The 144,179-nt window shown below is 46.6% G+C and overlaps 6 protein-coding genes across 11 annotated transcripts; 2 read left to right on the plus strand and 4 right to left on the minus strand.

Annotated features, from left to right (window-relative positions):
- Positions 1-4,237: 4,237 nt before the first annotated feature.
- Positions 4,238-12,466, minus strand: wdr45b (WD repeat domain 45B). The gene is given in 10 exon segments (NM_001008183.1): positions 4,238-5,082; positions 5,503-5,624; positions 5,818-5,919; positions 6,169-6,254; positions 6,468-6,658; positions 6,896-6,990; positions 8,123-8,210; positions 8,671-8,772; positions 9,912-9,986; positions 12,304-12,466. Coding segments are annotated over 10 exon segments (1,035 nt in total). The 5' UTR covers positions 12,371-12,466; the 3' UTR covers positions 4,238-4,975.
- Positions 12,467-18,841: 6,375 nt separating this feature from the next.
- rab40b (RAB40B, member RAS oncogene family) lies at positions 18,842-52,318 on the minus strand. 2 transcript variants are annotated; one of them, XM_018090185.2, is made up of 7 exons: positions 52,151-52,318; positions 50,047-50,304; positions 26,299-26,359; positions 23,269-23,329; positions 21,978-22,055; positions 21,600-21,822; positions 18,842-20,021 (listed from the first exon to the last, which is right to left on the minus strand). In XM_018090185.2, the coding sequence occupies exons 2-7, from the start codon at positions 50,186-50,188 to the stop codon at positions 19,750-19,752; spliced, it is 837 nt and encodes a 278-aa protein (XP_017945674.1). In that variant the 5' UTR covers positions 50,189-50,304; positions 52,151-52,318; the 3' UTR covers positions 18,842-19,749.
- Positions 52,319-65,508: 13,190 nt separating this feature from the next.
- kcnk1 (potassium channel, two pore domain subfamily K, member 1) lies at positions 65,509-72,245 on the minus strand. Its single transcript, NM_001011490.1, is given in 3 exon segments — positions 65,509-66,049; positions 68,684-69,079; positions 71,623-72,245. Coding segments are annotated over 3 exon segments (993 nt in total). The 5' UTR covers positions 71,978-72,245; the 3' UTR covers positions 65,509-65,807.
- Positions 72,246-82,505: 10,260 nt separating this feature from the next.
- Positions 82,506-87,958, minus strand: LOC116407959 (extended synaptotagmin-1-like). Of its 3 annotated transcripts, none has more exons than XM_031894442.1 (18): positions 87,608-87,958; positions 87,250-87,294; positions 86,746-86,784; positions 86,502-86,546; positions 86,370-86,408; positions 86,086-86,211; positions 85,918-85,991; positions 85,658-85,820; positions 85,467-85,525; positions 85,215-85,338; positions 84,768-84,923; positions 84,578-84,660; positions 84,055-84,280; positions 83,873-83,968; positions 83,699-83,770; positions 83,448-83,534; positions 83,182-83,328; positions 82,506-83,069 (listed from the first exon to the last, which is right to left on the minus strand). In XM_031894442.1, exons 1-18 carry the CDS (start codon positions 87,923-87,925, stop codon positions 83,019-83,021), a joined length of 1,950 nt encoding a protein of 649 aa, XP_031750302.1. In that variant the 5' UTR covers positions 87,926-87,958; the 3' UTR covers positions 82,506-83,018. The 3 variants fall into 3 exon arrangements, with proteins under 3 accessions (XP_031750302.1, XP_031750299.1, XP_031750300.1); XM_031894440.1 differs by having other exon boundaries at positions 82,545-83,328; positions 84,055-84,144; positions 84,232-84,280; XM_031894439.1 differs by having other exon boundaries at positions 82,543-83,328.
- Positions 87,959-122,627: 34,669 nt separating this feature from the next.
- On the plus strand, positions 122,628-132,535 carry fn3krp (fructosamine 3 kinase related protein). Of its 3 annotated transcripts, none has more exons than NM_001078748.1 (6): positions 122,628-122,799; positions 126,733-126,884; positions 127,922-128,013; positions 128,238-128,320; positions 128,848-128,970; positions 131,178-132,527. In NM_001078748.1, exons 1-6 carry the CDS (start codon positions 122,659-122,661, stop codon positions 131,517-131,519), a joined length of 933 nt encoding a protein of 310 aa, NP_001072216.1. In that variant the 5' UTR covers positions 122,628-122,658; the 3' UTR covers positions 131,520-132,527. The 3 variants fall into 3 exon arrangements, with proteins under 3 accessions (NP_001072216.1, XP_017945206.2, XP_031750018.1); XM_018089717.2 differs by having other exon boundaries at positions 122,792-122,864; positions 131,178-132,535; XM_031894158.1 differs by lacking the exon at positions 122,628-122,799 and adding an exon at positions 125,246-125,649 and having other exon boundaries at positions 131,178-132,535.
- A 4,115-nt stretch (positions 132,536-136,650) lies between these two features.
- Positions 136,651-143,095, plus strand: fn3k (fructosamine 3 kinase). The gene is made up of 7 exons (NM_001015844.1): positions 136,651-136,703; positions 139,116-139,324; positions 141,289-141,440; positions 141,528-141,619; positions 141,694-141,761; positions 141,980-142,102; positions 142,619-143,095. The coding sequence occupies exons 1-7, from the start codon at positions 136,697-136,699 to the stop codon at positions 142,961-142,963; spliced, it is 996 nt and encodes a 331-aa protein (NP_001015844.1). The 5' UTR covers positions 136,651-136,696; the 3' UTR covers positions 142,964-143,095.
- The last annotated feature ends 1,084 nt before the right edge of the window (positions 143,096-144,179 follow it).

Raw genomic sequence — 144,179 nt, forward strand, 5'->3', positions numbered from 1 at the left:
ACGGGCCGATAAGCTGCCGAATCATTTAAAAGGGATGCTGCACCTTTAAGTTAACTTTTATTATGTTATAGATTCCTATTCCTAGCAACTTTGCAATTGGTTTTTATTTATTTTTTATTTTTTTTTATAGTTTTTGAATTTGCCACTTTCAAATGGGGGTCACTGACCCCGGCAGCCAAACCCTATTGCTCTGTGAGGCTCCAGTTTTATTGTTATTGTTACTTTGTATTCCTTATCTTTCTATTCAGCCCCTCTTCATATTCCCATCTCTTGTTTAAACCACTGCCTGGTTGCTAGGGTAAACAAGACCCTGCTTAAATACCAAATGGACAGCTGCTGAACAAAAAGCTAACCAACTAAAAAAACCATCAAAAATAATAAATGAAGACCAATTGCAAATTGTCTGAGTATCAACGTTTACATCATATTTAAAGTTAATTTACGGTGAACTACCCCTTTAAGTTGACTATACAATTAGAGATCTTTTCTCTTGAGGTGGGTGATATCAGATTGATCCAATAGAAAGGCTCGAGAGCCAAACCATTGAATCACATCAAGGGGATATTGAATTGGCGAGCCGATTCGCTCCTCACTGGGACGAGACATTTAAACCTGCCCCGTATATGGCCATGTTTAGCCGGCTATGGGGAATTTCAGGCATTAGAAGTCCCCTTCATTATAGCTACAGAGACCCAATGTTTCCCTGAAGCTCTTATTTGATTGGTTCTTTAATAATACAGCAGCCCTGCATTGCCTCGGCCAATGGTGCGCATCCCAGCTGTACCCGCTTGTTGGCACTGCTGCCCTGCCGGGGCAGTGAGGTGAGCGCACATTGTACCATGCACAACCGCACTCTTTTAAATGTCATGTTTTCTTATCATGTGTGTCATTTTCTAGAATTAAATGGAAGTAACATTCTAGAATTTCACGGGAAGGCATTTTATTTGATCTGAGTTCTCTGAGTTAGTGCAAAAGTTTGATGCGAGTCTTGACCCCCCCAACCCCCCCACTGGAAGGTTCTGCCTAGCGCTGCTTGTTGGTGGAGGATGCTGGGAGCTGTAGTTTAATGGTACATGAATGCAGGTGCGTATGTATAGCTATAGGCAGTTACCCATATTCCCCTGCATAAAGCCCCCTGATATAACCTATTTATCTGGGCCCATTGGCATTAAAGGGGTGATTTGCTATTACGTTTTAGTATGGTCAGTTCCAAGCAACGTTTTAATTGGTCTTCATTATTTATTTTATTTATAGTTTTTGAATTATTTGCTGTTTGAGGCTCCCAATTTTATTGTTATTGTTACTTTTTATTCAGCCACTTTCCTATTCATGTGTCAGTCTCTCATTCAAGCCACTGTCTGGTTGCTTAGGTCCAAGTTACCTTAGTAACCAGATAGCTGCTGAAACGCCAAACTTGAGAGCTCCTGAACTAAAAATGAAATAACTAAAAAAAAAAAACTACAAATGGGGGTCACTGACCCCGGCAGCCAAAACCTATTGCTCTGTGAGGCTCCAGTTTTATTGTTACTTTTTATAACTTTCTTTTTCTATTCAGCCCCTCTCCTATTCATATACCAGTCTCTCATCCAAACCACTCCCTGGTTACTAAGGTAACTTGGACCCTAGCAACCAAATAGTTGCTGAAACTCCCAACTAGAGAGCTCCTAAACTGAAACTAAAATAACTACAGATAATAAAAAATGAAGACCAACTGCAAACTGTCTCTGAATATTACTCTCTACATCATTCTAAAAGGTAACTCAGGTGAACAGCCCCTTTAAAGTGGTCATAAAACCTGCCAACTCGGCCCCTCCAGACTGACTTGGCCCCTTACTGACGCATATATGGGGGCCCTCCTGCTGGCCTGACTGATAGTAGAGCCCAGCACTGATGTGAGCCTCTCCCAATGGGGGACCCTGGGCTGCTCTCTTTCCCATGTTCAGATGGGCGGAGCTTGCTGCATACAGATAAGGGAATATAGGTAATGATATATCCATGTCCCTAAAGGGGGGAGTATATAAATGGGGATGCTGAAGGAATGGGGCACAATGATGGCACAGGGTTATTATGTAAGTACCTACCTGTGCCTCCCTTCTGTTAAATTAAATAATACCCCAATAACCCTCGAGTTTGCAGTGCAGGAGATGTGTAGCCCCCAGGCAGCCTATAATACAGGAGTATGCAGCCTGTAGCTGATAGGTGCAGAACCCTCACACAGCCCCTGCCCTGTTGCTGCCATATTGCTTCTCCCCCTATATGAAGGCACCCAGTAGCGCAGTACGGAATAATCCAACTTCAGCTGACAGACCCACCTGTTTGCGATGGGGGCGTATTTACGAATGTGTGTACATAAAAGGTTTGTTTATGTAGCTATATCGTGTGACTTTAAAGGGGTGGTGCACCTTTAAGTCAATAGGATTTCCTTTTCTTGGCAATTGGTCTTCATTATTTATTTTGTATAGTTTTTTTTTTATTTGCTTTTCTCTCTCACCTCTTTGCAGCTTTCAAATGGGGGTCACTGACCCCGGCAGCCAAACCCTATTGCTCTGTGAGGCTCCAGTTTTATTATTATTGGTACTTTATATTCCTTATCTTTTTATGCAGGCCCCTCCTCTATTTATATTCAGGTCACTTATTCAAACCTCTGCCTGGTTGCTAAAGTAAACACGACCCTGGCAACCAGACTGCTGCTAAAATTCCAAACTCGCTGAACAAAAAGTGAAAGAACTGTAACAACATAGAAAATAAAAAACTGAAACAGCGGGGCTCATTTGTCAACACTGGGCAAGTTTGCTCATGGGCAGTAACCAATAGCAACCAATCAGCGATTGGCTTTGTTTTCAGGTAGAACAAAGAATGCAACAGGTTGTAATAGGTTATTGCCCATGGGCAATGGCCCCCCCCCATCCATTCCAAAACGAGACTGGCTTGTCCATTTTGATGAACACCCAGTAGCAGTAGCAATGGGTTGGGGGGGGGATTTAGTAAGAGAACTGATGAGAGTAGATACATCTGCTATTTCTATTTAACATTAGTAAAGGAGAACTAAAGCTAAATAAATAACAAGCCTATGAAAGATCCAAGAGGGGGAGTTGCTGGGGGCAACTGGGACATTACTGTTATAGGGCTGCTACACCTCTGGGCTGGGACAGTAGGGTCATTATGTCAAATGTTAAAGCTTTAAAGGGGTTGGTTCACCTTTAAATTAGCTTTTAATATGCTTTAGAATGGCTACTACTAAAAATACATTTCAATTGGTCATTTTTTTTTCTGTATAGATTATGAATTATTTGCCACCTTATTATTATTAACATTTATTTATAAAGTGCCAACATATCCCGCAGCGCTGTACAATAAGTGGGTTTCATACATTGGGCATACAGAGTAACATATAAAGCAATCAGTAACCGATACAGGAGGGGAAGGGAGCCCTGCCCAAAAGAGCTTACACTCTACAAGGAGTAACATATAAAGCAATCAGTAACCGATACAGGAGGGGAAGGGAGCCCTGCCCAAAAGAGCTTACACTCTACAAGGAGTAACATATAAAGCAATCAGTAACCGATACAGGAGGGGAAGAGAGCCCTGCCCAAAAGAGCTTACACTCTACAAGGAGTAACATATAAAGCAATCAGTAACCGATACAGGAGGGGAAGGGAGTCCTGCCCAAAAGAGCTTACACTCTACAAGGAGTAACATATAAAGCAATCAGTAACCGATACAGGAGGGGAAGAGAGCCCTGCCCAAAAGAGCTTACACTCTACAAGGAGTAACATATAAAGCAATCAGTAACCGATACAGGAGGGGAAGGGAGCCCTGCCCAAAAGAGCTTACACTCTACCTTCTTATTCTTTCCAGCTTTCAAATGGGGGTCGCTGACCCCGGCAGCCAAAACCTATTGCTCTGTGAGGCTCCAGTTTTATTGTTACTTTTTATTAGTTATCTTTTTATTCAGGCCCCTCTTCTATTCATATACCAGTTTGTCATTCAAACCACTCCCTGGTTGCTAAGGTAACTGGGACCCACGCAACCTAAGAGCTGCTGATATTTCAATACTGGAGAGCTGCTGAACAAAGTGAAATCATCAACTACAATTAAAAAATGAAGACCAATTGCAAATTGTCTCAGAATATAACTGTACAGCAAACTTAAAGCTGAACGACCCCTTTAATTCCTTTATACTGACTGACATTGTAAGATAAAATTCCCCCGCCCCCTTAAGTAACCATGACACCTGTTTAAATTGGTCACATTTTATTAAAAAGCAGTAACATATCTTACAAACAAAGTGTTTCAACAAACGGAAGATTTATATGCAAAGCAACATGCAGTGATCTACGCGGAACCATGTCCAATCATTTCACTCCGCCGCATCCTATCCCTACTATCCAGCTCCTCCCATATTATTTCCCTTAGTCTGCAATGAGAGTGCATGGGTCACACAGATCAGCCGTTTAGTGGTTAATGTGCCAGGTTAGTGTCTTAGTTACTGAAAAAAATAATATTAATAATTCCTACAATTAATCTACATTTTCCAGGGGGGGGCGGCTCCTGTAAATACAATGCCATTGTACAGAGCAATAATGTGCACGATTATCCTTGTGCAGTTAGATTGTAACCCCCCGTGCCTATTGGCCATTGTCTGCGAGTCCATAAACACCTTCCAAATGTCAATTGTTTTAGCCAATCGGCTGCTTTGCTGGCTCCGTGGGTGAAGAAGTAATTATATATATAAATAATAGATTTTCTCTTCACGTCTGCAAGGCGACGAATCAGAAATGTTAAAAGCACGCGTGGGTTTTTAGAACAATGATTTCATTTTAATACTAAAATACCGTAACATAAAAAGCCTTGATGGAGGATCCACTCAGCAGTTCGACCAAGGTTATTGTACGCGCCAGGCTGTCTCTCTATAAGATTATTCTTCCAGCAGAAAAAAAATGGGGACTTTGGGATCGGTTTCCCCTTCGGGCGGTCAAAGTTTGTCGTCCGTCATTTCCAAAAACTGGGCGTAGACATCCCGCGTGCACTCGCCCTTCGGGTTGAACTGGAACTTGTAGTAACTGCCGTCTGCGCATATGGCTGCAGGGGGAGACAGAGAGCGGGTTATTGGCTTAGGGAATGAATATATACAGCTCTAGATCCCCTCCTATACACACCCAGGCTTTCAACCATACTGCCCAACTATCCGGGCACGTATAGGCCCTTCATGTGGTCTGGTCAGCCCAAGGGCCTGTATATGGCCACCATAACACCATAAGATGGAGTAGAAAAGTTAGCGGTTTTTGATCTACAGATCAGGAAATACTTTACCAAACAGACAACTTTCATTAAACTAAAACATCTAAATATTTATGAGAGTTACAAACTATTCCGATGGAGCGGAAACGTTCCCCTGAGTGATCCTGCCGAGCTGTCACAGAGTAAAAGCTTCGGCATTTGGGATCATCTTCCCGCCGTATCCCTGCCCTGCATATACACTCGATGGTCCGGAACCCTTACCTATCACCGAATTGGGCTCTGTTCCGAAGGCACAAACACAAGGGGACCCAGAGGGAACCTGAAATTTCGAAAAGCTCCACTTTGAACTGAAGTACTTGGGAAGGAAGCTGGCGGAGGCCAAACTGCAAGAGAAATGAGCGATTTGGGTTTATTCCACATTTAATATCTGGACTACAGGCAGCAACAGGAGTTAACCCTCAACTGCCCTGCCCACCTGGCGCCCCCTATCATCATGCATACAGGCACATATCTGTTAGCAAAAAATATCTACATAGCCGAAACTGTACCTGGGTCACAACCATTATTCCATCCTACCTCGACTGTTTGTTCCTCTTTGGATCTTCGGCTGCAAATATGTGGACGGTCCCGTGGTCGCTGGACACGCAGATCAGGGAGGCGTCTTCGTTGAAGTTAATACTGGAAAAGAGCGAAGGGTTATTTTATTTCCAGGTATTGTTAGAAATATGGAATTACCTTCTGCAGCGATGGCCCCGTTCAGACAACTTTCCAGGGCACAACTGCCGGGAATTTGGCAAAAGCAAAGGCAGACGGGAAACAAATCCACCGGTCCAAATTGCCTTTATACGTAGGCATACTGGCACCAATGTGGGAACTATACGCACGTGATACAGAGCTGAATGGAGCCCTGATTCCTTGTCAACTCACCAGTAAATATTGGCAGCTTGTGATCCTCTCCGCAGCTCCTGGATTAAATGTCCTGATGAAGTATCAAATATTCTTATGAGCGTCCCCTGGAAAGAGAAAAAGGTTTGCAGACTTTGAGTAGAGGCCGTTACTGTATGGTCTCTATGTTGTGGGGTTGGCCAAACCTCTGCAGGCCAATAAGGGCGGCACTTGGGAATAATCCTTGCATGTCCAACTTGAAGGGCATTTGTGATAGACTTCTATTTGGAGTAATGTTTTATGTCAGTGGTCAAAAACTGCAGCTAGGTATTAAACCTGACCTTCTCCGACGCTGTGGCGATTCTGGTCCCTTGTAAGTTGAGTGCGATGCAGCTTAGGATCCCCTCGTGAGCTGGTATATCTACAGGCGGCTTCTCTGTACTGGCAAGGTCAACAATCTGCACGTGCCCAGTGTGAGCCCCGGGAAACGCCAGCAGGGAATTATTGCTGTTTGGGCACAGGACGCAGAGGCCTAGAGGACGAGACCCAATTCCATCAACTCAGTAGTAAAATACTAAACTGTATATACACAAGTACCAGGGTAGTAGTTCCAGCCAATGAGATTCAAGCTAAATGTAAAACCTATTGCAGACAGGGGGATTGGACTGCAAAGTTGCCTTAGTAGAGAATAGCAGCCAAAATCCCTAGGCAAGCAGCCGGGCAGTCACGTCAAACGTGAACAAGTCTCAAAGTCGATCTCATCTCTCACCTTTAGGGTTGTAGCAGGTCTCAAAAACATGGAGCTGGTGGGGATTGTGTGTGAAGGTGAACACTTTAATCATGGAATCCAGCACTACCACGATCCTGAAACACACAGAAGCCCACCCAGTTACTACACACTTGTATATCATTGTCATTACAACAACAAAGAAGGTACTAAGTAGCAATAACCCTGGACTGAGCAGGGGCTAGTTGTAACATACACTGGGGTTGGCCAGACAGTAGGGGCCCAACTTTGTACAGGACATTCTGATTGGTTCTAATCTGATATCAACATCTATATGGCCATGCAGGCACTCAGGGAGCCATTTTGTTCATTGTCTGTTTCAATTGGATATAATGATGTCATTTTGTACCCACCAATAAGTACTTTATGGAGGGGTCTTATATTATATTGGAGATCCCTGAGTGCCTGCACGCCCCTATAGGTGCTGTCTTTGCAAATAGCAGATGGAGTGAGAATAATAAAAAAAAATCACAGCAGCAGTGAAATAAAATTATAAAGTGCACATTTTATTAGGACATTAATTTTATTAAGACATAAAGCTTTATAATTTTATTTCACTGCTGCTGTGATTTTTAGCTTTAAGCGCCCTGTGTTGGGGTCTAGGGCACCTAGGCCGCCACCTTGCCATGGCGAGTGACTTATTAACAGTCTTTATGTGCCCTTAATCTTTTGGCTTCAGTTATTCTATCAGTCAGGCCAGAGGGAAAATCTGTCTGGCAGAAAAGCACAGTGAGCTCAGGGGCTGCAGTCTGTGGGCAAAAGCTTAACTTGCACCAATATGGCCCAACTGACTGGTCTGGTAACATTGGTGCCTTAATGACTAGGTGGTGTCGGTGCTGTGAGCCCAATATGGCCCAACAACTGGGGGACTGACTGGTCTGGTAACATTGGTGCCTTAATGACTAGGTGGTGTCGGTGCTGTGAGCCCAATATGGCCCAACAACTGGGGGACTGACTGGTCTGGTAACCTTGGTGCCTTAATGACTATGTGGTGTCGGTGCTGTGACCCCAATATGGCCCAACAACTGGGGGACTGACTGGTCTGGTAACCTTGGTGCCTTAATGACTATGTGGCGTCGGTGCTGTGACCCCAATATGGCCCAACAACTGGGGGACTGACTGGTCTGGTAACCTTGGTGCCTTAATGACTATGTGGCGTCGGTGCTGGGACACGGAGCACAAGCCTGTAATAATGGAGGAGTCTGAGACCTGTCTCGGCGCAGCTTGACAGCCTTCACTTCTGTAGAAAACTCTATTTCGATGACTGTTTTCTTCTTTAGATCATCCCAAATCATCACTGGAAAACAAACCAAAGAGAAGTGAGAGAAACTTTATTCCTTTATTTCCATCAACAACAGCCAAGAGGCTACATAAGCCTGCTCCAAAGAGCTTACAGCCTCGGGGAAGGGCAGAAAGCACCCCGACATATCTGAATCCAAAAAAAATGGGAGCAGTCCCCCCGCACTCTCAGTCCCAGCAACTAATCAGTCTCCCCCACTCACCCAGTCCCAGCAACCAATCAGTCCCCCCACTCACCCAGTCCCAGCAACCAATCTGTCCCCCCACTCTCCCAGTCCCAGCAACCAATCAGTCCCCCCCTCTCCCAGTCCCAGCAACCAGTCTCCCGCTCTCCCAGTCCCAGCAACCAATCAGCCTCCCGCTCTCCCAGTCCCAGCAACCAATCAGTCTCTACAGGTTACTGGGCAGTTACAGGCTGCAAAATGGATTTATTTTTAATGAACCCAAACTCCCTTTACCTTTGTTGGGTGGGTACTTGGGCTTTTTCCCTCCTCCCACCAGTGCCAGGTAATTGCAGCGGAACAACATTTCCACATAGCCGACACCTCCTTCTAGGAACTCTGCATGGAATGAAGCACAAAGTACAGTCACATGAGAGAGCGTCTCCCACACATCTGCCCCTCGAGACCGTGCAGTCTCAGCGAGTGCCTGGCCTTACTGCCCGACTATACAGGTTTGTCTCACATCTTTCATATTTTCAAAAAATACTATTTGGTACCAGGCTCTTAAACACACACCGATATTATATATATTCTATTCTACAGTATAACAGCCAGAGATTGTGCATATGGGCCACTAAAGCCAATGCTTTGTAAAAGCTCCTATTTATACCAGGAAACTCCTAGATCCTCTGGGCTCAGTGCCCCCACATTAGAGACATCACTCAGTGCCCCCACATTAGAGACATCACTCAGTGCCCCCCACATCAGAGACCTCACTCAGTGCCCCCCACATCAGAGACATCACTTAGCGCCCCCCACATTAGAGACATCACTTAGCACCCCCCACATTACAGACACCACTTAGAGCCCCCCCACATTAGAGACATCACTTAGTGCCCCCGACATTAGAGACATCACTCAGTGCCCCCGACATTAGAGACATCACTCAGTGCCCCCCACATTAGAGACATCACTCAGTGCCCCCCACATTAGAGACATCACCCAGTGCCCCCCACATTAGAGACATCACCCAGCGCCCCCCACATTAGAGACATCACCCAGCGCCCCCCACATTAGAGACATCACTCAGCGCCCCCCACATTAGAGACATCACTTAGCGCTCCCCACATTAGAGACATCACTCAGCGCTCCCCACATTAGAGACATTACTCAGTGCCCCCCACATTAGAGACATTACTCAGTGCCCCCCACATTAGAGACATCACTCAGTGCCCCCCACATTAGAGACATCATTTAGCGCTCCCCACATCAGAGACATCACTCAGTGCCCCCCACATTAGAGACATTACTCCGTGCCCCCCACATCAGAGACATCACTCAGTGCCCCCCACATTAGAGACATTACTCCGTGCCCCCCACATTAGAGACATTACTCCATGCCCCCCACATCAGAGACATTACTCAGTGCCCCCCACATTAGAGACATCACTCAGTGCCCCCCACATTAGAGACATCACTCAGTGCCCAATCCCATATGACGGTTTATATGCCGTTAAACTCGCACCCAGTTTCCTTACCCTGCTTCTCTTTTTCTTTCAATGGATCTGTATTATACACCCGGAATCCATTCTCCATGCCGCAGGCAAAGCATCCTGGGGGGAGAATAAGGAGTTTATTTAGAGAGTATGAGACTGCTGCCCCACATCCCCGGCGGCGGGTTAGTCAGCTTCCTGTTGTGTTGCAGGCCAGACTGGGATGTCATGCAGCGGGGGGCCGGGAGAGATGAATCAGGGGTTAATCACTTTATTCAGGGTGGATTTGGTATATGTTGCAATTCCCCCCTAAAAGCACACACTCACCCCCTAACCCTGTAACTGCTCAGCTCATTCCTACTGTATCCCATCCTGGCAGAGCCTAAAGCTGCAGCCTAACTGGATCCAGCCAATCACAGAACCACAGTGCATTTCTGCCAGAGTCACATGATGGGCCTGGATATTTGTACAAGGGTGCTACTATACTGCCTTGCAAGCAGTGCCTGGGTAATTGCAGCTCAGCTAGAATATGAAGGTGCACAGCTGAACTAAAACTCCCAGCAGCCCCTGTTATACTGGAAGCTCAGGTTCCAAACCAGCCGGACAGGGTGTCTGGGGAATTTTCAGCTGCAGGCCGCACATCCCTGAATCCCAATAATACGTATCATGTGACATTATTAATGATCCACCCACACAGTCAATGACCTTTCTCTCCCCCACCCAATGGGATTACACCAACCCACCCAATCACCAGCAGCTCCTCTGAAGACATTTTGGAATGAACTCAATATATTCGCCCTGTAAGGAAATGCCAGCTAATACCCACGGCTGACACCATCATGGGGCTACGCAGGGCAGAGTTGGTAGATGGGAAGGACTGGGCAAGATGGAGACTGGCGATAGGAGGTGCAGGGAGTTGTAGGGCAACAACAACTCTATGATAGTATTAGGTTGGATAAATGGTTCCACTGGGGCAGGGGCTGATGGGAATGATGTATAATTTGGGCAAGGCCTATTGGTTTGAGTCAGTGTATCTATAAATATATAAACCAAAGATAATATTCTCCTTTTGTATTCTGTCCAACCCCGACAGCGACCTCTGAACTTCCAAAGTATAAACTGATGATGCCCAACCAGAAAGGGAACACCCTCCTTACAATCTTATTTACCACTAAAACCAGTCTACACCGAACCCCTCCTCGTATATATGTGTGTGTATATGTGTGTGTGTATATATATATGTGTGTGTATAGGTGTGTGTGTATAGGTGTGTGTGTATAGGTGTGTGTGTATAGGTGTGTGTGTATAGGTGTGTGTGTATAGGTGTGTGTGTATAGGTGTGTGTGTATAGGTGTGTGTGTATAGGTGTGTGTGTATAGGTGTGTGTGTATAGGTGTGTGTGTATAGGTGTGTGTGTATAGGTGTGTGTGTATAGGTGTGTGTGTATAGGTGTGTGTGTATAGGTGTGTGTGTATAGGTGTGTGTGTATATATGTGTGTATATATGTGTGTGTGTATGTATGTGTGTGTATGTGTGTGTGTATGTGTGTGTGTATGTGTGTGTATATATATATGTGTGCGTATATGTGTGCGTATATGTGTGCGTATATGTGTGCGTATATGTGTGCGTATATGTGTGCGTATATGTGTGCGTATATGTGTGCGTATATGTGTGCGTATATGTGTGCGTATATGTGTGCGTATATGTGTGCGTATATGTGTGCGTATATGTGTGCGTATATGTGTGTGTGTGTGTATATGTATATATATATATTACACATCAATGTATCGCTTTCATTCTAATACGCTGCTGTTCTGACTTGGGCCAGGCCCCCTCTGGCTGCCCTTTGGCTTTGGAGTGCAAGCTCTAGAGGGCAGGACTGTCGCTATCTCTATAGACTGTAAGCTCTTGGAATCAGAGTTACATATTTAGTTGACAGTTTAAAGCTGCAATAATGAAGGCGACACAGAGTGCAAGCTCTTGGATCCAGGTCCCCTCTGTTTGGATTGCTGATAAATACAAGCTGTGAATTCTCTAGAGTGCAAGCTCTTGGATCCAGGTCCCCTCTCTTTGGATCGCTGATAAATACAAGCTGTGAATTCTCTAGAGTGCAAGCTCTTGGATCCAGGGCTCTTGACCAATAGAGTGACTGTCAGCTCTTGAGTGACAGACTTACAGCCCTGATGCCTAAGCTCGGAGCCCCAGACAATGGAAATGCTAGTCCGGCCGGGGCAAAGCCTTTGTGGGACTATAACCCAGAGTCTCTGATTTCAATAACGGTTGAACTACATCTCCCAGCATCCCCCGGCGGCCCAGGCTGCTTCTCCGCTTACTATGGGTGCAAGCCAAGCTCCATGCATCGCTGCTGCCCCAGGCCTCTTCCCCACACGCCGCTAATTACCGCTAATTACCCCTCTCACGCCCCCTTGCCCCTTACCGTGGTCCTGGTTGAACCCGGCGTACAGCAGGCCGTTCCCATGGGGGTTTGAGGGAAGCAGGTTCATGGCTGCGGCCTCCCGGTACCGGGTTTTCCGCTGTCAGGGGCCCCCGCCGCCCCGTTACATCATCACCCGGTGCCCGTGACGCTCCCACAAACTCAGCTACAGCCACTTCCGGCTTCTCGGCTTCCGCAGGCCGCGCAGCTGAACACCGAGCGAATCCAACGCAGCGACGGGACAGAAACTCAGCTACAGACACTTCCGCAGGCCGCGCAGCTGAGCGCCGGGCGAATCGAACGCAGCGACGGGACAGGAACTCGGACTGCGCATGTGCGGGGGGTGATTGTGAGGAGAAAGCGGGGGAGGGAGGGTGCGGGAAACTATGAAGTAAAACTGACTGGCTTCGGCCCTAAAATACTTGTTATGGCCCCCAGTATGTGTTACTCATTGTCACTTGGTAATTGTGAGGAGAATTCCGGGCAGATAGTAGGTGAGTTACACAGTGAGTTACTAGAGGGCCACCAATTAGGGTTAAATGCTGCCAAAGCGGCCCAAACTGAAGCCCTGTGAGCCCCAGAGCCGCTGTGTGGGGTTGTACAGCTGGGTACTATGAGGCGGCCCTACGGCTTCCAGTAACAATCATCCGCTGGCATTGAGAGCTGAATTGTCAGATATTGAGGTAGAAACAATAGTATATTGGGCCCATATTCACTCCCACAGCCAGGGGGCAGTATATTGGGCCCATATTCACTCCCACAGCCAGGGGGCAGTATATCGGGCCCATATTCACTCCCACAGCCAGGGGGCAGTATATTGCGCCCATATTCACTCCCACAGCCAGGGGGCAGTATATTGGGCCCATATTCACTCCCACAGCCAGGGGGCAGTATATTGTGCCCATATTCACTCCCACAGCCAGGGGGCAGTATATTGTGCCCATATTCACTCCCACAGCCAGGGGGCAGTATATTGTGCCCATATTCACTCCCACAGCCAGGGGGCAGTATATTGTGCCCATATTCACTCCCACAGCCAGGGGGCAGTATATTTATTCCATATTCACTCCCACAGCCAGGGGGCAGTATATTGGGCCCATATTCACTCCCACAGCCAGGGGGCAGTATATTGTGCCCATATTCACTCCCACAGCCAGGGGGCAGTATATTGTGCCCATATTCACTCCCACAGCCAGGGGGCAGTATATTGTGCCCATATTCACTCCCACAGCCAGAGGGCAGTATATTGGGCCCATATTCACTCCCACAGCCAGGGGGCAGTATATTGTGCCCATATTCACTCCCACAGCCAGAGGGCAGTATATTGGGCCCATATTCACTCTCACAGCCAGGGGCAGTATTGGCCATTCACCCCAGCCAGAGGGCAGTATATTGGGCCCATATTCACTCCCACAGCCAGAGGGCAGTATATTGGGCCCATATTCACTCCCACAGCCAGGGGGCAGTATATTGGGCCCATATTCACTCCCACAGCCAGGGGGCAGTATATTGGGCCCATATTCACTCCCACAGCCAGGGGGCAGTATATTGGGCCCATATTCACTCCCACAGCCAGGGGGCAGTATATTGGGCCCATATTCACTCCCACAGCCAGGGGGCAGTATATTTGGCCCATATTCACTCCCACAGCCAGGGGGCAGTATATTGTGCCCATATTCACTCCCACAGCCAGGGGGCAGTATATTGTGCCCATATTCACTCCCACAGCCAGGGGGCAGTATATTGTGCCCATATTCACTCCCACAGCCAGGGGGCAGTATATTGGGCCCATATTCACTCCCACAGCCAGGGGGCAGTATATTGGGCCCATATTCACTCCCACAGCCAGGGGGCAGTATATTGGGCCATATTCACTCCCACAGCCAGGGGCAGTATATTGGGCCCATATTCACTCCCACAGCCAGGGGGCAGTATATTGGGCCCATATTCACTCCCACAGCCAGGGGGCAGTATATTGGGCCCATATTCACTCCCACAGCCAGGGGGCAGTATATTGGGCCCATATTCACTCCCACAGCCAGGGGGCAGTATATTGGGCCCATATTCACTCCCACAGCCAGGGGGCAGTATATTGGGCCCATATTCACTCCCACAGCCAGGGGGCAGTATATTTATTTCATATTCACTCCCACAGCCAGGGGGCAGTATATTGGGCCCATATTCACTCCCACAGCCAGGGGGCAGTATATTTATTCCATATTCACTCCCACAGCCAGGGGGCAGTATATTTATTCCATATTCACTCCCACAGCCAGGGGGCAGTATATTTATTCCATATTCACCCCCACAGATTTGCCGTGGGATTTGCCAAAAATTATGTTTTAAATAAAACAATTGTTTCCTCAGTCGGTGCCTAATGTACTAAGTCTGTTACAATTAGCTCAGTCAGTACATGGACTCATTAGTTCTGCACATGATTCTCCCATTAGGCCCCGAGCTGTGTATGTTCCGTGGAACCCGGGATAGAACCCTTTGTGTTCCAGTTCTACTGCACCCAGGTACGTCCTGCAGCCTCACTGTATTATCTCTCATATTCTGACCCAATACCTGTTTCAGCCCTGAACCCCTCTTTCCCATATACTTTTATTGTCTGGAACTATAGCGGGGTGACTGTTACCCCAATGTTTCTATATATCTGTAACCTTGTTATGGGCTAAGGGGGCTCAGCCTGAAGGCCAGTTAGGGGGGGATTTGGGGTGAGTGCTTATTTGTGCCCTGGGTACCCCTGGAACTATAGCAGGGTGACTGTTACCCCAATGTTTCTATATATCTGTAACCTTGTTATGGGCTAAGGGGGCCCAGCCTGAAGGCCAGTTAGGGGGGGATTTGGGGTGAGTGCTTATTTGTGCCCTGGGTACCCCTGGAACTATAGCGGGGTGACTGTTACCCCAATGTTTCTATATATCTGTAACCTTGTTATGGGCTAAGGGGGCCCAGCCTGAAGGCCAGTTAGGGGGGGATTTGGGGTGAGTGCTTATTTGTGCCCTGGGTACCCCTGGAACTATAGCAGGGTGACTGTTACCCCAATGTTTCTATATATCTGTAACCTTGTTATGGGCTAAGGGGGCCCAGCCTGAAGGCCAGTTAGGGGGGGATTTGGGGTGAGTGCTTATTTGTGCCCTGGGTACCCCTGGAACTATAGCGGGGTGACTGTTACCCCAATGTTTCTATATATCTGTAACCTTGTTATGGGCTAAGGGGGCTCAGCCTGAAGGCCAGTTAGGGGGGGATTTGGGGTGAGTGCTTATTTGTGCCCTGGGTACCCCTGGAACTATAGCAGGGTGACTGTTACCCCAATGTTTCTATATATCTGTAACCTTGTTATGGGCTAAGGGGGCCCAGCCTGAAGGCCAGTTAGGGGGGGATTTGGGGTGAGTGCTTATTTGTGCCCTGGGTACCCCTGGAACTATAGCGGGGTGACTGTTACCCCAATGTTTCTATATATCTGTAACCTTGTTATGGGCTAAGGGGGCCCAGCCTGAAGGCCAGTTAGGGGGGATTTGGGGTGAGTGCTTATCTGTGCCCTGGGTACCCCTGGAACTATAGCACATAGTGGGGCCACACATTCCTCCCTGAGATGGAAGGAACATTAGGTGGCTCGGGGGGCTTTATTCCTGACAGGACACAGTGCTGTGGGTGGAACAAAGCTTCCCTGCTAGCGTTTCCCGTACTCCCACTCACATTGTGCAGTGAGGGCTGGAGCCTATTGAGCCGAGTGCTGTTTCTATGGAAATCTCTAGGACTGGCACATTGTTCTGTGAGATCCGCAGAACATTCCTTTGTACTTGCCTGAATGTTCTTGCTTGGAGGGGGGGGGTACCTATAAGTCAGTATAAATCACTGCAGAGTTGTTAATATTGTGACTTTTTTTCCCTGCCAAGGTGGCACTCAGGTTCAGTGAGTTTTGAAGCACAGTGGCATTGGGCAAACAGGATCAGCTCTTACAGAGAATGACATTGGGATAGTAAATCAGACTATAAGGTACTGTGAGCTGCACAGATACACAATGAAAAACCTCTAAAAATAAAAAAAATGAAGACCAACTGCCAGACGGGTGTTAGCAGTGTTGCATTAGTGTTCCCTCTACATACCAATCCCCATAGAGCCCTTGCATACTGCCAGGTCCGTTCTCTTGAAGGGGTTGTTCACCTCTAAATAAACTTATAGTATGATGTAGACATTGATTTCCTGCAATTGGTCTTCATTTTTTATTTTTAGTGGTTTTACAGATATTTAGAGCTCTCAAGTTTGGTATTTCAGCGATGATCTGGTTACTAGGGTCATATTTACCTTAGCAACCAGTTAGTTGTTTGAACAAGAGACAGGAACATGAATAGAAGAGGGACCGAATCAGAAGATAAGGAATAAAAAGTAACAATAAAACTGGAGCCTCACAGAGCAATGGTTTTTTGGCTGCCGGGGTCAGTGACCCCCATTTGAAAACTAGAAAGAAGCAGAAAGAGGAAGGCAAATAATTTTTAAACTATAAATAATAAAGACCAATTGCAAAGTTGCTAGCAATAGGACATTCTATTACATACTAAAGGTGAACTACCCCTTTAATCTCAAACTAGTCCCCCCAGGGACTTCTGGGGTTCTACTTTTACAACAGCGAGTTGCCAAATGGCATAGATGTAAATAGGCTTATGGTGGATATAAGAAAGGACCTATGGAACCTTTTCCAGACCCACTAACACAGCGTTTTTCAACCGCTGTTCCACGGCACACTAGTGTGCCGCGAGATGTTGCCTGGTGTGCCGTAGGCAGGGCCGCAATTTTTACTTTCAAAGGGGGCCCGGCGATGCTACAGTTTTTCTTAGTAGCTCGGGCCCCCTTTAATAAAATCCGGGCCCTGTCATTGGTTGCGCCCCGTGTGTACGGGTGACGTCAGTATGCACGGGGCGCAACGTTATAAAAGGGCCTGTGTGCGGTCGCGTGTAGGCAGAAGTGCAGAGGCGGCGCGCCTGAGGGGAAGATGCTGCTGAAGCCGCCGAAGAGCAGAAGTAAAATGCTGCTGGGCACCAATGTATTAGGGGGGGCCACGGGGCACACTGACTTATGGGGGCACTGCTGCTGGGCACCAATGTACTAGGGGGGCTGGCTCTTGGCACCAATGTACTGGGGGGCACTGCTGCTGGGCACCAATGTACTAGGGGGGCACTGCTGCTGGGCACCAATGTACTAGGGGGGCACTGCTCTTGGCACCAATGTACTAGGGGGGCACTGCTGCTGGGCACCAATGTACTAGGGGGGCACTGCTCTTGGCACCAATGTACTAGGGGGGCACTGCTGCTGGGCACCAGTGTACCAGAGGGGCACTGCTCTTGGCACCAATGTACTAGGGGGGCACTGCTGCTGGGCACCAATGTACTAGGGGGCACTGCTCTTGGCACCAATGTACTAGGGGGGCACTGCTGCTGGGCACCAATGTACTAGGGGGGCACTGCTCTTGGCACCAATGTACTAGGGGGGCACTGCTGCTGGGCACCAATGTACTAGGGGGGCACTGCTCTTGGCACCAATGTACTAGGGGGGCACTGCTGCTGGGCACCAATGTACTAGGGGGGCACTGCTCTTGGCACCAATGTACTAGGGGGGCACTGCTGCTGGGCACAGAGTTAAATTTTTTAACATTTTCTAATGGTGGTGTGCCTCGTGATTTTTTTCATGAAACAAGTGTGCCTTTGCCCAAAAAAGGTTGAAAAACACTGCACTAACAGACCCCCTGGCAGGACATCCGACCCTCCGGTTATAGTGCCGGTTTTGCCCTGTGTTCAAGCAGGATACCAAGGGGGCGCTGTAGCTGTATTTGTCATCTTTGTGCAGCTGGGAAATAGGAGAAAAGGCCCAGGTTACATAGCAGATACCAGATAAGCTCTGTAGATTACAATGGTGTTATATCTGTTATTTGTTAAGTAACCTGGGCCTTTTCCCCGTGGTTACACAGCAGCTTTGTTTATGTAAATCTGGGGCAAACACACCAGTTGTACCAGTGCAGGGTACATTATATTGTAATTATTTGTATTCACTTTCATTTGTTGGTGTTACTGTTCCTTTCATTTTCCTTTAGAAGCTTGCTTCCTTTATAATCCTTGATTATAATCCTCATGGTGGTCTCTGCGGGGTCAGTACTTGGGGCTTCCATTCAGGAAGGGGTAGTAAGTTTTTAATCCCACCCAGGTCGCCCCAAAATATTTCCTTTAGTGATGCACTCAATCTAAGATTCAGCATTTCTCAGCAGGATTGGGATTCGGACAAATCCATAACATCATGTGACTTTTTGTGACACAAACACAGTCTTTAACCCTTGCTTTATCCCCCGCTTTGGTTCGGTATTCAGTCGATTCAGGGTTTGGCTGAATCCCGAAATAGTGGATTAAATTTCTTTATTAAATCACCTTTTTCATAACAAGCAGCTTATGGGTCGTGCTGCCGGATCCCTTTCCCGGTGTAGCGGTGATCCCTATGCCTAGAACAGGCGCAGTGGGCGGGGCCTCGGGCAAAGAAAGCGACAGAGAAGTCAAGATGTTGAAAGACATTTATTTATCTTAAATAATAGTGTTTCTCTCTTATAAAACAACTCTGCGCGTCACATTCTCTTGGCGGCTCTCCTGGAAAATATTCACATTTCGTAGCAATCTTTGGCATATATATATATAGATATATCTCCCTCTCACACACGGCAATTCTTAGAGCATCTGGTACAAAAAAACGGTCGCTTTTACAGAAATAGAAGCAAATATGTAGAATCACCGATTAAACCCCCCCCCCCCCCAAGAACCAGGTTATTAAATAACAATGCAAAAAAAACGACTTCTGTTTATATCAAAGAACCTGTTTCATCCACAAAACACACCAGTGCCTTCACTGTCCTATGTACAGCCCCGCAGCCCGGCGGGATTCTAAAGGGCAACTTATACCAAAGCAGTGCTACTAGCGGGTAATACCGTTACGGTGCAATTACTGTGCAATCTATACGTCACATTGTTTCCTCGGATCACTTCGCAAATCACCGCACTAAGAGACGACTCCGTACAATTCATCGAGCGAGTACAAGTCATTAAGTGGAATTAACGAGAATGGCAAATATTCCCTTTATTTCGTAAGCGCACAAACCTGAAACGAGACGCGAGTCACACCCACGCGCACAAAGGCCCATGCATTTTTATTTATAAACATTATTTTTTTGTTTTTTTTGCACGTTTATCCATTATTTTATATATATATATATCTTTTTTTTGTAGTGTCCGAAATTAGATTTCAAAGCAGCATTTAGCCTCCTGATCTCCGCGGGATTCGCCGCCGCTTGCGCCGTCGGCTTTCAGCCAACCCCAAACATGGAGCATTATTTCTTTACAAATCCTGAGGGCTCCAGGCGCCAGAAAGCAAGGGAACAAACGAGAACAACAAGTCTGACGGGGCCCAAGACTAGGAGATTTTGCAGCTGTTTCTGGTACAGTTTTTCGGGGGGCTCTGAGGGGGGCGGATGATCTTGGCTTTTTTGAGGCTGTTCCTCTTGTTCGCGTTGTTGGCGGTCAGAGAGTAGGAGCGGCCGTGCATCATTCTGGCGTTCAGACCGTTGGCCATGGAGAAAGATTTTAAATGGCTTCTTAAGGCAACGGGGAGAGGGAGCTTGTCCACGAGGTGCACTGGGGTGCAGGACACGATGGCTCGGCAGCACAGGTCTTGTAAACTCAGTACTGTCGGGGGGAAAAAGGGGCACAATTAGCAACAGAGTAAGTGTCACGCATACCTACAGCTCTCTGTGCCACCTGTCCTTCCAGTAACTGGCAGTTTCTGTTCATCTGAACAACAGGCAGCACAGAGGGGTATCGAGCGTTTTCCCATCGGAAATGTTTAAGTGAAAACAAAAAGAAGTCATTTAATCCGGTGATTCACAGCACAGAAATGTAGAGTTTGACAGATTACATCTGGCCAATCATGTCTTCCAGCTTGGTGCTCCACATGTTGTAACCGCAGGCTGAATCATGCCAACTTAGTTCTAGGCTGCGCTATTTAAGGTTAGCCACAGGGTGGCAGTGTTGCCAAAGTAACTTCCAACATGTATATACTGTATTTCTATACAATATTCAGAGAAGGAATGTTCTGGGCACACAATAAGCTGTACCCCCATACTGTACTGTCTAAGGGAAACACTATGACACCCCCTACCCATATGTATAAATACAAATATACAGAGAAGGAATGTTCTGGGCACACAATAAGCTGTACCCCCATACTGTACTCTCTAAGGCAGGGATCCCCAACTTTTTATACCAATGAGCCACATTCAAATGGAAAAAGTATTGGGGAGCAACACAAACATGGAAAAGGTTCCTGGTGGTGTCAATAAGAGCTTTAATTGACTATTTAATAGCCCCTATGGGGACTGGCAGCCTAAAGGCAGCTCTGTTTGACATTATACTGGGTTTTTATGCAACCAAAACTTGCCTCCATGCCAGGAATTCAAAAATGAGCACTTACTTTGAGGCCACTGGGAGCAACATCCAAGGGGTTGGAGAGCAACATGTTGCTCACGAGCCACTGGTTGGGGATCACTGCTCTAAGGGAAACACTATGGCACCTCCTACCCATATGTATAAATACAAATATACAGAGAAGGAATGTTCTGGGCACACAATAAGCTATACTCCCATACTGTACTGTCTAAGGGAAACACTATGGCACCCCTACCCATATGTATAAATACAAATATACAGAGAAGGAATGTTCTGGGCACACAATAAGCTGTACCCCCATACTGTACTGTCTAAGGGAAACACTATGGCACCCCCTACCCATATGTATAAATACAAATATACAGAGAAGGAATGTTCTGGGCACACAATAAGCTGTACCCCCATACTGTACTGTCTAAGGGAAACACTATGGCACCCCCTACCCATATGTATAAATACAAATATACAGAGAAGGAATGTTCTGGGCACACAATAAGCTGTACCCCCATACTGTACTGTCTAAGGGAAACACTATGGCACCCCCTACCCATATGTATAAATACAAATATACAGAGAAGGAATGTTCTGGGCACACAATAAGCTGTACCCCCATACTGTACTTGTCTAAGGGAAACACTATGGCACCCCCTACCCAAATGTATAAATACAAATATACAGAGAAGGAATGTTCTGGGCACACAATAAGCAGCTCATACCCATATGTATAAATACAAATATATTGCGCTCAGAGCTGTTCTGACAATGCCCTATCCTTCCTTGTAATGAATATTCTATTACAGTATAAAGTGGGCGACTTACCCTTGTTGGGCCTCCAGAGTCGGTCCATCCCATGCCTCATTAGAACTATCCGCGCCAGTTCAGTGAACGACTCTGTGATGTTGAAGTTACACAGGGGGCTGACCTCAAAGAACGTCATGCCGAGCCGCTCAGCGAAGTTCTGTGCTTGGTCTGTGGACACCTGCCGTTTAAAGGCCAAATGCAGGCGGTTGCCCACCAGGATTTTGGGCACCCCAGGAGCATGCTAGGGGAGAAGAGAAGGTCACGGTTAATGAGATCTCTACATCCGCACAGCTCTGAGTACAGCAGGTGGGGCAGCTAATTGGATGAACTTGCCCTTTATCACCTGAGAAAGTGGCCAAGTTCCATCAACAGTGGCCATGAAAAGCAGAGACTTACCTCATCTATCTCTTTAATCCAGCGATCTATGCCGTCAAACGACCAGCGGTTTGTGATGTCATACACCAAAATCACACCCTGTAAGCACAACATGGAAGCCTGTGTCACTATTCATCCCTGCCCCAGATCTACGGCCAAACTGCAACTCTCTGTTACACTCGTGCTCATTAGTATATAGGAAACAACCAGTGGTTATCTGGCCCTAACTGTGGCCCGAGATAAAGTGCCAGCTTTATCCACAAAAATAGAGGTGAGTCCAAGAGAGAGGGTGCATAATGATTGGCTGGCTGCAGGTTAAGTACAGCAACCAATCATACTATAATATGTGATTATATGGTGCAACACTAACCCCTTATAGTCAGGGATTCTGGGTAGTGTTGCACCATATAATCACACATTATAGTATGATTGGTTGCGGTCACTTAAACTGCAGCCAGCCAATCATTATCCTTGTGCTGTGCCAGTATAGGGTAACAATTAGGAATCGTGGGTAATATCTTGCTTTACCCCATATTTATACAGCACAATGCTTGCCTTATAGCCAGGGATTCTGGCTAGTGTTGTATCTTATTACCCACAATTCCTAATTAGAAGGGAAAGCAAATCAGTCATGGTTTGTTTTCCTATTACACCTGCTGACATAAGACTTTCAGTAGAAAAGAAAGACCTCTCTCTTCATGCTGCCAGTGTCTCTAGTTTACAGATTAGGAGAATATTTTACACGCAGCTGGGAGAGAGAATATGACTAAATATCTTCACCCCTCTTGCCCTGAAGAAGACAAGAGGCCCAAGGAGGCAGGAGTTATATAAAAAAGGTTAAAATGAAATAGATTAAATGAATGGTTTTTAATGGGGTTTCTAAATCACTCTCCTCTTGGCAAATGGTCAGACTGTGCAGTTCCCACCATGAACTATGGGGGGAGCAAATCTTCCCCTCTGGTGGCTTTATTTATTATACAGCAGTGTAGCGTGTGACGCAGAAATTCTCCCAGAGGACGCTGGGTATTGGAGTCCTACAGCCTGGCTGTATCAGATCAGGAGCACGCAATAATCCAGTGCAAAGCCAATTACCCCTCGCTGGCCCATTATCCCTACTAACAGAGGAACTGGGACACTGATCAGTTGCCGGGACCCATTTTGGAGAGCTCCAGAGGATTAGGACGTCATTGCCCTCTGTGGATACAAAGCAATCTCCTAATGGGATAATAGATACTGGCACAACCGTCGGCCTAATGCCGTCTGTCTAGGGCAGAGACGGGGCAGTTAGAGCTCCCACGAGCCTCACACTCACCTGAGCACCCCTCGAATAGGAGCGAAATATTGTGCAGAACCTTCCCTGCCCCGACGTGTCCCTAAAAAACAATAAGGGAAAAGGTGAGGCATACATCTACTGTACCTGCCAATACACTGAGTAGAAACTCGTTCAAATTAAAACTCTGATTTTTCGACTTTACGGGATCGAAGAATTCAAGTTTGAGACTATGGCTTGACTTTGCCTGTGGCAACTCCCATTGACTTCTATAGAAACTCACAAGCCTTTACATGGCAAATTTTTACATTCAAGTTTTCGGGGCTTTTTGCACTTCATAAAAACCATCCATTCGAGTTTCCAAACCACAGCTCGAATTTGAGTCTTTTAAGCACAAAAAAACTTGAATCAAGAATAAAGTCAAACTCGATTGTAGATAAATCACTCCCATCCTGTCAGTCAATAGAAATGTTTGCCCGCCCAAACAATATGCGCTACTTTATAGACAGCAATGCCATGTGTTACTCTACATGGACCAACACAGGCTGCTCATTGGCCGCTCATGAGATGAGTGAGTTGCTCATTGGCCAGTGTATAATGCCCCTGTCGCCCTATCTGATTAGGGCTCAGGCATGAATTGCATGTGGCCTTGAATGAGGTATGTTCCCTATGGGTCTGAATGCTGGTTTGGGGGCCAAATAATCCGACCAGTCCAATTGGCCCCACCACCTGGGTGGTCAGGTAGGACAAAGATTGCTTATTTGAGGGCATTTCTAGGACACTGTCAGAGCACTCCTACGCTTAATAGGGGGCATATGATTGTGAACTAACGGGGTCCCAAGGAGCAGCTTCTCTGCCACCCTGGTCTTCTAAAGGGCTAGTTCCAACAGCCCCTCATCTGGGCAGCTGCCATCTTTCCACAACTGGTCCTGCCCTAGTTGCATCACTATGCATTACTATCATTATGGCAGCTCTAGGAAAACCGTGTATTTGCTTTGCCATGTGTTCTTCATATCAGCAGGAATGGCTTTCCCTGATTTCCTCTTGGCGCAGTGCAACATTTGGCCTCTTGGCCACTGAGCTTGCAGGCAATTTGCCAGTAACGCAAGTCCCAAACTTCTCTGGCAGATGGGGGGAGAGATGTAGATCTTGTGATTTAATAAACATCCAGTCAGTCAGGGAAGGGAAACCTGTAGTCCTGTAACTGTCCTTAAACCACAACTCCCAGGGGTCCGTGCTAGCTGGACTACGGACTAAATGCCATACACGGGTAGATTTTAGCTGTCGATTCGGGTCCTTAGCCAGTTTAGGCAGCTAATCTGCGCATGTATGGGCACCACCGACGGCCTACCTGACCAAGATATGGCCTTAAATTGGACAGATCTCCATCGGGCTGGTTTGACTTTCCATCAGATCGGGGACCGTATTGGCTTGTTGATCCGACGGCGCCTATACCCGAGGTTTGTAATCCAGTTGTTTGGCCCTAGGGCAGATGATGGAATTGGCCTGATATCGCCCACCTTTAGCTTGGCATATTGGGAGAGGATCCGCTCGTTTGGCGACCTCATCAAATGAGCGAATCCTTCTGTGTATGGCCACCTTAAGAGTGCCTGATTGTGGGTGCTTGCTTTTATTCTGGGAGTTGCACAATTTCCTAAACTGCAGTGTTTTCCCTCTCAAGAAGACCCCACATTTGTCACAGGGCTTATTTGCTCTGGATGCTCTAGGGACACTATAGGGGTTATTTACTATGAACCTGGAAAGAAGTACAGGGGCACAAAGCACTCCCCTAAGTGCTCATTTAGAGAGATTGTTGTGAGCACAAAACTTTCCTATGTGTTCATATGTTTGGTCCAAGTTCTTGCTTGGCTCGTATATATTATATATATATATTGCACATAGAATATCTGTAGGGTTTCATGGCAGCAGCACACTTGGCAGGGCAGGGGGTGAGATCACGTGCAGCCTTATGCTCACCTACCCAGCCAGGCTTTGTGCGCGGAATAAGGAATATTCTGTTGGATTTGGCACGCCGCCGTGCCGGCAAGGGCTCTTACTAAATGTCTGCAATATGGAAATACTCGCCAATTTAACATGGAGATTATCTAGAGCTGTGACTTTTGGGTTGAGAAATAGGGATATTTACATGCCCCATTTGCCTGCCAATTTGCGCTTTCGTTTCGCCGCTGTGCCAAGGCTGAACTTACAGCAGCGCGGTCGCAATCCAAAGCCTCCAATCACATTCATCTTTTGGCTCCGAAAACTAAGGTCCGTGCACAAAGCACATTTCGCTGTAAAATACGGCAGCAGAAAGAATTAGCTCATTTGCCCCCGATGTGCAATTACAGCCCAGAGATCAGCAATGTACATTTCTGGGGCAAAAACTACAGGTCTGTTGCTATTGGCAACACTTCCGCAGCACCGTCTGGAGTCATTAAAGAAAAGATAGTATGTGTAAGTATGACAGTTCTGTGAGAGCCTGAGCACAGCAGTGCAGTAAAGCGATGCTCAGTAATTACATGCTTGCCTGGATAATTATAGGCAGCAAAGCACATTTTCCCATTACTCTCACTGGCTTTAAGTTCACAGCAGATTGAACTGACACACTACATTATAAACCAAAAGGCAGCATAGTTGTCCCTTTATCTCTTGTGACATCCCTGGCAAAAAGTCCCCTCCAGACAGCAGTGCTGTAAATGAGCCCTTCAGATAAAATGGAATTAGTCCTATTGCTTACCCTGCCTAAGGAAAAGGAACGTACAACCTAGGCGCTCCGTGCTTATTAAACACCAGTGAACGAGTTTGCAAATGTGTCCTGCAAGGTCTCCCTGCGGCTGAGCCAGATGGGCAAAGGGCACCTGAGATACTGGCTGGGCATCCCCGTGGGGAGCGGTTTCCTGAGCAACAGAGGAAGGAGAGCTGCCAATGTCATTCAGCAGTAAATACCCAGAGCCGGACATGCCAGAAGCCTGCTGCCCCACTTGGCAGAAGGAAGAAAAACACAGATATAAATACAAATACACATCTATATACATATACACATCTAAATACAAATACACATCTATATCTCACCAGAGCTGTAACTTTATCCGACGACCGTCCAGTAAGATCGTGGTTGTCTTGTAGTCGATCCCTGTAACAAAGACAGAAGTGATGTCACACTGTATTCCTCTGTTATTCCTGCAGTTGGTCACGAATAAAGGCACTGAGGATACAGAGGCCAGAGGGACAGTACTTGGCACTGAACATAGAGGCCATAGAGTTGGGCGCATAGGATACAGAGGCCAAAAAGTAACAGAACTGGGCAAACAATACAGAGGTCACATGGGTGCACAGGGTACAGAGGCCAAAGTGACAGGAATAAGCAAATATAAAGAGGCCACTGAAGCATTGGGTACAAGGAGACAAGAAGGATAGATAGGTTTGGGCACAGGATACAGAGGCCAGAGCAATGGGATTGGGAACAGGCTACAGAGGCCAGAGCATTGGGATTGGGCACAGGTACAGAGGCCAGAGCAATGGGATTTGGCACAGGATACAGAGGCCAGAGCAACAGGATTAGGCATGGGATACAGAGGCCAGAGCAATGGGATTGGGCACAGGCTACAGAGGCCAGAGCAATGGGATTGGGCACAGGATACAGAGGCCAGAGCAACGGGATTGGGCACAGGATACAGAGGCCAGAGCAACGGGATTGGGCACAGGCTACAGAGGCCAGAGCAATGGGATTGGGCACGGGATACAGAGGCCAGAGCAATGGGATTGGGCACAGGCTACAGAGGCCAGAGCAATGGGATTGGGCACAGGCTACAGAGGCCAGAGCAATGGGATTGGGCACAGGCTACAGAGGCCAGAGCAATGGCATTGGGCAAAGGCTACAGAGGCCAGAGCAATGGGATTGGGCACAGGCTACAGAGGCCAGAGCAATGGGATTGGGCACAGGATACAGAGGTCAGAGCAACGGATTGGGCACAGGATACAGAGGCCAGGAGAACATTTGGGGGCACATGATGAAGAGGTTTCATGGCCCTGAGTAAAAAATGAGGGTGTGGGACGTGTGCGCTACTTTGTTACCTGTCTCTGAGTAAATGACCCAGAAAGAGGACAAACCTACCCTCCAATCACAGTGCTCCAAGGTCAGCCCCCCCACCCCTAAATCAAATACTAAACCTACAGTACAGAGATTATTCCCCAATTACCTCTTCTGCCCATAACGTGTGCACACAGCAGCACATTTATCATTCCCCTGTTTTGATATAAACCTTCCGTCGGGTCGGGAGTCGTTTTTGTTGTTTTTATTTTTCCGTACGGGCGGTTTTCCCCCTGGGAATGTGAGTGCTGCTGTGTCAGTAAGGCAGTAAGGAGATTCTTTTGTAGCCAGAAACATGTTTTCAGCCGTGGCAGGGGCTTGTGGGAGGTGCGGAGGTGTGTGCCATCTCATTACTGCGAGGGAACATGCTGTACGCTCACCGCTTTCTACATTGCTGCTAAATTTAACCATTGCAGAAAAGGTACTGGAGCCGCTTCCGGACCCCCCCCCCCCCCATCCATTTGTGCTCTCCCTAATGGCAGGGATTGTGTTATTGTGGAGACTCAATGTGGCGCTCAGGCTGCCGGGGCGCAAAGTGCATCATTATGCTTGGCTAAGCTGCACTGCTAGAGGCTCTGTGGGAAATGCAGAAAGTAGCACAAACATTAAAAACATGGAAACGGACCTATTTTTGGCTTCTGTTTACCTCGAGGGGGACGGAAAAATGCAGATTGCCGTATTGCATCTGCTGTGTTGCACCTCGTCAGCTTTGGACTGATGTTACGAGGCTGTGGGTGGCTGTTCCATGTACAGACTACTCTTTGTTCACTTTTAGTATGATGTAAAGAGTATTTGCAATTGAAGACCAACTGAAAAGTTGCTTAGAATTGGCCATTCTATAACATACTGAACGTTAATTTGACACAAGTGCTTAGGGAGCATTACATTGGCACTGCCGGCGCCGTCTGACCCGATTATGTGAGCTTCACACGAGGCGAGGAGAGACGGATCCCTAATGGGGAATATGAAACACACAGACCTTTCCCATGACAAAACCTCCTTTGATAGCGGATATAAAAGGAGATTTCTTGTATGCAAACAAGGGATTATGTATATATATATCCTTCCAGAGATAGACGGATCCATTCCCTTCGGAGCACTGCCATGTAAACAGCATCCGGCAGAACCGTTTGAGGCTCTTTTCTTCCCATAATCTGACAAACCGAAAGCTTCAGAGCCAAGGGAAGCCCCGAGGGGCCCCGGAGATTTCTGCGGTTGTGTTCAAGCCATGACATTATGGATATGTACAGGAACGTACCCAAGGGTTTAGGGCTTAAAGGCGTGCAACTGATATGGGCCCCATGCATCGAGAAAGTACCAAAGCCAGAATTCTTAAAGGCAAACTAAACCCTAAAAGCAAATAGGGTCAAAATGCTATATTATATACACTGAACTTACTGCACCAGCCTAAATATTCAGAATCTCTAAATATATTGATGCAGGCCTTCAAATTGTCCCAGGAGCCCCCATATTGCATTTTGTTAGGGGTGTCAGTGGCACTGTACATGCTCAGTGGGTTCTGGGCAGCTGTTGAGCTTAGGGGCCGTTGCAAATGAAGCAGAAAAGCAGGTTTGCATGTTATATAAGCTGATGCTACAGGGCTGATTGTTACATACAGATGCAGACTGCACTGGCTTCTGAGCTGCCATGTAATGAGAATAAAAAACAAAACAAAAAACTACAAATCAGCTTTATACTGTGAATGTTGTATTATAGATACACTGTATATAGCGAGTGGGCCCCTGGGTCCCTGTGCTTGGAAAAGAAAATGGGGAGCTACAGATGGGGAGGCAATATTCAAATTCCCAGATCTTTGCTGCTAAGGGCTCTGGCACACGGGGAGATTAGTCGCCCGCGACAAATCTCCCGTGTCTCGGGCGACTAATCTCCCCGATGGCAGAACAGGGAGTTTTGTCACGGGCGACTAATCTCCCCATGTGCCAGAGCCCTAAAGGGCTGTGGTTACCTTGGGCTGATAACGAATCTCAAAAGATCGTGTTAGGCATTTTTAGTCTACTTCTTTGTTCGGCTTTAGTTCCCCTTTAACCAGCCAATATCAGCAGTGTTTAACACCTGTAGGCACAATAGCAAAGCATTCTTAAGGTGGCCAATAAAGGCGGCTAACTCAGCCCCTCCGGATTGAATTGGCGAATCATTGGCCTGTGTACGAAGGCCTCCCAGTGGTCTTCCCAACTGATATCGGACTTAAAATTGCCCAGATTTGAACCTCCCAACAACAGTCGATTTCAGGCCAGCAGCAAGATAGCAGAGCAAAATCACAACCTGAGCATTCTGCAAGAAACCGACCGAGTTCTATGTAGTAAAGTGACAAAAGCATGGAACCCAACCCCAGATTATACCTCTGGCTGCGCTAGCGCCTGTGGAAGCCCCTGATCTCTGAGCAGCGGAAGGTTCCTGCCGGCCAATAGAAAAGATGATGAATAAAGCAGCCAATGTTACAGTTAGGCAGAGGGATAATACAGAGAGGGGAGGCTGGCAGGTAACAAAGGCACCTTCATCCTGCTCGTCCGACTCTCTTTGATTGACCGATCCATCCAGTACCAGAAGCACCGTGCTGCCTGAGGGCTGGCAATCCTAACCGGCCTGTGATTATTCCGACACAGGGCTCTGATCCGCTTACTCCCTCCATACTGCCAGGGGCAAAGGAAAGTCTCAGAACCTCTCAAATATCACAATAACCTGCCCTACTGAGTACAAAGGCTCATTATGCCCGCAGGCCCAGTTTGGCCATACAAAACATATTACTATGCTGGCTGATTAAGGTTCTCCCGCAACTACTACCTACTACCTATTTCTTCTGTTAATATGGGCCAAATGATAAGGAGAGTAGGAATCACTAGTGGCTATCACAGTTTCGGGCATTACTGTGCAACTGTCTGGGAAAGTAAGAAGCAGGTAGAACGTTCCAAGCCCCTATATCAGAGATATAAAAGGCCCTCAGCTCCCACCTGATACCTGAATACTCATCTTTTTATCACCCCTTAGGGGCTACTACTATCTTGATGCTTTAGGCTCCCAGCATTTTAACCCCAGCAGGAGAACCATGGCGCTCAAAATGCCCTTCGTCAGAATGGGAAAGGTGGTGCCTACGGCAGATGAGGACAGTCGGAACGCCCCATCCCTGCTCCAGGCATTGGAATCAGTGGAGAGCTGCTCTCTGTCCCTCGGAGACTCCCCCCCCCAACCGAAGTGAAAGAACGGCTTGTGTTCCCTGTTTTTCCCTTCTGCGCTTTTAACCCCTAACCCCAAGCAATGATTTCATTCTCCGCATCCACCGGTGCTTGCCAAATAAATAAATCATCCCGAAACAGTCAAGAAAACAAAAGTCAAAACCATTCCCCCCCTACCCGGCCGCACATGTTACCGATATCTGTACAACCCAGTCCAGAAAAAGCTTGGTTTTAACTGGAAACGCAGAAAGTCCCAAACAAAAGGCGAGTGATCCAGTGAAGCCACGTAGCAGGGTTCCATACGCCATTAAACGTATGTGTGTGTGTCTCTATATACAAATACATTATACTCCTTATAACTAGTGTGCTACTTAGTAGTAGCTACATGTTATGGCTACTAAACGCCAGAAAATACCCTGCCATTTTCAATACTGAGAATTGCCTCTGCTAAAACACACGTAGACACAATTATCAGTAAATGATCAGTATTATCTATTTCTGTAGCCGAATAGCTGCTACTAGTAGCTTGGTGTGTCTTTACCCTTACTTTAAAGCTGGCCATACACGCACGATAATAGTTTTGTATGATATTCGGTGCGTGTATGGCAAGTCAGCGATCGGCCAGGTTAAAAGATTTTGATCGGGCGGCATAGAAGGCGCCTGAGCAAAATCTGCCTTCAGGGCTGAATCGGCAGAAGGAGGTAGAAATCCTATTGTTTGTACCTCCATATCTGCCATTTTAGCCCTGAACGTTAGTGGCGGATTGGAACAATCTTGGTCACACGAAAGATCGAAAATCGACACGTGTGTGGCCACCTTAAGACTCAAGCCTGACCCACCCACTACAAGGAGGTAGGGGATTACATTATTGGGGTGCAAGCTCTGGGCCACATTATCCCACCACCAATGTAGTTAGCCAGGGCCTATTTTTAATCCCAGTCTGGACCTGCCCATGCTGACCTGAACCCAACCCAACATGCCATAACCCTAATGGCTGCACAATAAGAATGTTCTGCTGTACCAGAGCAAACTAAACCAAGGTACTTTAAAATAAATACAGTGATCCCAAGGAACCGGAGAAATACAGAAATGCATTAAACCCGCAGCGGATCTGTTTTATGAATGTGTAACTACGGTACTGGTGGCGCTTACTCTAGCAGGGACCAAACGGGAGCAATCTTCTGAAGAATAATTATATCAAGTAAATGGAGAAATCTAATAATTAACGATGAAGTTAGAGAGTTCTCGATTCACTGCAAGGAGTGCGGCAGCCCACTGCTCTGATTGCTCCGTTCTCTCTCGGTAAAAGGTGAATAAAGGGCAACTCTACCTGATGCAGCAGCTTTATTAACAGATATTTCTGTGACTATATCCGTGGATTTGTGAATGTTCCTATGTGAGAATATTCTATATATCAGTAGGTTTGGACTTAGCTGTTGGGTTTCAGTTGGACGTGGCTCAGAGGACATGATACGGCTGAAACTGATGGACGTCTCTTTTTATTAGCATCAAGTAATGTGCGACGGGTCAGCTTTGCTTTAAGCCCCAGACGCGGGGGGGGGGGGGGGGGGAATACATGGCCCACTACCCTGTCCCAGGAGCAAGTCTGCTTCTCTAGGCCTGCGCCATTCAGCCACTTGTATTGGGTCAGACATGCCCAGAATAATTCAGCGCCCCAAGCTGGGAACACAAACGCCACTGTGTTGTCTCCACGACAAGGAGGCACAGTGTTGGGAGGCAGAGGTACAGACTGTGCCGAATATCCTGCCCCCCGTGCCTCTACCTGGGGCCCACAGATTCAGTATATATATCTGGGGTCCACACATTGTCAACATATATATCTGGGGCCCACAGATTGTCAGCATATATATATTTGGGGCCCACGGACTGTCCATATATACAGTATATATCTGGGGCCCACAGATTGTCAGCATATATATATTTGGGGCCCAAGGACTGTCCATATATACAGTATATATCTGGGGCCCACAGATTGTCAACATATATATATTTGGGGCCCAAGGACTGTCCATATATACAGTATACTGTATATCTGGGGCCCACAGATTGTCAACATATATATCTGGGGCCCACAGATTGTCAGCATATATATATTTGGGGCCCAAGGACTGTCCATATATACAGTATATATCTGGGGTCCACACATTGTCAACATATATATCTGGGGCCCACAGATTGTCAGCATATATATATTTGGGGCCCACGGACTGTCCATATATACAGTATATATCTGGGGCCCACAGATTGTCAGCATATATATATCTGAGGCCCATGGACTGTCCATATATACAGTATATATCTGGGGCCCACAGATTGTCAGCATATATATATCTGAGGCCCATGGACTGTCCATATATACAGTATATATCGGGGGCCCACAGATTCTCAATGTATATATTTGGGACCCACACATTGTCAGTATTTATCTGGGGCCCAGGGACTGTCCATATATACAGTATATATATCTGGGGCCCAGGGACTGTCCATATATACAGTATATATATCTGGGGCCCAGGGACTGTCTATATATACAGTATATATATCTGGGGCCCACGGACTGTCTATATATACAGTATATATATCTGGGGCCCACGGACTGTCCATATATACAGTATATATCTGGGGCCCACAGATTGTCAGCAAATATATATATATATCTGGGGCCCATAGATTGTCAGCTTATATATATATATATATAATCTCTGAGGCCCATAGATTGGCAGCATATATATATATATCTCTGGGGCCCATAGACTGTCAGCATATAATATCTGGGTCCACAGATTGTCATCTTAAATATATATCTGGGGCCCAAACAACCAACAAGCTGCCAGTTCAGAATCACATATATATATGTAGTTCAGAAGAAAAGAAGGGGATTTGTAGAAAAGCCAAGTGATAGGTGTAGTTGTACTACAACTCTCAGAATGCCATTGATAGTCACAGGCAAAGCTCTGGGAATAAAGGACCCCTGGCCCCAATCTGTCATATTCTTCCTGCCGGAGATTAAGCCCCTGACACATTTCTGCCCCCTTCGTGGCTTTTTAATTCATACTATTTCAGAGCTGACATCTCGCTGCATGGGGGCTGCGCAAGCAAATAATCGCACGTGTAGGAGGGCGCGTGTGACTTGCCAGTGTGGGGGCGGTGGGAAGTTAAATAACAGCAGTAAGAACTCGTGGTGGGGGGGCTTTATTTTAAGATTGCAAAAATCACAGGAACAAGGGGGATGTGATAAAAAACAGTGTACGGAAATAGGCACAAGTGCGGAGCGAGAGGAGGAAAATCCCAAGTCGGCTGCAGGGTTCCTGGGGTGTTTCATAATGAGCAGTGTGGGTTCTGGGGGGCAGGGATCAGTCACAGAATTGGATTTGCCCCACTGATGGTGTAGCTTGGGTTCCTTACTCTATATATTGGTATAAGGGTAGGAGCTGCCATGTTGTTTCCCCTTCGCCAGTACAGTATTAGGGGGATAAGCTAATGCTTTAACACAAATAAAATGTTATTTTAGGGAAACATCCCAGTGACCTCTTCCCAGAATTTAGGGGAAAAATAGAAAGAATGTACTGTCCCAAGTGGATTCCTCTGTGAGAGGAACGGAAGCGCCACGGCTCTCTAGGGACCCCCCGCATCCCCCCATTTATAAAATCGTACATTTCATCTGCTATGAATTATTTAGAAAATGGATCTGCCTTATAGTCTCTGTGGGCGCGGAATCTCGTTATGGGTTGGTACCTGCTGCCGCCAGTTCTCCTGGTACAGAAATGGGAGGTAGAACAACTGGATTCTGTGCAACCCGGACACATCAGGCCCCACATGATTGGGCTACAGAGCTATCCGCCCCACATGATTGGGCTACAGAGCTATCCGCCCCACATGATTGGGCTACAGAGCTATCCGCCCCACATGATTGGGCTACAGAGCTATCCGCCCCCACATGATTGGGAGCTATCCGCCCCACATGATTGGGCTACAGAGCTATCCGCCCCACATGATTGGGCTACAGAGCTATCCGCCCCACATGATTGGGCTACAGAGCTATCCGCCCCACATAAATTGGGCTACAGAGCTATCCGCTCCACATGATTGGGCTACAGAGCTATCCGCCCCACATGATTGGGCTACAGAGCTATCCGCCCCACATGATTGGGCTACAGAGCTATCCGCCCCACATGATTGGGCTACAGAGCTATCCGCTCCACATGATTGGGCTACAGAGCTATCCGCCCCACATGATTGGGCTACAGAGCTATCCGCTCCACATGATTGGGCTACAGAGCTATCCGCCCCCCATGATTGGGCTACAGAGCTATCCGCCCCCCATGATTGGGCTACAGAGCTATCTGCCCCACACACATGGATTAACCAAGGTTCTACTGAGGTGGGAGCAGATTTAGACCAAAGTGGCTAATTGTATGTGGCCAGCATTAGTCACAAGGCTTGTGCAGAGCCAATGGAACATGGCTAATTGGCCAAGTCTGTCCAGTAACGGGTGACTCTGTGCCACGCAGAGGCTCATTCCTGCGCCAACAATGGCAGCCAAGGTACTGTGAGTGTGAGAATCAAACCGATATTATTTCAGCCATAAACGCCGTGACCGCTGCACAGATGTCTGATTTGCTGCAACATCTGGGGAATGCCAGCTATTCCGGCTGTCGCACCCCAGGGGCCGCATTGACTCTTTTCTTGGAAACCCTCACAAAAATAAAGTCCAATATTTAATTTTATTCAATGCATAACGGCACCAGCGGGTCACAGCCTGTACTGAGCCAAACCGCTCAAGTGCCCCCCTGTGGCCCCTGCAGCCAAATCACTATTCAGTGAAAGAACCACTTCAGCGCCTTTGGGCCGAGCCCTGTTTATTATGTTTAGGAACCAATACGCTGTTCTGCATAATGAGCCCTGACAGTGGGGACGTTAAATACCCTCCTGCCATGAAGGGGCCACTGTTATTCCCCCCCGCCGAGGGAGCGCAGATAGAGCAGTCTTCTGCATCACACTAATCTGACACCCCCTGTCCCTTCTGTCTCATGTAATTATTATAAGCGCCCCAAACCCATCTGCTTAGAGACAGATTGGGCTCCCAGGCTGCGGGCTCGTCTGCATTCTAAATTAGCACTCTCTCTCTAATTAGCTCCGTGCATCTAAATGAGAGTGACCAACACTTTCCCTCTCTCTATTGGATTCTGAGACAGGTCCCTACGTGTTCTGGTTCGGCAAAAACCACCGACGGTTATGCCCTTTAGTGCGGCCATGTACACTGCTCATTGCTCAGTACCTACTTACCCCCATATATATAAAAAGGAACTAAGTTTGCCCAGGAGCATTAACCCATAGGAACCAAACTGAACAGAAAATTGTACCTGCTGATTGGTTGCTATGGGTAACTTTTTGTACAATTTCCGGGCTGAGAATTATCGTTGCGATATCCTTGCAATGGGAGTCACTTTTATACGATTGGTGCCGGCTTTATCCTACAGTTTCAGTGAATGTTAATTTAGTAAACGTACAATCGATACCCGGACGAAGACTAAATCTGAACGTGTATGGGCGCCATAATGCATGGAAGGGATTGCAGTAGGCGTGGCCAGGGGTGTAACTGGGTGTGGCCAAAGACCTCCTGAGGAAGCTGTCATCTTTGCTACAGAACTAAAGTATGTACATAAGCCACAGAGACCAACTGCAATTCATACTAAAAGTTACATTTAGGTGACCTACCCCTTTAATACATGACTTATTATAATACAGTATGACATTATATATATATATAGGTATATATATAAATATATATGCACATTTTTATTTGTTCCTGAACACTGTCGGCTCTGAGAGTAGCAGCCTTGGGGAATGCTTGTTGTTTCCTTGGATTTGGATTATGGAAAGGTTAAAGCCGGTATTTTTGCTGCACGGGGGGGTTGTTTCCTGTTACGCGCATGCCTATCTACTTCCTTCCTGTCGTAGATCTGAGAGCCAGAAAACTCCAGCAGTGTCAGTAATCCATCAGAAAGATAGGATTATTGTTGTACAGACGCTGGGTACCAGGCAGTGTTCATGTGAATGTTCCCCCTGGATGAGGCTGCCATGGCACTGACTTTTGGGGAGTTAAAGGAGAAGGAAAGGCATTTGGGCATTTTATTGCCAATAGATTTGCCACATTAGTACAAGATAGAACGCTTTATTCTGCAGAAAGCTTTACCTGCTTGAGTAACAGTCCTACAAATTCCCTCTGTTTGTTTAAGATAGCAGCTGCCATTTTAGCTTGGTCTCAGTAGCTTCCTGCTGCAGCTCTGGCTGCTGGTAGCTCAGATTACACAGCATAGTTGGGAGGGGGAGCGAATTCTCATGGGAGGGAGGAGCAAACTGAGCAGCCTCCGGCCCCAGGAATGAAGGATATTTCTGAGAGAGGGAGTCTGACACAGAAGAACATGTTTACAAAAAAGGAGACAAGAAATCCTGTGTTTCTTTTGATAGAGGACTCTCTGAGTGCTTATGGCTGTATTTACATAGACCTTTCTGATAAAGCTTACTGAGTTTTTACCTTTCCTTCTTTTTTAAACCCAAACCCACTCGGTGTGCTGCGGCCGTAAAGAAATCCCCCTCCAATACTTTTATTTCTAAATGTACATATTGGGGGCCACTTACGAGCTCAAGCGCATGAACATTTTCATACAAAAGGGGCTCATTGATATGAATGATGGTGGAACAGCTGGGTAAATAACTATGAGATACGCTGTGGGCATCGCTGGATCCATAAGCCAAACCTACAGGCGCCACTTATTATCATTATTATTATGATAGGAGGCAGAGGTGGGAGACACTCGGAGCCCCCCTAATAAGGTCTTTCTGTAGGTCTCACTATTGTGACAGGCAGAAGAGCACAAAGTGACAGCAGAGAGAGCTCATTTATATTGCTGAGCCCCTCTGCGCCTCAGGATGACAGGCAGCAGCTCCTACTCACACTAACAAGCTACTAACTGTCGGCCGACTGACATCTTTTATATATATATATATATATATATATATATATATATAAAGCCAATGTGATGCCTCCCGAGCTTGGGGTTCATTTTTTCCTGTATATGAGCCCCACAATCTGCATTTTTTTTCTATTTTTAGTGGTTTTACAATTATCTACAGTTTTGTTCTGCAGCTTTCAAGTTTGGTATTTCAGCAAGGATCTGGTTGCTAGGGTGCTATTTACCTTAGCAGCCAGGCAGTTGTTTGAATAACAGACAGGAATTTGATACCATAAAACTATGGCAGCATAGGGATTCCCCTGTACTAAGCACAATTCAGCAGGAACAGCCCCCTAAGTTTGCTCATAGCCTGTACAGAGAGATACCATAAAACTGTGGCACATAGGGATTCCCCTGTACTAAGCACAATTCAGCAGGAACAGCCCCCTAAGTTTGCCCATAGCCTGTACAGAGAGATACCATAAAACTATGGCACATAGGGATTCCCCTGTACTAAGCACAATTCAGCAGGAACAGCCCCCTAAGTTTGCTCATAGCCTGTACAGAGAGATACCATAAAACTATGGCACATAGGGATTCCCCTGTACTAAGCACAATTCAGCAGGAACAGCCCCCTAAGTTTGCCCATAGCCTGTACAGAGAGATACCATAAAACTATGGCACATAGGGATTCCCCTGTACTAAGCACAATTCAGCAGGAACAGCCCCCTAAGTTTGCTCATAGCCTGTACAGAGAGATACCATAAAACTATGGCACATAGGGATTCCCCTGTACTAAGCACAATTCAGCAGGAACAGCCCCCTAAGTTTGCCCATAGCCTGTACAGAGAGATACCATAAAACTATGGCACATAGGGATTCCCCTGTACTAAGCACAATTCAGCAGGAACAGCCCCCTAAGTTTGCTCATAGCCTGTACAGAGAGATACCATAAAACTATGGCACATAGGGATTCCCCTGTACTAAGCACAATTCAGCAGGAACAGCCCCCTAAGTTTGCCCATAGCCTGTACAGAGAGATACCATAAAACTATGGCACATAGGGATTCCCCTGTACTAAGCACACTTGTGCAAGGGAAATATGAGGGTACAGTGGCTCTTTAAATAGTTTCATGCGTAGCTCAACTTAAAAATAGGCATAATTTCCATTTATGAGAGAATAGAATGGCTCCCAGGTTGTTCCGTACTGTACAGCGCTACTGATTGTACCATTTTTGGATTCATATGACCCCCAGGCATCACTTGCTGGCAATACACTGCAGTTTCCCCTGCGCTTTTATGATCCGCACCTGGTAAAGCCATCCTGATGTTTGTTATCTGCCCCGCTGCACCCCTTCCTCTCTGGGACCGGGCATGTTAGAGAGTAATCAGCTCTGCGCATAAAGCCGCTCTGGCACCGCTGCACCCGTCCTCTCGGAAAATCAAAGTCATCCAGAAATTAGGAAAATACATTATGAAATGAGAACAAAGCCAAAGTAACCCATAAGCGCCTCATGAAAATGGGCTCCCTGCCCTGCGCCTAGAATAAATACTCCACCGGGGGGGGTGGATCCCCCAATGCAGATGTGGGGGGAATGGAGGGGAATGTGGACTAAAGCCAAAGAAACAGTATAAAAAGAAAAGCATTAAAGAGAAAGTAGGCAAAATGAATTTACCTTAAAGTGGGAGCTGCCATATTGATTTAGGAATGCTCCATTGATGGCAAGATTCACCTTATTGCCTACTCTGATACAAGCATGTGACGGCCATGCTGCCCCCCTCCACGTTAAAGGGCAAATATGCCAATGCAGTTGTTGCGCAATGGCTCTTGGCTGCAGAAGCCGCTATGTATGAAGCTGGGAGATGCTGCGCTAATTATACACCACTGGCGGCTACATTGTTCCACATTGTTTGCCTGACTCCTTAACACTGGGAAGTGATCATCCCCTGACAGTAATTAGTGCCTTTCACGTAACGCCGCCCTGCGTCGTTAAATACCGCTTGTAACGCGTGTGTGAACAATAGCGAGGCAAGAAGCGCGTCAGGCCTGTTCCAAAGAAGCAGGTGTTCCACAATGTTCCTCTGCACAGAACCCCCTCATTATGACAAGCACTTGCACTGTGCCAATATACTGTATCCACTCAGCTATTGCTACTCTCTCCCCCTCCCCCCAGCTGAGTACTATAGTAGCCTGCACGGGGTTCCTACTCCTGGCTTGGGTGGCCATGCTGGGGCAGATAACTGCACTATAGAATTATAGAATGACCGATTCTAAGCAAATTTTCAATTGGTCTTCAATATTTCTCTCTTATAGTTTTTGAATTATTTGCCTTTATCTTCTAACACTTTGCAGCTTTCAAATGGGGGTCACTGACCCCGGCAGCCAAACCCTATTGCTCTGTGAGGCTACAATTTTATTGTTATTGTTACTTTTGCATTTTCCCTTTCTATTCAGTCCCTCTCCTATTCATATAACCGTCTCTTATCCAAACCACTCTCTAGTTGCTAAGGTAACTTGGACCCTAGCAAACAAATTACTGCTGAGACTCCAGACTAGAGAGCTCCTAAACTTAAAACAAAATAACTAAGACAATTAATAAAAAATGAAGACCAATTGCAAATTGTCTCAGAATATTACTCTTTACATCATACTAAAAGTTTTTATTGCACTTATTGGCTGCCTGGCCTATCCTTATACTCACCCAAATGCTCTAATTGGCTGCCTGACCTATCCTTATACTCACCCTAATGCTCTAATTGGCTGCCTGACCTATCCTTATACACACCCTAATGCTCTAATTGGCTGCCTGACCTATCCTTATACACACCCTAATGCTCTAATTGGCTGCCTGACCTATCCTTATACACACCCTAATGCTCTAATTGGCTGCCTGACCTATCCTTATACTCACCCTAATGCTCTAATTGGCTGCCTGACCTATCCTTATACACACCCTAATGCTCTAATTGGCTGCCTGACCTATCCTTATACTCACCCTAATGCTCTAATTGGCTGCCTGACCTATCCTTATACACACCCTAATGCTCTAATTGGCTGCCTGACCTATCCCTATATACATTCTAATGTTCCGATTCGCTGTCTGACCTAGCCTTTTTTACATCCTAATGCTCTGATTGGCTGCCCGACCTAGCCCTGCATATATCCTAATGCTCTGATTGGTTCCACATCATCTCTATCTTTCTTACCACTAACTTGTGATCACACAGATGTGAAAGCTCATAAATAAATGCCTGTGTGTTGTTTCCATTAGTTACTGACCCTAGTAACCAGGCCATGCCTCTGCCCAGGTTGCTCCCTATATTCACTCTACTGTCACTTACCTGCTCACAGTATATCATAGCTTCCCTGAGTCCACTGAGCACGTGCAGTGCCACTGACACACACAAGATGGCCTAACAAGGTCCAAGATGGGGCGGCAACTGGATCATTACTGTTATAAGTACAGTGTATAAAATACAGATGCTGCAGATAATTTGCAGCTTTCTATAAACTATAAGACTGCCCCCCCTACCTGTTGCCCAGGGAATGTTGCACGGCTACGGCGCGACTTCCCAGCACAAAGCACAGAGACGGGCGTTTGTATTGACGTAAACAAACACACGCGCCAACAATATTCACCTTCAGCCCAGGAACAAGGCTGCATTGTAAATAAATAAAAGTCAGTTTGGGCAGTTCCCCGGATTCCTCGTGCCGTGGCCGCACCTCCGGCCATTCCTCGCATACCTCCCAGCACTAAACTGCAATGGGCCCCTGATTGCACTGCTAACCGACTGCTAACCGACTGATAACCAGACGACTTTTGAACTCTTACTCCATTTCTTATCCATAGAACTTTCCCTAGCAGCTTCCTCAGTTCCCCCACAGCATAAATGGAAACACCCACATAGTTATGGAGAATTCAAGGGGGCAAATCCTTGAATTTTTGATTTTAATGAATATATAGTTGTACATTGTCTGTAACTGTGCCAAACCCATACAGAACTTGTTCTGATCCGTATCCCTTCTGCCCATTTTATTGCAGCCAATCAGTAGCAAGCCATCCTTACATAACATTTAGACACCCGGGGCAATGCAGGAGGGGGTAAGTACTAGCTACAGGCTATTAAGGTCTGATTTGCAATGAATCACCGGGCAAATTGTGTTTCCCAAACATGGAGAAGTAAATTGATTATTCATATATTTCATCTGCGCTGCTTTATAGCTTGGTGCCTCTGAAATCTGTTCCTGCGTAAGCCAGTGTGGAATTATTTATGTGCTGGGGCTCGGATTAGAATCCACCCCCAGCCTAGCAATCACGCACTCCTACACTGTGTGCCGTACATGTTTAGTAATACACCAGCCCGCTTCTCCTTCTAATGCCAAGCTGTATAAGCTTCACCTATAGAAATCATGAGCGTCGGGACTCGGGACCCCACATAGTCAAAGTGCACCCCATCGAGCACTAAGATATTTACACTGTGATACGGGGGGTTCACTTTGTTAGTATACATCAGTGATCCCCAACCTGTGGCTCAGGGGCAACTTGCTCTCAGTGCCCCCAAACCAGGCAGTTATTTTTGAATTCCTGACTTGGGGGCAAGTTTTGGTTGAATAAACCAAGATTTCCTACCAAATAAAGCCCCTGTAAGCTGATAGGGTGCATAGAGGCCCTTAATAGCCAATCACAGCCCTTATTTGGCTCCTCCATGAACTTTTATGGTGCTTGTGTTGCTCTCCAAGTCTTTTTACATTTGTGCGTGGCTGACAAGTAATAAAGGTTGGGGATCCCTGGTATACAGGGTATTGGTCAATATAACAAGGGTGGCAGGTATTGGTCAAGTGGGTCACTCGGCTGCATAATAAGATACGTTACTAGACAGCCCGGTTTTTGGAAGGGCTGTCTGGGTCAAAAATGCCTGCCAGGTTTTCGCAATATTGAAAACCAGACAGGAGTCTCCAAAATTGACAAGTTGATCGGCCAATTGCTGATCGTCATGTCATAGCCCCACCCATATGACTTCACGCTCCGCCCACTGATGTTGTGTCCCTGTCCAACTTTATGGCCATAGACCCTACAGTGTAGTGACGTGTGGGTCCATAACATTTGGGGGTGTGCTCGTGCCTTGAGGGGGGTGAAGCCATGATATCAGTGGAGGTTATTGGCCATTATTATTTGGGTCTCACAAGGCTGAAAGCCAAACACACAGCTAGGACCCGACCAGCCCTAAGACAAAATAAACTAATTGGGTCAAAACCAAACAGATGCCAACCCTATCCGGATCATGAGGGTCTTCAGGGAGTCCAGCACTAAATTGTGCATTAGAACCCATAGGCCTCTAGCTATGACCCCAGAAAACCAGTAGGAAGAGGCCATGAATGCAGCCTATAACCTTCTTTTTAAGCTTTTATGCTCGTTTTTATACATCTATATAAGGATTGGTACAAAGCATGCAACCTGCAACTCCCAGCACCCCCAAGGCTGGATGGCTTTTGTCTGGCACACAGATTAAACCTGCGCAAGCAGATTGTCCACCTAAAGCGGGCAGAGGGGAAGGTCGTGTTGTGGCTGTACCCAGCAGTAATATGGGTTAATCTGACGCTGGCCCAGTCTGGAATAGAATGAAGGAAGTGTCTGTTTCCTTTAGGATTTGGGTATAAATAACATTTGTATCATGAAAGCAGCAAGGGGGAAAATCTGTTCACACCAACATACAAAAGAGGATTGTCTTGCCTCTATGGGCCGCACTGACTGGCTCTGTGAGATCCTCCCGGAGGCACAAAGAACTTGTTTTGTCAGGGTGTTCTACTGCATGAGCGCAGCGACTCTTCCATCAACCTGTCTCGTAAAGCTTGCACTCTAATCTGCGCCTCTGCCTTTAGGGAAACCCAAGAACCCACTGCGCATCAGGACGCCAGAATTAAGAGCTGTATTGGATACTGATACAATATCGCTTTACCATAAGGAGAATATCTCCACTAAGATAATCTACATGGCAGCTCCCAGCATACTGAATACATGGGAATATCGAGTAGCAGCTTTCTCTAATCAAATAATAAAAGTTTCGCCCCCTGCTTTTCTCTGTCCGTAATAAACGGGGAAGCATTTATGGAGCTGGAGAGAAAAAGACCCATCTATCATACAACTTGGAGTCCCTCAGCGCTCAGAGCAAAGATGCAGAAATTGGTTTTACTAAATATCCGTTGTGCTTAACACACACAGCAAGACCTCGGCCAACGCAGAGTGCAGAGATAATAGCACGGAGCCAAGTCCTTGCCAATAAACGGATCCTAATTGGGGACTATTCCCAACCATCAGGAGGAGGCTGCATCAGTGAGCTGGTAGGGTCCTGGCCCAATCAACAGGCTGGTAGGGTCCTTGCCCAATCGACGGGCTGGTAGGGTCCCCTTGCCCAATCGACGGGCTGGTAGGGTCCCCTTGCCCAATCGACGGGCTGGTAGGGTCCTCGCCCAATCGACAGGCTGGTAGGGTCCTTGCCCAATCGACGGGCTGGTAGGGTCCTTGCCCAATCGACGGGCTGGTAGGGTCCTCGCCCACTCGACGGGCTGGTAGGGTCCTTGCCCAATCGACGGGCTGGTAGGGTCCTCGCCCAATCGACGGGCTGGTAGGGTCCTCACCCATTCACCAGGCTGGTAGGGTCCTGGCTCAATTGACAGGTTGGTAGGGTCCTGGCCCAACTGATGGGTTGGTAGGGTCCTGGCCCAATTGACGGGCTGGTAGTGTCCTTGCCTAATGGGGTTTTTCCCGCTGGATAGTTATCCATATTTTGGTCAGATATCAGTCGGACAGCCCACTGGTTTGGCTCCATATACAGTCCAATAAGGTTCCTCTTTAAAGGGCTTGGTTAGCAGCTAAAACTTGCCAACCCTATAAACTGCCCATAATAACTGGTCAGAGCTTGGATATATATTAATTGTGCTGCCTGGAAAGTGCCACTGGCTTGGGTAAACCTGAGGGCCTAAGGATAAACCTGCGGGACCTGAGGGTAAACCTGCGGGACCTGAGGGTAAACACCTGAGGGTAAACCTGCGGGCCCTGAGGGTAAACCTGCGGGACCTGAGGGTAAACCTGCGGGCCTGAGGGTAAACCTGCGGGCCCTGAGGGTAAACCTGCGGGACCTGAGGGTAAACCTGCGGGACCTGAGGGTAAACCTGCGGGACCTGAGGGTAAACCTGCGGGACCTGAGGTAAACCTGCGGGACCTGAGGGTAAACCTGCGGGCCCTGAGGGTAAACCTGCGGGACCTGAGGGTAAACCTGCGGGCCCTGAGGGTAAACCTGCGGGACCTGAGGGTAAACCTGCGGGACCTGAGGGTAAACCTGCGGGACCTGAGGGTAAACCTGCGGGCCCTGAGGGTAAACCTGCGGGACCTGAGGGTAAACCTGCGGGACCTGAGGGTAAACCTGCGGGACCTGAGGGTAAACCTGCGGGACCTGAGGGTAAACCTGCGGGACCTGAGGGTAAACCTGCGGGACCTGAGGGTAAACCTGCGGGACCTGAGGGTAAAGCTGCGGGATCTGAGGGTAAACCTGCGGGACCTAAGGGTAAACCTGCGGGACCTAAGGGTAAAGCTGCGGGATCTAAGGGTAAACCTGCGGGATCTAAGGGTAAACCTGCTGGATCTAAGGGTAAACCTGCGGGGTCTAAGGGTAAACCTGCGGGATCTAAGGGTAAACCTGCGGGGTCTAAGGGTAAACCTGCTGGATCTAAGGGTAAACCTGCGGGATCTAAGGGTAAACCTGCTGGATCTAAGGGTAAAGCTGTGGGATCTAAGGGTAAACCAGCTGGTCCCATGCAGATAAACCTGCACATCACTAATTTGGCCTGCGACCTAGATTGGCCCATACGGGCTCTAGGTAAAGCAGGGAATGGGTTAAAGATGCATTTCCCTGCCTCCCTCCATTAGTCGAGGTGCTTATTTAATATGCAGCGCCTCAGCACGGCACACATGTTCCTTTAGATGTTGCTGGCACAAGCGCGGCACAGAACCTTTCTATCAAGAGATGAACTTGTGCCGAATCCCTCGCAGCGTGCCAAGCCCAGGGGAACAATCGCAGGTGGAAAATAAAATACAGCCTGTCATTTTCCTAATTATCTCTCTTTGGCCGCCACCGACAGGGGCATTATCAGCGCGTCTTTAGTGGGGATTCATTTGCAAGATAAACAACTGCGGGCATGCTTCCATTCAGGTAGGGTTAGTGGGGGCTGCAGAACTTGCACCCTAATGTCACACACTTCCATTTGCACCCTTGGGGTGGCAACCAGATCAGTTATATCTGCAAATCTCTGGGCTTTATAATGTGCTTTTGGCTCTCCTATGGAATGCAGCCATACTCCTATCTACCCAAGGATTCCCAACTGCAAGAAAGGGTTATACTAGGGTCTACATTATAGTACAGTATGGGGGTACAGCTTATTGTGTGCCCAGAACATTCCTTCTCTGTATATTTGTATTTATACTTATGGGTAGGAGGTGCCATAGTGTTTCCCTTAGACAGTACAGTATGGGGGTACAGCTTATTGTGTGCCCAGAACATTCCTTCTCTGTATATTTGTATTTATACATATGGGTAGGGGGTGCCATAGTGTTTCCCTTAGACAGTACAGTATGGGGGTACAGCTTATTGTGTGCCCAGAACATTCCTTCTCTGTATATTTGTATTTATACATATGGGTAAGAGGTGCCATAGTGTTTCCCTTAGACAGTACAGTATGGGGGTACAGCTTATTGTATGCCCAGAACATTCCCTCTCTGTATATTTGTATTTATACATATGGGTAGGAGGTGCCAAAGTGTTTCCCTTAGACAGTACAGTATGGGGGTACAGCTTATTGTGTGCCCAGAATATTCCTTCTCTGTATATTTGTATTTATACATATGGGTAGGAGGTGCCATAGTGTTTCCCTTAGACAGTACAGTATGGGGGTACAGCTTATTGTGTGCCCAGAACATTCCCTCTCTGTATATTTGTATTTATACATATGGGTAGGGGGTGCCATAGTGTTTCCCTTAGACAGTACAGTATGGGGGTACAGCTTATTGTGTGCCCAGAACATTCCCTCTCTGTATATTTGTATTTATACATATGGGTAGGAGGTGCCATAGTGTTTCCCTTAGACAGTACAGTATGGATGTACAGCTTATTGTGTGCCCAGAACATTCCTTCTCTGTATATTTGTAGTTATACATATGGGTAGGGGGTGCCATAGTGTTTCCCTTAGACAGTACAGTATGGATGTACAGCTTATTGTGTGCCCAGAACATTCCTTCTCTGTATATTTGTAGTTATACATATGGGTAAGAGGTGCCCATGATTTGGGGGTGCAACAAGAGACAGGACAATGGCAGCCCAGGGTACATCACATTAGGTAGGAATGCGGAGATGTTTATAGTAGCTGAGCACAAGATCAAATAGAACAAAACACACTCCAGAGGAATTTGAGACATGGAAAAACCACTCCAGGACTTGTTCTGCAAACAGGATACGGTGCTGCCGCTGCGCCATAGGGACACGGTGCCTGCGCCATAGGGACACGGTGCCTGCGCCATAGGGACACGGTGCCTGCGCCATAGGGACATGGTGCCTGCTCCATAGGTAGGCAGTAGGAGGGACCAAGGGGCTGCATACAGACAACACCGCTGGGATACACCACCTTCCGCTCTCAATTACCCCATTTCCTGCCTCTTGTTTATTCCTCCCCCTTTATCCCCCCACTGCTACTATATAAATTGAGAAGGCCAATAGCCTAGAGCCTGAGGGATTGAAGCCAACAGTTTGGGAGAATGGTGAGGGGGGTCTGACCGATATGCAAAGGCATTCAGTAAGGTTGGTGACAGGGTTGGAGGCAGGTTGGTGACAGGATTGGAGGCAGGTTGGTGACAGGGTTGGAGGCAGGTTGGTGACAGGGTTGGAGGCAGGTTGGTGACAGGATTGGAGGCAGGTTGGTGACAGGGTTGGAGGCAGGTTGGTGACAGGGGTTGGAGGCAGGTTGGTGACGGGGTTGGAGGCAGGTCGGTGACGGGGTTGGAGGCAGGTCGGTGACGGGGGGGGGGGGGTTGGAGGCAGGTCGGTGACAGGGTTGGAGGCAGGTTGGAGGCAGGTTGGTGACAGGGTTGGAGGCAGGTCGGTGACAGGGTTGGAGGCAGGTTGGTGACAGGGTTGGAGGCAGGTTGGTGACAGGGTTGGAGGCAGGTCGGTGACAGGGTTGGAGGCAGGTCGGTGACAGGGTTGGAGGCAGGTCGGTGACGGGGTTGGAGGCAGGTTGGTTCTGTGTCATTTAAACCCAGTGGGAAATCAGCGACACTGCGGCGTTAGCGCAAAGACAAAATAGGTTTGTTAGTAGGAAATGGGCCGGTTCCTAAACGGAGCGAGGAGAGGGGGAACGTGCCGGGGCAGGTCCCAGTAACTCAGTGGGAACCGGTTTAATAGAGAGACAGAGGGAGAGATTATATTGCACTGTGGGAACTGCCTGCTGATCTGGATAAGCGCCCCAGCCGGGGGTAAGTGTGTTTGTGTATCAGACAAAGCTTTATGTATAGAATGGGTTTCTGTAGGGGGATTGTGTGCAACTGCCCCGGGGTCTGGGCTCCTCCCATTGTATCAATATAACGTATGTATCATACAGCTAAACTGGCACTTAGCAACGGGAACACTCACACGGAACATTGTATCAGAAATGGGAAATTATTATATATTTGTGGTTTAGTGGTTGACATTTAGTATGTTATATAATAGCCTGTTTTCCTTTTGGTTTTAGAATTATTTTTCTTCTTCTTCTGACTGTTTCCAGTTTCCAAATGGGGGTCACTGACCCCAGGCCCCCTCCTATTCATATTCCAGTCTCTCATTCAAAGCACTGCTCTATCAGGCTACATTTTTATTCTCATTGTTACTTTTAATACTTATTTTTCTATTTAGGCCTTCCTCTGTTTATATTCCTGTGTCTTTTTTCACACCACTGCCTGGTTGCTAGGTCAATTCAAACCCTAGCAACCAGATAGCTGCTGAAATTCAAAACTGGAGATCTGCTGAACAGTAAGCTACATATGTAAAAACTGCAAATAATAAAAAATGAAGAACAATTGCAAATTGTCTCAGAATATCATTCTCTCCATTATACTAAAAGTTCATTTAGACATGAACTACCCACACAGATTCCCCTATTCAACCATATTAATCGTACCCCTAAAATCTGCCCCCCTACCTGACTGCTGGTATGGAAGCCAGAACTAGATTTTCATGTTATTTAATCTAATTTTGTCCTGTCGGTCTGTACCATTATGGAAGGACAGGGGCGAGTCTAGGGACCCCATAGCAGAGGAAGGGGGTGCCCGAAAGACAGGAAGTGGTTGGGCTTTGAAGGAAAGTGGCTTTTGGTGGCTCTTGGGCAGGTTATGGCTTTAATGGGGCAAATCAGGCAAACAATTTAGTGTTCATTTGGGCCCCATTATACTAATACTTCATTTACCCCCTGTCCTTGGCAGACCCACAAGGCACATGTGTTATAGGAATCTTATATCTAAATACAGAGGATCGGTAAATACACAGCATTAGGGAGAATGAGCAGATTTCTCCCTGTGAATGTAAAAGTGCAGTGACTGGGGGCAATTGCATTGTGGGGGGTGTCGCACCTGACTGCAAGATATATATATATATATATATATAGTCACTTGATCCCCTGCCGTGCTAATGGCCAGCTGTCTCCCTAACAGGGGGCACTGACATCTACAAGCCAGATAAAAGCCCCTGAGTGTCTTTAAATATCCCTCAGACTCTGTGCCGAGGCCCAAAAATCTATTCTTAAATACGGCTTAGGGAGGAATTCCAAGCATCTGGTTCTGTTACCTTAAAGGGGTTGTTCACCTTTAAATTAACTTTCAGTATCATGTAGCGATTCTGAGACCATTTGCAATTGGTTTCCATTAATTGGAGTTTAATTTAACTATTTCTTCAGCAGCTCTCCAGTTTGGAATTTCAGCAGCAAACTGGTTGCTAGTGTCCAGTTTAGCCTAGCAACCAGGCAGTTGTTTGAAAGAGAGAAAGGAATATGGATAGAGGAGGGCCTAAATAGAAAGATAAGTAATAAAAAGTAACAATACAATTCGCAGAGCAATAGTTCTTTGGCTGCCGGGGTCAGTGACCCTCATTTAAAAGCAGGAAAGAGTCAGAAGAGGAAGGTAAATAATAAGGCTGAGGGCATAGTCTCTGCTGGCGTTCCCAGCGTGTGCCAGGGTGTAGTGCCCGGTTAGTGGGGCTGAAGAGGGGGTGTTGGGCACAGGGTGATGGGAGCCCAGCCTACTAGGCCACCAGTAGCCACAGCACATGGGATATGTCCCGGCACATAACTCAGGACGCGGATAAGAGTGATGAGTTACAGGGATTATGGGATGGGAATGCCACTGTTGCACCTGCTGATGCCCATCACCCTATAGACTGGCACTGAATGGGCATTAAATGCCAACTGTGTGTGAGCTAAGCACCAAAATATCCCCCGTTCCCCCAGGATACAAGCAATTATACTATCTACCATCACAGCACTTACCCATATTGTAACCGTAAGGTGACTCTGTGCATCCATCCTGCAGGCTTGCCAGTATCTCCCCTTTGCCAACATCACTGTCCCCAACCAAAAGGAACTTCAGCAGGAAGTCATAGGCTTTCACTGGGCTGGCTCTGTGGGTCATCCTCTTCCCCGAGGCACACACGGTTACAGGCCTTCTCCATCAGCCCATCATGGCAGAAGCACGTAAGTAATTTCACAGGAGCACTCCGGCTGGGAAACTCATGCCAATGTGTTCAGCTTGAGGGAGAACCAAAAGGAAATTACTGTAAGCAGCAGTCCTGCCCTGCTTTATGGCTGAGATTCTAGCTATCTGTATAACAGAGCATTCTGTCACAGTGGCACAGATCCTATCTGATCCCCCCATTGTAAGCAGCAGCCCTGCCCTGCTTTATGGCTGAGATTCTAGCTATCTGTATAACAGAGCATTCTGTCACAGTGGCACAGACCCTACCGGATCCCACCCATTGTAAGCAGCAGTCCTGCCCTGCTTTATGGCTGAGATTCTAGCTATCTGTATAACAGAGCATTCTGTCACAGTGGCACAGATCCTATCTGATCCCCCCCCCCCCCCATTGTAAGCAGCAGTCCTGCCCTGCTTTATGGCTGAGATTCTAGCTATCTGTATAACAGAGCATTCTGTCACAGTGGCACAGATCCTATCTGATCCCCCCATTGTAAGCAGCAGCCCTGCCCTGCTTTATGGCTGAGATTCTAGCTATCTGTATAACAGAGCATTCTGTCACAGTGGCACAGACCCTACCGGATCCCACCCATTGTAAGCAGCAGTCCTGCCCTGCTTTATGGCTGAGATTCTAGCTATCTGTATAACAGAGCATTCTGTCACAGTGGCACAGACCCTACCTGATACCCCCAAACCAATATTACTTAAAGATAACATCCAAGTATTAAGAACCCTGCACAATAGTCAAATGCAGGTAAGCCCCATCCATACAGGACAAAACTCTGCTCAGGTCTTGCTCGCTAGTAAGTGAAATCATACCTATTATCATGGCTTAGCCTGACAGCTCATTAGGCATTTAGGGCAGTGTGGGCAGCTGTATTACATGTACAGAAGGGGGGCGAGAGTGGCATTTAGCTCTATGGTTACATCTTGCCCTCCTGTCTTCCCACCTGACTGCCACCAACTTGCCCTACTGATGCCATCTTGCCCCACTGTGCCAACTGTCCCCTGCCCTTCCCTGCTCTTCCCAATATACTGCCCTGGGCAGCCTGCCTATTTGGTACCCACCTGTATATAAGTGTATGTACATTCAGTCTGTACTGAGCAGCTGTCAGTGGGGGGTGGGGGGGGGGCGTTATTTAGTACTGTTCCTTATAGAACAGGGCTCCACTGTTCTAAGTGTATGTAAATATATATGTATACATGGTACATGTACGATAGAAGTATGGTACGTATGTATATGTGTATGTATGTATGTGCATAGTGTGTATGTAAGTGTATGTAGATATAGGTATGCCTGTGTGTATATATACATATGAAGCTGCTGAGGGGGAGGTGTGTATGTTTATATACACAGATGTAAGTGAGCACACACACACACACACCTTATTACCCCACCCCACCCCCACAATACATTTACCCCATACACAGCTGAGACTGCCCCACAGGTTAGACAGGGCAAAGCCCGGGGCAGTGCCATACAGTAGCACCTACCTGTCCCTCCAGCTCCTGCCTCGCTACATCCTGCTCTGGGAACTGCTGGGCTGCGCTCCCTATGCAGCTCCTCTCCCGCCTCTCCCCCACTCTCATTGGTCTCTAGCTCAGTTGCTAAGGGATTGGCCACACCAGATTGGCTGCAGCAACCATCCATCATGGGACGGAGGCGTTAGGAGATATTCACACACACACACATACACACACTCACTAGTACATAATAATTTCCCATTTCTGATACAATGTTCCGTGTGAGTGTTCCCGTTGCTAAGTGCCAGTTTAGCTGTATGATATATACGTTATATTGATACAATGGGAGGAGCCCAGACCCCGGGGCAGTTACACACAATCCCCCCACAGAAACCAATTCTATACATAAAGCTTTGTCTGATACACAAACCCACTTACCCCCGGCTGGGGCGCTTATCCAGATCAGCAGGCAGTTCCCACAGTGCAATATAATCTCTCCCTCTGTCTCTCTATTAAACCGGTTCCCACTGAGTTACTGGGACCTGCCCCGGCACGTTCCCCCTCTCCTCGCTCCGTTTAGGAACCGGCCCATTTCCTACTAACAAACCTATTTTCTCTTTGCACTAACGCCGCAGTGTCGCTGATTTCCCACTGGGTTTAAATGACACAGAACCAACCTGCCTCCAACCCTGTCACCAACCTGCCTCCAACCCAGTCACCAACCTGCCTCCAACCCTGTCACCAACCTGCCTCCAACCCTGTCACCAACCTGCCTCCAACCCTGTCACCGACCTGCCTCCAACCCAGCCACCAACCTGCCTCCAACTCTGTCACCAACCTGCCTCCAACCCTGTCACCAACCTGCCTCCAACCCTGTCATCGACCTGCCTCCAACCCAGCCACCAACCTGCCTCCAACTCTGTCACCAACCTGCCTCCAACCCTGTCACCAACCTGCCTCCAACCCAGTTGTGGGAATGTAGAAACCTGCACAGGTGACACCCTCACTGGTGAACACTGCTGAGTAACTGTCGGGGGGGGGGCCGTGCATGAGTCGGACACTTTCATCAACAATGAGATGATCTAATCGGCTGGGGCTGTTTTGAAACCTTATTTTCCCACAAAAGGCATTGTATAGAGAATATTATGTATAACTGACAGGAAGCCTTCAGGCTCCGCCAGTGTCACTGAATGCCTTTGCATATCGTTCAGACCCCCCCTCACCATTCTCCCAACCTGTTGGATTCAGTCCCTTGGGCTCTAGGCTATTGGCCTTCTCAATATATATAGTAGCAGTGGGATAATAGCCTCTGGGAAGGGACTGGGGCTGTGGGATAGCAGGTATAGTAGGGAGAGATGGTGCCTATAGTAGCAGTGGGATAATAGCCTCTGGGAAGGGACTGGGGCTGTGGGATAGCAGGTATAGTAGGGAGAGATGGTGCCTATAGTAGCAGTGGGATAATAGCCTCTGGGAAGGGACTGGGGCTGTGGGATAGCAGGTATAGTAGGGAGAGATGGTGCCTATAGTAGCAGTGGGATAATAGCCTCTGGGAAGGGACTGGGGCTGTGGGATAGCAGGTATAGTAGGGAGAGATGGTGCCTATAGTAGCAGTGGGATAATAGCCTCTGGGAAGGGACTGGGCTGTGGGATAGCAGGTATAGTAGGGAGAGATGGTGCCTATAGTAGCAGTGGGATAATAGCCTCTGGGAAGGGACTGGGGCTGTGGGATAGCAGGTATAGTAGGGAGAGATGGTGCCTATAGTAGCAGTGGGGGATAATAGCCTCTGGGAAGGGACTGGGGCTGTGGGATAGCAGGTATAGTAGGGAGAGATGGTGCCTATAGTAGCAGTGGGGGGATAATAGTCTCTGGGAAGGGACTGGGGCTGTGGGATAGCAGGTATAGTAGGGAGAGATGGTGCCTATAGTAGCAGTGGGGGATAATAGCCTCTGGGAAGGGACTGAGGCTGTGGGATAGCAGGTATAGTAGGGAGAGATGGTGCCTATAGTAGCAGTGGGGGGATAATAGCCTCTGGGAAGGGACTGGGGCTGTGGGATAGCAGGTATAGTAGGGAGAGATGGTGCCTATAGTAGCGGTGGGGGGATAATAGCCTCTGGGAAGGGACTGGGGCTGTGGGATAGCAGGTATAGTAGGGAGAGATGGTGCCTATAGTAGCAGTGGGGGGATAATAGCCTCTGGGAAGGGACTGGGGCTGTGGGATAGCAGGTATAGTAGGGAGAGATGGTACCTATAGTAGCGGTGGGGGGATAATAGCCTCTGGGAAGGGACTGGGGCTGTGGGATAGCAGGTATAGTAGGGAGAGATGGTGCCTATAGTAGCAGTGGGGGGATAATAGCCTCTGGGAAGGGACTGGGGCTGTGGGATAGCAGGTATAGTAGGGAGAGATGGTGCCTATAGTAGCAGTGGGGGGATAATAGCCTCTGGGAAGGGACTGGGGCTGTGGGATAGCAGGTATAGTAGGGAGAGATGGTACCTATAGTAGCAGTGGGGGGGATAATAGCCTCTGGGAAGGGACTGGGGCTGTGGGATAGCAGGTATAGTAGGGAGAGATGGTGCCTATAGTAGCAGTGGGGGGGATAATAGCCTCTGGGAAGGGACTGGGGCTGTGGGATAGCAGGTATAGTAGGGAGAGATGGTACCTATAGTAGCAGTGGGGGGATAATAGCCTCTGAGAAGGGACTGGGGCTGTGGGATAGCAGGTATAGTAGGGAGAGATGGTGCCTATAGTAGCAGTGGGGGGATAATAGCCTCTGGGAAGGGACTGGGGCTGTGGGATAGCAGGTATAGTAGGGAGAGATGGTGCCTATAGTAGCAGTGGGGGGATAATAGTCTCTGGGAAGGGACTGGGGCTGTACTAGGGGATCAGAACGTTTAGGTATTTGGGTTCCATGGCAAATTATTTGCATTGGGACCCACAACTGACACGTAATGATTTATTAATGATATATGGCAGTTTATGTAGCCACGTTTGTGACCTAAGGGCTCTGGTACACGGGGAGATTAGTCGCCCGCGGCAAAACTCCCTGCTCGCGGGCGACTAATCTCCCCGAGTTGCCTTCCCTCTGCCATCCCACCGGCGAACATGTAAGTCGCCGGCGGGATGGCAGACGCGGCAGCGCGATTTCGCGCAAATCGCCGAAAAAGCCTCGCGAGGCTTTTTCGGCGATTTCCCGAAATCGCCCCGCCTCGTCTGCCATCCCGCCGGCGACTTACATGTTCGCCGGTGGGATGGCAGAGGGAAGGCAACTCGGGGAGATTAGTCGCCCGCGAGCAGGGAGTTTTGCCGCGGGCGACTAATCTCCCCGTGTACCAGAGCCCTTAGTGACTCACTGACAGAGCAGCTTTTCCAGCTGTACTTAATGTGTAACATTTACATAACATTCATTTGCCGTTTCCTTGCTCATAGCCAGCAGTGTGAGTTTACAATTAAAATAATTATAAGAACATATGATTACCTAAAGGACAGGTAAAGGGACCATCTCAGTCATTAGTTCTGCAGCAGTGACTTGTGGGCCTAAGGAGAACACTATGGCAGCTCCCCCCGTGTGTATGGGGACAGAGGGAAAGGACATACATGTTACTAGATGTGCTCACACCCCCGGCCTATCAGAAGAACAGCAGAGAGGAAAGAGCACAAATAAAGGAAGAGATCTAAGGGATTAAACAAGAGGCAGGAAATGGGGTAATTGAGAGCGGAAGGTGGTGTATCCCAGCGGTGTGGTCTGTGTGCAGCCCCTTGTCCCTCCTACTGCCTACCTATGGTGCAGGCACCGTGTCCCTATGGCGCAGGCACCGTGTCCCTATGGCGCAGGCACCGTACCCCTATGGCACAGCGGTAGTACCCTGTCCCTATAGCGTATCGATAGCACCCTGTCCCTATAGCGTATCGATAGCACCCTGTCCCTATAGCGCCTCGATAGGGCCCTGTCCCTGTAGTGCATCCATAGCGCCCTGTCCCTATAGTGCATCCATAGCACCCTGTCCCTATAGTGCATCCATAGCACTCTGTTCCTATAGTGCATCCATAGCGCCCTGTCCCTATAGTGCATCGATAGCACCCTGTCCCTATAGTGCATCGATAGCGCCCTGTCCCTATAGTGCATCCATAGCACCCTGTCCCTATAGTGCATAGATAGCGCCCTGTCCCTATAGTGCATCGATAGCGCCCTGTCCCTATAGTGCATCCATAGCACCCTGTCCCTATAGTGCATAGATAGCGCCCTGTCCCTATAGTGCATCCATAGCACCCTGTCCCTATAGTGCATAGATAGCGCCCTGTCCCTATAGTGCATAGATAGCGCCCTGTCCCTATAGCGCATCGATAGCCCCCTGTCCCTATAGTGCATCGATAGCACCCTGTCCCTATAGTGCATCCATAGCACCCTGTCCCTATAGTGCATAGATAGCACCCTGTCCCTATAGTGCATAGATAGCACCCTGTCCCTATAGCGCATAGATAGCACCCTGTCCCTATAGCGCATAGATAGCGCCCTGTCCCTATAGCGCATCGATAGCGCCCTGTCCCTATAGTGCATCGATAGCGCCCTGTCCCTATAGTGCATCCATAGCACCCTGTCCCTATAGTGCATCCATACCACCCTGTCCCTATAGTGCATAGATAGCACCCTGTCCCTATAGTGCATCGATAGCGCCCTGTCCCTATAGTGCATCCATAGCACCCTGTCCCTATAGTGCATAGATAGCACCCTGTCCCTATAGTGCATAGATAGCGCCCTGTCCCTATAGTGCATAGATAGCGCCCTGTCCCTATAGTGCATCGATAGCGCCCTGTCCCTATAGTGCATCCATAGCGCCCTGTCCCTATAGTGCATCCATAGCGCCCTGTCCCTATAGTGCATAGATAGCACCCTGTCCCTATAGTGCATCGATAGCGCCCTGTCCCTATAGTGCATCCATAGCGCCCTGTCCCTATAGTGCATCCATAGCGCCCTGTCCCTATAGTGCATCCATAGCGCCCTGTCCCTATAGTGCATAGATAGCACCCTGTCCCTATAGTGCATAGATAGCGCCCTGTCCCTATAGTGCATAGATAGCACCCTGTCCCTATAGTGCATCGATAGCGCCCTGTCCCTATAGTGCATCGATAGCGCCCTGTCCCTATAGTGCATAGATAGCGCCCTGTCCCTATAGTGCATCCATAGCGCCCTGTCCCTATAGTGCATCCATAGCGCCCTGTCCCTATAGTGCATCCATAGCGCCCTGTCCCTATAGTGCATCCATACCACCCTGTCCCTATAGTGCATCCATAGCACCCTGTCCCTATAGTGCATCCATAGCACCCTGTCCCTATAGTGCATCGATAGCGCCCTGTCCCTATAGTGCATCCATAGCACCCTGTCCCTATAGTGCATCGATAGCACCCTGTCCCCATAGATAGCACCCTGTCCCTATAGTGCATCGATAGCACCCTGTCCCTATAGTGCATCGATAGCGCCCTGTCCCTATAGTGCATAGATAGCACCCTGTCCCTATAGTGCATAGATAGCACCCTGTCCCTATAGTGCATCGATAGCACCCTGTCCCTATAGTGCATCGATAGCACCCTGTCCCTATAGTGCATCGATAGCACCCTGTCCCTATAGTGCATAGATAGCACCCTGTCCCTATAGTGCATCGATAGCGCCCTGTCCCTATAGTGCATAGATAGCGCCCTGTCCCTATAGTGCATCGATAGCGCCCTGTCCCTATAGGTGCCATAGATAGCACCCTGTCCCTATAGTGCATCCATACCACCCTGTCCCTATAGTGCATAGATAGCACCCTGTCCCTATAGTGCATCGATAGCACCCTGTCCCTATAGTGCATAGATAGCACCCTGTCCCTATAGTGCATCGATAGCACCCTGTCCCTATAGTGCATAGATAGCACCCTGTCCCTATAGTGCATCCATAGCACCCTGTCCCTATAGTGCATAGATAGCACCCTGTCCCTATAGTGCATCGATAGCGCCCTGTCCCTATAGTGCATCGATAGCGCCCTGTCCCTATAGTGCATAGATAGCGCCCTGTCCCTATAGTGCATCGATAGCACCCTGTCCCTATAGTGCATCCATAGCACCCTGTCCCTATAGTGCATAGATAGCACCCTGTCCCTATAGTGCATCCATAGCACCCTGTCCCTATAGTGCATCCATAGCACCCTGTCCCTATAGTGCATCCATAGCGCCCTGTCCCTATAGTGCATCGATAGCACCCTGTCCCTATAGTGCATCCATAGCACCCTGTCCCTATAGTGCATAGATAGCACCCTGTCCCTATAGTGCATCCATAGCACCCTGTCCCTATAGTGCATCCATAGCACCCTGTCCCTATAGTGCATCCATAGCACCCTGTCCCTATAGTGCATCCATAGCACCCTGTCCCTATAGTGCATCCATAGCACCCTGTCCCTATAGTGCATCCATAGCACCCTGTCCCTATAGTGCATCCATAGCACCCTGTCCCTATAGTGCATCCATAGCACCCTGTCCCTATAGTGCATCCATTGCACCCTGTCCCTATAGTGCACAGATAGCGCCCTGTCCCTATAGTGCATCCATAGCACCCTGTCCCTATAGTGCATCCATAGCACCCTGTCCTGTTTGCAGAACAAGTCCTGGAGTGGTTTTTCCATGTCTCAAATTCCTCTGGAGTGTGTTTTGCTCTATTTGATCTTGCGCTCAGCTACTATAAACAACACCCCCCCCCCCCCATTACTAGCCTCTGGTAGAGTTAGTGGCAGACAAACAGAGGGAAAGGATAGACAAGGAGCTGATAATCATTTGGACAGTAAATCTGCACCCCCATTCCAATAATGGTTGCACCCCAGAAAGGTGCTGCCCCACTTTCAAGCCCTAGGTAGATAAATCATTAGGCATTTAGGGCAGTGCGGGCAGCTGTGTTACATGTACAGAAGGGGGGCAAGGGTGGCATTTAGCTTTACTGTCACATCTTGCCCTGCTGTCATATTCTCACCTGACTGCCACCAACTTGCCCTACTCATACCATCTTGCCCCACTGTGCCAGCTGTGTTCCCTGCTCTTATTATCCCCCCCAATACATTTACCCCACACACTGCCCCACAGGTTAGACAGGGCAAAGCCCGGGGCAGTGCCATACAGGAGCACCTACCTGTCCCTCCAGCTCCTGCCTCGCTACATCCTGCTCTGGGAACTGCTGGGCTGCGCTCCCTATGCAGCTCCTCTCCCGCCTCTCCCCCACTCTCATTGGTCTCTAGCTCAGTTGCTAAGGGATTGGCCACACCAGATTGGCTGCAGCAACCATCCATCATGGGACGGGGGCGTTACTTTCAGCAGCTCCTCCTCTAGGTAAGGAAAAGCAAGAGTGGAAATGGTGTACAGGAGGCGTGGCCATGGTGGGATAGAGGCGTGTCTAGTGTTGTTTACAAACGCATGCTGGACAGTAGAGTGCGCAGGCGCAATAGTGTCTCTCTGACAGTGACTCCCGATTAGCGGCTTGGGTACTTACACTGCTGTCCTTCCGTTTCTGCCCAGTCTGTTACCCGTATTTAGCGAAATGTCAGTTTAGAGCTCGATACACAAAAACTCACTCACAGTTCCTTCTAATCGGATGTGAACTTTCACCCATTGGTAAATACATATCTAAAAATCCCACAGGAACAGAAGGTGGGTCTTATGTATTAAGCTTTAAACTCACATTTTGATAAATCTGCCCCTTAGTGTCCTGCCAGCCCTGGGATCCAGAATACTTACCCTCCAGCCAACCCTGGGATCCAGAATACTTACCCTCCAGCCAACCCTGGGATCCAGAATACTTACCCTCCAGCCAACCCTGAGATCCAGAATACTTACCCTCCAGCCAACCCTGGGATCCAGAATACTTACCCTCCAGCCAACCCTGAGATCCAGAATACTTACCCTCCAGCCAACCCTGAGATCCAGAATACTTACCCTCCAGCCAACCCTGAGATCCAGAATACTTACCCTCCAGCCAACCCTGAGATCCAGAATACTTACCCTCCAGCCAACCCTGAGATCCAGAATACTTACCCTCCAGCCAACTCAGCCTCTGATCCAGAACACTTACCCTCCAACCAACCCAGCCTCTGATCCAGAACACTTACCCTCCAACCAACCCAGCCTCTGATCCAGAACACTTACCCTCCAACCAACCCAGCCTCTGATCCAGAACACTTACCCTCCAACCAACCCAGCCTCTGATCCAGAACAGGTACTGTCTTACCCACTCTGGCTCTGATCTGAAACACTTACCCTCCTACCCACCCAGCCTGTGATCCAGAAAACGTACCCTCCTACCCACCCAGCCTGTGATCCAGAAAACGTACCCTCCAACCCACCCAGCCTGTGATCCAGAAAACTTACCCTCCTACCCACCCAGCCTGTGATCCAGAAAACTTACCCTCCTACCCACCCAGCCTGTGATCCAGAAAACTTACCCTCCTACCCACCCAGCCTGTGATCCAGAAAACGTACCCTCCTACCCACCCAGCCTGTGATCCAGAAAACGTACCCTCCTACCCACCCAGCCTGTGATCCAGAAAACGTACCCTCCTACCCACCCAGCCTGTGATCCAGAAAACGTACCCTCCTACCCACCCAGCCTGTGATCCAGAAAACGTACCCTCCTACCCACCCAGCCTGTGATCCAGAAAACGTACCCTCCTACCCACCCAGCCTGTGATCCAGAAAACGTACCCTCCTACCCACCCAGCCTGTGATCCAGAAAACGTACCCTCCTACCCACCCAGCCTGTGATCCAGAAAACATACTCTCCTACCCACCCAGCCTGTGATCCAGAAAACATACCCTCCTACCCACCCAGCCTGTGAACCAGAAAACTTACTGTCTTACCCACCCAGCCTGTGATCCAGAACACTTACTGTCTTACCCACCCAGCCTCTGATCCAGAAAACTTACTGTCTTACCCACCCAGCCTGTGATCCAGAAAACATACTCTTACCCACCCAGCCTGTGATCTAGAAAACTTTCTGTCTTACCCACCCAGCCTGTGATCTAGAAAACTTTCTGTCTTACCCACCCAGCCTGTGATCCATAACACTTACCGTCCTACCCGCCCAGCCTGTCATCCAGAACACTTAACCTTCTACCAACCTAGCCATTGATCCAGAACACGTACCCTCCTACCCACCCTGACACTCACCTTCTTACCCAGCCTTTGATAAAGAATATTAATCCACCTACCCAGCCAGTTTCAGATACAGAGTACCTACCCATCCAGGACACATACCCACTCACACGTGATCCAGAACACTTGCCAGTTCTGCAAAAGCAGCTTCTGATTTAGAAAAGCACCGCCCCAGCCAACTTCTGTTCCAGAGCACTCACACACCCGCTAGCTAATCCAGGATTCATATTTATCTATTTAGGGGCAGCAAAAGCACCTTTTTGGGGTGCAACCATTTTGTGAAGGGGGGGATGCAGATTTACTGTCCAAACAAATATCAGCTCCATGTCTCCTCCTTACCTTTGTGTATCTGCCACTAATTCTGCCAGACAGCTGGGTGCCGGAGGGGTGCAGGAAGGGTGCGGGCAGATAGAGGGTTTGTTCCTGGGTGCATTCACCCAACTATTCACCTGATAATTCTACTTTTGAGTTCTGCTTTGTGGAAATAACAGTACAATAAAAATCTGAATTCATCTGATTTCTGGTGAGTCAGATTATCAACCCAGCCGACTAAACAGCACTTTTAGTATGATGTAGAGAGTGATATTCTGAGACCATTTGCAATTGGTCTTCATTCTTTATTATTTGCAAGTTTTGATTTATTTAGCTTTTTGTTCAGCAGCTCTCCAGTTTGTAGTTCCTTAAGCAAACTGGTTGCTAGGGTCCGATTTAACCTAGCAACCAGGCAGAGGTTTAAAAGAGAGACTTTAAATGTAATTTAAATAGAGGAGGGCCTAAAGCTAGAAAGAAAGATAAGGAATAAAAAGTAACAATAAAACTGGAGCCTCACAGAGCGATAGTATTTGGCTGCCGGGGTCAGTGACCCCCAATTGAAAGCTGGAAAGAGGCAGAAGAGAAAGGCAAATAACCCAAAAACTATAACAAATAAAAAATACAGACCAATTGAAATCTTGCTAAGAATGGAAGGGCGGCTGCAGCTCTGAGCCGATTGGCCAGGGCATATCCCGGAACAATGCTCCCACACAAGTACGACTACGTTATTAGCCATAATTCCATTTAATGAATACTTACCCTTTGCTGAACTGTTTCCGTTTCTACCAGCGCGCCTAAGAATAGAAGAATAAAAGGCTTTATGGGGAAGGAGGGAACTATCATTATGTTCTTAGCTAAGCCGGCCTGTTCTGCAGAGCTGCTCCCAGATCCAAAGAGCAGAACCTGGCAACAGAGAAAGGAACAATGGGGGTTGCTTTATGGCTAAGATGTGAATTCATCTGATTTGTGGAGAGTCGGATTAGCAACCCAGCCAACTAAACAGCAGGAAGGATAAAACACAATTATTCACATTTAAATTAACTTTTAGTATGATGTAAACATTGCTATTCTAAGCCAGTTTCCAGTTGGTCTTCATTTTTTATTATCTGCAGGTTTTGAGATATTTAGCTTTTTGTTCAGCAGCTCTCCAGTTTGGTATTTCAGCAGCAAGCTGGTTGCTAGGGTCCAATTTAACCTAGCAACCAGGCAGTGGTTTGAAAGAGAGACAGGAATATACATAGAGGAGGGCTTAAATAGAAAAAAAAATAGTTATGTGCGGGGCGGGCGGGTCCGGGCCGACAACACAACACCAAAAGTGGATCCTGGGTAGGGGCGAGTCGGTCCAGCCCTTCTGTCTCTCTCCCCATCCTATGACCTAACTGAGCCCCATTTCCAGGTCTGGCTGCATCTATTTATAGGTGTGTGTCTGACTCACCCCGCCCCCTCAGTGATGTCATAGGTGGGGCGGGGCAGGCTCAGGTCTAAAGTAACAATAAAAAGTAACAATAACAATAAAACTGGAGCCTCACAGAACCATAGGTTTTGGTTGCCGGGGTCAGTGACCCTCATTTGAAAGCTGCAAAGCGTCAGAAGAAAAAGGCAAATATCTCAGAAACTATAACAAATAAAAAATGAAGACCAATGGAAAACTTGCTAAGAACAGATCATTCAATAACTTCTAAATGTTAACCTGAAGGTGATCCACCCTACAGGTCGTTCCAACCTTACTAAAACCAAGCAGCCCCCTCCAGGCATGTAATTACTGCCAGCCCAGGGCCCAGAACCGCAGATATATCAAGGCTGTCGGATCTGGTTTCCTTTCCTGTTAGCCTTTAGTGCACTTGTTCTGTGGTCAGAACCCACAGTTCCCAACTTAGGCCACTAAGCACTAAGCCATCCCACAGCTGCTGCTGAAGCCCCCCCAAGAATGTTCTATGGCACATATATATTTATCTATGCAGTATGGCACCGGGACCTGCGGGGGCCAGCTGCTACAACAGGTGAGAGGGGATACGATTCATTGATTTTTTGCCTTTAAATAGTAAATGTATTCATAAGTAATCTGCAACCCCCAGTATAGCTCCAGGCATCCCCCAACAAATACCCCCTGCTTCCCTAAGGGAGAGCTGCCCCTGGGATCCAATTGGTATTGTATGGGAGCTAGGAGAAGTTTGAGAATCAAATAAAATACCATAGAATGTAAATGGGATAATAAAGAAGAACAGTGAGTCCAATTCCTGCCCCTAGGGGGCGGCATTTAGCACTCAGTGGGGAGCTGGGCAGTTCAGGGGACAAGGTGACCAAGAGACAGCAGCTGTAACATTCCTTGGGCCCTTTCTGGATCTATAAAAGTGACAGCAAATTCCCATAGAGGGATATATGGAGAGTGCAGTTGTTGGGAGATTTAGGGAATGTTAAGGGGGTCTCTCTGGCTGAGACCACCCAATCTGACTGCACTGGTAGGTTTAGTACAGGTGCTGGTGATGCCCCCATAGCACAATTAAGAACACTAAGTAGGTCACAGGGGGCAGGTAAGAATGCTGCCTCCATAGAGCATTTAGGGTAGAACCAGTGCTCATTATCCCTAATATTTTATAAAGCTGGAAATATGAGGCAGGGTAAAGCCAGTTGGCAACTCCTACTAACCCACAGTCACACACCTGCCATGGGTCAGCTTGTGCCCCAGGCTTCCTGGGCTTCTGCTTAGGGACCAATCAGTTCTGAACATCCCCACCGGGACTTGGAGACCAAGAAAGGGCCACCTTTAGCGGTGGTGGGGGAACCCAAACTGGCCTTTAGCTCTTTAGTTGTTAATTCAACATCAACCGAGGGTCCAGAAATTGGGCAACATTAATAGAAAGTGTTACTGTCTACTTCTTGGCTGTTGTCACCTTGCCCTACTGGCTTCCAGGGCTGGAATTAGGGGTAGGCAGAAGGGGCATCTGCCTAGGGCGCAACGGTGTGGGGGGGGGGGGGGGGGTGCTTCTTCTTTCATGTACCTCTAGTTCCGGACTAGTTGGGGCGGGTGAAGCTAACCAGGTTGCCTAGGGCGCCCAGTTGGCTTGGCCCAGCACTGCTGCCTTCATATTGTCCTACTGCCTCCATCTTGCCCTACTGTCTCCATCTTGCCCCACTGTCTCCAATGATCCCTACTGTCCATCTTGCCCTGCTGTATTATTCTTCCCCCTAAGCACCACACAGACACACTTATAGTAGTGATAAAGTTAATGACTTTGGCACATTAAGGATATAATATAGGGTTTGCGTTTCTTTTCCCTAGCTACCAGCGCCTCCCCATGGCCACAAACAGAACTAGACAACATGAGTTCCTTTGGGTAACAGTGTATATATGTCTCCATCTGCTGGTCACATAACTAACTCCAAATACATATGGAAATGTTCATTAATACAATGACGTACAGCAAAGCAGGGATGTTTTTCCTCTCATTTACCCCCCAAATGTTCCAGGACACGACTATATGACTGAGATGATGAAAATACTGTAGTCCTGTTGCCTTCTAGTTGACTCTGCGGGGCCAGGGGATTTAAGCTACAGGCTGAGCTTTACTGCCATGTTGCAACCTAATGATTGGTCGTTAGCTAGCCCTCCATGAGATCAGAGCTGTGATTTGATGTTGGCTTTTTGTCCATTAGATCAGAGATCTTATTGGATTTGACAAGTTGTAGGTTAGTACCCAATCAGAACTGTGACTGTTGGCCCCACCGATGATCAGAGCTAGAAATAGTTTTTAGCTAGTCCCCTATATAACCTCCGCAGGCCCAGACTGGCAATATGTGGGTTCTGGCCAATACCAGAGAGGCTTCTGTAAGATGCCATAAAGAGTCAATATTTATTGGGCTGGGGGGGTTGTTTGGGCCTCTGGATACTTGAAATGCCAGGACCTATTTTAAATCCCAGTCCTGACCTGGTCTGGGCTATGGGGATAACCCCACCATGAGCTAGAACTTTCTGTTAAATCTGAGAAAAAGAGCTTTAGTACATGCCCACAACTCATTACTAAAACTGGCAGCTTATTGGCCCATGTATTGGGCCCACTGACCTGCCTGCCCGACCTATATCTGAATGAATATTGGCCAGGGTGTAATAGAAAATCCCATTGGTGGATGTTGATGCAGACTTTGTCTAAAGGCCCCCCTAGGCCCCACTGTGTAATCCTAACAAGGCCTGGATTATCCCAATATGGCCCAGTGCATAGGTGGCCAATAAGGCCACAGCCTGCCCATCTGGCCCATAGTCACCAAGGAATCCGGCCTAACAGTGAATGGCCAACTTGTTTCCAGACACCAACACGACAGAATAGTGGTGAGGCTTTTATTGCTAATCACTTTCTCTTTCATTTCTCTGCTCTAGTTCCTATTCATTCATTTCCCTTAGGTATGTTGCTAGGGAAAGTGACGCTAGCAACCACTCAAACAAAGACATCACTAGGAAATAAAAAGTTCAATAAAAATAAAATGCAGGTCAACTGCACATGGGATCGGAACACCCCCGTCCTTGTCACGCCATAAGTTCTTTTTAATCAGACCCTCTCCTTTAATGAAGAATGAGACAGTATATATAATTAATGGGATCCATAACGAGCGCCAGTCTGTCCTACTAATCACTATTTAGTGGGCCATCGGGCACAGAGTGTTCGTCCAGCATTTGTTCCTCCTTTAAGGACGCCGCTTGCTCTGAAATGGAGGCGAGGGTCAGCTGATCGTGTTCTATGATGTTTAATTGGTCTCCCTCTTTCATTTTCTTCCTGTAGAACATTTTTCGGAATTTCTTCAGCCCCTGCAGCTCACAGAAAGTCTCCAGAACCACAAGCATCACAATGAGGCCCAATATCAGGTAACCTGTGAGAAGCAGATGTGCAGTCAGTGTTGTACAGGCTGAACCAGAACATTAGACTTTCTGTGTGCTGTGCAGAATTCATTAGAACCCTCATACTCTATGGGAGCAACATGGCAGAACATTCCTTCTCTGTATATTTGTATTTATACATATGGGTAGGGGGTGCCATAGTGTTTCCCTTAGACAGTACAGTATGGGGGTACAGCTTATTGTGTGCCCAGAACATTCCTTCTCTGTATATTTGTATTTATACATATGGGTAGGAGGTGCCATAGTGTTTCCCTTAGACAGTACAGTATGGGGGTACAGCTTATTGTGTGCCCAGAACATTCCTTCTCTGTATATTTGTATTTATACATATGGGTAGGAGGTGCCATAGTGTTTCCCTTAGACAGTACAGTATGGGGGTACAGCTTATTGTGTGCCCAGAACATTCCTTCTCTGTATATTTGTATTTATACATATGGGTAGGAGGTGCCATAGTGTTTCCCTTAGACAGTACAGTATGAGGGTACAGCTTATTGTGTGCCCAGAACATTCCTTCTCTGTATATTTGTATTTATACATATGGGTACGGGGTGCCATAGTGTTTCCCTTAGACAGTACAGTATGGGGGTACAGCTTATTGTGTGCCCAGAACATTCCTTCTCTGTATATTTGTATTTATACATATGGGTAGGAGGTGCCATAGTGTTTCCCTTAGACAGTACAGTATGGGGGTACAGCTTATTGTGTGCCCAGAACATTCCTTCTCTGTATATTTGTATTTATACATATGGGTAGGAGGTGCCATAGTGTTTCCCTTAGACAGTACAGTATGAGGGTACAGCTTATTGTGTGCCCAGAACATTCCTTCTCTGTATATTTGTATTTATACATATGGGTAGGAGGTGCCATAGTGTTTCCCTTAGACAGTACAGTATGGGGGTACAGCTTATTGTGTGCCCAGAACATTCCCTCTCTGTATATTTGTATTTATACATATGGGTAGGGGGTGCCATAGTGTCTCCCTTAGACAGTACAGTATGGGGGTACAGCTTATTGTGTGCCCAGAACATTCCTTCTCTGTATATTTCTATTTATACATATGGGTACGGGGTGCCATAGTGTCTCCCTTAGACAGTACAGTATGGGGGTACAGCTTATTGTGTGCCCAGAACATTCCTTCTCTGTATATATTTATATTTAAACCTTCACTTATTTGGTTGCTAGGGTCACTGACCTCTGTAATCAGTTAGCAGTGTAAATAACAAACTAGGAGATCAATAGGCGAGGCCATGAACACTGAGATAAGATAATGACAACAAAACGCAGCCTCCAGACCAGTGTAATTTCTTGTTGCCAACACCAGCAGGTAGGTAGTCCTTATACAGTTATACATACAGAGGCGCCTTATGATCCAACTTGTTGGCAGATGTGAAGGAGCTGAATTTTGCCCTAGTAGAGCAGCCATAAGGGGGGTTACATGGAACACAGCCAATTGTATTTCCTCAGCTCTTTGGAGGCTGCCAGGTGGGTAGGATGGAGACATTAGGGAAAGATGGCATCACTAGAAAGATGGGGACAATAAGGCATAACTTACCCAACCTGTGGCACTTCTGTTGGCATGGTACAACTCCCTGCACCCACAGACATGCCCCTAGCTTGTGCATCAGTTAAACACACGGCTAGGGTAAATGCACCATATGTTTAACGTATGGGCTAAACTGTTTATTTAAAAGGGAGTAAGGTTGTGTGCCCTGTGCATGGCAGACAGACAAGGACCCCATCTTTCAAAGCAAAAACAAGTGAACCTAATCCAGGATCCCTTTTAAAAATACATGGTCATTTTTCTTTAATGCTAAAGACAGTAAGTAATAAGGGTCAGATTTATCAAATGCTGCATATATAGATTTATTTCAATAATTCACGAACATATAAGCAAAATTATCCTTGAACTTTTCTTTTCTTTTTATAGTTTATCCACTGGGCATAGTTAGTTAATTTGTTTTTGTTTTTCTTTATTTAAATTACTTATTTTGTTTCTCTGTAAGCATTCTATTTTCTTCATTTCCTATCTTTTTGAAGGACAAACTGTCGAATGTGACTATTGTTGTACAACCTATATTTAAATAATTTGTCATTATTCATCCTACATCATCCTTAAAAGGACCCCATCTATTAGTCCCAGAAATCTATGGGCTCAGGCAAATGCCGGGGGGGGGCTGCTGTAAGATGCCACAGACAGTCAATATTTAATTGGCATTTGGGGGCTGTTTGGGCCTCTGTGTACTTGAACTACCAGGGCCTGTTTTGTATCCCAGTCCAGGCCTGGTGATACCCTCATCCTGTACTGTCTATTAAATCACTGGGAAAACTGAAGCTGTTCCTGTCGACTGTAAGAAAGTACCCAGGGCCGGTGAATTTTTCAAGGAGGAGTGCCAGCTGGGTGTAGGAGCTTAGTGATTATAGTCACTGGGTGGGGGTGCCTAACAACCCGACACACCCTATAATTACATGTTTTCTTACTCTTTAAAGAGACAATAAACGGGGAATCATATATATATAGAATGTGTATATATATATATAGAATGTATATATATATATATTCATTATAGAGAAAAATGTATGTAGTTTGCCTGTTGCCTGATACTTACAAGTGATGCCGAACTTGTACAGCTGGCGGTACCTCTGGTTTTGCCCCTCCGCGGGCACATAGTCTCCCAGGCCGATGGTGCTCAAAGAAATGAAGCAGAAGTAAAACGACTCTAGGAAATTCCAATCATCTTCGAGAGCCGAGAAAATTGCGGCCGGTATGAGGAAAAAGCACAAAATGGCCACAAACCCAATGACCAGCGCGTGAACGACGGCCACAGTCTGCTTGTTGTACCCCCAGCGGAGGTGGAAGTAGGAAATGGGCCTGTGGGTCACGTGCACCATGATCCGCTGCACCAGCGCAGTGAACAGGAGCAGTGTCAGAGGGATCCCGATGATAGAGTAAATGATACAGAAGGTCTTCCCTGCGTTAGAGAGCGGCACTGTGTGCCCATACCCTGCGGAGAAAGGAGACCAATCAAAAGAGAGCAGGGGAGTAAACACCTCACAAACAATCCCACCTGTCTATACATAGGAATGGCAGCTTCCATATTGATTGTCTTCAGACCTTCTCAGAAAAAACTCAATAACCAGTGTGTTAACCAGGTAACCAGTATGGCAACTTCCGCCCACAGATTTTAAAGAACAGTAACACCAAAATATGAAAGTGTTTTAAAGTAACTAAAATATAGTGTACTGTTGCTCTGCGCTGGTAAAACTGGTGTGTTTGCTTCAACAACACTACTATGGCCGCTGGGCAGCCATTCAAGCTGGAAGAAAGGAGAAAAGGCCCAGGTTACATAGCAGATAACGGATAAGTTGCATAGATTCCCATTGTATTCTACAGAGCTTATCTGTTATCTGCTATGTAACCTGGGCCTTTTCTCCTTTTGAATGGCTACACATCAGAGTATTTATATAAACTATAGAACAGGGGTGGGCAAAACTTCGATCATGGTGCACCAGTCAATTCCCCGTGGATTTCTGGTGGGCCGTGTTAAAGCCGGGAAGTGCGGCGGTTCCACGTATTTATTGGGTATGTGTATGTACGCGGGGAGGAGTCAAAGGTCGATCGCCGTGGGAAAAAGTCTGGGCACCCCGGCTATAGAAGGTTTCTGAAACAAACACACAGCTTTTTTTAGGGCAGCAATACATTATAGTTTGATTTTTTTGATATTTTTTTCTTCATTTTTTGGTGTTACTGTTCCTTTATATACAAATAAGCAGAGACAGAAATAATCTGTGTATCTCAAATGGCTGTCAGTTGGAGATTGTTCTTATAGACAATAGGTACACACCCCACTGCAGATTCAGAAATCCATTGTATGTCTCTCTTAAGGTCCCCATACACGGGCCGATCCGCTCGCTTAGCGATGTCGCCAAGTGAGCGGATCTTCTCCCGATATCCCCACCTATGGGTGGGCGATTTTGGGAGAATCCAGGATAATTCGATCGTTTGGCCCTGGGGCCATTTTCTAACCTGGCCGATTTCAGGCCAGATGTCGATCGGGCAGGCCAGTTGGTAGTGCCCATACACGGGCCGATTAGCTGCCGAATCGGTTTAAGGGACCCATATCGGCAGCTAGAATCGGCCCGTGTATGGGGACCTTTACTCCTGTGTGCATGGTAGGGCCCGTATTTAATTGTAGTTGCACCCAGAGGCACTGAATCCACCTGGGTGCAGGCACCCTAGGCCAATATCCGCCAGCGAATGCTATGTCTGGAGTTAGTTGGCGGATATCGGGTTAGTGTGCCTGCGGATTCAGTGCTCTGGATGCAGGCACGATTAGAAGAAGTGTACGGTAGGATTGTCACCGTGCGCTTATGTGCAGCCTGTGTGACCTTCCCATTAGAAAGCAGGTTATTGTCTTGTGAATCTGAGCAAGTGTTGCACCATGTGACCACTGGAGAGCGCTTTTAGAGCCTGTGGGTGTGGCTACCTCGTCAGAGCAATCATGGCTTTTTCCACTGATCCACATGAATAAACACAAATATGCACACAAATGCTAAATGTGGTAATGCATGGTGGTTGCCTAGAGGCCTAAAGACCTTTTTCTGATTAGGCCACACATTTTGGGCCAAATTGTGCCAATCAGATCATTTTGCCTTCAAGTCAGTGATCAAATCATACTGCAGGTCTGCAGAGACCCATTGAGAGGGGACTTCACCAAGTGCCTGACGGGATTTTCTAACTTAGCCTAGAGTTGCCACCTGGCCGGTATTTCACTGGCGATACCAGCCAAGGCCAGGGCCAATATTACAAGTTTACCGGCAATGTACTTACTGGTAAATTTGTTATAGATGTTCAAATCTGCCCCATCCTACAGGGTCGAACTGGGGTGTCCAGGATGCACCGGGTCTGCCACCTGCGGGCCCCCCCCAGTTGAATTGGGTTGGCAGGGGCCAAACAGGCCACCATTTTTTTCCCAGTGCCCTGCCAACCCAGTTTGACCCTGCCTACCTCCTATCTGCCCAAACCCTCCCCCTTTCTTTCCTATATAACAGGAGCCCCCAACCTTTCTTACTCGTTACAGTCAAATGTAAAAAGACTTGGGGAGCAACAGAAGCACTATAAAAGTTAATGGAGGTGCCAAATAAGGGCTGTGATTGGCTATTAGGGGCCTCTATGCACCCTATCAGCTTACAGGGGCTTTATTTGGTAGTAAATCTTGTTTTTATTCAACAAAAATTCCCCCAAGTCAGGAATTCAAAAATAACTCCCTGGTTTGGGGGCACTGAGAGCAACATCCAAGGGGTTGGGGAGCAACATGTTACCCCTGAGTCACTGGTTGGGGATCACTGCTCTATAGTCACCAAATCCTCTTGGTCCTCTTTACTCTTAGACTCCGCCCCATGACATCATGGTCACACCCATTTACATCACAATTCACCCCATTGTCAACCTGTACCTGACAAGGGCCAGTAAGCCTCCAACTTGGTAGCTTTTGTTTGCACACAATATGGCCACCCTACCTGCCAGTTTCTAAGAGGTCCCAGTTACCTGTAGTGGAGAGCACCGTGCTAACAAAGAACAGGGCAGAGGTGAAGTCCCAGTTGGGGTTCCCAGAGACATTGTTCAGCATGGACACCCCGTAATTGCTGGCCTCCAGTACTCGGCTGAGGAAGCTCTCCAGCCTCTCCTCGCTCAGGCACTCATTCTCCTGCAGGTAGCGATGCTTTAAGTCCAGCAGCTCCTCCCGGAGAACGTGTTCGTGGGGCAGCTCCACCGATGAGAATATGGCTGCCCCTATCAGAAGGAAGAGCAGGTAGCCCAACATCAAGAGGGCAAAGCACCAGCATGTCTGGTTCCGTTGGATCAGCCGCAGGCAGGGGTTGGTGGCCAGGGCTTGGAGCATCATTTCCTGATTATGTTATGGAAAATTCACGGCTCTGCGAGGGGAACATAGCGTCTCTCTGGGAACGGAGAGCTGATGTGGCAGTGTCTCCTGTACATTGTGACGTCGGTTTCCTCCCTTCTCAGGTAGCAAAGGTCACAACAAGCAACGACTGGCGGCCCCACAGAGAAAGGACCACTTGTGTTTGCCGTGGGAGTTGCTGGTGTGTTCAGCAAGGTGTACGTCTGCCCTTTGCCCTCAAAGTCGTTATTGGCTGCCTCACTCCTTGGAAGCGCAGACAGCAACTGATTCAAACATGAAAAAGAAGTCCACTACCATCCTGCAGAACCCCTCCCTCTGTGAGCAGAGCCAGTCTTACTGGTTTAGCCCACATCTCCCATGTGTGTGACTCATGAATGGCAGCACTTTCCTCCCTCGCTGCTACCTACATCCAATATTCATGCCTGGATTTTGTTGCAGGCTCTGTTCTACTTCTGTTTAAAGGGAAAGTCACAATTCTTACAGCTTGAAGTTAAATGTTATTCATTTTAGATGTGAGGGAGGTTCCACATTCTTTCCCAGTATCAGGGTACAGCTTATTATGTGCCCAGAACATTCCCTCTCTGTATATTTGTATTTATACATATGGGTAGGAGGTGCCATAGTGTTTCCCTTAGACAGTACAGTATGGGGGTACAGCTTATTGTGTGCCCAGAGCATTCCTTCTCTGTATATTTGTATTTATACATATGGGTAGGGGGTGCCATAGTGTTTCCCTTAGACAGTACAGTATGGGGGTACAGCTTATTGTGTGCCCAGAACATTCCTTCTCTGTATATTTGTATTTATACATATGGGTAGGAGGTGCCATAGTGTTTCCCTTAGACAGTACAGTATGGGGGTACAGCTTATTGTGTGCCCAGAACATTCCCTCTCTGTATATTTGTATTTATACATATGGGTAGGAGGTGCCATAGTGTTTCCCTTAGACAGTACAGTATGGGGGTACAGCTTATTGTGTGCCCAGAACATTCCCTCTCTGTATATTTGTATTTATACATATGGGTAGGAGGTGCCATAGTGTTTCCCTTAGACAGTACAGTATGGGGGTACAGCTTATTGTGTGCCCAGAACATTCCTTCTCTGTATATTTGTATTTATACATATGGGTAGGAATTTTTTTATTGATAAGAATATTCACATATTTACAAAAAGTTCAAAACTTCAAACAGTACAACTGAAGCAGAAATACATACGTTACATTTCAAGAAACATCAAAAGAAAATGAACTTGACCAGGAAAAATCAAAATGAAGCCAAAGGTTCCCATTCTCTTTCTTACGATTTATCTCTTTCAATTTAATATGCAAAATTTCACCCAGAATTCTCCTGCCAGTTGTCTCTATGGTGTCGCTCTCGTTCCCCAGGGACTTCCTACAGCGCATCAGCCATAAATGATAACGTAGAGCAGAGAATACAATAAACAGGGTGTCACTATTGTACGGGTGCCCCCTGCTCACTATCCCATAGGCTCTCTCACTGTAAGTATTGGCGCACCTCCTATAGACTCCCAGCTCCCCCAGCACCTGCCTATATAACTGCCCTGAAATGGGGCAATCAGCCAGAAAGTGCTGTGATGTCTCCTCCACCGCGCAGCCCCAGGGGCACTCCCTGCTACTGATATTCAGGTGCTTCATGTTGCCCCTAACAAAGAGCTTACCCTGCAAGAGAGCCAAGCATTATCGAAGAACTTGGGGGGCAGTCTGGGGCAGTTAAGGTGCTTAATGCACTGCTCCATTAGGCTGCTGGTGCAGTCTCTCAGAGCCAAAGGGGCAACAAAGAAAGTCTCCAATATCTTTTCATACAACTGCTTTCTAGACAAATTAGAGATTTCTGGCGCCCTGATCTCCCATCTCCTCATCTGCTTTAGCGCTTGGGAGATGTGCGGTGGGAAATAGGCAGATCTGAGCCGGACCTCTTTAGCCCTGCCGCCCTGTAGCCAGTCTTTGATTAGAGGCGATGCCCAACTCCTGATGCAACATTCCCACAGACAGTCCGTGCTTTGGGCCAGACTCCCAAAGTTGAACTTTAAGAATATGGCACCAAAGAAAGCCACCGGACTCACCATCCCTAACCCTCCCTTTCTCCTCTGTAGGAATGTGATGCCCCTTTTGACAGGATTTAGTCTGTTCCCCCAAAGCATTTGGAAGAACAGACTATGGATACGAGCGTAGAGAGATTCTGGCACGGGAAACACATACGAGACAAACAGAAACAAAGGGAGCAGGAAAGTCTTGATCAGGTTCACCCTTTCCCTATAGGTCAGCCTCCATGATTTCCATTGCTGAACCTTTGCCATTCCGATATCCAGCTTCTCTTCCCAGTTTTGCCTGGCGATGTCACCCCTCCCAAATTTAATGCCCAGGATCTTAACCTGTGTAGGGGCTGTGGAGAACCCGCTCACCCTAAAGCTGGGCTCCCCCTCTAAACTCCAAAGAGCTTGCGACTTTTCATAGTTGACGAGAGACCCCGAGGCCTCCGAGTAGCTTCTGATGCAGCGGGACACTTCTCTCGCCTCTGCAGGCTTTGAGACTACAACCGTCACATCATCCGCGTAGGCGACTAATTCAAGGGAATGACTAGAAGGCAGGCCGACCCCCTCCAAACCACTCCCCTGCAGCGCTCTTAGAAACGGATCCAAGGCAAAAACATACAGAAGAGGCTTAAAGGGCAGCCCTGCCGCACCCCTGCCCTCACCTCAAAATCAGCGCCGCGCCAGCCATTAATCAGCGGGAAGCTCTTTGCCCCGTCGTACAGCACTTTCAGCCAACTGATGAAATTACCCGGGATACCGTACTTTGACAAAACAGCCCATAGGTACTCGTGATTTACCCGATCGAAGGCTTTCGCCTGATCCAGACATAAAAAGAATTTCCCCAGTTTTTGAGCTTTGCATGTCTCTAGGGCCTCTCTCACCGTAACGACCGCCCCGAGAATGCTCCGCCCTTTCACCGTGCAAAACTGACACGCGGACAATAAAGTGCCTGAAAATAACAACAACCTAACGAAAAGGATCCGTGCCAGAATCTTCCTATCAGTATTCAGAAGGGCAATCGGCCTCCAGTTCTCAATACGGGCTGTATCCTTCCCCTTTGATAGCAGGATTAAAGAGGAGTAGCGCATAGATGTAGTCAGACCATGCTGCAGGCAGTCATTAAACACCTTTGTCAACACTGGGACCAGATTTTCTTTAAAGGTCTTATAAAACTCCGCAGTCAGCCCATCGGGGCCTGGAGCTTTCTTACATCCCAAGTTATCCACTGCCTGCAGCACCTCCTCCTCAGTAATGGCCGCCACCAATGGGGAGAAGTCCGAATTACTTGCATCAGGAGATGGGGTCGCCTCTAAGAAGGCCTTCATCCTCCCCTCATCCAAAACTCTCTCCCCAAACAAATCAGCGTAGTGGGACCTCACCACCCCCAGGATTCCCTCCCTCGATGTTTGTAACTCACCCTGGGGGTCTATGAGGCCTGTCACCAGTTTCTTTCTTAAAGTTGCCCTACAATTCTGGAAAGGATCCGGGGAGTTTTTTGCCCCAAAATCTCTCTCCAGAACCATAGACTTTTGGCGACTGTACTCGCACTGCTTCATCTGGGACTTGAGTCGGGCAATCTCTTCCCCCACCACCCCGGCCGAAATACAGGATTCCAGCCTCTTTCTCAAAGACTGGTACTGCCATTGCCTGGAACCCTCCCTTTTTACAGACAGGGATCTAAAGAAGGACCGGAAACACTTCTTTGCCACTTCCCACCACTCTGCTACTGAGTCATAGAACTCCACCTTGGAAAGCAGATCTGAGAAGAGCCTCTGGAAGGAAACCTTAGTGGATTCCTCTGTTAGTATGCCGATGCCCAGTCTCCAGAGGCCTCTCCCCATCTTAGGAGAACTGGAGGTGCCATACGTAAAGGATAGGGCTAGGTGATCTGAGAAATCAACCAAAGTCTCAGTTACATTGGAGAAATTCTCACCCTTTTTAACAAAAGCCATGTCCAGCCTACTGCTTCTGTTGCTGCAAAAGTAGGTGTGTGCAGCCTTGCGCCCCCCAAATGTGGCCACATCGACCAGTCCGGCCTGGGACACCATGTCAGTGAGACATACTCCCTCGTACTTGTTGTACCTGCCCGTTCTGTTCCCCTGCCCCAGAGCCAAATTAAAGTCCCCAGCAAGGATTACATGCATGGAGGTACAGAGATACTGCCTGATGTTAAACAGAAGGTTCTTCCTCTCTGCAGCCATTTGTGGCCCATACACATTAATTAGGCGGAAAGAGACCCCACCTATGAGCACATCGATCATCAGACACCTCCCCACCTTGATCTCTACAATACGCTTGGCCACAATCTTAACTCTGCCACCAAAAAGGATGCCCACCCCCCCCGCTGGCTCCTCAGCTATGGACCAGAAAGACGGGCCTTTTTGCCAGTCCCTTTTTGCACTGTATATCTCAGATTTATTAACCAGCCGGGTCTCCTGTATGAAAATCACATCTGCATCACATTTTTCTAAGGTCTTAAAAGCCTCTGATCTTGTCCTAAAGTTCTTTATACTGCAGACATTGGCAGTGCAGAATTTAATATTGGGACCGGCCATTTTCAGATGAAGTTTTGGGGACTTTGGGCGACATTTCCTCCCCTTCTTCACTGAACCTTTTCACCTGTACCCCCCCGATCCCATGAAAACCCCCATCCTCCTCTAGGAAGACAAGACTCTCTGAGGATCCCTGCCTGCTGCCCCCAGGGGATCTGCCCTTTCTCTTTTTGCCCGAGTCCTCTACCATCTCCCCCCCCCCAGGCTCACTCTGCACTCTGATAGGGCTGAGGGACTCATTAGGGGTCACGGCTCCTTCTCTTTCTTCCCCTGATTCCCCTTTCATTACTGAGCCCTCTGCCTCCTTCTCCATCCTACTGAGCTCTTCCTCCTCCATACTACTGAGGTCCTCCTTCTCCATCCTACTGAGCTCTTCCTCCTCCTCCTCCTCTGCCAGATCACCCCAACTTTTGCCCTCGAGCAGAGTAAACCTGTTGGATGTTTCCAGGTTACTGCTGAAAACCATTTTACCAGGCTTTTTCTTTGCTTTCCCTGCTTTTCCGGCCACTTTCCACTCCTTCTTCTTATTCCCTTCCTCTGCTGCCCCAGCTTTTACTGCCTTTTTACTGCTTCCTGCCCCTGCTGCCCCGCTTTCTGCCACAGCTGCCCTGCTCTCTGCCACAGCTGCCCCGCTCTCTGCCACTGCCCCGCTCTCTGCCACTGCCCCACTTCCTGCCACTATAGCCCTGCTTTCTGCCACTGCTGCCCCGGCTTCCACCGCCTGTTCCACAGAAGCTGCCCCCTCCTGCCTCCCTTCCTCCCTCTGGCTCCTCACTGGTTCCCCTTGTACTGCTGGGGGTTCCGGGACGTTCTCCTGCTCTCTGGCCACTTCCATCTCCTCTGACTCAAACAGCTCCCTCTCCACCCCGGGACAAGCCCTCTGGATGTTGTGCCAGGCTTCTGGGCATTCTCGGTGTGAGTGACCCAGGGCGGCGCACAGGTTGCAGCGAATCTTGTCGCACTCCTTACCCACGTGGCCTTGGGCCCCACACAGCGCACACACTCTGGTCTCACAATCACTGGCAAGATGGCGCCTAGACCCACATTTGAAGCACTGGCGGGGCTGCCCAGGATAGAAGCAGGTGCCCCTCTCTTTCCCTATAAAGAAGGAATTGGGCAGATGTTGGGTGATGTTGTTCTGTGCCCGCAGCCTGACCTGGGCGCGCCACCCAACCACCCAGAAACCCTCCTCATTATACACCTCCCTAAGGGGGGACAGAACGATGCACTGGCGCTTTAGCCAAATGAGCACATCCTCAGGGGGACAGACTCGTGCTTGAACATTATTGTGACCGTCTTTACCTCAGGCCTAGAGATTGGGATTGCCCGGAACCCCTCCCAGTCCAACAAGCCTTTCTTCTGCTCATACAGCGCCCAGAACCTCTCCAGCCCCTCTGACACCTTGAAGCTCACCTCATACTCCGTGTCAGACACAGTAATGAAGCCGAATACATCGGCCGGGGTGAAACCCAGCGACTGCTTCATGAGGTTCCGGCACACAAACCTGCTCCCGGGGGATTTTGCTCTCTCTCCCTCCCACTTGATCCGGACTGCGTTCCTGCGCTTAAACACCGGCCCATCATGCACAATCCTCTCCTGCTCCTGCCTAACAAAGAACCTGCGCTTCTCCCAGAAACTCTGACTGGAGCGCTTGGCACTGCCACCCTGTTCTGCACCTCTCCCCGTACCCACCCCGGGCACCAGGTGCTCACCCACCACCCCGCACTCAGCCTGTGAGGGTCCCCCACCCTCCCCATTCCCAGCAGCAGTCACCTCACTCACACCAGCACCCGCACCACTTGCCCGCACCACGCTTGCCCCTCCACCACAGTTACCCTCCACTCGCTGCCCACTCACACTGGCATTGGCACAGACAGTATTTGCAGCATTAGCCTTTGCTTGAATCTCTATAAAAGACTCGCGATCACCAGACTTTAAGTCCAAAAGAATCTGACCCAGAGTCCCACTTGCAAAGTCTTTAACCCCTTGCATCTCCTTAAACCGGGACTTATTGCTGTAAAATTCCTCCCAAGGCTTTATTAATGCCATAGTCTGCTGAATCTCCTGCTCCAGATCCTCCAGCTCCTTATTCAGGGTGGCGGCCCTCCGGATACCTTGGGCCCTCAGCTCCCCATGTGCAAGGGAAATGTTCTTTATTTCTCTCATAATGTCAGTATTAAGCTGAGCCTTTCTGGCCTGCAGGCTCTCCATTGCCTTAATTGCCTTAATGATACTGTCAGATATTATCACACAGTCCCCAGCTCCCACATTAGCAGGACCCGCCATACTTTGCCTTTCCTGCCCCCCTGTGTGTTCAGCATTTTGGACCCCCAGACAAGTAAAACTGTCCCCAGTAGGTTGCTGGTTACCTGTATGGTCTGCTGCTGCCAGCGCTTGCTCTGCCACTCTCCGGGGCCAGGATGGCACAGTCTCTCTCCACTGCTGCCCTTCCCCCAGCGCTTTCCTGGGCTCTGCTGCACCTGGGACTCAATTGCTGGGCTGCATGCTCTGTCTCACAGCCATGTTTGCTGCTGCGCAGGGAGAAACGAGATCTGGTGGTAGGGGCTCCCCCTGCTGGCCGACTGCCCCACTCACAGCCTGATGCCTTTGCTGTACAACCACCTTCCTCCATGTTTTCCTCCATTTTGGATTCAGAAGGATTCGTGCCCAAGCTAGGCCCTTCCCCAGGGTCACCATCAGCCTCCATGTCGCTGACCGCATCCATCCGCCCCGCTGGATCCAGGGAGGCAGCAGTAGAATCCTGACCATTAGTGCTCAGTGCAGACTCCATTACAGGTACTGGGGCCTCTCCATGTGCTTTGCCCTCACTTTCCTGCTTTCTTGCAGCACCAACCTTCCTTGCTTTCCCGCACATGGCTTGCCTCTCACTGGGCTCCTTTCCCTCCAGAGCTTTAGCCAGAACTCCGGGTTGTGTCACGCGCTTTCCAGCACCCAGACGTGCACTGGGTCTCTTAGCTTCAAAACCATTCTTTTTACCTGATGGCGAGGTTTTCTTTCTCATTTTGGTAGTAAATTATTTTCCCAAGGCTCAGCCCTGCAATTGTGTGCGAATGGATCCCCCCAGACCCAAAAAGGGCCTGGGAAACCTCACACAGCTCAGAGCTCTCACACTCAGCTCCTCTCAGTATGGAGGTACAGCTTATTGTGTACCCAGAACATTCCTTCTCTGTATATTTGTATTTATACATATGGGTAGGGGGTGCCATAGTGTTTCCCTTAGACAGTACAGTATGGGGGTACAGCTTATTGTGTGCCCAGAACATTCCTTCTCTGTATATTTGTATTTATACATATGGGTAGGGGGTGCCATAGTGTTTCCCTTAGACAGTACAGTATGGGGGTACAGCTTATTGTGTGCCCAGAACATTCCCTCTCTGTATATTTGTATTTATACATATGGGTAGGGGGTGCCATAGTGTTTCCCTTAGACAGTACAGTATGGGGGTACAGCTTATTGTGTGCCCAGAACATTCCTTCTCTGTATATTTGTATTTATACATATGGGTAGGGGGTGCCATAGTGTTTCCCTTAGACAGTACAGTATGGGGGTACAGCTTATTGTGTGCCCAGAACATTCCTTCTCTGTATATTTGTATTTATACATATGGGTAGGGGTGCCATAGTGTTTCCCTTAGACAGTACAGTATGGGGGTACAGCTTATTGTGTGCCCAGAACATTCCTTCTCTGTAAATTTTTTTATACAAAACTTCATTCAGTTAGCAGTTTAAATAGCAAACTAGGAGATCAATAGGTGAGGCCATAAACACTGTGGTAAGTGATTAAGATAATAACAATAAAGCAGCCTCCAAACCAGTGTAATTTCTTGTTGCCAACACCAGTAGTCAGTAAGGTAGTCTGTACCCCGAGGAACAGCAACTTCTGATGGAGCTGCAGGGTGGCTTGAACATACACTGGTTCAGTAATGGGTGCCTTGCTCTGTATGCAGCACTGGCACGGGGTACAGGAGGTGGCACGTGATTGGCTTGGAATGCCCCTAGCTTGTTCATCAGTTAAACACACGGCTAGGGCCCATGGGCTGACCAAAGAAGCCCCACATCAACCGGGGCAGGTAATAAAGGGCTGGTTCAACTGAGAGTTAACTTTTAGTTTGTTATAGAATGACTAATTCTAAGCAACCTTTCAAATGGCCTTCATTTTTTCTTCTTTATAGTTTTGGAATTATTTGCCTCCTTCTTCTGACTTTCAAATGGGGGTCACTGACCCCTGTCCTGGACTGGCAATCTGTAAGTTCTGGCAAATGCCAGAGGGACAGCTGTAAGATGCCGTGGACAGTCACTGTATATTGGGCCTCTGTGCACTTGAAAAGCCGGGGTCTATTTAGAATCCCAGTCTGGGCCTGCCATCCCCCCTCTCCATATACATAAGCACCTGTATATCTCCCCTATAGAGCACATTTGAAGCCACTAGTGTGTGAAATTCAGTAAAAAGCTCTGTCCAATCGTGGTTTGGGTTTGCTAGGGCCACTACAGAACGGGAAAAATAACAACATCCACTAGAGAGCCAAGCAAGTGCAACTTGGGTGTGTTCTAATTAGAGATTCATCACTATTCATCTCTAAATAAAACAGTGGATGTGGTTATATTGTGGTGTATATATCTGCCCTCTATAGCTCCATCACTATAGCCCCTCTGTAGCACATCTCTATCTGCCCTCTGTAGCTCCATCACTATAGCCCCTCTGTAGCACATCTCTATCTGCCCTCTATAGCTCCATCACCATAGCCCCTCTGTAGCACATCTCTATGTGTCCTCTATAGCTCCATCACTATAGCCCCTCTGTAGCACATCTCTATCTGCCCTCTATAGCTTCATCACTATAGCCCCTCTGTAGCACATCTCTATCTGCCCTCTATAGCTCCATCACTATAGCCCCTCTGTAGCACATCTCTATCTGCCCTCTATAGCTCCATCACTATAGCCCCTCTGTAGCACATCTCTATCTGCCCTCTATAGCTTCATCACTATAGCCCCTCTGTAGCACATCTCTATCTGCCCTCTATAGCTCCATCACTATAGCCCCTCTGTAGCACATCTCTATCTGCCCTCTATAGCTCCATCACTATAGCCCCTCTGTAGCACATCTCTATCTGCCCTCTATAGCTTCATCACTATAGCCCCTCTGTAGCACATCTCTATCTGCCCTCTATAGCTCCATCACTATAGCCCCTCTGGCCTCTATCTGCCCTAAGCCATCACATAGCCCCTCTGTAGCACTCTCTATCTGCCCTCTATAGCTCCATCACTATAGCCCCTCTGTAGCACATCTCTATCTGCCCTCTATAGCTCCATCACTATAGCCCCTCTGTAGCACATCTCTATCTGCCCTCTATAGCTCCATCACTATAGCCCCTCTGTAGCACATATCTGCCTTAGCTATCCTAGCCCCTGGCATCTATCTGCCCTCTATAGCTCCATTCACTATAGCCCCTCTGTAGCACATCTCTATCTGCCCTCTATAGCTCCATCACTATAGCCCTCTGTAGCAAATCTCTATCTGCCCTCTATAGCTCCATCACTATAGCCCCTCTGTAGCACATCTCTATCTCCCCTCTATAGCTCCAACACTATAGCCCCTCTGTAGCACATCTCTATCTGCCCTCTATAGCTCCATCACTATAGCCCCTCTGTAGCAAATCTCTATCTGCCCTCTATAGCTCCATCACTATAGCCCCTCTGTAGCACATCTATATCTGCCCTCTATAGCTCCATCACTATAGCCCCTCTGTAGCACATCTCTATCTGCCCTCTATAGCTCCATCACTATAGCCCCTCTGTAGCACATCTCTATCTGCCCTCTATAGCTCCATCAATTTCTACACTCTAGATCACATCTATATCTATAACATGTTTTGAATATAAAATATACATATGTTAATAAACTTTATTGACAATTTTTGGGGACAGGGAAGGCTGACGTCGTCATTGGCGTATCCACGAGGCGTCATCATTGGCGTATCCACGGGGCGTCGTCATTGGTGTAGCCACGGGGCGTCGTCATTGGCGTATCCACGGGGCGTCGTCATTGGCGTATCCACGGGGCGACGTCATTGGCGTATCCACGGGGCGACGTCATTGGCGTATCCACGGGGCGACGTCATTGGCGTATCCACGGGGCGACGTCATTGGCGTATCCACGGGACGACGTCATTGGCGTATACACGGGACGACGTCATTGGCGTATCCACGGGGCGGCGTCATTGTCGTATCCACGGGGCGGCGTCATTGTCGTATCCACGGGGCGGCGTCATTGTCGTATCCACGGGGCGGCGTCATTGTCGTATCCACGGGGCGGCGTCATTGTCATATCCACGGGGCGGCGCCGTCGTCATATCCACGGGGTGTTGGACCTTCTTAAGCCAACAGGGTTTTGGCCATTAGGAGCCAGAATCCATTAAAGTTTCGACTCCTCTGGGTGGAACCAAAACCTACAAAGAAGAAAGAAGAGTGTGTCGGCACTAGATATGTATTTAGGGAACCCACAAAACAACCCCAATATCCCTGTGCAGCTGAACTGATTGAGGAACATCTTTTACTTACCCTCAGCTCAAATCTAATCCAAACAGATCCCTGCGGGAAAGATGCATCCAACTGATGCCAGCCTTCCATGGTCAGATTTTCAGCCAATAAGAGGTCAGAGAGGTGAAGGGTAAAAGTTCCCAGGCAGCCATGGTTCTTGTCTTTCACCTGCAAAATACTGGGGTAAGTGTCCCGGACAACAACAGAGGGGAACCCACCCAGGGCAGAGGGGCCCCAACTGATTTACCGACAGGAGGAGGGAAATAAGCCTGGCCCCTTATACTTACCGTTATCTTCACTCTCTCTTTATGCGGCTTCTCTAATAGGAAGCTCGACTTTGCCCTCCATTGTGGCGTCGCAGTATTTCTGCATACCTGGGGATGGGAAGGGACATGGGAAGATGAGAGAAAATATAGTATATAAACCCCCTCACTTCCCATAACTATGCTATACTATATATATATATATATACCCCCTATTCCTCTCTGTATCCCTATAGAATTTATATAAGGAACCCAATGGGATCTCCAGGCAGTACCTTGCCACTGAATGACTGCTTTCCGATCTTCGTCACTGCATGGGATGTGGGAAGCCCAGCGTTGTTCTTCACCTGTTGGAAGGGAACAGATTGGAATCAATGAGTGAATATTTTGGGGAATGAGACTGCTGGGTGACACAGTAGGGTGACAGGGGGAAGCTGTGAGAGCCTTACTCTAAGATCCTTGGCTTCTTCAACAAGGATGAAGATCACGGCTGAGGAAAATCTGTTGATCTGTGTTGGCCGAGATATACGGTTGGTGATCATCACCTGGAAGAAACAGACAAGTCAGATGCAGTAAAGACCACAATAGAAAATTCCCCGACGGGAGTCAGAGAGAGGATGATGGGTAATACCTGTGGCAGCTCAGTAGTATCTCGGGCAAGATCAAGGCATTGTAGCAAAATATGGAGTCTCCCAGATGCCGCGTTCTGAAACGGCAGCCACTGTAGGGGAAAGAGAAACAAGTGAATGTACAACCCGGAGGTGCAACCCCTTCCTGTCGGTGCCATTATCCTCCTATTAACTCTTACCTTTTCTATGGCTTTCTGGGAGATGATCTCTTCCACGTCCAGTGTCCAGCTACAAACGGCACAGGAAAGAGACAGTCACCAAATGGGAACAGAATAACATATTTACCTGGCCGCTCACATACTGCCCCAACGTATACAGGCGCAATAGGGAATCAGGGCCTAAACAGGGGCATAACTATAGGGGAAACTGAGACCCTGCAAGGGGCCCATGGGAGTATGGGGGTCCAGGGGCACTGACTGATTAGCAATATCTTCTAGTAACTCTACTTGGCCCTATAACGCTTTTCCCATCCTTCAGATAATGACCCAATATGGAAAAGGGGGGTATAAATAATAAGAGACTCACCTGCCCAAACATAGATCTCTCGTAGTGCCGTGGTGGAACACAGAAATATCTATCTCCTGCATTGGGAGATCATTAAATCTCATCTAAGGGAAAAACAGAATTTAGTTTAGATTTCCTGAGCCGGCACCAGAAACGCCATAACAGACCCAATTTGTACTTGTATTTTTGAAATTTTAAGGGCAAGCAATACCTGAAATGCCTGGTTCCAACATGGGTTTGGACTTCTCTTGGCAACTTTAGTTTTGCCTTTCTGTTGCGCACCGCATATCACTGCGTAAGGACAGAATACTCCTGAGTCTTCCGAAATCAGGTCTTCAGCCTCCAAAATATATACTCGAATTATATTCTAGAAAGGGACAAAATACGATATTATATAAAGCACAGCGCTATAGACTCCTACTGACAGTCCCGACTACCTTAAATTAATACCCGTACATGTAATAAAGCACCGCTACTGTTCTCTCAGTGCTGCAGCCAATTACAAAGTGTTATGGGTGGGGCAGGGGCGGGGCTTCCCTACAAAAGGATTAATATATCCAATAGGCCGCTAACCCATAGGCTGTCAGGAATTGGAAAGGACAGGGGGCTGAAGGGGACACCCACAGACAGGCTGGACAATAGAAATTCCTGGACTTACCCTGGTGACTCGGAAGAACAGTCTGTCCAATCTAAAGGTCTTCAGTAGCCTCGTTGGCATGCAGTGTGGCGGGACGAACATTTTTTCCACACCCCAGTGCATGACTGTTTTGGCCAAAAACTCCCTGCAAGAGAGCAGAATGAAGAAATGATATCAGCGCCATAATGGACTGTTCCATAGGACTTTATAGGGGGCAGCAGGGTGGGATGAAGGGAAGAATAGGGGAAAAGGAATAATAGAAATGTCACTTACGATATTCCAGGGATCTTCAAAAGATGCCTTATCCCCGACCAGTTGACCTCTAATACATCCTAAAAAAAAGAAGAGTGAATCAGCAATATTGCCTCCCCCGTGGCCAACAGCCCAGCAGCAACGCAGATTGTGGCCAAATAGCCTGCTGGCAAACTGGCCGTAGCCCCAAACTTCAGCTTCCCATGACTTACCGGTCGCCGGGGCAAGTACCAGGTCAGGGATCCAAAGAGTGGCATCTCATCTATCAGTGGTGCCAGTACCACTCTGAGTGTGCCAACAACCGCCAGCTTCTTTGCTCCAATTCGGAAGAATCTTCTTCCCAGGGCGATTTTCACAGCGGCATTTCCGTCATAACTGTAGGAAACGAAATAGGAGATAGTGGTTATTTTATATAATGCGGTCAGTGCGGCAAGGAGACCAACATATTGCTGGGTCCATACAGAACACTTACGTCAAATCGAGGTCCAGAACAATCTGTTTCCTCTCGGACCTTATATGCAGCCTGGTATCTGTTATCAGTGGAACCTGGAGAAAACATGGAGGGGTTAGGTTGTAATATTAGGAGTAACAGTCACATGACTATAGAGTAATAATTAGGACAAAGGGTGGGATTCGTTACCTTTTCGCCCAAATCCACGTGACTAAACCGGAAGGACGCGCATTTGTTTCGGATGATGGGCTCATACCAATCAATGAGCAGCTTCTTGATATACTGCCCAAAGTATGGCCATAGTTCAACCAGAATCTGGGGGGGTAAATAAAAAAAGGCACCATAAAGATAGGGCTGGAAATCATCTCAGCACCCACGTCCCACAATGGCACCCAACGGAAAGGGGCTCATGCCATTAATGAGGGGCCCTCAAACCCAAACAAACAGTGGCAGACAAGTAGCGGTTGGGTTACCTTATTCAGGTCCTCTATTCTGGTGTCTTCATCAGTCTCCTGCAGGTTTGGAGAGAGAGAGAGATATTAGGAATCATATTCAGTGCATTTATAATTTACACTCAGTGGCACCATATCTAGTGAGCCCCTTACCGTATAAAGTATCCGGGCAATGCCGGGCCACACGACTGGTAGGATCTGCAGAGATAGGGAGAAGCATATTAGTGAGCAGGCAGAGATAGTGCCCTATTAACTCAACATCCCAGGGTACAATAACTACCCCCCCCCAGGCTCATTAGCAACACCTACATTATCCCCCCCACTTATATCATGCCCCTCTCACTGGGCACTTGGTGTTTGTACCCATGATGCCCATAATAATCTGTATGTTCCTTACCTCTTCTGGCTTGTCCTCTTCTTCCTCCATATCGACAAGCTGCAGATTCAAAATCAGATATTAGCCATGGTGCACTCATACCTTATACAGAGGCACTCATATATAGGGAATAATGTACCCCCTCCAGTAGAATATAAGGATTACAGAAATCCTCATAGAGTGGAACGGCACAAGGCCGAGTTACATGGGGTAGGAAACTCCAAAAATGACACTTATAATCATGATATTGTCTAGTACAGGGTAAATTATATTTTATAACAAATAAGATAAAATGCAGGGGCTCTTGTGTATTATAATAATTCAATAAATGCCCCCTCTCATGTCCCGCTGCACAGTTATTGTGCTGAATCTGTGTTATATTATTATGTATATAGAGTGATATCCCCCAAATAACTCCCCACACAGTGTGGGCAACAAGTGGGCAGTATTATGGTGACTGGGCATATCTGTATACAGACACACAGGGGTTTATCCGCTGGTCATATAGCGCTATATGTCCCTTACCTTATTTATATTCCTGTAATATTCTTCCATGGAGACTTGAGGGATCTGCAGAGAGACAGAGAGGCATATGTTCAGATATATTTATATACACACACACAGAAGCACTCAGAGCAGCCCCTTATCCTTCACAATACAATATATATTATTATATTAGTATTAGGGTAGTGTATTTTCTGAAGGGAGGGCATGAGACAGTGGGTGCCAATAGCAGCGTTTCTATGGGCGCAAATCCCTACAAACCTGTCCCTTAGATAAAATCCAATGGTTCCCCCCCATTAAGGCTAAAGCCATTATAATGCAGAAAAGACCAATCTCCTTCATTCCCCAAAGGGAATTGTGGGAATACAGCGAGACTCACCATTATCAGTTCTTCCATTTTTCGACGTTTGACTGGTTTGTCGTCAGGATGGCGCCACCAATAGACTAAGAGACCGGCCACAAAAACGCTAATGGGGACGTCCATTTTTCCTGCGACATATCCAATGTAAAATGTCAGAGCGAGACGCAGCCACGACGGCCTCTGCTCTGATCGTCCCTCTTCAGTGTTTCGGCAGAAAAAGTACCGAAGCATTATCCATACAGTTACATATGGAATGGGAACATTTATTTTGGAATGGCAAAAGCCAAGAAATAAAGATAAAAATAATTTAAAAAGAAAAAATAATGTTCGAGACATTTTTTGCAGGTTCAGAGTGTCGGGAGTTGCCTCCTTTCACTCAGACCGCAGATGACTGATCAATATTGTAATGATGTGATGTTAAACCTTTCTCTCTCCCATTGTGATGTCATCAGAAGGAAAGGCAGGGTTATGTGTCTGTGATGTCACAATGCACAAGAGCTGCTGAGCTCTAAAGCCAGCAAACTGGAACATACCAAGTCATGAACTGGGGGAGGAGGAATTGAGTGTGTGAAGTCACAATGCAAAAGAGCTGCTGAGCTCTAAAGCCAGTAAACTGGAACATACCAACTCATGAAATAAGGGGGGGGATTATATTTGCAGTGGCGCAATGCTAAACAACTGCCGATCTGTAAGACAAGCTAAATGAAATGTACAGTTGACTGAAATGGAGAATGATAATTTTGTTCCCATAATGTTTATGGAAATGTTATAAAAATACACCAAGTTAGGTTTGCTGCATCTTTTTATTTATGAAATAAAGACCAATGCTGCACTGAGCAAGGACTGTAAAATGAGAATTATCAAAACATGAAATTACCCTGGATTTATTACTGTGGTTGCAGTAAATAAGATGCAGTTGTTGCTGATATTAAAACTGCTCCCTTCAAATTTGCTCCATTTTCAACCAAATATTTTGTGCCAAGCTCCAATGTGCCTGCCCAATTTTTGTGATAAATTCTGCCCGCGTGTGCTTATTAATGTAGGGGAACCCTGGAACAGGCCCAGACTGGCAATCTGTGGGTTCTGGCAAATGCCAGGGAGGCTGCTGTAAGGTGTCATAGGCACTCACTATTTATTGGGCTGGGGGGGGGCTGTTTTTGCCTCTGGGTACTGGGAATGCCAGGGGGGCTGTAAGGTGCCACAGACAGTCACTATTTATTGGGCTGGGAGGGGGCTGTTTGTGCCTCTGGGTACTGGGAATGCCAGTGGGGCTGTAAGGTGCCACAGACAGTACTGTAGCACATCTCTATCTGCCCTCTATAGCTCCATCACTATAGCCCCTCTGTAGCACATCTCTATCTGCCCTCTATAGCTTCATCACTATAGCCCCTCTGTAGCACATCTATATCTGCCCTCTATAGCTCCATCACTATAGCCCCTCTGTAGCACATCTCTATCTGCCCTCTATAGCTCCATCACTATAGCCCCTCTGTAGCACATCTCTATCTGCCCTCTATAGCTCCATCACTATAGCCCCTCTGTAGCACATCTCTATCTGCCCTCTATAGCTCCATCACTATAGCCCCTCTGTAGCACATCTCTATCTGCCCACTATAGCTTCATCACTATAGCCCCTCTGTAGCACATCTCTATCTGCCCTCAATAGCTTCATCACTATAGCCCCTCTGTAGCACATCTCTATCTGCCCTCTATAGCTCCATCACTATAGCCCCTCTGTAGCACATCTCTATCTGCCCTCTATAGCTTCATCACTATAGCCCCTCTGTAGCACATCTCTATCTACCCTCTATAGCTCCATCACTATAGCCCCTCTGTAGCACATCTCTATCTTCCCACTATAGCTTCATCACTATAGCCCATCTGTAGCACATCTCTATCTACCCTCTATAGCTCCATCACTATAGCCCCTCTGTAGCACATCTATATCTGCCCTCTATAGCTTCATCACTGTAGCCCCTCTATAGCTCCATCACTATAGCCCCTCTGTAGCACATCTATATCTGCCCTCTATAGCTTCATCACTGTAGCCCCTCTATAGCTCCATCACTATAGCCCCTCTGTAGCACATCTATATCTGCCCTCTATAGCTCCATCACTATAGCCCCTCTGTAGCACATCTCTATCTGCCCTCTATAGCTCCATCACTATAGCCCCTCTGTAGCACATCTATATCTGCCCTCTATAGCTTCATCACTGTAGCCCCTCTATAGCTCCATCACTATAGCCCCTCTGTAGCACATCTATATCTGCCCTCTATAGCTCCATCACTATAGCCCCTCTGTAGCACATCTATATCTGCCCTCTATAGCTTCATCACTGTAGCCCCTCTATAGCTCCATCACTATAGCCCCTCTGTAGCACATCTATATCTGCCCTCTATAGCTTCATCACTATAGCCCCTCTGTAGCACATCTATATCTGCCCTCTATAGCTCCATCACTATAGCCCCTCTGTAGCACATCTATATCTGCCCTCTATAGCTCCATCACTATAGCCCCTCTGTAGCACATCTCTATCTCCCCTCTATAGCTCCATCACTATAGCCCCTCTGTAGCACATCTCTATCTGCCCTCTATAGCTCCATCACTATAGCCCCTCTGTAGCACATCTCTATCTACCCTCTATAGCTCCATCACTATAGCCCCTCTGTAGCACATCTCTATCTGCCCTCAATAGCTTCATCACTATAGCCCCTCTGTAGCACATCTCTATCTGCCCTCTATAGCTTCATCACTATAGCCCCTCTGTAGCACATCTCAATCTGCCCTCAATAGCTTCATCACTATAGCCCCCTCTGTAGCACATCTCTATCTGCCCTCTATAGCTTCATCACTATAGCCCCTCTGTAGCACATCTCTATCTGCCCTCTATAGCTTCATCACTATAGCCCCTCTGTAGCACATCTCTATCTGCCCTCTATAGCTTCATCACTATAGCCCCTCTGTAGCACATCTATATCTGCCCCTCTATAGCTCCATCACTATAGCCCCTCTGTAGCACATCTCTATCTACCCTCTATAGCTTCATCACTATAGCCCCTCTATAGCACATCTCTATCTGCCCTCTATAGCTTCATCACTATAGCCCCTCTGTAGCACATCTCTATCTACCCTCTATAGCTCCATCACTATAGCCCCTCTGTAGCACATCTATATCTGCCCTCTATAGCTCCATCACTATAGCCCCTCTGTAGCACATCTCTATCTGCCCTCTATAGCTCCATCACTATAGCCCCTCTGTAGCACATCTCTATCTGCCCTCTATAGCTCCATCACTATAGCCCCTCTGTAGCACATCTATATCTGCCCTCTATAGCTCCATCACTATAGCCCCTCTGTAGCACATCTCTATCTGCCCTCTATAGCTCCATCACTATAGCCCCTCTGTAGCACATCTCTATCTGCCCTCAATAGCTTCATCACTATAGCCCCTCTGTAGCACATCTCTATCTACCCTCTATAGCTCCATCACTATAGCCCCTCTGTAGCACATCTCTATCTACCCTCTATAGCTCCATCACTATAGCCCCTCTGTAGCACATCTCTATCTGCCCTCTATAGCTCCATCACTATAGCCCCTCTGTAGCACATCTATATCTGCCCCTCTATAGCTCCATCACTATAGCCCCTCTGTAGCACATCTCTATCTGCCCTCTATAGCTCCATCACTATAGCCCCTCTGTAGCACATCTCTATCTGCCCTCTATAGCTCCATCACTATAGCCCCTCTGTAGCACATCTATATCTGCCCTCTATAGCTCCATCACTATAGCCCCTCTGTAGCACATCTCTATCTACCCTCTATAGCTCCATCACTATAGCCCCTCTGTAGCACATCTCTATCTGCCCTCTATAGCTCCATCACTATAGCCCCTCTGTAGCACATCTATATCTGCCCTCTATAGCTTCATCACTGTAGCCCCTCTATAGCTCCATCACTATAGCCCCTCTGTAGCACATCTATATCTGCCCTCTATAGCTCCATCACTATAGCCCCTCTGTAGCACATCTATATCTGCCCTCTATAGCTTCATCACTGTAGCCCCTCTATAGCTCCATCACTATAGCCCCTCTGTAGCACATCATATCTGCCCTCTATAGCTTCATCACTATAGCCCCTCTGTAGCACATCTATATCTGCCCTCTATAGCTCCATCACTATAGCCCCTCTGTAGCACATCTATATCTGCCCTCTATAGCTCCATCACTATAGCCCCTCTGTAGCACATCTATATCTGCCCTCTATAGCTCCATCACTATAGCCCTCTGTAGCACATCTCTATCTACCCTCTATAGCTCCATCACTATAGCCCCTCTGTAGCACATCTATATCTGCCCTCTATAGCTCCATCACTATAGCCCCTCTGTAGCACATCTCTATCTACCCTCTATAGCTCCATCACTATAGCCCCTCTGTAGCACATCTATATCTGCCCTCTATAGCTCCATCACTATAGCCCCTCTGTAGCACATCTCTATCTGCCCCTCTATAGCTCCATCACTATAGCCCCTCTGTAGGCACATCTCTATCTGCCCTCTATAGCTCCATCACTATAGCCCTCTGTAGCACATCTCTATCTGCCCTCAATAGCTTCATCACTATAGCCCCTCTGTAGCACATCTCTATCTGCCCTCAATAGCTTCATCACTATAGCCCCTCTGTAGCACATCTCTATCTGCCCTCTATAGCTTCATCACTATAGCCCCTCTGTAGCACATCTCTATCTGCCCTCAATAGCTTCATCACTATAGCCCCTCTGTAGCACATCTCTATCTGCCCTCTATAGCTTCATCACTATAGCCCCTCTGTAGCACATCTCTATCTGCCCTCTATAGCTTCATCACTATAGCCCCTCTGTAGCACATCTCTATCTGCCCTCTATAGCTTCATCACTATAGCCCCTCTGTAGCACATCTATATCTGCCCTCTATAGCTCCATCACTATAGCCCCTCTGTAGCACATCTCTATCTACCCTCTATAGCTTCATCACTATAGCCCCTCTGTAGCACATCTCTATCTGCCCTCTATAGCTTCATCACTATAGCCCCTCTGTAGCACATCTCTATCTACCCTCTATAGCTCCATCACTATAGCCCCTCTGTAGCACATCTAATCTGCCCTCTATAGCTCCATCACTATAGCCCCTCTGTAGCACATCTCTATCTGCCCTCTATAGCTCCATCACTATAGCCCCTCTGTAGCACATCTCTATCTACCCTCTATAGCTCCATCACTATAGCCCCTCTGTAGCACATCTATATCTGCCCTCTATAGCTCCATCACTATAGCCCCTCTGTAGCACATCTCTATCTGCCCTCTATAGCTCCATCACTATAGCCCCTCTGTAGCACATCTCTATCTGCCCTCTATAGCTCCATCACTATAGCCCCTCTGTAGCACATCTATATCTGCCCTCTATAGCTCCATCACTATAGCCCCTCTGTAGCACATCTCTATCTACCCTCTATAGCTCCATCACTATAGCCCCTCTGTAGCACATCTCTATCTACCCTCTATAGCTCCATCACTATAGCCCCTCTGTAGCACATCTCTATCTGCCCTCTATAGCTCCATCACTATAGCCCCTCTGTAGCACATCTATATCTGCCCTCTATAGCTCCATCACTATAGCCCCTCTGTAGCACATCTCTATCTGCCCTCTATAGCTCCATCACTATAGCCCCTCTGTAGCACATCTCTATCTGCCCTCTATAGCTCCATCACTATAGCCCCTCTGTAGCACATCTATATCTGCCCTCTATAGCTCCATCACTATAGCCCCTCTGTAGCACATCTCTATCTACCCTCTATAGCTCCATCACTATAGCCCCTCTGTAGCACATCTATATCTGCCCTCTATAGCTCCATCACTATAGCCCCTCTGTAGCACATCTCTATCTGCCCTCTATAGCTCCATCACTATAGCCCCTCTGTAGCACATCTCTATCTACCCTCTATAGCTCCATCACTATAGCCCCTCTGTAGCACATCTATATCTGCCCTCTATAGCTCCATCACTATAGCCCCTCTGTAGCACATCTCTATCTACCCTCTATAGCTCCATCACTATAGCCCCTCTGTAGCACATCTCTATCTGCCCTCTATAGCTCCATCACTATAGCCCCTCTGTAGCACATCTCTATCTGCCCTCTATAGCTCCATCACTATAGCCCCTCTGTAGCACATCTCTATCTGCCCTCTATAGCTTCATCACTATAGCCCCTCTGTAGCACATCTATATCTGCCCTCTATAGCTCCATCACTATAGCCCCTCTGTAGCACATCTCTATCTGCCCTCTATAGCTCCATCACTATAGCCCCTCTGTAGCACATCTCTATCTACCCTCTATAGCTCCATCACTATAGCCCCTCTGTAGCACATCTCTATCTGCCCACTATAGCTTCATCACTATAGCCCCTCTGTAGCACATCACTATCTGCCCACTATAGCTCCATCACTATAGCCCCTCTGTAGCACATCTATATCTGCCCTCTATAGCTCCATCACTATAGCCCCTCTGTAGCACATCTCTATCTACCCTCTATAGCTCCATCACTATAGCCCCTCTGTAGCACATCTCTATCTACCCTCTATAGCTCCATCACTATAGCCCCTCTGTAGCACATCTCTATCTGCCCTCTATAGCTCCATCACTATAGCCCCTCTGTAGCACATCTATATCTGCCCTCTATAGCTCCATCACTATAGCCCCTCTGTAGCACATCTCTATCTGCCCTCTATAGCTCCATCACTATAGCCCCTCTGTAGCACATCTCTATCTGCCCTCTATAGCTCCATCACTATAGCCCCTCTGTAGCACATCTATATCTGCCCTCTATAGCTCCATCACTATAGCCCCTCTGTAGCACATCTCTATCTACCCTCTATAGCTCCATCACTATAGCCCCTCTGTAGCACATCTATATCTGCCCTCTATAGCTCCATCACTATAGCCCCTCTGTAGCACATCTCTATCTGCCCTCTATAGCTCCATCACTATAGCCCCTCTGTAGCACATCTCTATCTACCCTCTATAGCTCCATCACTATAGCCCCTCTGTAGCACATCTATATCTGCCCTCTATAGCTCCATCACTATAGCCCCTCTGTAGCACATCTCTATCTACCCTCTATAGCTCCATCACTATAGCCCCTCTGTAGCACATCTATATCTGCCCTCTATAGCTCCATCACTATAGCCCCTCTGTAGCACATCTCTATCTGCCCTCTATAGCTCCATCACTATAGCCCCTCTGTAGCACATCTCTATCTACCCTCTATAGCTTCATCACTATAGCCCCTCTGTAGCACATCTATATCTGCCCTCTATAGCTCCATCACTATAGCCCCTCTGTAGCACATCTCTATCTGCCCTCTATAGCTCCATCATATAGCCCCTCTGTAGCACATCTCTATCTACCCTCTATAGCTTCATCACTATAGCCCCTCTGTAGCACATCTCTATCTGCCCACTATAGCTTCATCACTATAGCCCCTCTGTAGCACATCACTATCTGCCCACTATAGCTCCATCACTATAGCCCCTCTGTAGCACATCTCTATCTGCCCTCTATAGCTTCATCACTATAGCCCCTCTGTAGCACATCTCTATCTGCCCTCAATAGCTTCATCACTATAGCCCCTCTGTAGCACATCTCTATCTGCCCTCTATAGCTCCATCACTATAGCCCCTCTGTAGCACATCTATATCTACCCTCTATAGCTTCATCACTATAGCCCCTCTGTAGCACATCTCTATCTGCCCTCAATAGCTTCATCACTATAGCCCCTCTGTAGCACATCTATATCTGCCCTCTATAGCTCCATCACTATAGCCCCTCTGTAGCACATCTATATCTGCCCTCTATAGCTCCATCACTATAGCCCCTCTGTAGCACATCTATATCTGCCCTCTATAGCTCCATCACTATAGCCCCTCTGTAGCACATCTATATCTGCCCTCTATAGCTCCATCACTATAGCCCCTCTGTAGCACATCTCTATCTGCCCTCAATAGCTTCATCACTATAGCCCCTCTGTAGCACATCTCTATCTACCCTCAATAGCTTCATCACTATAGCCCCTCTGTAGCACATCAATATCTGCCCTCTATAGCTTCATCACTATAGCCCCTCTGTAGCACATCTATATCTGCCCTCTATAGCCCCTCTGTAGCACATCTATATCTGCCTTCTATAGCTCCATCACTATAGCCCCTCTGTAGCACATCTATATCTGCCCTCTATAGCTCCATCACTATAGCCCCTCTGTAGCACATCTCTATCTGCCCTCTACAGCTCCATCACTATAGCCCCTCTGTAGCACATCTCTATCTGCCCTCTATAGCTCCATCACTATAGCCCCTCTGTAGCACATCTCTATCTACCCTCTATAGCTCCATCACTATAGCCCCTCTGTAGCACATCTCTATCTGCCCTCTATAGCTCCATCACTATAGCCCCTCTGTAGCACATCTCTATCTGCCCTCTATAGCTCCATCACTATAGCCCCTCTGTAGCACATCTCTATCTGCCCTCTATAGCTCCATCACTATAGCCCCTCTGTAGCACATCTATATCTGCCCTCTATAGCTCCATCACTATAGCCCCTCTGTAGCACATCTATATCTGCCCTCTATAGCTCCATCACTATAGCCCCTCTGTAGCACATCTATATCTGCCCTCTATAGCTCCATCACTATAGCCCCTCTGTAGCACATCTATATCTGCCCTCTATAGCTTCATCACTATAGCCCCTCTGTAGCACATCTCTATCTGCCCTCTATAGCTCCATCACTATAGCCCCTCTGTAGCACATCTATATCTGCCCTCTATAGCTTCATCACTATAGCCCCTCTGTAGCACATCTCTATCTGCCCTCTATAGCTTCATCACTATAGCCCCTCTGTAGCACGTCTCTATCTGCCCACTATAGCTCCATCACTATAGCCCCTCCGTAGCACATCTATATATGCCCTCTATAGCACCATCACTATAGCCCCTCTGTAGCACGTCTCTATCTTCCCACTATAGCTCCATCACTATAGCCCCTCTGTAGCACATCTCTATCTGCCCACTATAGCTCCATCACTATAGCCCCTCTGTAGCACATCTATATCTACCCTCTATAGCTCCATCACTATAGCCCCTCTGTAGCACATCTCTATCTACCCTCTATAGCTCCATCACTATAGCCCCTCTGTAGCACATCTATATCTGCCCTCTATAGCTTCATCACTGTAGCCCCTCTATAGCTCCATCACTATAGCCCCTCTGTTAGCACATCTCTATCTGCCCTCTATAGCTCCATCACTATAGCCCCTCTGTAGCACATCTATATCTGCCCTCTATAGCTTCATCACTGTAGCCCCTCTATAGCTCCATCACTATAGCCCCTCTGTAGCACGTCTCTATCTGCCCACTATAGCTCCATCACTATAGCCCCTCTGTAGCACATCTATATCTGCCCTCTATAGCTTCATCACTGTAGCCCCTCTATAGCTCCATCACTATAGCCCCTCTGTAGCACATCTATATCTGCCCTCTATAGCACCATCACTATAGCCCCTCTGTAGCACGTCTCTATCTTCCCACTATAGCTCCATCACTATAGCCCCTCTGTAGCACATCTCTATCTGCCCACTATAGCTCCATCACTATAGCCCCTCTGTAGCACATCTCTATCTACCCTCTATAGCTCCACACTATAGCCCCTCTGTTAGCACATCTCTATCTGCCCTCTATAGCTCCATCACTATAGCCCCTCTGTAGCACATCTCTATCTGCCCTCAATAGCTTCATCACTATAGCCCCTCTGTAGCACATCTATATCTGCCCTCTATATCTCCATCACTATAGCCCCTCTGTAGCACATATATATCTGCCCTCTATAGCTCCATCACTATAGCCCCTCTGTAGCACATCTATATCTGCCCTCTATAGCTCCATCACTATAGTCCCTCTGTAGCACATCTATATCTGCCCTCTATAGCTCCATCACTATAGCCCCTCTGTAGCACATCTCTATCTGCCCTCAATAGCTTCATCACTATAGCCCCTCTGTAGCACATCAATATCTGCCCTCTATAGCTCCATCACTATAGCCCCTCTGTAGCACATCAATATCTGCCCTCTATAGCTTCATCACTATAGCCCCTCTGTAGCACATCTCTATCTACCCTCAATAGCTTCATCACTATAGCCCCTCTGTAGCACATCAATATCTGCCCTCTATAGCTTCATCACTATAGCCCCTCTGTAGCACATCTATATCTGCCCTCTATAGCCCCTCTGTAGCACATCTATATCTGCCTTCTATAGCTCCATCACTATAGCCCCTCTGTAGCACATCTATATCTGCCCTCTATAGCTCCATCACTATAGCCCCTCTGTAGCACATCTCTATCTGCCCTCTACAGCTCCATCACTATAGCCCCTCTGTAGCACATCTCTATCTGCCCTCTATAGCTCCATCACTATAGCCCCTCTGTAGCACATCTCTATCTACCCTCTATAGCTCCATCACTATAGCCCCTCTGTAGCACATCTCTATCTGCCCTCTACAGCTCCATCACTATAGCCCCTCTGTAGCACATCTCTATCTGCCCTCTATAGCTCCATCACTATAGCCCCTCTGTAGCACATCTCTATCTGCCCTCTATAGCTCCATCACTATAGCCCCTCTGTAGCACATCTATATCTGCCATCTATAGCTCCATCACTATAGCCCCTCTGTAGCACATCTATATCTGCCCTCTATAGCTCCATCACTATAGCCCCTCTGTAGCACATCTATATCTGCCCTCTATAGCTCCATCACTATAGCCCCTCTGTAGCACATCTATATCTGCCCTCTATAGCTTCATCACTATAAGCCCCTCTGTAGCACATCTCTATCTGCCCTCTATAGCTCCATCACTATAGCCCCTCTGTAGCACATCTATATCTGCCCTCTATAGCTTCATCACTATAGCCCCTCTGTAGCACATCTCTATCTGCCCTCTATAGCTTCCATCACTATAGCCCCTCTGTAGCACGTCTCTATCTGCCCACTATAGCTCCATCACTATAGCCCCTCCGTAGCACATCTATATATGCCCTCTATAGCACCATCACTATAGCCCCTCTGTAGCACGTCTCTATCTTCCCACTATAGCTCCATCACTATAGCCCCTCTGTAGCACATCTCTATCTGCCCACTATAGCTCCATCACTATAGCCCCTCTGTAGCACATCTATATCTACCCTCTATAGCTCCATCACTATAGCCCCTCTGTAGCACATCTCTATCTACCCTCTATAGCTCCATCACTATAGCCCCTCTGTAGCACATCTATATCTGCCCTCTATAGCTTCATCACTGTAGCCCCTCTATAGCTCCATCACTATAGCCCCTCTGTAGCACATCTCTATCTGCCCTCTATAGCTCCATCACTATAGCCCCTCTGTAGCACATCTATATCTGCCCTCTATAGCTTCATCACTGTAGCCCCTCTATAGCTCCATCACTATAGCCCCTCTGTAGCACGTCTCTATCTGCCCACTATAGCTCCATCACTATAGCCCCTCTGTAGCACATCTATATCTGCCCTCTATAGCTTCATCACTGTAGCCCCTCTATAGCTCCATCACTATAGCCCCTCTGTAGCACATCTATATCTTCCCACTATAGCTCCATCACTATAGCCCCTCTGTAGCACATCTCTATCTGCCCTCTATAGCACCATCACTATAGCCCCTCTGTAGCACGTCTCTATCTTCCCACTATAGCTCCATCACTATAGCCCCTCTGTAGCACATCTCTATCTGCCCACTATAGCTCCATCACTATAGCCCCTCTGTAGCACATCTCTATCTACCCTCTATAGCTCCATCACTATAGCCCCTCTGTAGCACATCTCTATCTGCCCTCTATAGCTCCATCACTATAGCCCCTCTGTAGCACATCTCTATCTGCCTCTATAGCTCCATCACTATAGCCCCCTGTTAGCACATCTATATCTGCCTTCTATAGCTCCATCACTATAGCCCCTCTGTAGCACATCTCTATCTGCCCCTTTATAGCTCCATCACTATAGCCCCTCTGTTAGCACGTCTCTATCTGCCCTTTATAGCTCCATCACTATAGCCCCTCTGTAGCCACATCTATATCTGCCCTCTATAGCTCCATCACTATAGCCCCTCTGTAGCACATCAGAAGAGATTATATTAATACATATATATTAATTAAGCTATATAGAGCAATTTTAAATACTATGTTATTCTTTCATTGTGTAAAGTCAATATTTCTGAACTAGGCTTAATCACAAAATGACATTCTAAATGACATTTTTGTAAAAGTTAAGTAAATAATAATGTTTGAATTTAACTATTGATTTAAGATGTACTGCCAAAACTTGTTAATTAGGATAAGTCAAATCTGGTCTCATGATGAGTAGTCCTAAAGACCACATGTAATCAAGGACGTGCTTCAATCTGATTGTGAAATTATAAGACCACCCTATGTCCTCATTGTGTGTGAGAACAATTAATATATTAAATAAGATCTGCCCACGAATCAGGTAGGACAGAACAACTAGGCCTCATGTCTGCCATCTGTTCTCTGCATGCAACACATTTTATCCTACAGCTGACAATCCTATGGCTTCATATTCAACGTTTGACCTTAACAGTTTGGCACCCCAGAATTTTTGGGTCTGGATGTGATTGAAAAGACCACCATCATACGCGGCTGTGACTCTAGTAACGGAAACTTCCCAAGCCGGCAGGTGAGCCCATTGTTTGCTTACCAAGGGACTTTCCCTTACAAGTCTCACTAGTCAACACGAGTGGTCAGAACATCACACACTCCAGATCACGGACCTCAGCTTGTGGGGTTAAGTATATCTGTTTAACAGCTGTTCGTATCTTTAACTTCTAATATCTGTTTGTATCTAGATTAATCTGTCAAATATCTGTTTCAAAGCTGTTGTGTCCTAGAGTGTTGTGACATCTCTCTTTAATATCTGTTTGAATCTGTTATATCTAGAATTATCTGTCAAATATCTGTTTCAAAGCTGTTGTGTCTAAGAAGTGTTTGACATCTCTATAATATCTGTTTTAAGTCTGATATATCTAGGAATTTTCTGTCAAAAGTCTGTTTAACAGCTGTCTTGTCTGAAACTGTTTGTCATATCTTTTAACATCTATTATCTGGTTTAAGTCTGATATATCTAGACCACAATTGTGTAAGACCACATTTTTTTATATCTTAAGGGTTGGATCTATCTGTACTAAGATATACATATAAGTACTAGATAGTTGGAAGTAATCTATCTAGCATATTACCTTTTTAAGTTTGTCTGTTTCCTATTTCTTCTAAAGCAACAGTATGAATTTGGTGATGTTAAAGTTAAGTTATTTTGGAGAAGTTTCAAAAGGTGAAGTAAGTTATAAACAGGGCGTAAAAGAATTGCTGTTACCCCAGGAAAACACCTCCAAGCTGTGTGAGCAAGGCTCCAGTTGCGTAGGTGCGGAATTTTTGGTAATTGGTTGGCCAACCACATAGAAGAGATGGGCAATTGGGTGCTCCGTCTGCAAACAGAACCCTAAGCGAGAGGGTTGCTGATCCCCCTGGTCAAACAGCAATACATAGATGGAGGCAAAATCATGGGAATTGGCTACAGCACCCCTTGAAGGTAACATGTAAGGAATGGGGATGCCAGATAACTGGTAGGTTAGATAGAGATCTCTGGGAGACTCTTAATTGATACACATGATTAATGGTTAAGAAAGAAAGGATTCGACACGGAAGCCGCGTGTATGGTTAGCAGAGAGTAAAAGAAGCCAGAGAAAATTTTAGAATGTTTTTATAGTGGAAATTATAGATATATTGAAAAAGGAAAGCTTCCTGCCTCCTGGCCAGATGGAAGCATATTAGATGATGATGATCCCTATGGGTTTACTGCTTTATTTACTACTCTTTCTAGTGATAAGCAAATGAAAACCCAAGAGCAAGCAGAAAGGGAAGAAATGAGAGCTATTAGGAGAACTCTGGAAACAGAAGCAATAGAAAAACTAAGAAACAACATTAGGATACAGATGAATTCATACCCTAAATTGAAGGTGCTAAGGAAATGGAGGATGGGAAGCACAGAGACTAGAGCTCTTTTATTAGATGGCTGTGGGGGACATACGGGAGGGGTGAATTACCACACGCAGGGGAAGGTGTTTTACCCTCTGCTCCAAACAAGATATAGTTGGTATGTTTCCCTTAAGGATACAAGCTGTATTTGAGGTGATAATTCAGTCCCAAGATACAGTGTAAGTTGGTACTAACATTGGTCCCAAACTGAGCAAATGTCCTTTTTAGAGGGAATCCCAGACCCTGATGTAAACCCGACAGGGTTTGTAAAAAACTTGAAGAAAGATAGAACTGTTAATGAAGTCAGTGTAACAAAATGTGCCTTACCGGCACGGCGGGGACGCCCGCCGCGCCGCCGTCAGCGGGGACGCCCGCCGCGCCGTCCTCTTCATGCGCCGGCTTCCTTATAGTGGGCGCGCGCGTGCGCGCTTCCGCATTTAAAGGCGCATGCGCGCTGGCGTGATGACGTCAGCGCGCAATGGCGCGAAATTCAAAGGTATTTAAAGGGACGGTTGTTTACATTTTGTTGCCCGTGATAGGATTTGATCCTGGTGCTTTTCTGAGCCTTGTACACTTCGTTTCTGTATCCTGCCTGTTGCCTTCCGTGTTTTGACCCGGCTTGCTCCTGACTATTCTGATTATCCATATCTGACCCCGGCTTTGTACTTTGACTACGATTTCGTCTTCTTCTGCCTGTATTGATTACCCCGGTTTGACCCTTGCCTGTCTGACTACCCTTGATTGCTGCCCGCGCCCGACCTAGCCTGCCTGACGACGACCTTGTTTAACCCAATTCGTACCGTGATCTTTGGCCTAACTGACTTTTTACAGTCGTGCCCCATTGCTAGCCAGAGCTCCTGCTTTGCACCTCTCGTATAAGTCCAGGTGGCATCCGAGTAGCTGAGGGCTCCTCCCGAAGCCAAAGGCGGTCACGCTACTGGTGAAGCACGAGCTGAGACCAGGGTGCTTGGCACTAGCTCTGGTATTGGGGTGCCGACCGTGACATTATCACGGGCCATGGAGGACCAAGATCACGTTGAGTCCGCTGCTGCTCCTCCCACTCCATCTGCTACTACTGAAGCGCTTCTTACTACCCTGCTACAGCGCTTGGAGGATCAGGAGCAAAAACAGAATTATCTCCTGCAGGGTTTTCACAACCTAACCCGCCAGCTGGAGACTACGCAATCTCCGCAGCAGCAACCTAGTTCCTAGTTTTTCCCCTTCTGTGGGGGCATCTGCTATGGGAGGTAACACCTAATAGCCCCAGGAGCCCAAAATTGCATTTCCTGAGAAATTCTCTGGGGACAGGTCCAAATTTTTCGTCTTCAAAGAGGCATGTAAACTATATCTTAGCTTTTTCCCTCATTCTTTCCCTTCTGGTGTGGAAAAAGTAAAATTTGTTATGACCCTTCTAGTGGGGGATCCCCAAGTTTGGGCCCTTAAGACTGCTTCCCTCTGATCCGCCCGTTTTTCCTGATGTATTCTTTGATACTATGGCAGTTCTTTACGATGACCCAGATCGTGCATCATCAGCCGATTCAGCAATTCGTAAACTGCGCCAAGGGAGGCGGGAGGTAGAGGTATACTGCACAGAGTTCCGCCGGTGGGCAGGAGAAACTGAGTGGAACGATGCGGCCCTGCGCAGTCAGTTTCGTGTCGGTTATCTGACTCTATTAAAGATAGTCTGGTGAATTACCCCTTGTCGTCCAGTCTAGATGATCTCATGTCCCTAGTCATCCAGATCGATAGGAGACAGAGGGAGAGAAGGAGTGAGAGGGGTCATGCTAATTTTTCTGGGGTTTCTTATATGGGACCTGACTTGGTGCCCAATGTCAAGTCTTTGGTTTCCCCTGTGTCTCCACCTCAGGAGGAGCCTATGCAACTAGGCCTATGTCCATCTCTCTCCTGAGGAAAAGACACGCAGGCGGACCCTTGGGTTATGTAATATATTGCGGGGACAAGGGTCATTTTCTGAAGCAATGCACTAAGAGGCCGGGAACGCCCCAGCCTAAATGAAGAAGGGGAGCTTCATTTGGGTGCAGGCGTTTCCTCTCCCAATTTGCCTCCAAGGTTCAGCTACCAGTCAAATTGACCTGGCCTTCGGGCTCTATTAACTTGTCCGCTTTTGTGGACTGCTGGGCCGAGGGTAACATTTTAGATGCCCACGTTTGCAGCCAGACACGGCATTCCTGTGGTTCCTCTAGATGTTCCCATGAGAATTTTAGCGGTGGACAGAAGACCCCTAGGCTCAGGGGTGGTAAATAAGAAAACCATCTCTTATCATTAAGCACGAATGATGTTCATAGTGAGGAGATAGCCTTTTTCCTCATCGAAGGTGCTTCTTCTCCTCTCATTTTGGGGTTACCCTGGCTCCAGGCTCATAATCCCCTGATTAACTGGGTTACGGGGGAGGTCACTCAATGGGGTAATGGTTGTAGGGGTGTTTGTATTCCTCCTGTTTTTGCGAACACCTTACTAGAGGGTTTACCTGCAGCCTATTCGGCTTTTCGCTGATGTTTTTTCCAAAAGGGCTGCCGAGACCTTACCTCCGCACAGACAGTATGACTGTCCCATTGACCTGGTTTCAGGCGCCTCACTTCCTCGGGGTCGCACATTATCCTCTTTCCCTACCTGAATCTCGGTCTATGAGGGAATATATCCAGGAAAACCTCGAAAGGGGTTTTATTCGGCCCTCTAGTTCCCCTGCAGGTGCGGGCTTTTTCTTTGTGGGTAAGAAGGATGGTAGTCTTCGCCCTTGTATTGACTACAGAGGTTTAAATAAGGTCACAGTTAAAAACCGCTACCCCCCTTCCTCTAATTTCAGAGTTGTTCGACCAGGTCAAGGGGGCTAAAATCTATACCAGGCTCGATCTGAGAGGGGCATACAATCTCATTCGTATTAGAGAAGGGGATGAGTGGAAAACTGCTTTTAACACCCGAGACGGCCACTACGAATATTTAGTAATGCCTTCGGGCTCTGTAACGCCCCCGCAGTTTTTCAGGAATTTGTCAATGACATTTTCGTGATTTACTAGGGGTATTTGGTAGTGGTCTACCTAGACGATATTTCTATTTTCTCGTCTAATCTCAATGAACATCGTATCCATGTTTGTGAAGTCTAAAAAGGCTAAGGGAGAATAACCTGTATGCGAAACTTGAAAAATGTATCTTTGAGGTCTCTTCGGTCCAGTTTTTGGGGTTTAATTATTACCAGCAAAGGTCTAGAGATGGATCCTGGTAAGGTGAAAGCGGTCCTGGACTGGGCACAACCTCTTTCTTTACGTGCTGTACAAAGGTTTCTTGGGTTTGCCATTATTATCGTCAATTTATTAAGAATTTTTCCCTTATTGTAGCCCCCATCACGAATCTAACTAAGAAGGGCGCTGATCCAGTATGTGGTCCCCTGAGGCTGTTCAAGCTTTTTGAAACTCTTAAGAAAGAGTTCAGTTCTGCCTCTTTCCTTAAATACCCGATTCTGCACTCCCTTTCATTGTAGAAGTAGATGCATCTGAGGTAGGAGCTGGGGCAGTCCTTTCTCAAAGACACCCGATGACCAACAAATTGCATCCCTGTGCTTTTTTTTCCAAGAAGTTTTTAACCCCGCGGAGGTAAATTACGATATAGGGAACAGGGAGTTGTTGGCGGTCAAAATTGGCCTTTGAGGAATGGCGTCATCTCTTAGAGGGGGCTAAGCATCCGGTGACGGTCTATACGGACCATAAAAATTTACTTTACATTGAGTCCGCTAAAGCGCTTGAACCCAAGACAAGCCAGATGGGCTTTATTTTTTCAAGGTTCAATTTTGTTTAACTTTTAGGCCTGGTTCAAAAAATACCAAGGCAGATGCACTCTCTAGGAGTTTCAATTCTGTTTCCTCCGACTCTAGTGAATGTACTCCCATCATTCCCAGGGAGATTGTTGTTGCAACCTTGGAGTCCGATCTCTCTTCCTTATTGTCTCCTTTACAATCTTCTGCCCCTGTTGAAACCCCATCAGGTAAATGGTTTGTTCCTGAAGAGCTTAGGGAACAAGTTTTAAGAGAGGTCCATGATTCTAAAATAGCAGGCCATCCAGGTATTGCAAAACTGTTTCTTTATTGTCCCGTCATGTTTGGTGGCCTTCCTTTAAACAGGACGCTAAAACTTTTGTCAATTCCTGTGCAGTCTGCCAACGCTCTAAGCCATCTCATCATCTGTCCCAGGGTCTCTTAAATCCCTTACCCATCCCAGTGAAACCATGGTCTCACATTTCTATGGATTTTATTGTGGAATTGCCTCCTTCCCAGGGTAAGACAGTGATTTGGGTGGTGGTCGATAGGTTCAGTAAGATGGCTCACTTTATGTCTTTACCACAACTCCCTTCTGCTAAGGTCCTGGCTGACTTATTCATCACACACATTTTTAAGTTTCATGGGTTTCCTGAAAATATTATTTCTGACAGGGGGGTTCAGTTTGTTTCTAAATTTGGCGTGCTTTCTGTTCTTTGGTTGGTACAGAATTGTCTTTTTCCTCTGCCTATCACCCCCAAACGAATGGTCAAACCGAAAGGGTGAATCAGTCCCTTGAGCAGTATCTCAGGTGCTAATGTATCCGATAACCAGTCCACATGGTCTGAACTGCTGCCTTGGGCAGAATTTGCTTACAATAATGCTACCCATTCCTCCTCAGGGAGGTCTCCTTTTTTTGTCGTTTATGGGTTGCACCCCAAAGCATTTTCTTTTTCTGGCTCTAATTCCCCGGTACCCTCTGCCAATTCCTCTGTCTTAAAATGTTCTGAAATAATGGTCGTCAGTTCATGATTCATTGTCGGCAGCTTCCCTAGCCCAGAAAAAAAGCTGCTGACAAATCCCGTAGGGAGGCTCCCCAGTACAAGGTGGGGGATTTGGTATGGTTATCTACCAAAAATATTAAGTTGAAGGTCCCCTCTCCCAAACTGGGTCCAGGTTCATTGGTCCATATCCCATCATTGCAATAATTAACTCATCTTCTGTCCGTCTTCAGTTACCTCCTAATTTCAAGATTACTAATACCTTTCACGTTTCTCTCCTAAAACCTGCTTCTAATACTCGTGGTATGCCTGTTCCTCCCCCAGTGTTGGTTGAAGGTCAGCCTGAGTACGAGATCCAGGAGTTCCTCGACTCCCGCCTGGTGAGAGGTAGGTTACAATATCTCACCAGGTGGAAGGGCTTCGGTCCTGAGGAGAACTCCTGGGTTTCAGTTGATGACATCAAGGCTGATCGCCTCAGGAAGCAATTCCATTCAAGGTTTCCTGAGAAGCCTGGGGGTCCAGTGGCCCCCCTAAGAGAGGGGGGTAATGTAACAAAATGTGCCTTACCGGCACGGCGGGGACGCCCGCCGCGCCGCCGTCAGAGGGGACGCCCGCCGCGCCGTCCTCTTCATGCGCCGGCTTCCTTATAGTGGGCGCGCGCGTGCGCGCTTCCGCATTTAAAGGCGCATGCGCGCTGGCGTGATGACGTCAGCGCGCAATGGCGCGAAATTCAAAGGTATTTAAAGGGACGGTTGTTTACATTTTGTTGCCCGTGATAGGATTTGATCCTGGTGCTTTTCTGAGCCTTGTACACTTCGTTTCTGTATCCTGCCTTGTTGCCTTCCTGTGTTTTGACCCGGCTTGCTCCTGACTATTCCTGATTATCCATATCTGACCCCGGCTTGTACTTTGACTACGATTTCGTCTTCTCCTGCTGTATTGATTACCCGGTTTTGACCCTTGCCTGTCTGACTACCCTTGATTGCTGCCCGCCCCGACCTAGCCTGCCTGACGACGACCTTGTTTAACCCAATTCGTACCGTGATCTTTGGCCTAACTGACTTTTTACAGTCGTGCCCCATTGCTAGCCAGAGCTCCTGCTTTGCACCTCTCGTATAAGTCCAGGTGGCATCCGAGTAGCTGAGGGCTCCTCCCGAAGCCAAAGGCGGTCACGCTACTGGTGAAGCACGAGCTGAGACCAGGGTGCTTGGCACTAGCTCTGGTATTGGGTGCCGACCGTGACATTATCACGGGCCATGGAGGACCAAGATCACGTTGAGTCCGCTGCTGCTCCTCCCACTCCATCTGCTACTACTGAAGCGCTTCTTACTACCCTGCTACAGCGCTTGGAGGATCAGGAGCAAAAACAGAATTATCTCCTGCAGGGTTTTCACAACCTAACCCGCCAGCTGGAGACTACGCAATCTCCGCAGCAGCAACCTGTTCCTAGTTTTTCCCCTTCTGTGGGGGCATCTGCTATGGGAGGTAACACCTATAGGCCCCCAGGAGCCCAAAATTGCATTTCCTGAGAAATTCTCTGGGGACAGGTCCAAATTTTTCGTCTTCAAAGAGGCATGTAAACTATATCTTAGCTTTTTCCCTCATTCTTTCCCTTCTGGTGTGGAAAAAGTAAAATTTGTTATGACCCTTCTAGTGGGGGATCCCCAAGTTTGGGCCCTTAGACTGCTTCCCTCTGATCCTGCCCGTTTTTCCCTTGATGTATTCTTTGATACTATGGCAGTTCTTTACGATGACCCAGATCGTGCATCATCAGCCGATTCAGCAATTCGTAAACTGCGCCAAGGGAGGCGGGAGGTAGAGGTATACTGCACAGAGTTCCGCCGGTGGGCAGGAGAAACTGAGTGGAACGATGCGGCCCTGCGCAGTCAGTTCCGTGTCGGGTTATCTGACTCTATTAAAGATAGTCTGGTGAATTACCCCTTGTCGTCCAGTCTAGATGATCTCATGTCCCTAGTCATCCAGATCGATAGGAGACAGAGGGAGAGAAGGAGTGAGAGGGGTCATGCTAATTTTTCTGGGGTTTCTTATATGGGACCTGACTTGGTGCCCAATGTCAAGTCTTTGGTTTCCCCTGTGTCTCCACCTCAGGAGGAGCCTATGCAACTAGGCCTATTCCATCTCTCTCCTGAGGAAAAGACACGCAGGCGGACCCTTGGGTTATGTATATATTGCGGGGACAAGGGTCATTTTCTGAAGCAATGCACTAAGAGGCCGGGAAACGCCCCAGCCTAAATGAAGAAGGGGAGCTTCATTTGGGTGCAGGCGTTTCCTCTCCCCAATTTGCCTCCAAGGTTCAGCTACCAGTCAAATTGACCTGGCCTTCGGGCTCTATTAACTTGTCCGCTTTTGTGGACTCTGGGGCCGAGGGTAACATTTTAGATGCCACGTTTGCAGCCAGACACGGCATTCCTGTGGTTCCTCTAGATGTTCCCATGAGAATTTTAGCGGTGGACAGAAGACCCCTAGGCTCAGGGGTGGTAAATAAGAAAACCATCTTCTTATCATTAAGCACGAATGATGTTCATAGTGAGGAGATAGCCTTTTTCCTCATCGAAGGTGCTTCTTCTCCTCTCATTTTGGGGTTACCCTGGCTCCAGGCTCATAATCCCCTGATTAACTGGGTTACGGGGGAGGTCACTCAATGGGGTAATGGTTGTAGGGGTGTTTGTATTCCTCCTGTTTTTGCGAACACCTTACTAGAGGGTTTACCTGCAGCCTATTCGGCTTTCGCTGATGTTTTTTCCAAAAGGGCTGCCGAGACCTTACCTCCGCACAGACAGTATGACTGTCCCATTGACCTGGTTTCAGGCGCCTCACTTCCTCGGGGTCGCACATATCCTCTTTCCCTACCTGAATCTCGGTCTATGAGGGAATATATCCAGGAAAACCTCGAAAGGGGTTTTATTCGGCCCTCTAGTTCCCCTGCAGGTGCGGGCTTTTTCTTTGTGGGTAAGAAGGATGGTAGTCTTCGCCCTTGTATTGACTACAGAGGTTTAAATAAGGTCACAGTTAAAAACCGCTACCCCCTTCCTCTAATTTCAGAGTTGTTCGACCAGGTCAAGGGGGCTAAAATCTATACCAGGCTCGATCTGAGAGGGGCATACAATCTCATTCGTATTAGAGAAGGGGATGAGTGGAAAACTGCTTTTAACACCCGAGACGGCCACTACGAATATTTAGTAATGCCCTTCGGGCTCTGTAACGCCCCCGCAGTTTTTCAGGAATTTGTCAATGACATTTTCCGTGATTTACTAGGGGTATTTGTAGTGGTCTACCTAGACGATATTCTTATTTTCTCGTCTAATCTCAATGAACATCGTATCCATGTTTGTGAAGTCTTAAAAAGGCTAAGGGAGAATAACCTGTATGCGAAACTTGAAAAATGTATCTTTGAGGTCTCTTCGGTCCAGTTTTTGGGGTTTATTATTACCAGCAAAGGTCTAGAGATGGATCCTGGTAAGGTGAAAGCGGTCCTGGACTGGGCACAACCTCTTTCTTTACGTGCTGTACAAAGGTTTCTTGGGTTTGCCAATTATTATCGTCAATTTATTAAGAATTTTTCCCTTATTGTAGCCCCCATCACGAATCTAACTAAGAAGGGCGCTGATCCCAGTATGTGGTCCCCTGAGGCTGTTCAAGCTTTTGAAACTCTTAAGAAAGAGTTCAGTTCTGCCTCTTTCCTTAAATACCCCGATTCTGCACTCCCTTTCATTGTAGAAGTAGATGCATCTGAGGTAGGAGCTGGGGCAGTCCTTTCTCAAAGACACCCGATGACCAACAAATTGCATCCCTGTGCTTTTTTTTCCAAGAAGTTTTTACCCGCGGAGGTAAATTACGATATAGGGAACAGGGAGTTGTTGGCGGTCAAATTGGCCTTTGAGGAATGGCGTCATCTCTTAGAGGGGGCTAAGCATCCGGTGACGGTCTATACGGACCATAAAAATTTACTTTACATTGAGTCCGCTAAGCGCTTGAACCCAAGACAAGCCAGATGGGCTTTATTTTTTTCAAGGTTCAATTTTGTTTTAACTTTTAGGCCTGGTTCAAAAAATACCAAGGCAGATGCACTCTCTAGGAGTTTCAATTCTGTTTCCTCCGACTCTAGTGAATGTACTCCCATCATTCCCAGGGAGATTGTTGTTGCAACCTTGGAGTCCGATCTCTCTTCCTTATTGTCTCCTTTACAATCTTCTGCCCCTGTTGAAACCCCATCAGGTAAATGGTTTGTTCCTGAAGAGCTTAGGGAACAAGTTTTAAGAGAGGTCCATGATTCTAAAATAGCAGGCCATCCAGGTATTGCAAAAACTGTTTCTTTATTGTCCCGTCATGTTTGGTGGCCTTCCTTTAAACAGGACGCTAAAACTTTTGTCAATTCCTGTGCAGTCTGCCAACGCTCTAAGCCATCTCATCATCTGTCCCAGGGTCTCTTAAATCCCTTACCCATCCCAGTGAAACCATGGTCTCACATTTCTATGGATTTTATTGTGGAATTGCCTCCTTCCCAGGGTAAGACAGTGATTTGGGTGGTGGTCGATAGGTTCAGTAAGATGGCTCACTTTATGTCTTTACCACAACTCCCTTCTGCTAAGGTCCTGGCTGACTTATTCATCACACACATTTTTAAGTTTCATGGGTTTCCTGAAAATATTATTTCTGACAGGGGGGTTCAGTTTGTTTCTAAATTTTGGCGTGCTTTCTGTTCTTTGGTTGGTACAGAATTGTCTTTTTCCTCTGCCTATCACCCCCAAACGAATGGTCAAACCGAAAGGGTGAATCAGTCCCTTGAGCAGTATCTCAGGTGCTATGTATCCGATAACCAGTCCACATGGTCTGAACTGCTGCCTTGGGCAGAATTTGCTTACAATAATGCTACCCATTCCTCCTCAGGGAGGTCTCCTTTTTTTGTCGTTTATGGGTTGCACCCCAAAGCATTTTCTTTTTCTGGCTCTAATTCCCCGGTACCCTCTGCCAATTCCTCTGTCTTAAAATGTTCTGAAATATGGTCGTCAGTTCATGATTCATTGTCGGCAGCTTCCCTAGCCCAGAAAAAAGCTGCTGACAAATCCCGTAGGGAGGCTCCCCAGTACAAGGTGGGGGATTTGGTATGGTTATCTACCAAAAATATTAAGTTGAAGGTCCCCTCTCCCAAACTGGGTCCCAGGTTCATTGGTCCATATCCCATCATTGCAATAATTAACTCATCTTCTGTCCGTCTTCAGTTACCTCCTAATTTCAAGATTACTAATACCTTTCACGTTTCTCTCCTAAAACCTGCTTCTAATACTCGTGGTATGCCTGTTCCTCCCCCAGTGTTGGTTGAAGGTCAGCCTGAGTACGAGATCCAGGAGTTCCTCGACTCCCGCCTGGTGAGAGGTAGGTTACAATATCTCACCAGGTGGAAGGGCTTCGGTCCTGAGGAGAACTCCTGGGTTTCAGTTGATGACATCAAGGCTGATCGCCTCAGGAAGCAATTCCATTCAAGGTTTCCTGAGAAGCCTGGGGGTCCAGTGGCCCCCCCTAGAGAGGGGGGTAATGTAACAAAATGTGCCTTACCGGCACGGCGGGGACGCCCGCCGCGCCGCCGTCAGCGGGGACGCCCGCCGCGCCGTCCTCTTCATGCGCCGGCTTCCTTATAGTGGGCGCGCGCGTGCGCGCTTCCGCATTTAAAGTCGCATGCGCGCTGGCGTGATGACGTCAGCGCGCAATGGCGCGAAATTCAAAGGTATTTAAAGGGACGGTTGTTTACATTTTGTTGCCCGTGATAGGATTTGATCCTGGTGCTTTTCTGAGCCTTGTACACTTCGTTTCTGTATCCTGCCTTGTTGCCTTCCTGTGTTTTGACCCGGCTTGCTCCTGACTATTCTGATTATCCATATCTGACCCCGGCTTGTACTTTGACTACGATTTCGTCTTCTCCTGCTGTATTGATTACCCGGTTTTGACCCTTGCCTGTCTGACTACCCTTGATTGCTGCCCGCCCCGACCTAGCCTGCCTGACGACGACCTTGTTTAACCCAATTCGTACCGTGATCTTTGGCCTAACTGACTTTTTACAGTCGTGCCCCATTGCTAGCCAGAGCTCCTGCTTTGCACCTCTCGTATAAGTCCAGGTGGCATCCGAGTAGCTGAGGGCTCCTCCCGAAGCCAAAGGCGGTCACGCTACTGGTGAAGCACGAGCTGAGACCAGGGTGCTTGGCACTAGCTCTGGTATTGGGTGCCGACCGTGACAGTCAGGACTTGGTCCAAGAGTTATTCCAATTATAGAGGAATGCAATGCCCATTCTCTTAAAGCAGGTTCCTCAATTAGAGAAGAAACAGGGGATATACAGATATAAGGGAGGGACAGGCTTTAATTTAAGCTTTTGAACAAAATTGGTTATTAGGCAAATTAAATAAAACTTGGGCAATGGCCACTAACCTTAAGCAAACAAGTGAGGAAGGATCTGTGGAATTCTTTCACAGATTGAAATTGGCATTTACTGAGACAAAGTTCAATTAAGAACTACTTTCAAAGAAGGGTTAAAAAGGAATTTAAAGAATCTTTATTAAGAGGTGTTACTAGTAATAGAACCCAAAAGGTATAGTAATTCAACTGTCAGGCCCAAAAGTTATAACGCGAGTGCACCGCCTGGATTCTGGGTCAAGGTTGGCAATAAGGTACGGTTTGGCAGTTGCACAGGAAGCTGCCTAACAGATTGAACGCCACTGATTGCTGGGTTTGTTCACACGCATCAGTGGACCATAAAGGAAATCCTTTAATAGGCATTCCTATTACAATAAAAGATTTAAATAATACAAATTTCAGTTACAAGGTAAAAGTAGATACTTATAAGAATTCCCTCACAAATCAAGGAACATATGGGGCTTCTTACCCAGCAAACTCTATGCATGAAGCTTATGTTTGTCCACCACATAGTCAGAGTAAATGGATGTATGTTTCACATAACTAAAATTTGTGTATAGAAATGAACGCGTGAACATATGAACTTGAGAAATGTGACACAAATCTGAGTCACTGCAATATTGGTATTAATTGTTAGTGTATAGCACTGCATTCCACATGTACCCCTAAGGGTTCATGCAGAGGAAAATAAGGATGCAACCTGTGAATCTAAAATTGAAAGTTATATGCAGTGGTTTACAGGATTAATGGGATAACATTACTTAAACTATTACCGCCAGGGATATATATATATATATATATAGAAAAAGGTATATGCATGACTTAATTAAGATTATTATCTTATTATTATTATCTTATCTTATTATCTTATTATTATTAGTATTATTACCTTAGATTATCTATTAGCAGGCCAGGGAGTGCAGCAACATGGCTGTCAAATATCTTCAAATCATTAATGGCTCCTATAGGGTGTGTGATAATATTCGTTATAGTACTTTTCATTATAATCATGTTAATAATATCTTGTTACAGAACCGCTGTTAGAGCACCACCTGGAAAAAATGCAGGAGGGGGAAGGTCCTTCAACTTAAGTGTTTGAGGTAGAGAAGATAGTAGCTTGTATGATCAAAGATAACAACCTCTATTACTGAGTAAGATGGACATGATACCTGGGAACCTTCTATACATCTTACTTTATGTGACGAACTTATTGTTGATTTTTGGGACAAATGGTTGGATGAAATTTCGTTAGAATATGTTATTACGATCTGATAATTTCATCCCCATTATTGAAAAAGGGTCCCCACAACAAACAAGTGGGTCTATGAGATAGATAAAATAGAAGGATGCAAAATAGATAATGATAATGTACTTTACAAGGTAAGATGGAAAAACAATGTCCTACCAAGAGAAACGTGGGAACCACTTGACCATCTTATTGCACCACAAGGAAATGGTGACAGACATATGATAGACTTTTGGTTACAATGTATGAAGTTTGGTGTGAATGTGCTGAGAAGGATTACTCAGTATTAAAACAGTATAGCATACTTTGTAAACCTTGGGGGTGGGGCTGACATACTGTTAATTAATGACACCTCTTACACAGCCAACGACAGACATTGAACAATACTTTTAAAGGTAAATATGATGTAGAAATATTGTTTGTTCCGCCGGTACAGGTTAAAATCAAAGAAGGAGCAGTTTTACCATGACTACCCCAATACCCTCTGAGCACACAACAGATTGAGGGGATTGGAGTACACATATTGTATCTGTGACTTATTAAGTGGGTGGGCACCAAAACACAAGATACAGTACTGTTATAATATCTAGATGGTTTACTTTTGTATTTTGAAAATAAGGGAAAGTGTAAGGAAGACACAGTAGGATTACTGAGTTTCCTGGGTTAGACTGGCAACAAAAAAAAATTATAAGGCAATTGAAAATCTAAAAAGAACTTTGACAGAGGCACCAACTTTAGCACTGCCAAATTATGAAAAACCATTCCAGCCTATGCACTATTGCTGGATACAGTGGCAGATCTAGTGTTGGATCACAAATTGGGATAATTGGTGCCTCACTGTGTAACTGAAATTCTAAATAGAGTACAAACAAAGCATCTGTCAGAAGCTAGACTAAATATGAAGTGGCTTTACTTACTCCAACAAATTTGACAATAAAAAGGTGCAATGTTTTAAATCCAGCCACATTGATGCTATGGCCCATGATTGTTATGAGTTGATGCAAAATGAAATGCAAAGGTTCAACAATGTAAAAGATGAACCATTGCTCAACCCTGATTTAGAACTATATGTTGATGGGTCACGCTATAGTACGGATGATGGAAAATATCACACTGGGTATGCTATAGTAACATTGCATGATGTTTTCATTCAGCAGAGACTACCCTCACACATGTCAGCACAAGAAGCTGAATTGCAAGCCCTAATCACAGCATGTACTCTGGCAGAAGGTAAGAGAGTCAACATTTGGACTGATTCCAGGTATTGTTATGGAATTGCACACGACTACTTACCAATTTGGAAGGCCAGAAATTTTAAGACGTCATCAGGTAAACCAATTAAAAATGCAAATTTAGTGAACAAGCTCTTGTTAGCCTTACAGCTTCCAACCGAGGTAGCCATCCTAAAGGTACAAGCGCACACTAAACTCCAGACTACTGAGGCAAAAGGAAATGCGAAAGCAGATGAAGGAGCCAAAGCAGCAGCTCTGTTGCCAATTATGACAGTGGATTATGACCAAAAAGACCACAAGGGGCCAGTTAATTTACAGGTTCTAGCAACCATGCAGGACCAAGCTCCCAAAGTGGAAAAAACAAAATGGTCAAAATTAGGAGCCACCAGAGATGAGCAAGGACTCTGGAGAAATGGCCTAACATACTGTCTACCTAAGCTAAGGCATTATATGCTATGATGGCTCACCTGACACATGGAGTTGCGCATTCAGGTAAGAACGCAATGGCTGCCACAGTTCAAAGAAGCTGGATAACACCAGGATTTCCAGCTTTTGCTGCAAAATATGTTTTTTCTTGTGTTACCTGTTTACGTCATAATCCAGGCCAAGTAGTCAAAACTCCAAGACGACACTCACCTAAGCCAGACTACCCTTCCAAAGACTACAAATGTACTACAACCAGCTACCCAGAGTGGGGACATATAAGTATGTTTTGGTATGTATTGATATGTTTTCAGGATGGCCAGAAGCCTGGCCAGTTGCCAAAGCCACTGCAAAAACTACTGCAAAGAGAATATTATTTTGTCTGTGGATCATATGCATATACTTGGTTGCCAGAAAATAGTTACGGTACTTGTACCATTGCTACCTGGTATTGTTGACAAAATGTTCAATGAAACTACTGCTGCAATTACTTCTAATTCGGTTGAAATAGCTCAGATGAGCAAGTTAGCCCTTCATAAAAAATTAGCGCTTGATTACATCTTGGCTTCAGAAAGAGGGATGTGTGAAGTTATCCTTAAGCAAGACTGTTGTACTTGGATAGATGATAATGAAGATATAGTACTAGGTCATTTAAATAAGGTGAAACAATTACAATTTTTAGCTAGAGAAATTGGTCATGAGGGATGGAATCCTATGAAGAGATTCAAAATTGGTGAAATTTTTGGATCCATTGGAAGTTTTTTTAAACCAGTAGGAGCATTATTAATAATGTTACTGATAATAATACTTATGCTTTACATATTTTACAAATTAACTCTGTGTTTTCTAAATCGTTGTATTAAAGCTAGGCATCAGCACATTTTTCGTATTAATGTTGATAACTTTGATTCCAATACTTTCAATGATACAGAATTATGAATGTGTTTTTAATTTTCTCCTAGTTGGAATTGTTCCTTTTTGATAATGTAGAAAATATTCGCAATCATCATGATATCCGTCTGCTCAACTAATGACATGAAAGGAACAATTTTTGTTGACAATGAAAATTTTCTACGAGAATCAAATCATTCTTGCTTCAATCTGCAATTTAACTATGGTGGCATATTCCATATCTCCATAAGACGTACATCAAAGTGGTTGCTATCAGGAACTTGCTCCAATTATAAGGACGTTTATAGCTGGTCTTGTGTTTACACGAAACAACTTTCTATTGGCATTATAACATCAGTAAATAGTACTTGGGATAACACTGAAGCCAATACCAAAGCGGAGATGACATATTTTCCAACCTTTTACAATAACACTGGAGGATGGAATAAACGGCTACCTATCACCAAAAAGAACATTATTAAACACTTGGAGTGGAACCTTATAGGGATTGAGTTTATTATGTTATGTTTGGTATCTTAGACTAAAGAGGGGAAATTAGTTATTTTTAGGCAATTAATTGGATTGCGGTGGATCGAGAATTCTCCAGCATGAGTTATGGTCAAATTCTGCTGGTCAAGAATGAATTTTTGGTTTTGAAGACGGTCTTAGTCCCTCTTCACGACAAAGGAGCTGCAATAAAGTTAATTGCATTTAGGCACAAGCTTAGGGCTGTAGGTTACATAGTTTAGTGTGGTCAGTAGAATGACCAAAAGAGGGGAAATGTTAAGGTTATATTGATACATATATATTAATTAAACTATATAGAGCAATTTTAATACTATGTTATTCTTTCATTGTGTAAGTCAATATTTCTGAACTAGGCTTAATCACAAAATGACATTCTAAATGACATTTTTGGAAAGTTAAGTAAATAATAATGTTTGAATTAACTATTGATTTAAGATGTACTGCCAAAACTTGTAATTAGGGAATAAGTCAAATCTGGTCTCATGATGAGTAGTCCTAAAAGACCACATGTAATCAGGACGTGCTTCAATCTGATTGGTGAAATTATAAGACCACCCTATGTCCTCATTGTGTGAGAACACACAATATAATATATAAATAAAGATCTGCCCACCAATCAGGTAGGACAGAACAACTAGGCCTCATGTCTGCATCTGTTCTCTTGCATGCAACACATTTTATCCTACAGCTGACAATCCTATGGCTTCATATTCAACGTTTGACCTTAACAAGGCAAAGTCGGTCGGGGGGGCATATCAACGAGCTGATGCGGTCCCTGATCCGAATAGATTTTCTAACCTGCCCGATTGAGATCTGCCCGATTTCAGGCCAGATATGGGTCTGGCAGGCCCGTCGGTAGTGCCCATACACGGGCCAATAAGCTGCCGAATCCGTCTAAGGGACTGATATCGGCAGCTGGAATCAGCCCGTGTATGGGCACCTTTAGTAGACGGTGGCAAATAATCTAAAAATTAAAAAAAATATAGTTAAATCCAAAAGTTGCTTAGTATTGGCCATTGTATAATATACTAAGAATTAACTTTAAGGTGAACCACCCTTTTAAGTTACCAGGAGCGGCTTTTTCCCACCCCTGGTAACTTCAGGGGCGCTGCTGCCAACACTGCCTCAAGGGTCCTGGCCACCTGAGGTGGCCAAGTGTATGCTGCCCCTCTCCTGTCGGCAATATTGCCCTCTGCACTGAAAGATACGAAATTCAGATTCAAAAATCTGTATTTTAGCTCTTTAGGTTACCAGGAGCATCTTTTTTTTTTTTGGCAAGTTACTCAATGCGTCATATGGGGGCGAGGGTTGAAGAGCACAAATTCCAATTTATAAATTGGAATTTCGGCTCTTAAAGTTACCAGGCGTGGCTTTTCCCCACCCTTGGTAACTTGCCTGGTGCCAGGGTTGGACTGGGGGGTGAAGGGCCCACCGGGGCTCCCGCCGGCCGCATCCCCTAACCCTTCCCCCTCGCATGGCCCCCCACCCGCGTAAACTTAACGCGTCGAGGGGGGGCGATTGGGTAAAGTTAGCGCCTGCAAGGGTGGGGATTTTTCCCAGTGTCCCAGCAGCCCAGCCTGGCGCTCCTGTCCTGAGGCGTTTTCAGTTTGCCTGATTGCAGCAGTACCCCCTGCCTGTACCTAATGCCATAAGTTACATATAGTTTAATGGTGAAGAGGGGGGTTACAGCCATGTGTGGGTACATATAGCAGCCAGTTACAGCCATGTGTGGGTATATATAGCAGCCTGTTACAGCCATGTGTGGGTACATATAGCAGCCTGTTACAGCCATGTGTGGGTATATATAGCAGCCAGTTACAGCCATGTGTGGGTATATATAGCAGCCAGTTACAGCCATGTGTGGGTATATATAGCAGCCAGTTACAGCCATATGTGGGTATATATAGCAGCCAGTTACAGCCATGTGTGGGTATATATAGCAGCCTGTTACAGCCATGTGTGGGTATATATAGCAGCCAGTTACAGCCATATGTGGGTATATATAGCAGCCAGTTACAGCCATGTGTGGGTATATATAGCAGCCTGTTACAGCCATGTGTGGGTACATATAGCAGCCTGTTACAGCCATGTGTGGGTATATATAGCAGCCTGTTACAGCCATGTGTGGGTATATATAGCAGCCAGTTACAGCCATGTGTGGGTATATATAGCAGCCAGTTACAGCCATATGTGGGTATATATAGCAGCCAGTTACAGCCATGTGTGGGTATATATAGCAGCCAGTTACAGCCATATGTGGGTATATATAGCAGCCAGTTACAGCCATGTGTGGGTATATATAGCAGCCAGTTACAGCCATATGTGGGTATATATAGCAGCCAGTTACAGCCATATGTGGGTATATATAGCAGCCTGTTACAGCCATGTGTGGGTATATATAGCAGCCTGTTACAGCCATGTGTGGGTATATATAGCAGCCAGTTACAGCCATGTGTGGGTACATATAGCAGCCAGTTACAGCCATGTGTGGGTACATATAGCAGCCTGTTACAGCCATGTGTGGGTATATATAGCAGCCAGTTACAGCCATGTGTGGGTACATATAGCAGCCAGTTACAGCCATGTGTGGGTATATATAGCAGCCAGTTACAGCCATGTGTGGGTATATATAGCAGCCAGTTACAGCCATGTGTGGGTATATATAGCAGCCAGTTACAGCCATGTGTGGGTACATATAGCAGCCAGTTACAGCCATGTGTGGGTATATATAGCAGCCAGTTACAGCCATGTGTGGGTATATATAGCAGCCTGTTACAGCCATGTGTGGGTATATATAGCAGCCAGTTACAGCCATGTGTGGGTATATATAGCAGCCTGTTACAGCCATGTGTGGGTATATATAGCAGCCAGTTACAGCCATGTGTGGGTATATATATAGCAGCCAGTTACAGCCATGTGTGGGTACATATAGCAGCCAGTTACAGCCATGTGTGGGTATATATAGCAGCCAGTTACAGCCATGTGTGGGTATATATAGCAGCCTGTTACAGCCATGTGTGGGTATATATAGCAGCCAGTTACAGCCATATGTGGGTACATAAAGCAGCCTGTTACAGCCATGTGTGGGTATATATAGCAGCCTGTTACAGCCATGTGTGGGTATATATAGCAGCCTGTTACAGCCATGTGTGGGTATATATAGCAGCCAGTTACAGCCATATGTGGGTACATAAAGCAGCCTGTTACAGCCATGTGTGGGTATATATAGCAGCCAGTTACAGCCATGTGTGGGTATATATAGCATCCTGTTACAGCCATGTGTGGGTATATATAGCAGCCAGTTACAGCCATGTGTGGGTACATATAGCAGCCTGTTACAGCCATATGTGGGTACATAAAGCAGCCTGTTACAGCCATGTGTGGGTATATATAGCAGCCTGTTACAGCCATATGTGGGTACATAAAGCAGCCTGTTACAGCCATGTGTGGGTACATATAGCAGCCTGTTACAGCCATGTGTGGGTATATATAGCAGCCTGTTACAGCCATATGTGGGTACATAAAGCAGCCTGTTACAGCCATGTGTGGGTACATATAGCAGCCTGTTACAGCCATGTGTGGGTATATATAGCAGCCAGTTACAGCCATGTGTGGGTACATATAGCAGCCACTTACAGCCATGTGTGGGTATATATAGCAGCCAGTTACAGCCATGTGTGGGTACATATAGCAGCCACTTACAGCCATGTGTGGGTATATATAGCAGCCAGTTACAGCCATGTGTGGGTATATATAGCAGCCAGTTACAGCCATGTGTGGGTACATATAGCAGCCTGTTACAGCCATGTGTGGGTACATATAGCAGCCTGTTACAGCCATGTGTGGGTATATATAGCAGCCAGTTACAGCCATGTGTGGGTATATATAGCAGCCAGTTACAGCCATGTGTGGGTATATATAGCATCCTGTTACAGCCATGTGTGGGTATATATAGCAGCCAGTTACAGCCATGTGTGGGTATATATAGCAGCCTGTTACAGCCATATGTGGGTACATAAAGCAGCCTGTTACAGCCATGTGTGGGTATATATAGCAGCCTGTTACAGCCATATGTGGGTACATAAAGCAGCCTGTTACAGCCATGTGTGGGTACATATAGCAGCCTGTTACAGCCATGTGTGGGTATATATAGCAGCCTGTTACAGCCATATGTGGGTACATAAAGCAGCCTGTTACAGCCATGTGTGGGTACATATAGCAGCCTGTTACAGCCATGTGTGGGTATATATAGCAGCCAGTTACAGCCATGTGTGGGTACATATAGCAGCCTGTTACAGCCATATGTGGGTACATAAAGCAGCCTGTTACAGCCATGTGTGGGTATATATAGCAGCCTGTTACAGCCATATGTGGGTACATAAAGCAGCCTGTTACAGCCATGTGTGGGTACATATAGCAGCCTGTTACAGCCATGTGTGGGTATATATAGCAGCCTGTTACAGCCATATGTGGGTACATAAAGCAGCCTGTTACAGCCATGTGTGGGTACATATAGCAGCCTGTTACAGCCATGTGTGGGTATATATAGCAGCCAGTTACAGCCATGTGTGGGTACATATAGCAGCCACTTACAGCCATGTGTGGGTATATATAGCAGCCAGTTACAGCCATGTGTGGGTACATATAGCAGCCACTTACAGCCATGTGTGGGTATATATAGCAGCCAGTTACAGCCATGTGTGGGTATATATAGCAGCCAGTTACAGCCATGTGTGGGTACATATAGCAGCCTGTTACAGCCATGTGTGGGTACATATAGCAGCCTGTTACAGCCATGTGTGGGTATATATAGCAGCCAGTTACAGCCATGTGTGGGTATATATAGCAGCCTGTTACAGCCATGTGTGGGTATATATAGCAGCCTGTTACAGCCATGTGTGGGTATATATAGCAGCCAGTTACAGCCATGTGTGGGTATATATAGCAGCCTGTTACAGCCATGTGTGGGTATATATAGCAGCCTGTTACAGCCATGTGTGGGTATATATAGCAGCCAGTTACAGCCATGTGTGGGTATATATAGCAGCCTGTTACAGCCATGTGTGGGTATATATAGCAGCCAGTTACAGTACTGTTACATGTACCAAAATACCATTTGTAGTTTAATGGGATAGTGGTGTGGGGTAACCGCACGGAGGCCGGGGTTTATCTTTATAGTATTATTAATCATTTCTGACTTAGCCTCTTTGTTTTTGTAACTCGACTGAGCTGCCCGCAGGGAAAACAAACCTGTCACGGCGCCCAAGTAACTGGGCCATAAACCAAGCTGGAACGCAATCCGCAGTGCGCATGCGTCTAATAAGCGCAAAGGAAGCGCCAATGAGGCGGAAGTGAGGGCCAGCCTGGAACGCACCTGTGCGCCTGCGTGGTGACAAGGGGTAAAGGGGCCGCAGGATGGAGGCGCTACTGAGGAAGGAGCTGGACACGGAGCTGCTGAAGGCTACGGGGCACATAGGCGGGGGCTGCATCAACCAAGGGCAGAGCTATGACACTGACAGGGGACGGGTCTTTGTGAAGATCAACCACAAGCCTGAGGTTTCCCGCTCTGTTCTCTCTATGGCTGTGGGCTGAGTGTGCAGTGTGCCTCATACAGCCGCAGGGTACCGCCCCCTCATCCGATTATTCCCCGCCCCCTCCCCAGCTGGGCACAACTATTGCCTCATAGAAAGGCGGGATATAAAAGCACATTTAAGTGTAGTTTGGGGGGGGGGGGGGAGCATACAGAAAGAGGGACAAAAACAAATGCAAAGAGGCAAAAAACTTTGACCACGCCCATTTTTGTTACCACACCCCTTAAATACCTCTCCAATTTGACAGGTTATTTAAAGTTTGAACACATTTCTGGGGGGTTTTGGGGTCCTGTTGTGCTATTACAGTTTTGCTGAAAAGGTGAAATTGCCCTTTAAGCTGCGAGTCTCGGTTCCCCCAAGAGACCAGTTTAGCTTATTAGTTACACTTGTATCTCAGTGCAGGGGGGGCTTTTTACCTTTCTGGGCTCTCTGCCAAAAGCTACTTATTTAATTATATGTGAGAAACACTGTATCTAAGTGCAGGTGTTGCTCGTTAAACTTTCTGGGCTCTCTGCCCTCAGTCCAGTGAAAATCAGGACAGTTGGGAGGTATGGGGGGGGGGGGGGGGATGCCAGGGTCTCTATTAACTCCCAGCCCAGAGCTGCCCCCCTAACTGGATACTGTGCCCGTCCGGTCAGCCCCACCATTGGAATGTGCTGCTCTGGGGGGTAGAAGGGTTTGCAGGCTGAGAGGGAGGTTTGGTTCATGGGAAAGGACATTCAGTACAGAGAGGGATGAATAAGAAATGGCTGCAGGCTGGATAGCAAAGCTCTTACCTTGTCCGTCTTATTCTTTTCTTAACAGGGCTTCAGCCTAATGTACATAGAGCCTGTTCCCCCTGTGCCTAATGTACATAGAGCCTGTTCCCCCTGTGCCTAATGTACATAGAGCCTGTTCCCCCTGTGCCTAATGTACATAGAGCCTGTTCCCCCTGTGCCTAATGTACATAGAGCCTGTTCCCCCTGTGCCTAATGTACATAGAGCCTGTTCCCCCTGTGCCTAATGTACATAGAGCCTGTTCCCCCTGTGCCTAATGTACATAGAGCCTGTTCCCCCTGTGCCTAATGTACATAGGCCTGTTCCCCTGTGCCTAATGTACATAGAGCCTGTTCCCCCTGTGCCTAATGTACATAGAGCCTGTTCCCCCTGTGCCTAATGTACATAGAGCCTGCGCCCCCTGTGCCTAATGTACATAGAGCCTGCGCCCCCTGTGCCTAATGTACATAGAGCCCGCGCCCCCTGTGCCTAATGTACATAGAGCCTGTGCCCCCTGTGCCTAATGTACATAGAGCCTGCGCCCCCTGTGCCTAATGTACATAGAGCCTGTTCCCCCTGTGCCTAATGTACATAGAGCCTGCGCCCCCTGTGCCTAATGTACATAGAGCCTGTTCCCCCTGTGCCTAATGTACATAGAGCCTGTTCCCCCTGTGCCTAATGTACATAGAGCCTGCGCCCCCTGTGCCTAATGTACATAGAGCCTGTTCCCCCTGTGCCTAATGTACATAGAGCCTGTGCCCCCTGTGCCTAATGTACATAGAGCCTGTTCCCCCTGTGCCTAATGTACATAGAGCCTGTTCCCCCTGTGCCTAATGTACATAGAGCCTGTTCCCCCTGTGCCTAATGTACATAGAGCCTGCGCCCCCTGTGCCTAATGTACATAGAGCCTGCGCCCCCTGTGCCTAATGTACATAGAGCCCGCGCCCCCTGTGCCTAATGTACATAGAGCCCGCGCTCCTGTGCCTAATGTACATAGAGCCTGTGCCCCCTGTGCCTAATGTACATAGAGCCTGCGCCCCCTGTGCCTAATGTACATAGAGCCTGCGCCCCCTGTGCCTAATGTACATAGAGCCCGCGCTCCTGTGCCTAATGTACATAGAGCCTGTGCCCCCTGTGCCTAATGTACATAGAGCCTGCGCCCCCTGTGCCTAATGTACATAGAGCCCGCGCTCCTGTGCCTAATGTACATAGAGCCTGTGCCCCCTGTGCCTAATGTACATAGAGCCTGTGCCCCCTGTGCCTAATGTACATAGAGCCTGCGCCCCCTGTGCCTAATGTACATAGAGCCTGCGCCCCCTGTGCCTAATGTACATAGAGCCTGCGCCCCCTGTGCCTAATGTACATAGAGCCTGTTCCCCCTGTGCCTAATGTACATAGAGCCTGCCGCCCCCTGTGCCTAATGTACATAGAGCCTGTGCCCCCTGTGCCTAATGTACATAGAGCCTGCGCCCCCTGTGCCTAATGTACATAGAGCCTGCGCCCCCTGTGCCTAATGTACATAGAGCCTGCGCCCCCTGTGCCTAATGTACATAGAGCCTGCCCCCCCTGTGCCTAATGTACATAGAGCCTGCGCCCCCTGTGCCTAATGTACATAGAGCCTGCGCCCCCTGTGCCTAATGTACATAGAGCCTGCGCCCCCTGTGCCTAATGTACATAGAGCCTGCGCCCCCTGTGCCTAATGTACATAGAGCCTGTGCCCACGCTAACCAGCTTGGCATCTGTCTGCTTGATACACAATGGGCATTTCCACCTAATGTCATTCTAAGAACTGTACAATACAGATACATTAAACATTCCTGGTTATTTCTAAATGTAATTGCTCCAGAACAAATTCTCTGCCTGTTTCTGTTCTCTGCACTGCTGGTTCTGACTTTAACTGAAGCCAGCTGACTAACAGACCTGCAGAAAAGCAGTTATTGGGTGGAGATCTCCTTTGGGTTTATTTATTGCTGATCTCATTCCCCTGCCTGGCAGTTTGTATCATTGATCAGAAACCCGCACTTTGTGTCCCACTGTAGAACTGGCTGAAAATGTGAAGGTGAACATAATGATTATTGGTGTAATTGTTAAACACCGACCCTGTGTATATTGGTGTGTAACTGTTTCATCTGCTTTTCCTTGCCATATTAAACAAGTCACCAACTTGGGGCAAAATGCAATAAATCTCATAGTAAATGCGCATAAGCGCCTTGTTTATAAGAAACATATGGGTGAATAGGCTTCAGGATTGTGTATGAACCTTTACACAGTCCCAGTGCCGGGAATAAAAGGGGGTGCAATGAATCAGACTAATTAAAGATAGCCCAGAGCGCTCCCTAGAGTCTGTTTTAATGCATTTCACCTTCCCTTATACAGTAAAGGTGCCCATACACAGGCCAATTTTAGCTGCCGATGTTGGTGGTTTAGACCGATTAGGCAGCTTATCTGCCCGTGTATGGGCACCACTGACAGACTTCCACGACCGACATCTGGTCTGAAATTAGCCCGATCTCGATTGGGCAGGTTTGATTTTTCCATTGGATCGGGGACCACATTGACTCCCCTGATCCGACAGCACCTATGCCTGCCATAGGACCAAACAATTGAATTAGCCTGATATTGCCCACCCATAGGTGGGCATGTTGTCAGAAGATCCGCTCCCTTGGCGACCTTACAATGTATGGCCACCTTTAGTACAAGCTGGCAGCCAAACACGTGCAGCTTTAACCTATTTGGTACCCTCCCAGGAAAACAATCAGACCATACTGAGGACGTATGGAGACCTGTCAGTAAAAGACCATATCAAAGCCTGGATGATCTCCTTACCTGATGGCATCTTCTCAACTGCCCAATGGATATTTTGCCAATGTTCAGCCAGATATTGGTCAGACAGGCCCTAGGGAAGCCCCTATAGGAGCACTTACAGTGAGCTGGGACTCACTAAACGTGGCCATACACGGCATGGTGGCAGAGCTGCATGTTCTATTCATGGCTTCCTAAATTGTACAAGGATGGGAAGCAACATTTGTGGTCGTGTTAATGCCCATTAAATTACACCAGTAATGTGTGTCTCAGAAAATCTTTTTTATTGTGCTATGTAGGTATAGAATGGTACTGAGCAGCCTCTTTGGTTCCTCCTTAGGCAAAGCAGATGTTCCTGGGCGAGATGGGCAGCCTGGAAGCCATCCTACAAACTGGCACAGTCAGAGCTCCCAAGCCTATCAAAGTTATTGACAATCCAGCAGGGGGCGCCATGTTGGTCATGGACCATCTGGACATAAGAAGCCTTAACAGGTACAAGGCACTGAGATGTTTCCAGTCCACATAAAGCACCATAAAGTCTATCACTTTAGGGACACAGAGTAACTCATTTCCATTGTGATACAGGTATGGGATCCCTTGTCTGGAAACCCATTATCCAGAAAGTTCCGAATTACAGAGAGCCCGTCTCCCATAGACTTCATTTTAATCAAATAATTCAGAATTTTAAAACTGATTTCCTTTTTCTCTGTAATAATAAACAGTACCTGTACTTGATATAATTACCCCTTATTGGGGCAGAACAGCCCTATTGGGTTTATTTCATGGTTAAATGATTCCCTTTTCTCTATAATAATAAAACAGTACCTGTACTTGATCCCAACTAAGATATAATTACCCCTTATTGGGGCAGAACAGCCCTATTGGGTTTATTTAATGGTTAAATGATTCCCTTTTCTCTGTAATAATAAAACAGTACCTGTACTTGATCCCACCTAAGATATAATTACCCCTTATTGGGGGCAGAACAGCCCTATTGGGTTTATTTAATGGTTAAATGATTCCCTTTTCTCTGTAATAATAAAACAGTACCTGTACTTGATCCCAACTAAGATATAATTACCCCTTATTGGGGGCAGAACAGCCCTATTGGGTTTATTTAATGTTGTATTGATTTTTTTAGTAGACTTGAGGTATGGAGATCCAAATTAAGGAAAGATCCCTTATCCGGAATACCCTTGGTCCCGAGCATTCTGTATAATGGGTCCTATACCTGTATTACCTTGGTACCTAGAACACTAAAGCACCTTAGTGACATAAACCTTCTTGCTAGAACCCCATTAACTTAAGGCCTAGATCTGTGAATGGTTCTGTGAGCAGCTGCACACCAACACATTGCCAAATGTATGATAAAAGCACTGCCATTGGCCAGACTTTAGCGCTACCTTTTTGCCTCATCCTTGGATAAAATATGCTCCAGTGGCACCCAATGTAGATTTGCCACTCACTGCTGTGTTTTGCTTACTCTTGTGTCTATATAAGCTAACAAGCCATTGGCTGTTCCTTTTCAGACATTCTGCAAAACTGGGAGAGCAGTTGGCCGACCTCCACCTCCATAACCGAAAGCTGAGGGACAAGCTAACCAAGGAAAGTGGTTTTGTAGGTAAATTTAAAAAAAAAAAAACAACAACCCCAGAATGATAAGAGCTAAGGCTTATGGGGAAAGTCACACTGACCACATAATAATAATCTGGGATATTTATTGTGGTGCTTCTGAGACATACAAGTTGCAGTTGCCCCCAGTGCTAGACTTCAGCCATATGTGGCTTTAGCTTTACTCAGGGGGAATTTTACAGACTCCTCTGATTTCTTTTTATAATTCTCCAGGGAAAGGCCCCGGACAGTCGGAGATCCAGTATGTGGATAAGTTTGGCTTCGATACAGTGACCTGCTGTGGGTACATCCCCCAGGTAAACCCATAGTCACTGCTTTTCTGTAGCCGGTGGCTCAGCAATGGATTTCATGGGCCAAAAACTTCTCCCCTTGTGTCTTATCTGACTTTTTTTAGTATGTTATAGAACGGCCAATTTTTAGCAACTTTTCAATTGGTCTTCATTATTTATTTTTATGTCTTTTTTTTAATTACTTGCCTTCTTCTGCTGACTCTTTGCAGCTTTCAAATGGGGGTCACTGACCCCGGCAGCCAAAAACCTATTGCTCTGTGAGGCTCCAGTTTTATTGTTATTGTTACATTCATAACTTATTTTTTCAGTTCAGCCCCTCCCCTATTCATATACCAGTCTGTCATACAAACCACTCCCTGGTTGCTAAGGTAATTTTGATCTTAGCAACCAGATATCTAGAGAGCTGCTGAACAAAATGTAAAATAACTATAAAACCACAAATAATAAAAAATGAAGACCAATTGCAAAGTGTCTCAGAATATTACTCTCTACATTATATACTAAAAGTTAACTCAAACCAAACTCCCTGACAGGTGAATGACTGGCATGAAGACTGGGTCACGTTCTTTGCCTGCCAGCGTATCCAGTCCCAAATGAACCTGGTGGAAAAGACGACCGGGGACAGAGAGGCCAGAGATCTTTGGTCACAGATACAGGTGGGCACTTTAATGCAGATGCTTTTACCTGGGACCCTTCCTTCTCCGAGACAAGGACCAGCCTCCTCTCCTGAATGCAACATCTCCCTGAAATACAAGCACCCCCAAAAGAGTTCTACATCATATATAAATGATATTATATAATGAATAAAGTACCCCCTATTGTAAAATATAGGGATATTATAAGTCAGTGAGGAGTTCCTTATAATATATAGTGAATAAAGTACCCCCTATTGTAACATATAGGGATAATATAAGTCACAGAGGAGTTCCTTATAATATATAGTGAATAAAGTGCCCCCTATTGTAACATATAGGGATATTATAAGCCCCCGAGGGGTTCCTTATAATATATAGTGAATAAAGTGCCCCCTATTGTAACATATAGGGATATTATAAGCCCCCGAGGAGTTCCTTATAATATATAGTGACTAAAGTACCCCCTATTGTAACATATAGGGATATTATAAGTCCCCAAGGAGTTCCTTATAATATATAGTGAATAAAGTGCCCCTATTGTAACATATAGGGATATTATAAGTCCCCGAGGAGTTCCTTATAATATATAGTGAATAAAGTACCCCCTATTGTAACGTATACGGATATTATCAGTCACAGAGGAGTTCCTTATAATATATAGTGAATAAAGTACCCCCTATTGTAACATATAGGGATATTATAAGTCCCCGAGGAGTTCCTTATAATATATAGTGAATAAAGTGCCCCCTATTGTAACATATAGGGATATTATAAGTCACCGAGGAGTTCCTTATAATATATAGTGAATAAAGTACCCCCTATTGTAACATATAGGGATATTATAAGTCACAGAGGAGTTCCTTATAATATATAGTGAATAAAGTACCCCCTATTGTAACATATAGGGATATTATAAGTCCCAGAGGAGTTCCTTATAATATATAGTGAATAAAGTGCCCCCTATTGTAACATATAGGGATATTATAAGTCACAGAGGAGTTCCTTATAATATATAGTGAATAAAATGCCCCCTATTGTAACATATAGGGATATTATAAGTCCCCGAGGAGTTCCTTATAATATATAGTGAATAAAGTGCCCCCTATTGTAACATATAGGGATATTATAAGTCACAGAGGAGTTCCTTATAATATATAGTGAATAAAATGCCCCCTATTGTAACATATAGGGATATTATAAGTCCCCGAGGAGTTCCTTATAATATATAATGAATAAAGTACCCCCTATTGTAAAATATAGCGATATTATAAGTCCCCGAGGAGTTCCTTATATATAGTGAATAAAGTGCCCCCTATTGTAACATATAGGGATATTATAAGTCAGTGAGGAGTTCCTTATAATATATAGTGAATAAAGTACCCCCTATTGTAACATATAGGGATATTATAAGTCCCCGAGTAGTTCCTTATAATATATAGTGAATAAAGTGCCCCCTATTGTAACATATAGGGATATTATAAGCCCCCGAGGGGTTCCTTATAATATATAGTGAATAAAGTACCCCCTATTGTAACATATAGGGATATTATAAGCCCCCGAGGAGTTCCTTATAATATATAGTGAATAAAGTGCCCCCTATTGTAACATATAGGGATATTATAAGTCACAGAGGAGTTCCTTATAATATATAGTGAATAAAGTGCCCCCTATTGTAACATATAGGGATATTATAAGTCCCTGAGGAGTTCCTTATAATATATAGTGAATAAAGTACCCCCTATTGTAACATATAGGGATATTATAAGCCCCCGAGGAGTTCCTTCTAATATATAGTGAATAAAGTACCCCCTATTGTAACATATAGGGATATTATAAGTCTCTGGTGAGTTCTATTACTGTATAAAGGGACGACGCCAAAGGCCCAGTGCTTTTATACAGGTCATGGAACTCCTTGCTGACTTCTAATATCCTCATATTTTACAATAAGGGGGTATTTTATTTATTATAATATACAAGTTACAGTGAGTCATGTGACAGAATTGACATCACTAAGCACCTATTATAACTGATGACATCACTAAGCACCGTTTATAAGGATATCATTTGCAGTTTGGTCCCATAGGGAAATGACCAGACTGTATATTATAACATTATAATTGAATTATTATAGCATTATGTTCTACGGGCAATATCCGGTACCCTGTATGCTCATGTTTCGGCGGAGAGATGTTTAATACGTATGTAAGTGCCTCTCATTTTGCCTGCAGGTGATGGTCCCAGACCTGTTTGTTGACATGGAGGTTGTGCCCGCACTTCTTCATGGAGACTTATGGGGTGGAAATGTGGGAGAGGTGGAAACGGGGCCCGTCCTTTTTGATCCGGCCTCTTTCTATGGCCACTCGGAGTTTGAATTGGCCATAGCTGGCATGTTCGGGGGGTTCGGGAGTTCTTTTTACTCCGCCTATCACGCAAAGATCCCTAAAGCCCCCGGCTTTGCAAACCGCATTAAAATCTACCAGCTTTTCCATTATCTCAACCACTGGAATCACTTTGGCATCGGATACAGATCATCCTCTTTGAGCACCATGAGAAGTCTCCTTAAGCGTTAGTTCTGATAGACTGCTCTTATTGTAGGAAAAACACTTTTACTTCACCTTTAAATTAACTTTTAGTATGACATAGAGAGTGCTAATATGATGCCATTTGCAATTGGTCTTCATTTTTTATTATTTGCGGTTTTTGAATTATTTGGCTTTTTGTTCAGCAGCTTTCCAGTTTGGAATTAAAGCAGCTATCTGATTGCTAGGGTCCAATTTAACCTAGCAACCAGATTGGTTTGAAAGAGATACATGAATATATATTGAAACTGAAGCCTCACAGAGCAATAGGTTTTGGCTAGCGGGGTCAGTGACCCCCATTTGAAAGCTGCAAAGAGTCAGAAGATGAAGGCAACTAATTGAAAAATTATAAATAATGAAGACCAATTGAAAGGTTTCTAAGAATAGGCCATTCTATAACATACTAAATGTTAACCTGAAGGTGAACCTCCCCTTTAAAGGGGAAATCTTCTCCATCTAGTTGGTGTATGTGGAGCATGAGAACCATCTGCAGCGAATAAAGCTCTGTTTTCTGACACCGTCATAACTCCACTCTCCTTGAAACACGCCGAGCCCTTCACCATTACATAATGGACATTTGTGTTATTAGTAGTAAATTAAACGACCAGCACAAGGTGGGGCCAATGCATTCCATGTGACCATCCAATCAGAGGGATTTGGGAGGGAGCAGTTGTCACGGGACCATTACCACCGCTCAGAACGTGGCACCACAGCTTCCTATGTGGCTTCGGTAATTATGGCAAAAACAATGCATCATGGGTAAATAAACATGGCTGTCACAAGTTTAGCTTCTGCTACAACTGCCCCCAAGGGCATCGACACTTTAACATCTTTATATGTGAGTTGTGCCTCGGTGACTTACCTGTCCTGGAACCCTTGTACCAACCTGCCATAACTGCCCCTAATGTGCCGTTCCCAGTTACTCAGTGCCGTTACTGTGAGTGGGATGTTTCCGTACTGTTGTAAATAAGAGTATAATAAATGTCCAGTGTTGCTGTCTGTCTAAAGCCTCATTGTCTTCGCTGGGTATTGTACCTTATGTGTGGGGTACAGGGGTGGTTCCCCTTTAGGTTAACTTGTACTATGTTATAGGGATTATACCCTGATGGAAAAGGCCGAATACCGAACCGAATCCTGGATTCGGTGCATCCCTACTATGTTATAGAATGGCCTATTCCTAGCAATGTAGTGATTGGTCGTCATTTTTATATTTTTTTAAAGGGGTAGTTCACCTTAACTTTTACTGTGAGGTAGACATTGATATTCTGAGACAATTTGCAGTTGGTTTTCATTTTTTATTTTTTGTGGTTTTTGTAGAAACTCTCCAGTTTGGAATTTCAGCAGCTATCTGGTTGCCAGGGTATTGCTTACCTTAGCAACCAGGCAATGGTGGGAATGAGAGACTGGAATATGAATAGGGGAGGGGCTGAATAGAAAGATAAGGAATAAAAAGTAACAATAACAATAAAACTGGAGCCTCACAGAGTAATAGGGTTTGGCTGCCGGGGTCAGTGACCCTCATGTGAAAGATGTAGACGAAATAGGCAAATAAACTAAAACAAATGAATAATAAAGACCAATTGCAAAGTTGCCAGGAATAGGACATTTTCTAACATACTAAAAGTTATCCTAAAGGTGAACCATGCTTTTTTTTATTTGCCTTCTACATTTTTCAAGCTTTCGAATGGGGGTCACTGACCCCGGCAGCCCAAAAACTATTACTTTGTGAGGCTTACAATTTTATTATTGTTTTACTTTTATTCCTTATCTTTCTATGCAGCCCCTCTCCTATTCATTTTCCAGTCTCTCATTCACACCACTGCCTGGTTGCTAAGGTAAACAAGGCCCTAGTAACCAGTTGCTAATATTCCAAATGGAAGCGCTTCTAAATAACTGATAAACCACAGATAATAAAGAATGAAACCCAATTGCAAATTGGCTGACAATATCGCTGTCTGTGACACACTAATGGGCTTATTTATCAGTTTTATGAGGTCACCAAGCGAGCGGATCTTCTCCCGGTATCCCCACTTACAGGTGGGCGATATTGGGAGAATTTAGGCTAATTTGGTCGTTTGGCTGTTAAGGACGCAGTCCCTGCTGATTGATATCTGGTCGATTTTAGACCAGATGTCGGTCAGACAGGCCCGTCGGTAGTGCCCATACATGGGCTGATAAGCTGCCCAATCTGTCTAAGGGACTGATATCAGCAGCTAGAATTGGCCCGTGTATGGGGACCTGCCACCTTAAGAAATAATTCCAAATCCTTTTCTATCATGTTAGTTGAGCAAAATAAACTTTACTTAAACTAGATGAATTATTTCATTTTTGTTCCCCTTTAGTCTTGGAATTTACAGTCACGGCCAGCAGGCCGGCGCCATTTTGTGGGCACTGTTATTAAGGGAAGCTTTATATCACCCCAAAATCTTATGTATTTGCCATCGAGGTGATATCTAGGGAGCGCTGAATGGAAAGTGAAAGTAATTGAAATTAAAAATCTGAGCTGTCAATCATATATTGCCTGCCCCACCTCTATGCCACAGGCATAGATGTGGGGCAGGCAATATATGATTGACAGCTCAGATTTTTAAATCCATTTATAACAGGTATGGATGATTTAATTAAAGAATGCTGTAATGCCTCTCCTCACTAATGTGTGGCATTAGGTATAGGCCGGAAAGTTACCAGGGGAGGCAAAGCCGCTAATGGTAACGTAAAGAGCCAAAATTCCAATTATTTAATTTTTTGTTTATGTGCCTTACTAAGGGGTCCGGTTTTGCTTGAAGTCAGGAGATGTCGCACTGTGTAATCATTTGCCCATTATTATCTATATCCTTTTTCTATTTTTGCTTGTTTGATATACCGTATTTGTTTGAATATTTTGTTTCACTTTCACTGTATGTTCTGATTGCCTAGTAACAACATTAGCGTCCTTTTGGCTTCTAAGCATTTGTACTGCACTCTGGTGTTGGTGTCTCCAGTACAGGTACTGTTTTATTATTACTGAGAAAAGGGAATCATTTAACCATTAAATAAACCCAATAAGGCTGTTCTGCCCCAATAAGGGGTAATTATATCTTAGTTGGGATCAAGTACAGGTACTGTTTTATTATTACTGAGAAAAGGGAATCATTTAACCATTAAATAAACCCAATAAGGCTGTTCTGCCCCAATAAGGGGTAATTATATCTTAGTTGGGATCAAGTACAGGTACTGTTTTATTATTACAGAGAAAAGGGAATCATTTAACCATTAAATAAACCCAATAGGGCTGTTCTGCCCCAATAAGGGGTAATTATATCTTAGTTGGGATCAAGTACAGGTACTGTTTTATTATTACAGAGAAAAGGGAATCATTTAACCATGAAATAAACCCAATAGGGCTGTTCTGCCCCAATAAGGGGTAATTATATCTTAGTTGGGATCAAGTACAGGTACTGTTTTATTATTACAGAGAAAAGGGAATCATTTAACCATTAAATAAACCCAATAGGGCTGTTCTGCCCCAATAAGGGGTAATTATATCTTAGTTGGGATCAAGTACAGGTACTGTTTTATTATTACAGAGAAAAGGGAATCATTTAACCATGAAATAAACCCAATAGGGCTGTTCTGCCCCAATAAGGGGTAATTATATCTTAGTTGGGATCAAGTACAGGTACTGTTTTATTATTACAGAGAAAAGGGAATCATTTAACCATTAAATAAACCCAATAGGGCTGTTCTGCCCCCAATAAGGGGTAATTATATCTTAGTTGGGATCAAGTACAGGTACTGTTTTATTATTACTGAGAAAAGGGAATCATTTAACCATGAAATAAACCCAATAGGGCTGTTCTGCCCCCAATAAGGGGTAATTATATCTTAGTTGGGATCAAGTACAGGTACTGTTTTATTATTACAGAGAAAAGGGAATCATTTAACCATTAAATAAACCCAATAGGGCTGTTCTGCCCCAATAAGGGGTAATTATATCTTAGTTGGGATCAAGTACAGGTACTGTTTTATTATTACAGAGAAAAGGGAATCATTTAACCATGAAATAAACCCAATAGGGCTGTTCTGCCCCCAATAAGGGGTAATTATATCTTAGTTGGGATCAAGTACAGGTACTGTTTTATTATTACAGAGAAAATGAAATCATTTTTAAAAATATGAATTATTTCATTACAATGGAGTCTATGGGAGATGGCATTCTATAATTCGGAACTTTCTGGATAATGGGTTTCCTGATAAGGGGCCCAATACCGTAATCCTAACCCAGTTTCCATTCCAACATTATGTTGGACTCCAACAATTCGACCCAATTCTGTCAGTTGAGGGACTGGGGGCAGCACAAGATTTCTATAGCCCGTCCACCTTTTGGGGCCCTGGAGAGAAGAAGCCAGGGAGCTGATCCCATGTCAGTCACTGAGAGTTACAGTTGCCCCAGGCGCAATGTCAGTTTCAGCTGAGAATAATCTTGTGGGTTCAGCTGATCCGATAAGCCTGTGCCAGCAGACTAGATCAATATTTACTAACCAACAAAGATAAACCTGCCACATATTGGATCTCAGTGTTCTGATAATGGGAAGGTGCCAACGCTAGGGGGGATAGGGGACCTCGTTAGACAAGGGACAGAAGGGCTAGTTTCTCTTTGGCCCCAGCGATGCCACTTACACAGTACCATGTTGGCAAGCAAAAAGGTGCTGCAGCAGTTCTGATGGTTCCGGCTGTTGGCCCAAACTGGTGTAACAATAGGACGGTGGCCATACACCTGATTGGCCCATATACCTCTATGCCACGGCTGTTTCCCTTGCAGAACTGAAAGCCACGAAGGTTAATGGAATTTATTACTGGGTCAAATTATCAAACTGGATTGTTCTTTCTTTGTGCCCCAGGTTTTTATTTTACACTATTGTCCGCTAATCCCTTCAAGCACCCGTCGCCACCATTGTACCCAAAGCAGATCCAATCTGCGGCGACGGCCGGGGGTCTCCATCCTGCAGATCATTTACCAAAGTTTCCTTTGTTACATATAATTAGCACTTAAAGAGGTAAGAAAACTCCTTAGGGAGGAGACTGACACCAGAGCAGGAGGGACACGGACTGATCCAAATCTCACTTGGGTCCCAGTAAGGAACAGCAGCTTGTGGTGCCTGCGGGACTGCCCACCTCTGGCTCTGGGGATGGCAGGTAAGTGCCCAATCCCTTCCCATCAATACAGGGTAATGGAGCTTTAGGGGATCTCTGTTATTTAAATCTTTTTTTTTTTTTTAAAACACCCCAAACATTTGTGGCTGTTCTTACACTTTGCTCTGATAAACCAGTTATTCCACTGAAGGGAACATCGCAGAACCTGCTTGTTTGTTTCCAAGAGAAATTTTAGGGCAGTTTGTGAATATTTTGTATTTTTGTCTGCTATAGAAATTAAAAGGATAATGTCAGCTCTGTTGCAGACTGAACCGGAGCAAACTGTTAGCACAGGACTGTGTATGAGGTCTGTTGGTACCCCCTCGATTGTTCAGTTGTCTGTAAGATGATAACCTACTCTTGATTGGTTTATTGTACCAGCAGAACATTCCTTCTCTGTATATTTGTATTTATACATATGGATAGGGGGTGCCATAGTGTTTCCCTTAGACAGTACAGTATGGGGGTACAGCTTATTGTGTGCCCAGAACATTCCTTCTCTGTATATTTGTATTTATACATATGGGTAGGAGGTGCCATAGTGTTTCCCTTAGACAGTACAGTATGGGGGTACAGCTTATTGTGTGCCCAGAACATTCCTTCTCTGTATATTTGTATTTATACATATGGGTAGGGAGGTGCCATAGTGTTTCCCTTAGACAGTACAGTATGGGGGTACAGCTTATTGTGTGCCCAGAACATTCCTTCTCTGTATATTTGTATTTATACATATGGGTAGGAGGTGCCATAGTGTTTCCCTTAGACAGTACAGTATGGGGGTACAGCTTATTGTGTGCCCAGAACATTCCTTCTCTGTATATTTGTATTTATACATATGGGTAGGGGGTGCCATAGTGTTTCCCTTAGACAGTACAGTATGGGGGTACAGCTTATTGTGTGCCCAGAACATTCCTTCTCTGTATATTTGTATTTATACATATGGGTAGGAGGTGCCATAGTGTTTCCCTTAGACAGTACAGTATGGGGGTACAGCTTATTGTGTGCCCAGAACATTCCTTCTCTGTATATTTGTATTTATACATATGGGTAGGAGGTGCCATAGTGTTTCCCTTAGACAGTACAGTATGGGGGTACAGCTTATTGTGTGCCCAGAGCATTCCTTCTCTGTATATTTGTATTTATACATATGGGTAGGAGGTGCCATAGTGTATCCCTTAGACAGTACAGTATGGGGGTACAGCTTATTGTGTGCCCAGAACATTCCTTCTCTGTATATTTGTATTTATACATATGGGTAGGAGGTGCCATAGTGTTTCCCTTAGACAGTACAGTATGGGGGTACAGCTTATTGTGTGCCCAGAACATTCCTTCTCTGTATATTTGTATTTATACATATGGGTATGGGGTGCCATAGTGTTTCCCATAGACAGTACAGTATGGGGGTACAGCTTATTGTGTGCCCAGAACATTCCTTCTCTGTATATTTGTATTTATACATATGGGTAGGGGGTGCCATAGTGTTTCCCTTAGACAGTACAGTATGGGGGTACAGCTTATTGTGTGCCCAGAACATTCCTTCTCTGTATATTTGTATTTATACATATGGGTAGGGGGTGCCATAGTGTTTCCCTTAGACAGTACAGTATGGGGTACAGCTTATTGTGTGCCCAGAACATTCCTTCTCTGTATATTTGTATTTATACATATGGGTAGGGGTGCCATAGTGTTTCCCTTAGACAGTACAGTATGCGGGTACAGCTTATTGTGTGCCCAGAACATTCCTTCTCTGCATATTTGTATTTATACATATGGGTAGGAGGTGCCATAGTGTTTCCCTTAGACAGTACAGTATGGGGGTACAGCTTATTGTGTGCCCAGAACATCCCTTCTCTGTATATTTGTATTTATACATATGGGTAGGAGGTGCCATAGTGTTTCCCTTAGACAGTACAGTATGGGGGTACAGCTTATTGTGTGCCCAGAACATTCCTTCTCTGTATATTTGTATTTATACATATGGGTAGGGAGTGCCATAGTGTTTCCCTTAGACAGTACAGTATGGGGGTACAGCTTATTGTGTGCCCAGAACATTCCTTCTCTGTATATTTGTATTTATACATATGGGTAGGGGGTGCCATAGTGTTTCCCTTAGACAGTACAGTATGGGGGTACAGCTTATTGTGTGCCCAGAACATTCCTTCTCTGTATATTTGTATTTATACATATGGGTAGGGGGTGCCATAGTGTTTCCCTTAGACAGTACAGTATGGGGGTACAGCTTATTGTGTGCCCAGAACATTCCTACTCCTTCCTATTGGCAGCTGATACGTGGATTGGCAGAGATGCCCCAGGCACAGCTGATATTACTAGTAAATAATAACGTGATTGTTGACATTTGGGGGATGCCAGTTCCAATTTATTTTTGGGATTGTGAATTTAATCCGTATCTTGCAGCTCACAGGGATCCCTTGTTGCCACAGAGGAGGCTTCTGCTGAAGGCTGGTGTCGTGGGGCTCCTGGAGCTGGAGGAAGAATTAAGGAAAGTGCTGAAGACCTCCGTTCTTACGCAGGCCGGGCACTGCCAGGGGGGCTTCATCAGCCAAGCACTGAGCTACGACACCGACCGGGGGAGAGTGTTTGTCAAGATCAACTGCAGGGCACAGGTCATATCTTCACTAGTGTTCTGAATGATTTTCCTGTTAAAGGAACAGTAACACCAAAATATGAAAATGTTTTAAAGTAATTATAATATAATGTACTGTTGCCCTGCACTGGTACAGCTGGGGTGTTTGCTACAGAAACCCTACTATAGTTTATATAAATACCCCGCTGTGTAGCCCCGGGGGCAGCCATTCCTGCACTGGTACAGCTGGGGTGTTTGCTACAGAAACCCTACTATAGTTTATATAAATACCCCGCTGTGTAGCCCCGGGGGGCAGCCATTCCTGCACTGGTACAGCTGGGGTGTTTGCTACAGAAACCCTACTATAGTTTATATAAATACCCCGCTGTGTAGCCCCGGGGGCAGCCATTCCTGCACTGGTACAGCTGGGGTGTTTGCTACAGAAACCCTACTATAGTTTATATAAATACCCCGCTGTGTAGCCCCGGGGGCAGCCATTCCTGCGCCGGTACAGCTGGGGTGTTCGCTACAGAAACCCTACTATAGTTTATATAAATACCCCGCTGTGTAGCCCCGGGGGCAGCCGTTCCTGCACTGGTACAGCTGGGGTGTTTGCTACAGAAACCCTACTATAGTTTATATAAATACCCCGCTGTGTAGCCCCGGGGGCAGCCATTCCTGCACTGGTACAGCTGGGGTGTTTGCTACAGAAACCCTACTATAGTTTATATAAATACCCCGCTGTGTAGCCCCGGGGGCAGCCATTCCTGCACTGGTACAGCTGGGGTGTTTGCTACAGAAACCCTACTATAGTTTATATAAATACCCCGCTGTGTAGCCCCTGAGGCAGCCGTTCCTGCACTGGTACAGCTGGGGTGTTTGCTACAGAAACCCTACTATAGTTTATATAAATACCCCGCTGTGTAGCCCCGGGGGCAGCCGTTCCTGCACTGGTACAGCTGGGGTGTTTGCTACAGAAACCCTACTATAGTTTATATAAATACCCCGCTGTGTAGCCCCGGGGGGCAGCCGTTCCTGCACTGGTACAGCTGGGGTGTTTGCTACAGAAACCCTACTATAGTTTATATAAATACCCCGCTGTGTAGCCCCGGGGGGCAGCCATTCCTGCACTGGTACAGCTGGGGTGTTTGCTACAGAAACCCTACTATAGTTTATATAAATACCCCGCTGTGTAGCCCCGGGGGCAGTAATTCCAGCTGTAAAAAAAGGAGAAAAGGTGCAGGTTACATAGCAGATAACAGATAAAACACCATTGTTTTCTACAGCGCTTATCTGCCATTCCTGCACTGGTATAGCTGGTACCCCCCCCCCAGTGAGCCCCAATTATTAGCCTATAGGTCCCCTGAGCAGAGGTTATTATATAGTGAATAAAGTACCCCCTATTGTAACATATAGGGATATTATAAGCCCCCGAGGAGTTCCTTATAATATATAATGAATAAAGTGCCCCCTATTGTAACATATAGGGATATTATAAGTCTCTGAGGAGTTCCTTATAATATATAGTGAATAAAGTGCCCCCTATTGTAACATATAGGGATATTATAAGCCCCCGAGGAGTTCCTTATAATATATAGTGAATAAAGTACCCCCTATTGTAACATATAGGGATATTATAAGTCTCTGAGGAGTTCCTTATAATATATAGTGAATAAAGTGCCCCCTATTGTAACATATAGGGATATTATAAGTCCCCGAGGGGTTCCATAACCATATAAAGCTATGAGGCCAAAGGCCTTTTCCTTAAACAGGTCATGTAACTCCGAGGTGACTGATATCCTCATATTTTAGAACAGGGGATATTTTATTTATTATAATATACAAGTTTCAGTGAGTCATGTGACAAAAATTACACTATTAAGCTCATAAGGATATAATTTACAGTTTAGTCCCATAGAGAAATGGGCAAACTGTATATTATATAAAATTAAGTGAGAGATACTTGTATGGAATTGCCCTATGATCAAATCGCCCACTTTACAGGCCAAAACAATGTTTAGCGGGGAAGCAGCGAGCCTCCAGGCCATCGGGGAAACAGGCACGGTGCGCGTTCCAGAACCCATTGCTATGGCTGATCTACCCAGCGGAGGGGGGCTGCTGGTTTTGGAGTATCTTGAGATGAGAAGCATAGGCAGGTAAGGGCAAATACACCACGCATTTGGCGCAGGCTCTCAGCGATGCACAGAGAAATGTAAGTAAAGCTTCCCACTTGCCCCCAATAGGTTTGCTGAGAAGCTGGGGGAGCAGCTGGCCGACCTGCATCTGCACAACATGTTGCTGGAGAGGAAGAGCCAGAGGCAAAAGGGCACTGTCGGTGAGACCCGTGGCACCACCCATATCCCAGCGCTATAGAAATAACTGCTTAGCAACCTGTTTTGTACCTTCCAGGTGAAAGGAAGCAGGCGGTGGATAAGTTTGGGTTCCACACCGTGACCTGCTGCGGGTATATCCCACAGGTTGGTACCGGGGCTGTACCACTACAGCTGTGAGGGGGGGGGGCATAGTTACACCCCTAGTTATCTCTTACAGTTTCTTATAGTATCCACTAGCGGCAAATGGCAGACATTCATGCAATCTGGGAAGCGTTTGACTAAGTAGGGTGTGGCCTAATGGATTAGGGAGTGGCCAAAAATAGTGGCCACTATAACAGCCTGGTCTCTCTCTCTGTGCCCAGGTGAATGACTGGCAAGATGACTGGGCCACCTTCTTTGCCCGTCAGAGACTGAAGCCGCAGCTGGATCTTATTGCGGAGAACTACGGGGACAGGGCAGTGCTAAGCCTCTGGGCGGAGCTGCAGGTACCATTATTGGTTACAGGAGTAGTGGTTACATTGAGTGGCCTTCTGTTGGTAGGTGGAGGTGTAGAAACAAAGAGTAGAGAGTAATATTCTGAGACAATTTGCAATTGGTCTTCATGTTTTTTGTAGTTTTTTAATTACTTTTTTTTTCAGCAGCTCTCCAGTTTGGAGTTTCAACAAGTATCTAGTTGCTAGGATCCTTAGCAACCAGGGAGTTGATTGAATGAGAGAGTGTTATATTTACAGGAGAGCATTGGAATAGAAACATTGGTTATATAAAGTAACAATAAAACTGAAGCCTCACAAAGCAATAGTGTTTGGCTGCCGGTGACCCCCAATTGGAAAAAGCCAAATAATTAAAAAAACGATAAATAAATAATGAAGACCAATTGAAAAGTTGAATTGGTTTTTTTTATAACCACCCCTTTAAGACAGACTGGGTTGGGTCATCGGACCCACTCTATATTGGTAGATAATGGTTCTGGAGCACAAACCTTCTCCCGTCTTCTGCCCTAGATAAAGCTGCACAAGGCATTTAAAGACACAGTGATCACTCCGTCCCTGCTCCATGGGGATTTATGGGAAGCCAATGTTGCTGAGGATGATTTGGGCCCCTTTCTGTTCGACCCGGGGTCCTTCTATGGCCACTCCGAGTTTGATCTGTCCATTGGGGAGATGTTTGGAGCCCAGGGAAGGGCTTTCTTCTCAGGCTATCACAGGAAGATCCCTAAAGCACCAGGGTTCGAGACCCGATCCCTGCTGTACCAGCTATTCCATTCCCTCAACAACTGGAACCACTTTGGGCCTGAGTTTCGGCCCAGTTCATTAAACCTCATGGAGGCCGTCTTGGATAACTTGTGATCAAATGGAGATGTGATTGGACATTACTAATCACCCCCGCAGTTGGACTTGCCTCTTTACTGAATAATGCATTGCTTTAAAGGCAAACTATGCCTTCTTTTCTATAGAAATACTAACTGGTAAATATATTTATGTCTGTCTTGATTTGTTTTCCACTGACTCAACCCCTGAATTTGCAAAGAATGAGATTTTTGCCATATCTCGTACAGATACTATGAAACTAGAGCAGCATAGGGATTCCCTTATATTGAGCACAATTCAGCAGGAACAGCCCCATAAGTTTGCTCATAGCCTGTACAGAGAGATACCATAAAACTATGGCACATAGGGATTCCCCTGTACTAAGCACAATTCAGCAGGAACAGCCCCCTAAGTTTGCTCATAGCCTGTACAGAGAGATACCATAAAACTATGGCACATAGGGATTCCCCTGTACTAAGCACAATTCAGCAGGAACAGCCCCCTAAGTTTGCCCATAGCCTGTACAGAGAGATACCATAAAACTATGGCACATAGGGATTCCCCTGTACTAAGCACAATTCAGCAGGAACAGCCCCCTAAGTTTGCCCATAGCCTGTACAGAGAGATACCATAAAACTATGGCACATAGGAATTCCCCTGTACTAAGCACAATTCAGCAGGAACAGCCCTCTAAGTTTGCTCATAGCCTGTACAGAGAGATACCATAAAACTATGGCACATAGGGATTCCCCTGTACTAAGCACAATTCAGCAGGAACAGCCCCCTAAGTTTGCCCATAGCCTGTACAGAGAGATACCATAAAACTATGGCACATAGGGATTCCCCTGTACTAAGCACAATTCAGCAGGAACAGCCCCCTAAGTTTGCTCATAGCCTGTACAGAGAGATACCATAAAACTATGGCACATAGGGATTCCCCTGTACTAAGCACAATTCAGCAGGAACAGCCCCCTAAGTTTGCTCATAGCCTGTACAGAGAGATACCATAAAACTATGGCACATAGGAATTCCCCTGTACTAAGCACAATTCAGCAGGAACAGCCCTCTAAGTTTGCTCATAGCCTGTACAGAGAGATACCATAAAACTATGGCACATAGGGATTCCCCTGTACTAAGCACAATTCAGCAGGAACAGCCCCCTAAGTTTGCCCATAGCCTGTACAGAGAGATACCATAAAACTATGGCACATAGGGATTCCCCTGTACTAAGCACAATTCAGCAGGAACAGCCCCC

This window comes from Xenopus tropicalis, chromosome 10 (assembly GCF_000004195.4).
Source record: "Xenopus tropicalis strain Nigerian chromosome 10, UCB_Xtro_10.0, whole genome shotgun sequence".
NCBI classification, from domain to species: domain Eukaryota; kingdom Metazoa; phylum Chordata; class Amphibia; order Anura; family Pipidae; genus Xenopus; species Xenopus tropicalis.

What these genes read in the sequence shown, in the direction of transcription:
- rab40b (XM_018090185.2), bottom strand. Translation starts at nt 50,188, where the DNA reads ATGACCCACAGAGCCAGCCCAGTGAAAGCCTATGACTTCCTGCTGAAG. An exon ending in CGGATAAAGTTACAGCTCTG is followed by an intron (nt 23,330 to 26,298) that starts GTGAGATATAGA and finishes ATTGTTTTTTAG; the next exon opens with GGACACGTCGGGGCAGGGAA. An exon ending in CCTATTCGAGGGGTGCTCAG is followed by an intron (nt 22,056 to 23,268) that starts GTGAGTGTGAGG and finishes TTGTGCTTACAG; the next exon opens with GGTGTGATTTTGGTGTATGA.
- LOC116407959 (XM_031894439.1), bottom strand. Translation starts at nt 87,925, where the DNA reads ATGTCTCGAACATTATTTTTTCTTTTTAAATTATTTTTATCTTTATTT. An exon ending in TTGAAGATCCCTGGAATATC is followed by an intron (nt 85,339 to 85,466) that starts GTAAGTGACATT and finishes GCTCTCTTGCAG; the next exon opens with GGAGTTTTTGGCCAAAACAG. An exon ending in AAGAGAGAGTGAAGATAACG is followed by an intron (nt 83,329 to 83,447) that starts GTAAGTATAAGG and finishes AGTATTTTGCAG; the next exon opens with GTGAAAGACAAGAACCATGG.
- fn3krp (NM_001078748.1), top strand. Translation starts at nt 122,659, where the DNA reads ATGGAGGCGCTACTGAGGAAGGAGCTGGACACGGAGCTGCTGAAGGCT. An exon ending in CAAGGAAAGTGGTTTTGTAG is followed by an intron (nt 128,014 to 128,237) that starts GTAAATTTAAAA and finishes ATAATTCTCCAG; the next exon opens with GGAAAGGCCCCGGACAGTCG. An exon ending in ATCTTTGGTCACAGATACAG is followed by an intron (nt 128,971 to 131,177) that starts GTGGGCACTTTA and finishes TTTTGCCTGCAG; the next exon opens with GTGATGGTCCCAGACCTGTT.
- fn3k (NM_001015844.1), top strand. An exon ending in GAGATGAGAAGCATAGGCAG is followed by an intron (nt 141,441 to 141,527) that starts GTAAGGGCAAAT and finishes TGCCCCCAATAG; the next exon opens with GTTTGCTGAGAAGCTGGGGG. An exon ending in GCCTCTGGGCGGAGCTGCAG is followed by an intron (nt 142,103 to 142,618) that starts GTACCATTATTG and finishes CTTCTGCCCTAG; the next exon opens with ATAAAGCTGCACAAGGCATT.